A 115,062-nucleotide genomic window follows, 5' to 3' on the forward strand; every position below is an offset into this window, starting at 1 on the left:
TGAAATGAAATTGTTTTTTTAAACTGTGGTGTGAAGCTGAAGAATCTAACGACCACTTGTAGTTTGGCACTCCTGCCTTGATTCACACTAAGGTACCAGCAATTTTACCCATCAGTGATTTTGCCCTATAGTAGTTTCAAACTAGTGAAAAAGGCAAATACTATGTTAGAATTATGAGGAGTTTTGAACCTGTGGACCCATGAAAAGTGCTTTGGGGACCTTCAGGGTCTGTGGTCCACTTTGAAAACCAGTGACCAAATTAATAAATCTAGGCAATGACGATCAAAAAGACAAACCAACCTGTATTTCTTAATGGAAGTATATACACAACCACCAATGAAGCATTCTTGTCAGAAATATAACCTGGAATTCTGACCAAGCCTCCATACCTAACAATTAATTTATGGCATATACAGGAAACAGAAAGATGTAACAATGTAACATGACACCTAATGGAAATAATCAGCAAAATTCCGAATGTGGGAAACTTCTTAGAATAAGCTGGTTCTTCAAAAAATAAATTCGAAAGAAAAAAAAGATGGGAAAAGAAACCTATATATTAAGAGACTTTAAAGACAAATCAAGTAGCAATGTATCTTATCTGGGTCCTGACACAAGCAAATTGCAAAAAAATATTTTTGTTTGAGAATAATTACATTATCTGATGATATTAAGGAACTTAAGTTTTTAGGTGAAAGGACATCATAATTCTTGTATTTTAGAAACATATACTGAGACACTTACAGTTAAAATGAAAGTTTCATAATGCAGGATTGCACAGTAATTCTAAGGAAAAACCAAGTAGTCATCAATCCCATAACAATGGAAATATGGATCACAACGACTTTATCATTGTGCAAACATCACAGAGTGCACTTCCACAAACGTAGGTGGTACAGACGACTACACACCTACGCTATTTGGCATCGTCTGTTGCTCATAGGCTACAAGCCTGTACAGTATCTTACTGTACAAAACAACATGAGACTAAACAAGAGAAAATGACAAATCAAGAGCCATAGTAAACAGGAAAGGCATGAGGTTGCAGCTAGTGTAACATGACATACTGTTTTATAGCAAACTTTTTCTTATAAGTAGAAAGAGGACACTAAAATGATTAAAAATATGGTAAATACATAAAGCAGCCAGTTTTTATAAAGTATTATGCACTATAATTGTGTGTGCTATACTTTTATACGAGTGGCAACACAAGTTTGCTATACGTGCATCACCACGTGAGTAACGCATTTCGACAGGAATTCTTTGGCTCCATTATTATGTATGGGATCACCCTGGTCTATGCAGTTGTCATCAACCAAATATTGTTATGCGGTCCATGACTGTAAAGGATAGAGGTAAATGTGCAGTGGAGCAGCGCATGAGAAAAAGCCCCTGGATGTCTGGTACTGTTTACTGTAAACTGGTTTATGTAGCTTCTCTGAAGAAAACCCTCCCAGCCCATGATTACCAAGGTGAAATCATAGATCCCCAGGAACAAACTCTGCCTGAGGGATTTCTGAAGAGCCTAGAAAGATCCACATTCCAGAGAGGATCAGAACCTTAACTTGGGATTTTTCCTAAGAAAGAGCTCACAGATCATCTAATATTGGAAATATTCTGTGGTACTTCTTCAACATGTATTTATTGGGCACCTGTATTCTATGTTACAAACTCCAGCAAGGCACTAAGGAAAATACAAAATAAATACATAAGACAGCTCTTATTGGTAACAATCTAGTTTTGAGAGACACATGGTGGTGGTGTAGAGGTTTCACCCCAATACATTTAAGTGCTAGTTGTGACAGGTCTGAGGTTCTGGGTTCCTCAAATACAGATGCCTTGTGTGAAACCTACCTAGGAAACAATCAGAACAGATGCGGTCAATAAGGAAAATCACAACACCCTTGCCCATTGGTGCATCATTTTCTGCAAATAATTACTTGATCTCTCTTCTAAGTGATGAACACCTATTTATTGGGTACTCTTGCCTTGATTGTCTACTTAAACACACAGGACTATATCACTGTGATCTGTTTTACTCGAGAGAGAGTTTGGTATTGTGGAAAAACATTTATGAAAAACTAATTTTTTAAATTTACGCTACCCATCACAAACCATGGACTATGCAAGGTGTTTGGTGTTAGTGAAAAATCCTAATTCCTCTGTGAAGTGTCCAGTCTAGTGGGCTAAAAACAGACAGTACCTATCAAAGCAACACACTTGTTGGGCCAGGGAAGGGAATGGGTTCTCGCCATCCACAGCAGCATGGATGGACCTGGAGGGTATTGCGCTGAGTGGAGTAGGTCAGACAGAGAAAGACAGATGTAATGTGATTTCACTTATATGTGGACTCTAAAGAACAAAATGAACACACAAAACAGAAACAAACTCATAGATACAGAGAACATTTTGATGGTTGCCAGATGGGAGGGGGTTTGAGAGGGTGGGTGAAAAAGTATGAGGTATTAAGAAATACAAATTGGTTCTTACACAGTAGTCCTGGGGATGTATCATAAGGAATATAGTCAATAATATTGTAGTAACTATATATGATGTCAGATGGGTCCTAGATTTGTTGGGGTTATAGATGGGAGAGGTTGGTGGACAGGATGACAAAGGTGACGGGATTAAGAAGTACAAATTGGTAGTTACAAAACAGTTATGGGGATGTAAAGGCATAGGGAATATAGTCAATGATGTGGTAATTATGCATAATACTAGGTAAGTACTAGACTACTCGAGGGATCACTTCTTCAATTACACAAATATCTAACCTCTATGCTGTACACCTGAAATAAATATAAAATACTGAATGCCAACTTTAATTGGAAAATTTAAAAAGAGCAAGGGTGAAGAGCAGTAAGAGGTCCCAATTTTCAGGTATAAAACTAAGTCATGGGGATATAATACACAGCACAGGGAATATAGTCAAATGTTATGATAGCATAGTATGGTGTCAGATGGTTGCTGGACTTAACGTGGTGATGACTGCTTTAGGTGTACGAGTAAATATGATACCCATGGTGTGTACCTGAAACACACATTTGGTACGTTAGCTATATTTTTTAATAAAAATCTTTTTTTTTTTAAAAATAATCCGGTAAAGAGGTGGGAGTTTTGTTCTCAGTAGGATGAGACTGAGAAGAAAATGTTAAAGGGATTAAGCAAATAATCCTTTCAGACCAAAGAGTAATAACGATCAACTTCAGCAATCTAAAGAAAGACAACACATCTTTGGGATAAAAAAATGTGGTTTTCAGGTAAACTGTTAATTTCTAGAATTAACCAAAAAAGGCAATGAAGAATTTGTTTCAGAAAGTGACCAGGAAATGGTACAGAAATCATCAGTGGTCATGCCTGTAAGTCAGTATAGCATGGGGGTTAAGAACATAAATGAAAGCCAGTCAGCCTGGGTTGGAATCCTAGTGCTATTTACTAATAAGAATCTTAGGAAAGTTTCTTTACCTAACGCCTTGACTTCCTAATTGGCAAAATAGGTTAATAGTAACACCTATTTCATGGGATTGTTATGAGGATTAAATGGGTTAATATGTGTAAAGTACTTAAGAATAATGCCTGCATGTATTAAGTACTAATTAAATGGTCGCTATTATTATCCTGTAAAAATAATCGCCATAAAATTAAACATCAATAACCCATATCCCCATTTTCTGCCATAATAAGAAGCAGATTAAAAAAAAGACACAGTAGGAAACCAAGACTATTTTAAGCATTGTACAAGATGGGATCAAAAAGCATAGGTGTACAAATGATTTTTTAAAAAATAAAATACTCTGAAAACAAATTAACACTGAAAATACCAGATAATTTTCCAGAATGATTTAAACTCACTAAACATCTGTAAACAAGAATAAATTTATTTAATTTCTTTTAAAGATTTAATGATATACAAAATGTATATAGTATAATATCTTTAATACATTTTTCTTTCTCCCCCCATCATTATTAAACACTATTTAAACAGCTTATCTCTTCTTGCCTCGTCTGTATCTATGAGATACACTACTGAATACAAATAAGATTTATACTGCTCCCCCCAAATAAAAATTAAAATTAGTACCTAGGAAACAAACGAAAAGGGAAAAAAAAAAAATCAAAGCATAAAACTTTAGTCAGATGAAAAGCGTTTCCTGTTGTTGAGTATTCAACAATATCTGGGGCAATTAAATTACATTTTATTGACATAAAAGTTGCATTGCAATCTCCCGACATGATAATCCAACTCAATTTTTAAAATAAGTACCACCAACAAAGTTCATGTTCAGATGTTCCTACACAATTTTAAATAGATGAGAGAGTCCACGTTCACATCCTGATTTGATATACTGGTCAATAAAATCTTTGGAGAAGTACGTAACTTCCAGGTTGTCATGACAGATACAGATAGGAAAAAATACTTTAACTTTTCTCACAAGGTAACTTCTCTTAAACAATGAGTTAAGTTGCTCCTTTGATATGTTTGGGTCATACCAGTCTACGATGGCTTTTTTCTACTTATCAATGACTTGATAAAAAAATGTGTTGTTTTTTTCTTAAAAACTGCTAACACTTTTGCACAATTTGGGCTCTATTTAACAAAAAAACTGGCTCTATCTTTAAATATGGAGCCTAACCCTGATTCATAAAGTCCCTCTTAGAAAATGATTTTTAGCTCAGGCTTCTTATATCCCTGTGGATCTAGAAATAACAAGTCACCACCTTTCCTGTGGCCAACAAGCATCTAGCCAGGAAATAAATGACATCATCACTGAACACACTAAAACATACTGAGGAAGATGTCTGACTGCTATTTAACCAAAAGGCTGGGTGATTTCATTTCGCTAGCTGAATGGCAGTAAACCAGCTGCCAATAACACCTGCACGGACACACAACTTTGGTTAATGGTATTGCACCACATGAGAGAGGGTATCACCCTCATCAGAACAAAGTCAAATGAAATCCTCTGCTGAAAAGAGCCCTTTAAAACGTTATAAATACTAATTTTCCTTTACCTTTAAATTTTAACAGCTGCTAGCTGTATCCTATAGGGATTTCCTGACTGACTAGATTCATCAGGTCAAAAAAATATTGACCTTTTAACTGTGCCAGTCAGTATATTCAATTTGCACATACTTTTCTATATTACCAAACAATTTCCTCATAAAGGAAAAGTGACACAGTAACATTGTTGTGAGGTGTAGGCAAAACCAATGATTCAGTTATAACATCAGACGAATAGAATTAGTTGATTCTGATTCTTTGGTGGAACTTCCAGGCTGAAGAGTCAAATCAGAAGGCTCATCCTGAGGAAATATAATTTTATCAGGTGTATAGTCATTCCTCTTCAGGTCTATATTCACCATTGCAACAAAAAAAAAAGAAAAAAAAAGTCAGTATTTCTTAGAAATGGAAAATTAAGAACATTTCTACATCAATTTTCTTCTAAACATGCCAGATCCATTTTCTACCAGGTTGTTATAAATTCAAGTCACAAAATTTATAAACATAAAAATGAAATCAGTCATTCTTCCATGAAATAAATATTATGCTCTGACTATGAGTCATTACCTCACATAAGTGTGGAAACATAATAATGAACAAGGCAGAAAAAGTCCCTGCTCTCATGAAGCTTATATTCTAGGGGGTGAAGAAAAACAAATAGAAAAATGACAGAATTATTACGTAGTAACAGTGCTTTGAAGAAAACAATGTGATGAGGGCCAAATGAGAGATGACATAAGGTGATTCTTTTAGACAAAGCTGTACAGAAATGCCATAGGAGTAAACATTTGAGTAAAGACCTGAATATTGCGAAGTGACCTATTAAAGCTCTAGGAGGGGTGTTCTAGGCAGAGGGAAAGTTAACTGCAGACTATAAGCATGAAATGGACTTGATGTGTTCTAAGAATGGCATGAAGTGGGGCGGCCGGTTGGTTCAGTTGCTTAGAGTGCGAGCTCTGAACAATAGGGTTGCTGGTTTGATTCCCACATGGGCCAGTGAGCTGTGCCCTCCACAACTAGATTGAAAGACAATGACTTGGAGCTGATGGGCCTGGAAAAACACAGTTCCCCAATATCCCCCCCCCCCAAAAAAAAAGGATGGCATGAAGATAGCGTAGTATTCCATACAGTGAATGAGGGGAAGACTAGTAGAAAATGAGGTCAAGCAGTACCTAATGGCCAAGGGTTATCAAACAAGTCTGTGCACCAAATCTGCTCAGCTGTTTCTATTAATAGTTGTATTGGAATGAAGCCACGATCATTTGTTTATAGAATCTCTATGCCTATTTCTGCACTACAATGGTAGAGGTAGGTAGCTGTGACAAGGCCATATGGCACACAAAACCTAAAATATTTGCTACCTTGATTTTTACAGAAAAGGTTGCTGACCTCGATTTATGGTAAGGAGTACAGATGACAATGAAAATGCACTGGAAGGTTTTAAGCAGTCTTAAGAGAGAAAGGTCAGATTTGTTTTAAATGATTATTCTGATTATCATGTGAAGTCTTATTAGGGGGCAATTGATAAGAATCTAGGAAACAAAATGGTGGCACTATAGGTAAAGAGAAATCAATGAATTCTAGGATTTCAGAATTAAGAGTAGGGAGAATCTGACAGATTGGTTCCGAAAGGTTAGAGGGGGAAAAAAGGAATTGGCTAGCTTTTAGATTTTGAGCCTGGGCAATTGTGTAACCATTAATGAGATGAGGAAGCAAAGTTTTTTGAGTAAGGGTGGAAAATGAAAGTCAAAAGTCCTGGAATGAACATATTATTAATAAAGATGCTTTAGGTTATCCAAATAGAAATGTAGCAAACTGAATATAAAAACAGGAGCTCAGGAAACAAGGCTTCAGTTAGTTTGGTACTATCAATATGTAGACTGCATTTACAGATATGGGATAGGTAGGATAAAATCACTAAAGGAGCTATGGATATAGGGAGAATAGTTGCAGAATTGGAAAACAATGCAGTAATATCAAATTTATAAATTAACCATATTCATGCATTTACCCTTATACTTTTATCTCCATATAAAACAGAACTGACACTCAGAATACAAACTTTCATTTTAATTTAACAGTCTATATTCAATAAGCCAAATACGAGTATTTGCTACTGCATGAATAATTTTTGATAAATTTTGAATTCAAGACTATGACAGTATGGCCTTAGGGAATGCAAACTAATTTGTAGAGGCATTGTACACAAAGAACAATGGAGAAAGACAATTATAAATCACGTCCTGATAATGTTGCTAACTAATAGTGTAACCATGGGTTAATCAGAGTCTCAAGATCTTGGGGGACAGTATCAAAGGTCTAATTTTCTCATTATGGGAGCCCAGAAAAAGATGAAAAGAGATTGATGCAGAACAAATATTTGAAGAAATAAAAGCTCCCCAAATTTAATATGTCACAAATATGCGAAATCAAGAAGCAAAATAAACCTGAAACTAAATAAACTCGTAGAAAGCCACAACTAGAAATATTAGAATCAAATTGTTGAATTTTACCAAAGATAAAGAATAAATCTTGAAAGGGGCTAGATTATAATGACACATCATACATAGGGAAACAATTCAAATGACTGGAGTTTTCATCAGAAATAATAAGAGGCCAGAAGACAACAGAATATTTCTTAAGTGCCTAAAAAGAAGGGTTAATCTAAAATTCTAGATCAGTGAAAACATCCTACAGGAATGAAAGCAAAATATACACATTAGATAACTAAAGAGGAGCCATTAAAAAAACTAAGCAAAGATAAAATACTAAAACAGAGAGGGGGAACCCCCCCACTTAAAAACAATCCAGAGACATCAATCAGAAAATGATAAAACAGCAGATCTAAATCTAACTGCATCGATAATTACATTAAATGTAAAGGGTCTAATCTGAAAAAAAAAGTAAAGGGTCTAAAACACCAATTAAAGATGGAAACCGTCAGATTTAAAAAAACAAATTAAACCAATGACCCAACTATATGCTGTTTACAAGAAACACTTTAAATATAATTAACATATATAGGTAAAAAAATATTGGGGAAAGATATCTGATGAAAGCACTAGTTAACAGATAGCTAAAGTAGCTATCTTAATATCAGACACAAGAGACTTTAAGAACAAGGAAAATTACCATGGCATTACATAATGCTAAAAAGAATCAGTTCACCAAGAAAACATAACTGTAAATGTGTATGAACCTAACAACAAAGCTTCAAAATAAATGAAAACTAGCAAAACTGAAAGGGAAACCAGATGAATCCACAATTATACTTAGAGAACTCCTTTCTAAGTAAACAACAGAACAAGTGGACAGAAAATCAGCAAGAATATAAAAAAATCCTGAACACTATCAAAACTTTCCTTAATTAACATTTATAGACACACCACTCAACAGTGGAATATTCTCTTCAAGTGCATATGCAATGTTCACCAGAGAGACTATATAAACAGTTAAAAAATTTTTTAATTGAAATCATACAAAGTATATTCTCTTATTTTAATGAAGTTAAACCAGAAACCAATAACAGAAAGATAACTGGAAAATTTACAAATATTTGAGAACTGAAAAAGACACTTTTAAGTAGCCCATAGGTCAAAGAAAAAATCCCAAGAGAAATATTTTTAAGTAAATAAAAACAAAAATAAAACATACCAAAATTTATGGGACACAGATAACACAATGTTTAGAGGAAAATTTATAGCACTGAATGTTTTTCTTAGAAAAGGTCTCAAATCAATAATCCAAGCTTTTACCTTAACAAACTAGAGAAAAACTAAACCCAGAGCCAGCAGGAAGATGAAAATAATTAGAGTAAACCAATGAAAACAAAAGCTGGTGCTTTGAAAGTATCAATAAAATCAGTATGTCTTTAATCAGACTGACCAAGAAACAAAAAGAATAAATTACCATAATAAAAGGGATAACTCACCACAGACCCCACAGACATTAAAAAAAATAAGATAGTAATATAAATAAATAACTATGCCCATAAACCTGACAATTTAAATAAAAGGGACCAATTTGCTGAAAGACACAAACTACTAAAACTCACTCAAAAAGAAACTGATAACCTCAACAGTCCTATATGTATTTAAAAAAATAAACAGTTAAAAATCATCTGACAAAGAAAGCTTCAGAATGAAATGGTTTCACTAGACAATTCTACCAAACATTTAAAGTGATATCAATTCTATATATTCTATTCCCCAAACCAGAAGAGGTGTGAACACTTCTAACTTAATTTTTAATTTTTTTTTTAAGATTTTATTGGGGAAGGGGAAGAGGATTTTATTGGGGAACAGTGTGTACTTCCAGGACTTTTTTTCCAAGTCAAGTTGTTGTCCTTTCAATCTTAGTTGTGGAGGGCGCAGCTCAGCTCCACGTCTAGTTGCCGTTGCTAGTTGCAGGAGGCGCAGCCCACCATCCCTTGTGGGAGTCGAACCGGCAACCTTGTGGTTGAGAGGACAGGCTCCAACCAACTGAGCCATCTGGGAGCTCAGCAGCAGCTCAGCTCAAGGTGCCAAGTTCAATCTTAGTTGCAGGGGGCGGAGCCCACCATCCCTTGCGGGACTCGAGGAATTGAACTGGCAACCTTGTGGTTGAGAGCCCACTGGCCCATGTGGGAATCGAACCAGCAGCCTTCGGAGTTAGGAGCACGGAGCTCTAACCACCTGAGCCACCGGGCCGGCCTTTTAACTTATTTTAAGGTTAATATTATCCTGATATCAAAACAAGACAATGACAGTACAATGGGAAAAAACCCTATAGATCAATATTTTTCATGAACATAGATGCAAAAATCCTCAAGAAAATATTAGCAAATTGAGTCCAGCAATACATAAAAAAAGATTATATGTCCTGAGAAAGTGGAGTTTATCCTGGAAATTCAAGACTGGTTCAACATTTCAAAAGACAAATGTCATAAAAATGTAATGTTAACCAATTAAAGAAGAAAAATGACTGTATAAAAATAGACGCAAAAAAAAAATCTGATAAAATTCAGTATCTATTCAGGATAAGCATTTTCAAGAAATAAGAAGTAGAAGCAAACTTCCTGAACTTAAAAAGAGATCTATAAAATCCTTTACAGCTAAAATCATAGTAATGGTGAGAGACTGAATGTTTTTCCCTTTGGGACCAAAGCAAGAATGTCTACTCAAATTATTCCTATTTAACTTTGTACTGGAATTCTTTGCAAAAAGTAAAGAAAAAATAAATAAAAGGCATACAGGATGGAAAAGAAGTGACAAAACTGTCTCTATTGACTACTCAAAAAATTCCAAGGAGTTTACAAAAAAAGGCTCCTAGAAAGAATTAAGTTAAGCAAGGCTGCAGCATATAAGGTCAGTATACAAAACAACAAAAACACAATGGTATTTCTGTATACTAACAATGAACAATTAAAATTAAAAAAACAGTACCATCTACATGCTTACTATGTGTGTGGCACTCTTCTAAGTACCACAAATACTAACTTAATACCAATTTAATCCTCAAAAAAAAAAAGTCTCTATGGTGTAGGTGTTCTCTAAAACCATGTAGTCTGGCTCCCAAGTCTAAGCTCTTAACTACTACATATTGGTCATAATGAGAGAGACTTTTATAAATACTGCTCAAGGGCGAGTCCCAGGCATCTGTAATTTTTAAAAGTTCCATAGGAAATTCAGATGCACACCAAAGGGTGAGACCACTGGTTTATACTATGACATATAATTCAGTGGTAACCTGTAATTCTTCAAATACAAAGATGAAGGTACAATTGTGAGAGAATGTATTTGCAGTTTCTGGTCCTGGCTTTCATAGAATACTCTTTTCCTAACTCTTTGCCAGGCTAACTTGAAAGTCTCTTCATCCTTCAGTTTTAGGCAAAGCTGTCAGTTCCCTAAGTAGCATTCTGCTTGGCATTTATGATAGTCCTATAATTCCCTGTTAATCTTGTCAGTATTCAAGATTTGATTAAACTGCACTGAGGGCAGGGACCATGTTTGTTTGAGTCACTTTTGTATCGTCAGCATCTAGCACAATTCCTGACATCCAGCAGACACATAATAAATATATATTAAATGAATGAGCTTTGTGTTTTTATAAGTAATGAAAGAAAGCATAGATCCAACTTTGTAAGTCTCTCTGGACTTACAAAGGAAGCATTGTAGTAACCAACTTTGCTAACAATTTATATATTACACTGATTAAGAAAATGTTTACCTGGAAGTTTAAGCTTTCTACAGCAAGAATTACAGTGATGTTTTGCTCTAAAGTTTTTTATTGCATCTTCTCCAAGATTTGCTGGGCCAAAAACCATATCACAGGATCTATGGAATTGGTAGTTAAAAAACAAGTTTATGTAGAATTCAAAGTTGTGAAATTAAATCTTAATGAAATTATTAAAACTTATTACCTCTTTTCTTCTGCTTTTATCACAGATGGGTCAGTCAAATTTTCACCCACTCCTTTATATGTATATATAAGAAAAATAATTTATATTACATAATTGATGTAAACATTGATATCTACATAATAAAAATAGTCATGAGAGATTTTACAGCATCGACCGTTATACAATGTTAAATTATTCAAAAGTGTAGTTTTTCTCTCTTGATATTTCATAACTTGACTTATGACTTCAACACCGCACCAGGAACAAACACAACTCCTGCGATGTGAACCAGTTAAATGTGAGAGTTGGTAGGTTTGCCTATGAACTCCTGACAACACCAGCCTCTGATGCAAGGTTGCAAACAAATATCTCCTTATGTAAAAGGTCTACACAATATACCCTTGTTTCACCTCTGTTAGCAAAGAACAATTAGAATCATAAAGGCATAAAGAATAAAATGGCGGACATCTTCCTTTACCTCCAGGCCTAACCCGAGGTGTCAAAAGTGTGGTTAAATCTTTCCAGTCTCTCTCATCTATTCATTCATATAAATAAAGAAAAAAACTCCAACTGACATACGAATAATTATAAATATTTAACCCATTAGGATGAAATCTAATAGAATGGTTACAATTTTACAATAAGAAAAGCCAAAATTAAAAACATGATACTACTTTCTACTCATCAGATTGGCAAAAATTAAGAATGTTCAGTCCTGCAGAGATTGGGGGGAAATGGGCATTCACACAGTGTTGAGTATGAATTCCTACAACCTTTTTGAAAAGTAATCTGTCAGTAGGCAGCTCTTCTTACTAAGCCAATTTAGGAATCTACTTGATGGAAGTAAAAACAGAATACATGGGTATGTTTGTTGCAGCACTGTTTGTAAGAGCCAAAAAAACAAAACACCTAATCAAAAACAAAACAAAAAACTACAAATAGGGTGAATGTCTCTCAGTACAGGATATAAATCATGCTACAACCTCCATACTACAGACTATCCTGCAGCTATTAAAAAGAGTAATTCAGATTTATCAGTATTGACCCAGAAGATGCCTGTGATACAGTGTTACGTGGAAAAAAACACGTAAACACACATCCACATGTGCAATCCTGGCTGGAAAAAAATAACACAAAACAAAATGACTAAAAATAAGAAAAAAGCCCCTCCGTATTTGTGTATTTGTCTTCAGAGGTTAAAAAAAAAAACACAATAAAGATGAGAACACTTTATTCCTTTATATTTTTCTAAATTAACTGATTGTAGTAACCATCTATAATGCTTCCATGAAAAATGGCTCCATGAACATATTAACTACTATGTAGAAAACATTGCAACCACTTTGCTTACTAAAAATAACTGACATCTTTTAAATTAACAGCGTAGACAAAATCTGGTTAGCCTCACTTCCTACACGTTTGGAGTTAATTAAATGAAATTTAAGATCCTTTTTACTTAATTGGACTGGACTGTAATAATACACATCAGATTTTCACTACATATCACTTAGTCATTTGTGTAAAATGATGAACTACTGAAAAAATAGGTATTTTTACACAGATTGTCTTTCTTGAGCTGCATCAATACCAACTATTTGCTTTTCAACAAATACTTTATATTTGCATCTACATAATGAAAAAAGTCATCAAGAGATAAACATTATAAACAATTATACTCATGTGAGTTTGAAATCTGGTCTGTGCTGACATTTGAAACTAAGGCTTCTCTTTAGGGAAAAAATTATGAAAGCTACAATGTGAGAGCATCATTTAGGCAGAGCTGGCAACTTGGTCAACTTTACTTTCCTCTAACCCTGCTGTGAAGCTGCACAGGGTCAGAGGAAAGTAATTTGCTTAGATATTACTCTAAGCAAATCTGCCCAATCCCAGTCCACAATTTCTTTTTCTTTTTTTTACATGTAGGACACACTCTCAACAAAGATGGCTATGATCAGTTTTCCCTCCTTGTAATGTGTCTCCACCAACCAAGTGCTGGAATGTATTCCTTACCTTTAGAATCTGGTCTGTCTGTATTACTTGCCATGACCACTAAAATGTGGAAGAAGGGATCTGGGCCAGTTCTGGGCCCAGTCCTAAGAGTTTCTGCTTTCTCTCTGGAGGAAGCCAGCTACCATGTAAGAAATCTAGCTACTTTAAACTACCATGCTATCAGAAAGCCCAAGCTATTTAGCCATGTGGAGATTTCACTTTGTGGAGAACTGAGGAATTCAGCTATCAGTGTACAGAGACCTCAGATATTTGGCTCCAGTCAAGCTGTACAAACTAGTACCGAGCTGTTCTGAACCTTCTGAGGGGACAACAGAGATGAGCCATCCCCACTGGGCCCAGTCCAAATTCCTGAGCCAAAGAACTATAAGCAAATAAAATGACTGTTTTAATCCACTAAATATTTAAGTAGTTTAGCTCCCAGTAAGAGATAACATAAACACCAGGAACAATAGAGATACTTATTACTGTTTCAAAGAAACGGTCTTCATATTTTCAAAAGACTAAGGCTATACCTCATACAGGTAAGAGTAGAATAAGGGATTTTACATTTTTGCTTATCAAAACATCTGTATTAACTAAATAACAATTAAGATAGCCAGATCCCAATATTCAGTGCCCTGATGGCTATATGTTATAGCAGTTAGTGACTTGCTTTGACAGAGACTCTACTGACCTAAGATTTCACCTGTTTATAAATTAGCAGATTTCTGTAAATCATTCACAACACATGAATAGGTAAGAACCTACCGCACAATTTCACATTAGCAGTATTTTAATCAATTTACCTTGCAAATCAAGTACCAGTAATTCCCCTCTTGTATATTCGTAAGTCCAGTGGCTAAAGGCTAACATGATCTCTTCCAGCGTATTAGTTGGAATAATCTCATCACCATTATTATTGTTGTACTTTCTAAATTCTCCAGTCATACATTCTTCCACAGCAAACCACTGTCCTGCTGAATGGCAATACAGCAGGAAAACTTCAAGGAACCTTATGAAAAATAGTTATAGATATTACTAGTAGTTTTGTCAATAAAAATCTAATTGATCTTTAAAATGAGTGAATAATTACATATTCAGCATCAATAATGAAGGTCAAAATAGAATGCTATCCACATAACCCTAAAAGATCCCAGAAAAATTTAGATTTACCTTGGAGAATATGGTATGGATTTGGGCTTCATTTGGTTGAAGGCAAATGTGAGTTTCTGTGCTGCTCTCTGTTGCTGAATTTCCTACAGAGCAGAAAAACAAACCCTTTTCAACACTAATACTAAGATTTTACTTGGTTTATCATACTTTAGAATTGAAAACACAAAGCTCAAATAATGTTCTACTGTTATGCATTCATTAGCACTTACTCTGAGACAGAGATGTAGAACAGTATCTTCTTTGTAAATACTTGACCATGTGTTAACCACCTCAGGAAGAAAAGATTTGATAATATAAAGATGCCCTGATTTGAGGATATCATGTTCTGACCAGGTACACTGTACTTTCACAGCTCTCCGTAAACCTCCTCCCATCTCCTCTTTACTTAAAAACTCTATTTTGGCACAGAGGCCTAGCTGTGACCAAGAAGACATGCTGTTATTCAATATGTTGGGTGAACTCTCTTCCAAGCGATACACTGTGACAGGCTCACCTGCAACATAAATGAATACATTTTAAGGTCAAATTACAACTCTTTAAAAATGACAAGGCAGAATAAAAACTGAAAGGTATCTTTGGTTAACATTAAGTAAGCTATAGAACAGATGAGCCAACTTGCAGTTTTATACAAGAAGTTAAAGGACAACAAATGCTCAAAAATTAATATTTCTAAATTTCATGTATGCTTAGTAATGATAAGCATTTTTAAAATTGTGAACATTTTCAAGAAGAACTTTTAGAAAGCACCTAGAGTTCTAATCACTCTTAATCTTTTAGACAGGAGGTTAGAACTTTCCATTCTACCAACCCTGTGATGTCGATTTATCTATGCTTTCGAACCAGACAAGGGATTAAGAGCTTTTCTTAATCAGAATACATCACTACTTCTGGATATACAACAAAAAGAGAAACTCAATACTTCTGATGCTACCTTTTTCTATTTAAACATACCTAACTCTTACAGTAGTCAGGCTAATTAAAATTTATATGAAATTGACATTTACTAATGTGATCCTTCTTTCTGTCACCACCCATGTTCTATATTCCAGCTAAAAATCACATATTAATAAATTATGTTCCCTTTTCTTTCTTTACTTTTTGGATTTACCTCTTGGAGGCACAGGTGTAAATGGAATGCTCTGGGATAATCTCATCAAGTTATTTCTTTCCACAGCTGCATAAAAATGAGAGAGAAATAATGAAAACCTGAAAAGCTAAAAATATTATTAGATTTTTTATTTTTTAATATTACTGACCTGAGTAATAGTAGTTTGTATCCATTACTGGTTTAAATGGAGAAGCGAGACCTAAAATGGCAAATAAACAAATGAGACCTTTTTAAAAGTACTAATGCTGCATAAATATTTGCCCAGACATTTTCATATAATTGTCCTAAGTTTTCTTCATATAAACTTTCTTCACAGAAACAGAAAAAACAAGTAATAAAACATGTTGATCATGTGCCATATTACCCTATTTCATTATGCCAGATTAGTGGTAACTGTGCACTCAGAAACCCAGAAGGGAAAAAAGCATATCGTATTTCACACTCTCCTATCATAAACAGCATTCTTCCTATACCTCCTACTCAAAAAATAAAAATATTTTTTAGTTTCAGAACTTTGGGGGCTGGGGTCTGTAGCCATGTAAACATTTTAGTGTGTTGACCATGAGAAGATGAAATTCTGGAATATGAAACATACCAAAAAAGCCCCTCCTCCATCTCTCAATGTAATTGAGGACTTTACTTTTTCACTGTAGTGAGAAAAATGGAAAATAAATTGAATCTGCTTTGTGTTAAGTTTCTAGAACATAAATGAAAAAGAACTTACTGTCCTGCAGAACGAAGTTAATCAACAGTTTCAATACTGTGTGATAAATACAAAATACATGTGTGTGTGTACACACACACACACACACACACACACACACACACTATAGCACTATAAAGGAGGGGTACCAAATGCCTCCTGGTTGAAGAGAGGTTAAACGGTGGTATAAAAATCACCTGTGGGGCTCTTTCAACATACACCTACTCAGATCTCATTCCAAATTATTCTAATTCTGTTGGCATGTGTCATCATACAAGTGATTCTTTACAAGTATTTGGATATGCAACCAAGATTGCACATTAATGAGCAAGAGTGTGGGCATACCTGTAGAAGATAAAGCTACAGAAGCAAGGAATACCAAATTATTAAGAGTCAAATATGCCATGCTAAGAAAGGATACTGGATTTTGTGCAATGACAGTGGGAAAAATGTAAAGCAGAGGAGTGACAAGAGCAGATCTTTCAGAAAAATCATTTTGTTGCCAGAACAGTTGAATAGAAGGGAGGCCAAACAGGCACAACCACTCCGGAAACCTATTTGGCAGTAACTATTAAATGTGAACATCTGCATACCCTACTACTTAGCAATTCCACTTCTAGGTATATATCCAACCGAAAATAAATACATGTATTACCCAAACAACATGAACAAGAATGCTTATAACAGCATTATTCATAATAGGCACACATTGAAAACCACTGAAATGCCCATCAAATAGTAGAATGGATAAGTGAATTCAATATATTCACATAAGGAAATACTATACAGTATGAGAATGCACAAACTACCACTATACACAGCAATATTGATGAATCTCATAAAAATATGTTAGCAGGAAGAAGTCAGACACAGAATAGTACATATTGTATGATTCTATTTATATACTATACTACACACACACACATACACACACTCAAGCACACAAATGCAAAACTAATCTACTGTGTTATTTTGGCACAGTAGTTATAATAAGAAGAGGACACAAGGAACTGAGATATTGGCAATATTATATTTTGGGATCTCGGTGTTGATTATATGGGTATGCTCGCTTACTGAGAATTCATTGAGGTGGAGGCTTTTACCTGCACTATTCTGTACATATATTGTATACTTTAATAAAAGGTTAAAAAAATGATGAGGGTCTGAACTCAAAGCAGCAGCAGGATGTACAGTGGAGGATGGATTCTAGAGAGATTTAAGAGAAAAATACAACAGGACTTTGTGACTGCAAGGTCAAGGGGGCCAAGAATAACTCCCACTCAGGCTTCACCTAGTTGACTGAAGGAGCATCATTCACTAAAACAGGGAATATAAGGGAAGGAACAGGCTGAGTAGCAGGAATGAAGGGGGATGGGGTGACAGTAAAGAGATCATCATTCACATGGTAAGTTTGTGTCTTGAAGAGAAAATAGTTGAGGGAAGAACTCTGTACTACACTGACTTTTTAAAACATGAAGTCTAAAATTTCTTACCTAGGATGATATAATATTTGCTGTAATAGATGATCATATATAATCCTCATTTTTTTCACATTAAATCTACCACATGGACTCACCATTTAATGTTCCTTCTTCAGATGGTCTAAAAAAACACCAAAAAATATATTATGTCACAATTTTAGTTTTGGTTACCATATTTTTTTATTTTATGAAGTTATTATGATTACTTAATATAACATTAATAAAAAGTTCTGAGATTTAGATTCACTTTTGCTTGAATATTTGCCATTTCCCTTGAGCCAATGTCAAATTCACACATGGATATGTATATATATTATACATATGCATACACTTTATCAGTAACTTGTACCTCTAATTTATGCCTACATAATTATTAGGAGTCTGATGCCAAAGTGATAGTTCAATACTAATAGAGTCAAATATTCCATGACTTCTCTACTTGTGGAGACTCATTCCAATACTATAATAATTCCCTGAAATGACTGTAGATTTCTAAAAATACTGCAATAGAATTGATGGGCAAAAAACTGAGAGAACAAAAAATAGATGTCATTTTGCAAAATTCAGTTTCTAATGTTGAAAAAAATTCCAAAATTGAATATATTTATTATATAACAATGTATATTGGGACCAAGTGGAGGTTCTATTAATTCCACCAATTCCAGTGCAAATAAGAGACACAAGTGTAGTGGAAAAGAGTTTGGAATGGAAATCAAGAAAAAAGGGTTAGAGGCTTATCTCTCCCATTATACAGCTAAGTGGCCTGGCCTTGCTGAGGACTAACAGGACTATATCCAGAAAGGACCTCTGGAGTAGAAGATCTTTGCAGTCTTCTTCCAGTTCTTACATTATATCTGATCCTGGTATTTCCTGTTGATTTTCACCTTAATAACATAAACCTTTTCTTACAGGAAGTATGTTGACCCTAGCATCATTTGTCTGCTGCTGATCAATGACTCTTTTCTCAGCACCCAAAGAATGCTGACCAACTCCACCTTTCTGTAAGACAATGTTCTCGTAAGGTAAATTAAAATCAACTTTAAGTACCTATTCTGTATTTACATCCCAGGATTTTGGTGATTAAAAGACTTTCTTTTCTGAAGAAGTGTGATTATAGATAGGTGTTCCAAATGCCATTCAGGGCCAGGGTACCCAAAGTTTGAACTGCATATCCATGTGGCACTTGGTTTATTTTCTTCTGTATATATTCACATCTATTTTTGAGGCACAGAAAGAAATGGGGAAAACACTGGAATATATAAGAATTTCCCTCAAATTGGCTTCCCTTCTCAAATAGTACGTATCAGATAATAACTTTATCACGCTTCCATATTAAGTGAATGTCAAAACAAGATGACTTTTTAAAAAATGTCCTTTGAAACCCTAAAATGCTAATTCCCAAGTTGGAAACACAGAAATTATCTTTGATTTTTCTTTATCATTATGTTTAATCTATACCTATAACTTTTTACTTTCTGGGGATAATTACCTGTCAGACTGCCTTTTGTTTCCACTTTTGGTTCTGGATTACTACATCAGCTTTCTAGTGGATCTCCCTACATGCGGGCTTTTAACGCATGCGGTGTATTACTGCTCTAATTATCAAAGTGCTTTCCAAAAGCCGGTGTAAGTTTTTTTGATTAGAAGGATGGGCAGAGAAGTTATGCAAGTGCAAAACTATAAGTGTCAAAACTAGGCCTTCGAACAAATTTATTCAAGAGTAAGTTGAAAACAGAACTAAATAATAATTGTATCATTATAAGGAAGATTTTAGTAGAGTTGTAATTATAGTCTGACTATAATTATAGTGGAACTATATAAAATTATAAATTTAGATGTATACTTTAACTCATAATTATGTTCCCCCAATCTCTTTTATATAAAGACAAAGGATGCTTAAAGTAATGATTACCGATAAAGAACTGTTACAGGAATGAAGCAAAGAGCAAAAAACAAAAAGGACAACATTCAATAACTATGATATTTTACAGGCTAATGATAACAAAAGGCTGACTTACATTTCTCTGCTTGATGGTCTATCTTGTAACCAATCCTTCATTCAAAAACAAACACGAACAAAAAGTTAAAAGAAGCATAAATGTTTAACTTTTTTCCTATGGTACGTTTTAAGAATGATGGCCTGAAAAATATGAAGTCTTTATTTCATACAACTGAACTAACAAAATAAAAAATGAGTGTAACTACCATAAGACCACCCCACAAAACAGAATAAAGAATTTCCTGACTGCTATTTCCTACAACACAGTCTAGCTAGTTCTTTGTTTCTGATGACTATTTTCTTTTCTTTAAATACACATTTGTTTCTATGATTCTAAAAATAATGTGACCTTGCCAAAAGAAAAGCACATCAAAGTATAAACAGAAAAATTAAAATCATGCAACCTGTGAACAGAGAAATCACTAATCACACTTAAGTGTATTTCATTAAAGCCTTTTTCTGTATATATATGTGCATACGATTTTTATTCTGCAGTTTTATAATGATATTTCTGGTTGTGGATTTATTTTTACTTCCAAATTTAGGACTTATGCTTCCTGAATTTGAATCTTCATATATTTCATCAACTTGCAAAATTCTAATCTATATAATCTCTTCAAATTCTGTTTTTTTTTTTTTCTGTCTGTTCTTTCAAGGCCAAGTTAGACGTATTTTCCATGGCTCTTTATGCTTAATACACTTTCCATCTAACTACAATTCTACGTTACACTCTGATCCAATTTAATTATTCTCTGTTCTGCTGTTATTTTCGCCTCCACTGAAATTATTTATTTCCAGATTTTTTTCAAATTTGCCAGACTTTTTGAGTAGTATCTTTTCTTTTTTTCAAATCTTAACACTTTCTTTTATGACTTTAATCACTCGAATCATACTTACTTTATAATCCGTAACCAATAATTCTATCTTCAATGATTAGAGGTCTAATGCTAATTGTATAAACTGACTACCATGAGTTTTGTAATTTGGCATTGTGGGGTCATTTTCAATGGAAATGGATTTATGGCAAAACCGTCCCACTTAGGTTCAGATGGGTCCTTCCGGAAAGTTACTGGTAACTCTATGTTCACTAACCCCCTTCCCCCATTGAAGCAATTTTTTAATAACATGATTTTTAATAATACAATCTATCTCCTTACTGCAGAATATAAGTTAATATGTTCTTGACAATCCAGGATCGTAACTAAGGGCACTGATTTTGATACTTGACTATAAAGGAACAATTTCTCTGCTTTATATCCAAGGTTGCTTTTAAAGAGCATCTGTAAACTCAAGTATTACCTCAACTGGCTGGGAATGACTTCACAAAATTAGTTTCAATTCAAGTGAAGATACCTGCCTTTCTTTCTTTAGCATAAATTTTTCTTTAAAAATTCCTGACTATGCCCTACAGAAACTCTTTTTCTGTAACTTCTACAATGAACTGATGTCAGTTTTCTAAGGTAAAATTCTTGAAAGCTGATATAATCTCAAAATATCACCATCGTTTAGCTCTTCTCTAATAAATATTTAAAAATATGCATTTTTTTAAATTGAAATGTACAAACCGGTAGTAAAGCTGCTTTGGAATTTACTTCATGAATTTCTTCTGTAGATGGCATTCTACTGCTACTTTTCACTTGAAAAAAACAAGAAAAAGGTTATACATCTAATTTTATTTTATAATATCAACTAAACAAACAAAAAGTGCTACTAAGCATGAATAACTTTCATAAGATAACTTAACCTCTCCCTAACACTGAAGAACACGAAAGTTACATGAGGCCATGGGTCTCTTGGCAGGACATTCAAATTTTTCAGGTTATTTTTGTGAAAAGGCAGTAACAAACAAGAATATGAAAAAGGCTTGCTCTTAACCTGTTCCCAAATGTCTTGTGTATCCTTCCAAGGATATTTTGTTTGTGTCTGTGTATACATACCCCTTCTTTACTTCTTTTCTGATATATAAATGGTAGCAATAATATATACTATATACTTTGGGGTGTTTTATTGTGGATTTTTTAAGTAGTATGAGCTTGGAGATCTTTATTAGTATACAGAGGTCTCTATTCTATTCTGATGCTACAGTGAATTTCATACTATGAATATATAATAATTTATTTATCCAAACTCCAACATTTTGATATTTGGTCTTATTTCAATCTCTTGCTATAAAAATGTTACAATTAGTAATCTTATACATGTATCATTTTACAGTAATGTAAAAATAGAATAGTTCATTTTTCCCCCCAGTTTAAGATGCCACCTTTTGGAAACAAGCCTATTTAAAAAACAATTAAAAAAAGGGCCGTGTACCAAGACATGGAAACAACCAAAATGTCCTTCGATAGATGAATGGATAAAGAAGTTGTGGTACATATACACAATGGAATACTATTTGGCGTTAAGGAAAGATGATATAGGAGCATTTGTGACAACATGGATGGATCTCGAGAGAATAATGCTAAGTGAAATAAGTCAGACAGAAAAAGCAGAGAACCCTATGATTTCACTGATATGTGGTATATAAACCAAAAAGAACAAGACAAACAAATGAGAAAGAAAAACTCATAGACACAGACAATAATTTAGTGGTTACCAGAGGGTAAGGGGGTGGGGGGTGGGTGATGAGGGTAAAGGGGATCAAATATATGGTGATGAAAGGAGAACTGACTCTGGGTGGTGAACACGCAATGGGATTTATAGACGATGTAATACAGAATTGTACACCTGAAATCTATGTAAATTTACTAACAATTGTCACCCCAATAAAATTAATTTAAAAAAAAAAAAGAAAAAGGGCCGTGTGACACGTTGGCTCAGGTGGTTGGAGCGCCAAGCTCCTAAGGCCAAGGTTGCTGGTTTGATTCCCACAAGAGCCTGTGAGCTGCAGCCTCTACAGCTAAGATTGTGAACAACAGCTCTCCCTGGAGCTGGGCTGCCATGAGCAGCCAGAGGTTGGCGTCAGCTGCCATGGGCTGCTGTGTGCTGCTGTGTGCTGGCGCAGGCTACCATGTGCTGGCATGAAAGGCTGGTGACCAGTGTGAGTGGCCTGCAGCCAAAGTGAATGGCTGACAGCCATCGTGAGCGGCTGGCAGCTGGTGAGAGCTGTTGTGAGCTGCGGACCAACGATTAGCAACTGACTGCCTCAGCAGGGGGAGCGCAAGGCTCATAATACCAGCATGGGACAGGGAGCTGCGTCCTACACAACTAGACTGAGAAACAATGGCTTGAACCGGAATGGGGGGCGGAGAGGTGGAAGAATGGGGGGGGGGAGTTAATTTAGAAAGAATTAACAACTTTATGATACAATAAAGGAATACCTCAAAATGAAAGGTGAAGGGAAATCTTAGAACAAAAGTTGTAATCTAAGTGTAGAGGGCAAAAAGGCCAGATTGAAACGTATTAGAAAACTCTGGGCAAAACTTTCAAGATGATGAAACTGACAGGATACACATACACACGTATAGTATATAACATTTGAACATCTTGAAGAAATTTAGTCAAGTAGCAGAGAATCCAGTGTTCATCTAACCAAAATTATGCATAATTATATTGACAGGAAAGGGCGAAAACGTGTGTGCATACATGTGTACATTTTGGGGAACCAAGAGCTAGGTAAATAAAGAGGTCAATCCTTATCTTCTTTAGTGGGAGGTCAACAGATATTACCTAAAACTGAAATACGAGGCTTCAAAATTATAAGCATGCTAACTTCACAAATAACATCCATGTTATCTGAAATTTATGAATTTTATTTCTTCTCTCCTAATTTTTCTACCATTTCTTTTTCTTCCTTGATTTCTCTGGCTAGAATGTTAAATAGAAATAGTAACAGCCAGAATCCTTGTCTTGTTCCCATTTAGGGCTTTCAATATTTCACTATGAAGTATAATATTTGTGATAACTTTTTATAGATACCTTTATTCAGAGTAAGTAATCTCCATTCTATTCTTACTCTGCTAAGAGTTTTAATCACGAATAAATATTGAATTTCATCAAATACCTTTTATGCAGGTATTGAGATGATCATATGATTTTTCTTCTTTAATTATCATACATTAATTTGAATATCAAACCAACTTGTGCATCTGCAATAAACCCAACTTGTATACCAAAAAAAGACTGAATACCAAAAAAAGCTGTATACCAAAAAAGATTGAAAGGGGAAATGATGGTAACAGAAACAGGGTAGTGCTGCTTTTCTTAAGGAACCTTATAAAGGTAATATGCACATAATTGAGAAGTTGTGTGGTAATGAATTTACATGCATATATAACTGACTCATAAAAAAGCATGATATGGAAACATTCCCAGGCCATTTAATTTTTAAGTGATAACTTACAGGTGCAGAACATGTATGGTATACCACCTTTTGTATAAAAGAGGCAGAAAAGACTATTGTAATATATGACTGAATAAGCATGAAATTCTAGAGGATAAACAAAAATAACAGTGATTACAAGTGGGGTTGGAGAGGGAGAGTGATTTTCAAAGTGCTTGTGTATGTATATATTTTATTTTAACCAAATAAATGTATTCGCTATTTTAAAAAGTTAATTTAGAAAAATTTGTTGACTATACAGATTAAAACACAACAGATTCACTTATAAAAGTTAAAATGAGCAGATTTGTAAAAAAGCAAGTCTTTATATAGCACCCTTAGGGACTAAACAATTTGTAAAAAAAATGTTATAATTATGTGTTTTATTCAAGGTTACAGCAACAATGATGGACCAGAATATTCATTTTATGACTCCCAAAACACTCAATGCTCAGGTGTGACATACACAAAATACATTTAAAGCTTACCTGTGTATGTTTGCTAACATAACTCACATAGTCAAAATACTCACCTTGTTCTGAATGAAGAGAAATAGAAGTTTCATGACACTTGGTAAATCCAGCATGAGAACTCAGGTTTTTCAAAGTGGTTTCAGAAGGAATATCATCCTGCATATTGCACATATACACAATTTAAAAACAACTGAACTGAATTTCAAATCATTATTCTAAGTAGATTTATTTAGCTTACATGCTTTATTCTATCTGACACTAAAGGGTGTATTACAAATTAGTTATCTGTTTCAATATCAATCTCAAAAAGCTGCATCAAAATACCCTACTTGCTATTGTTCATAAATATACCTGAATGAATCCTTTTTCATAGTAACACAAGTTCATAAAAAAAAAGTTGGGGGAGAAAACAGGACACTTGGTAAATAAAACATTTATCAATTCACCTATGTTAGTAAGTTTTATGACTAACTGCTAAAAGGTATCAATAAATATCTCTTAAATTCTAGGACTCCAAGTACCCAACTACAAATTAAAACATTAAAAAAAATTACCTTCACTAATAATAAGAACAAATATATTACCCAAATTATAATGTACGTTCAACTTGAGCAGCTAACTATACTGTAAGGAAGAACTAAGATAAGAGACACTGGATTTTCTTACACTGGCACAAATAAACTGAAAAAATGAGCAAAATAATATACTGGGTACATATTTTTAATTAAAGGATATTTACTTATAGGAAAAGAATGTGATAAGAAATTTTATTAAGCTTAAATAATTCCAATTATAAACAGCTCTATTAAAACTTATGAAGGTCCACAAAACACTTCGTTTACATATAAAATCCACTTCAGTTAAAACCTGCTCAATAAAAACCCTACATGGAATACATGTCTACATTTTAAGAATTATAAAACCAACTTCGGTAGAGATCTGTTTGTTCTTTCTAGTTCTTTATTACTTTTTCTTTCTTCTTCCTTCTTTTTCTTTTTACCACATGTGTCAGCTAAGGCTACCTAAATGCACTCAACCCATTTATGTGGTTCTTTCCTTCTCTTTAAGACATTATATATAATGAAAAATTCAGACCTTTAGAAGTATGCTAGAGAATTAAAATGGTTAGAAAACATCAAGCAAATTATAGTCTTAAAGTCCACTATACCTATACCTTCTTCCACTATCCGTATTTTAAGCTGACTCTGACTCCCACATACTGTAGGAAGCATTTACCTGTTATTCAGGCATCTCTGACTACTCCATAACTGTATTTCTCACCTCATTTTGCTGGTGCTCTTTGAGACAAGAAATACCAACTTAAAGGCAAATATGGAAAATGAACCTCACTTAATCATTACATCTCAATTTGCATATAATCACCAAATAAATCCCAAGTTAATAAAATCTAGTTAATAGACATTAAACTAGGTTATTCATTTTAGTATGATACTTTAATCAGAATATATAGCATTAAAAATACAAATGTTCAGTTTTTGTATCATCAAAATACATTCAAGTCTACCTTTTATATGTAGGGCAATAATATGTTCTGATAGCAATTACACAATTAACTATGGACACAGGAAGAACAATTACTCAAAGAAACTCTTATGTTATTATCATTTCCTTGGCTTTAGGAAAGCTCTTGTTTTTGTTGAATCTGTCATTTCATCATTTCCACGACTAAAATTCTTTAAGGGAAGGAGAAACTTAACACTTTTCTAGTCCTCTTAATTATGCTGATGTGGCTACATTATTATCCTTAAGGCTCTAAATAGTTATAGGTTATTTATAAAAGCAACAGAAGAAATAAAACTAATTTTCAGCCAGCAAATGTCTTTTTCACCAGTTATTTTTATACATTTTAAAATTTATTTAACAAACATTTATTGAATATCCACTTGCACATTATATTGTAGTTACTGGCATACTCAGCTTTTTACTGCTAGACTAGTTTCCTAGAGAGCCAGGGTTATGTTATCATAAACTATTGGACCTGGGAAAGAGCTGACTGAACTCAATTAATTAATTACTCAGTGAAAAATGTATGGGAACGATTGATTCTTTTCAAAAAAGAATCATTTTTGAAAAGAGAAATGGTAAATAATAGGTGCTACTATAAACAACACAATATTGTATGTAAACTAGACTTAAATAAATTTTTTTAAACACAAGCTATTTGTACAATTTTGAATATTCCTTAATTATTTCTTTTTTTTCAAGTTGTGTTTAACTTCAAATATTTGGGATCATTATGTTGCTGATGGTCTCTGCTAAAATTGTATTTTCTACTGAAAAAAATGTTTAATTCTATTTTCAACTATATCTCAAAACAGCAAAATAAAATTGAACTGTGCTGTTGTAAGGATTTACTTACGGATAATACTTCTTCCTTATTTGATGTTTCTTTAAACCGCTGTAAATCCATGCTATCTCTGTGCCCTTAAAGAGAGAAAAAAAACTTTACGACAAAAAGTATGTGTTTTTTCTTATCTATCAAAACAATGTCATCACCTAAAGTCTATATAAACAAGTGATTTATGTTCTTTTTCAAGTAGTTTTGATGGCTTTGCAGTTTTCTATAGCTCTTTTGATAAACACTGAAAATTATCCGTCAAGATGCTGAAGATGAGTAGTTAAGTTTATAGTAAAAACAAAAGTCAAAGGCCTCCTACAAGAATCCAAAATGTGACAGGAAGTGAACTGCTTGAAATTTAAAAGTAAAAAGGGGAGCAATAATTTTTACTATTAATAATGAAATGTGAAAGCATTATTATATATATTACATACATAATATATACATATTATATATAAACATATACGTATTATACATAAATTTTAAAAGATTTATATATAAATTTAAAAAAAATGTATATACATATCTCCATGCCAGCAGCAATATATCAACAAAGACTAAAGTGTGCTTTTAAAAAATAAATTGGGATAGATTTTATATAGGAAAAGTCGTTTCTAAAAATCCAGTCAACACCATATTGCCTAGCAGTAGAGATCAGCATGCTCAGTACCAAGATAACTTAAAGGGTTGGCCTTAATTTGCAGATTGTAAACGCATGTAATATGTTCTCTGAACAAATCTATGCATTTTCCATGACTAGGTAAATTTGTAGTCCTGGAAGACTCACACAAGACAAGGTTAGGAACCACTTGACGGAAAAATTCAAACAGTAAAGACACAGGGTCTTGTTCATACCTTGAAACATTCTGGTAATGTCCACTAACAACCCAAGCTGTTTTCTAGGAATTCTTTATTAAAGTACTTTCATCTTTAATAATCTAACAGAAAGACTGTTAAAACACAATAATCTCCCAAATATTATGGGCCTAACCAGCTCTATGAAACCTTCCCTCTTCACCTTTTCCCTCCATATGGCATACTGTCAACATTTAAATATGCTTAAGTCTCCATTATCTCTAAAAACAAAGCAAACAAAAAATCTTAAACATACAAACCACAATATTGGTTGTTTCTTCTTGCCTTCTTTGACAGCTTTTAAATTGACCCCAGTCACCTTCTTTATATTCCTGCCTCCCATTCGCACTTTATTTCACTATAATCTGGCTTTTCCCTCTGCTACTTCCTCTACTGAATCAGTTTTACCCAAGGTCATTAATACGAGGTGTGATCAACAAATACGGTGAATTTTTAAATTTAAAAAAGTTATTACAGGTGGCAGCCACTTAGCTCAGTTGGTTAAGAGTGCACTGCTCTTAACAACAAGGTTGCCAGTTCGATCTCTGCATGGGCCACTGTGAGCTGCGCCCTCCACAACTAGACTGAAACAACTACTTGACTTGGAACTGATGGGTCCTAGAAAAACACACTTAAAAAAAAAATTAAAATTTTTTACAAATGTTAAAAAAGTTATTACAGTGTAAGATACATTGCCATTAATCCTCCTCAAAACACCCCCCCCCCCCGGCTTTAAACACTTATCCCATCGTTCTTGCCACTTTCTGAAGCAGTTCTGTCAATCCTCTTTTGTGAGTGTCTTTAGTTGCGCTGTCATGGCTGCCTCGATGTCCTGAATCGACTCAAAACATTTACCTGTCATGGTCATTTTGACTTTGGGGAAGAGCCAAGAGTCACATAGTGCAGATCCAGTGAATAAAGTGGGTGAGGACATACCATGTTTTTATTCGACAGAACTGCTGTACCAAAAGTGATGTGTGACATTGAGCCTTTCCATTGTGATCACAAAATACTGTGAATGCTGCTGCCAAGTGCCATCCAACAGAATGGCAAGGATTTTCAATATGGGAAATGGTGCAACGAACCTTAGTAACAGTGTGTTAACAAGTTTCAACATGCTTGGTGCAGTTAGGTGTGAGCTACGATTGAGAGAAAGTGTATTCTAAAGTGTGTCATAAATCATCCTCCACCATGACAATGCTCCGTTTTACACATCGCTTCTGTTATATGGCAATTTCTGTCAAATAAAAACATTACAGGGAGGCCAGTTGACTTACTGGTCAGAGCAAAGTGCTCATAACATGAAGGTCGCCAGTTCGATTCCCACATGGGCCAGTGAGCTGCGCCCTCCGCAACTAGATTGAAAACGACTTGCCTTGGAGCTGAGCTGCGCCCCCCACAACTAACTGACATGGAGCTGATGGGTCCTGGAAAAACACATTGTTCCCCAATATTCCCTAATAAAAACAAAAACAAAAAAAACCACACCACATTACAATGTGTCCTCATCCACCTCATTCACTGGATCTGGAATTGTGTGACTTCTGGCTCTTGCCAAAGTCAAAATGATTCAGGACATTGAGGCAGCCACGACAGCGCAACTAGACATGAAGAGGACTTCCAGAAATGCTTTGGAAAATGGCAAGAACGATGGGATAAGCATGTTCGAATCGAGGGGGAGTATTTTGAGGGGGCTTAATGGCAATGCGTATTTTATTTTTACTACAATAACTTCTTTTAAAATTTATATTCACCGTATTGTTTGATTATACCTTGTATGTTATCATTGCCAAAATAAATGTATTTTCAGTCCCTATTTTACTTGAGCTATCAGAGGTATAGTAATGAATCATTCCTTTCTTAAATGTTCTCCTCTCGGGATATATAAATGGGTCAACCATAAACAGACATTTTCCAAGGAGAGTCCTGGCTTTCACTATTGTCGTAATGTAATTATTAGGAGTGCACCCTTTCACTTTAAAAAATGTACTGGCTTGGATGAAAACTTATATGGTCACCCTATTTATAAAACAATGCTCTTTTCCAGTTATTTCTAGCCTCCCCTGTACCTTTATGTTGTTCCCCAAGCAACTAACATTTACAAATCACTCAGGTTGTTTCAATAAAAGTTGATCAAGAGGAGCCGGATGGCTCAGTTGGTTAGAGCGTGAGTTCTGAACAACAGGCTTGTCAGTCCGATTCCCACATGGGATGGTGGGCTGCGTCCCCTGGAACTAAAGATTGAAAACAGCAATTCGACTTGGAGCTGAGCTGCGCCCTCCACAACTAGACTGAGGGACAACAACTTGGAGCTGATGGGTCCTAGAGAAATACACTGTTCCCCAATATTCCCCAACAAAAAATTTTTAAAAATGTAAATTAAAAAAAAGTTGATCAAATTCAATGGAATATCGTCAAATTCGAAAGAGAGTCCAAATAAGTTTTCCAAACAACTGTTATTATAGTAAACTGCACCTTAGAGGTGTATGTCAATATAACTATCACAGCCCAAATTAAATCAAATTAAACTACTGCCACTTGAATCCTTTTAGAAATTTTGGAACCATACTCTATTATTAGAACTATATTCTACTTGTTATAGAAGTACATCGTTTTTAATTAGTTTTTTATTTCTAAGGTAATAACTATAATTAAAAATTATATAATGTTGATATATAAATATCAGTTTGCCAACTTACCCACAAATGCTCCAAATTCTGTATTATCTCCTTCTGCAGCTTTAGAGCAAACAGTTTCCTGATCTTTGGTTACAGTTTCCAACTGGTTTTTGCAACTTGGCTGGGATGGAGTACTAACAAAAAATTTGGTTGGTGGGGATGACAGATGTGGTATGCTATTAGATGAACTGCCTAATTTTTTATTTTTACTAAACATTTTTAAGGTTTCTACCCCATGTAGTCTCTGTCGCAGTTCTGGAGGAGAAATGGCACTTGGGAATAAGGCACTACAAGAGGAATCAGCCTCAGGAAAATGAAATTCTTTTTTCTGGGATATTGTAGGAAAATCCTGACCAAATATATTACATTGGGGATCTTTTTCATCTTTCATAAAAATATTACAAAGAAAAGGATTATTACTTTCAAGACCACCTTGAGGAAGAGAGGAGCTAAGTGTATTTACAACACTGTGCTTTTTCCATACAGAAGGTCTTACAGGAACATCATCAATAAGGTTTTGAGCCAAATGTTTGGAAATGCTCAATTCTCGTGTGATTTCATTGTGAACTTTACTAGCTTCTGAAGCTTTCTGGGCAGTGAGTGTTTTTAATGTATCTACAGTCAGAGCTGAAAGATCTTGCAAATGGCCAATCTGAGAATCTAATGACTGTAATGATCTTTTTATATAGTTGACACGATCTCCAACTTCTTTAATCTGAATGCACATCTGCTCCACTCTGTAGGAGAAAAACAGGCTTTTCACAAGTGTTGAAAATAGAGTGTTGTTTTAGACATTCTTTTTGGTAATCTCAATAAATAATAATGGCAAAAAGGAAAACATTTTTACATGTACTCAAACAAGGTAAGATATAAAATAACATATGGTTATTTATTTATAGAAGGCATATTTTATATTTAAGAAGGATCCAGTGCTAATCCTATTATAATAAAATGTAAGATTTCAAAAACTTTTTGTTCCAAGGATATTTATTCCAGTTTTCCCATATCAGAGTAATACAAGAAATGTGTATACAGCCACATACACAGAACCACCATTACCATTATTGTAACTACACAAACACCATATGCTTCAAGAATGTAGAAAAGCCGATAGAAATGCATTAAAATAATGAGTACAGTTTTACTTTTCTCCAACTAGTAGAAAACATTAACTCTTCTCTGCCCTTTGCTAATGAAGGCCAAAAAATAAAAGACTGACTTACTGATTGATGTGAAATATTAAAAGAACTGAACTGTCTCCCAACACATAACGTAAAACTATTACTAAACTTACTTGTTTGACAGACATGAATTGAATAATGACCATGTATAAGAGATATAACTATTAGTAGTAGGACCCACTCTGCTATATAACCAATTATAATTAAAGAGCTTCTGAACCTTTCAAAAGTGATACGAATTCTCTCTTCACTCCCAGAATGGAATTTGTCATCTTTTTCATTAAAATACATCTCAACACACAGCTCTTCAAAATCATGAAGTTTCTTTTGATCTTCTTCTGTTAAAAAAAGTTCTAAGGAGAGAAAAGGAAATAAAAATCAATGAAGACTACAAGATAGCAAATTTTTGCTCTTTAGTCTCATGAATTACTCAGGGTTCGTAAGACTATATACATCATCTGCAATAATTTTCTCTTTTTATTGCTGTATTTCTAAAGCACTAGACAAGTATTTCTATTTTTTCCTGCACTCACAGTGTGATGTCAGCAGAAGAGTTTCAGGGACTTCCTCCAGTTCTAACTTTCTTTTCCAATAAAACACTGTCCCATCTATCTCTCTCAGACCTCTCTCCTTCACACAACCAGGTGGAGGAATTTAAGAACTGAATTGGTAGAATGGAAAGGCATTGTAAAATTTTAAGCACAGTTTGATATGGTGATTAGTCTCATGCAGTGCACAGAAAGTCTTAAAAGTATTACTGTTTCCAAAGCAGCAAAAATGGTTTGTAAAACAGTAAGTGTTATGATGTACATTACCATTTTAACAAACACAAATTGAGATGCCATACTCAAAAAAGTTTCATACTAAACTCACTTTTATAGATGTCATCTTGCACTTAAGATTCTTTTATGTTTAGGCAAATGCAACAACAGTCTTTACAATAACATTAACCAATTAAGTCTTCTGAATAAAATTACTACTTAGCTTTTAGTGTAACACTGATAAGTGATAAAATAAAAATATTGGCTTTAATATATTTTACTTACTTGGTCCATCTGAAGTCTTATCTTTTTTTCTTCTTTTACATATGTAGCAAAACAGAGAAGCCATATGGCTGAGAATGATAAGTGGTGGAGGCAGAACTGGTTTCTCATGATAAGCCATAATAAAATGATAACGCTGGTACTTCCACACAATATTGGAAATTGCCTTCACTTGTAAATACACATTACTTGTATAACACAGAATAGAAATAAAACAAAGTTAGCTAATCATGTTTTAAAGTTTTAAAGATAAAGATTTATAATTCTGAATAGATTCAAGAGTACCCTACCATAAACAAGACTAAAAGGCAAATGAGAAACTGGCAAAAATATATGCAACAAGTATAAACCACAACTTTGATATCGCTGAGGGTCTTAATTACAAACCTCCATAAAAATAGGCAGAAAATATGATTTTAAGATTTGAAAATTATATATAAGTAACAAAAACAAAATATTCAATCTTAGCAACCATGAAATAAGTGCAAATAAAAACAAGATCCTTTACGTACTATCAAACTAGCAACCATTAAAAAGGTAATGTCCAGTGTTAGCAGAGATTTGGGGACACAGGCCTATATTGACTTGCAAAAAATCCTAAAAATACATATACTGAATAGTTCTACTTTTAGAAAAACAGTCCATGGAAACACTTAAGGACTGATAAGCAAATTTAACCACAATGTGGTTTCTCGAACAAAGTAATTATAAACAAGCGAATTGAGTAATATAAAATATTGGCTTGAAAAATTATATCATGGAATACCATATAGCCATTAAGAATAAACTAGAGGATATTTATTAATGTGGGATAATGTTAAAAACTAGTATACAAATTATAAGGACATTATTTTTGAAAAGATAATATGGTTCACATTTATAAAAAAATGATAGAAAGATGTACACCAAAATATTAAGAATAGGATTACTGACAAATTATTTGCCTTTGTTTGTATATTGGATATGTATTCCTAGGCAACTTAGTAAAAATCCCAAATAAAGGTTAAATTTATAAAAAAACTGCATGTGGAAATAAAGACTAAAATTTAGAACTCATTTGATTGAAAAAAGCATGCCTCCTCCTTTGTAATTTTCAAAGATAACTTTACTTTACTAAAAACAATTTTTTTTAACTTTATTTGAGCCAAATGGAACACATGCCAAGGAGCAAGATCTCAAACATTTCCCAATGATAATTTTAGTAGCTTAAGCCGCAATAACATTTTTATAATTTTGTATATTTCTTTCACATTAGAAATGCACATTAAATGATCTCATTACAACAAGCACTGAATAAAATTCTTACTTGAAAAATGCAATAAGAAGATTAACCATAATGATATACTGTACAAAGAGGTAGACTGCTTGAAGAAATGGAGTCAACCACGTCCCAGGGCCACAGATTTTCTGAACAGTAGAATCATTTGCACACACTTTAGAAAGAAAAAAAAATTAAATATAGTAATTCACCAGTAACTGCTTAATCAGTATTTATTTATGTGAAGGAAATTTTGATTATGTACAAATCTGTTTCACAGATTCTAGCAAAAGTTTCTGGGCCGGCAGCCATAAGAACACCAACTTATGAGTATTTCAGCACAGAAGAATTTTGTGAAGGATGTAGGTATCTGTTCTACCACTCTATTCCAGACAAAGAAGTATATTTTTGTGTTGCGTATACTCTTCAAAATAGCGTTTAGCCTGAGGAGCACTGAGAATACAATTCCCAGATTGAGCCACACTATGACATTTCTGTAAGAAAAATAACTGAACCAGAAAAGAGTATGGCAAACTCACAGTAAATTTACAAACACAAAGATGACTGAGTTTCCTATTGTGTTACAAAACAGCGTTGAAGGAGTGGTTAAAGTGTCTCTCAAATACGTATACAATAATTAGATTTGAAATGCTTGCAAGCTGGGGGGAGGGGGGTTCACAGTGTGAGGGATATGGATGATGAACGTCTAAGTATTACCTTGTTTTGTACACCTGAAACTAATAAATAAATAAATTTATGAAAAAAAAAAAAAAAAAAAAAGAAATGCTTGCAAGCATTACTCCCACATAAATGTTTCTGGGGCCAGAACAGATGAATACCAACAAGGAAGGGAAGAGTTTTAATACCCAGAATAAAGCAATAAGGAATAAAGTAATACCTATTTAAGTAGGGCAAGGATTAGAATGAAATAATCATGAATTAGTGCAAATTTTTATCACTCTTTAAAAATTTTATGAATCTACTTCCACTCTATTTAGATTGGTCTTATGAAGCAAATACCCAAGGAAGAGAATGAAGAAAGTGAAAAACAATATACAACACTTTATAGTACCTAAACTTGAGCCACATCAGAAAAAGAACAATCAGTGAAAACCTGGAAACAACACTGAATCGGAAGCCTTTAAAACAAAGTATGACCAGGCTGGTTAAACCGCACTGTTTTAACCAACATCTGATAATAACTGATGACCACTACATGGCCATTCCCTAAACTAATCACTTATAAATAGGTGGGCAGGAGTCAAGACGGGAAGAAAAAGAGCATGAGAGATCAAAAGAACTAAAAAATAAAGATTCTACAACTCAGATGTGGATGTCAGTAGAACAGCCAGTAGAACTGTCAGTAGAACAGTCAGTAGAACAGTCAGTAGAAAGTTGGCTCCACCACCTATGTTCACAAGTTATCTAGCCTAATTAACTAAAACAATAAAAAAGAATCGATTACCCTATGCAAAGAATATATTCACAGTTGAATTTTATAATTCAAGAGTTGTATCCAGTCCACGATTGATCTAAACTAATTAATTCAATCCCATTACCCCTGCCCTGTTTCAGATATAGGCAGGCTGAAGCATGTGAGTTAATGAAATGAAAGAACATGTTTAACAGACTCTGGGAAAGGGATCTTCTACCCCTCTTAAGAGAATCATGGAAAACTGTTGCTAGTTAAGAGTCTCACAGTAAAGGAAACCTGTATGAATGAGACACTATGATTACAGAGCAATGGGATGAAAAAGAACAGAAGTCCTCAGTTATGAATTAACTAACCCTTAAGACAATTCTACCTCTGATCTTTTATGTGAGCTAATAAATATCCTTACTGTATAAGCCAGTTAGGTCATATTTCCTTGATTTGTAACTGAAAAAATTCTAAAATACTTTTTATAAATTAATTTTTGTTATGTTTCTTCTGGGATTTACTAATGTGTTGTAGAAAGAATTACGCTGATAAAAGACTAGAGAAAATACGTAATATTACTATAATGTTGATTTTAAAACATAAAATAGCCAAAAGATGACTGTGTAAACATAAATCCTTACCATCAATTTCATATGCATAAACTTCACCAAAAATCATCCAGTATGGATGAAAAACTATATCTTTAGCGAGAGTCCAAGATGGTTCTTCCCGAGGATAAAGTATTGCCTTTCTGGGAACACCAAAACTAAGTAATACAAGAGCCATAATCACTACAATGTAGAACATATTGGCCACCTGTTAAAAGATGAACACTGTTAAAATACATGGGAATGTAAACACAATGACAATTTTCATCTTAAAAGAGTTTCTAATGTGCGAAATTGATAACTAGAATCTTTGAGTTTCTTTTTATTCCCAATTAACATTCAGAAAACTCTCATCACTACATAAACATTAACATCAAGGAGATTATGTAAAAATTGATCTCTGGAGCTAGGCAAGTCATGGGCATCTTCTATATAAGTAACCGTTATCTCTTGTTCAAACTGGAGTCTGCCTATCTGGAATCCATGAAGATTTAAATAGAGGTATAGACACACGGGCAGATTCAGAGAATCAATTTCCATAAGTGCTCTTTCCTAAAACTGCTCTGTCCCTACATTGAAGGTGCACACTCTCTTTTCTACGTCCCTTTGATAACTGTCCTTTGCCCACTTCAAAAAAAAAAAAAGAAAAAAGCACTCTTTTCTTCTCACCCATACTGAACCCTCCCCTTTGTCATGGGCTATGAAAACCTCCTAGGAGCTGAACAGAAACAACAAACTGAATTATCAGTATGAGTGTTGAAAATATAAGTGATACTAATATTTGGTTAACAAATCTGTTGGCAAATCAGGTAGTTTGTAATTCTTAAATTTCACAAAATTGAAAAAGTGACTAACTGAACTATATCACCTAATCTCTGAAAAATAGTTTTTATTGTTAAATCAATGTGAATTTTAACATCACTACTTAGGAACTCAAAGAATTAAGTGAAATGCTATAATAAAATGTTAGTTTCTATCTACTTATTTAGGTGCACAGTGTTCAGTATTTATATCTAAAAAAGTGAACGTTGTCTCATTCAACCAATATATAATACCTATCCACAAATAATAATCTGCTGAGGTAAGTCCCATGCAGACCAAGAGACTACATTTACAATAAATTTGTACCTTAATTTACTGTGAACCAACAACTGCAATAGTAAATCAACCTAAAAAATTATTATGACATTTTTATATATTTTTAAAATGAATATTTACCAAGTAGAAATGGAAGGTAGGAATGTGAAAGGTAAAGAGGTCTAGACTGGATGGAGTAATTATAGTCGAATAATGCCTTCTTTGAGCACTTACAATAACTGAGAGAATTTATGTTCTCAATAAACAGTCTTGGGATAGAAGATTTTAAAAGGCAAATGATACATCAAACATCATTCATGGCATTTGATATACTCTGGAATCCAAACATTTATCTGTAATTCTTTTTTTTAAAAGCCCAAGTCAAAAGTCAATCTAAATCTGTACTGAAGTATCTTAAAATTACTCAAGGTCTATGAATCAGAGGTCTCTGGATTTCATAACTTTCCACATAAAGCCTACCTAACAACCTTCCTTATATATTTGATCTAAATTTAATTAAAAATATTTGAATATTCCATTTTTCATCTCTTAAATTGAGGGTTTCTAGCTTGAATGTATAGATATATGGAGTGGGAAAGATTTAGCATTTACCATGAAATTTTCATTAATCTGATCTCTATGACAGATGTCAACTGAGACGAAGATTTCTTTCATTTTAATCTCTTATATCTTCAAACTTTTCAAAGCTGTTTTCTTTAAGAAATTCCCTGCTCAGGAAAAATTCCTGTTTCCTAAACTCTTTCCAAATACCTTATTTGTGAAAGCCTTCATGACAGAATTAGTTACTAGCTCTTTGGTCTTCATACAAGAGTTTACAATATCTTTCTGTAGCTATCTATCTGTTCAAGTTTGTCTTTATACCACATTGTGAATTCCATGAGGATCTGGACCATGTCTTATTCATCTCTGAAGTTTCAGCTTAGTATGATCCATAGCATATAATAGATATACAATGATAGAAGAAAGAGTGTTAAGTTACTCTGGGAATCCACTATGAAATTCATCTCCTTTATTAATTATTTAAAGGTATCCTTTACCGAAGGACTTCTTATACCCTGCAGTACCTACTTTAAGCAGATAATCAGAACATTAACCATTCTGAAAGTTTTGAAGGGGGTGGAAACAGAAGATAGCACTAGGAGAAGACAGATAATGATATACGATTGGTTGAAAAGGAGAAAGACATAATCCTGATGGAAGGTGGATCGAAAGACCATGGATAAAGAAGAAAATGAAACATACTCAAACTCCCTGTGGCTAGGATGTAAGAATGATGGGAGTGTTGGGAGTACATTAGAAGCAAGATTCAGACAGAAATCAGATAGCTCCATTTTCTCTTAGCTTCGTCTACTTTTCCCATCTCCATCTATTATTATGGCTGTCTACTTCTGTACTTCCTACACCCCCATTTACTGTACATTACTATTTAAATTAACCTGATACCACTAAGTCACTAAATAACATGGTATGCAGTGAGAGCTGGAGCACCTTTATGCACACTAAAAAGTTAGGATAAAACCAATTCTTTCCCAAAAACCTTAACTCCTCTGTTTCCTGGAAATACCATCACTTTATGAAAGAATGGAAAAAGGATGAACAATGAGTACTATTTTTGATGTGTGTATAGAAAAGCTGTAATTCTTAACTGGGGGGGAGTAGGACACATTCTCCTGGAGGGGAAACATGTAGTGTGAAAAAGCAAATATAATAATAAAACTTTATACTCATATTCAGAAAACTTTAAAATCTTGTTTTCATGATGCCACGTAATGCTGATAGTCCTGTGAGCTAGTGAGGTTACTCGGAAGATAAATCTAATTTAGAAGACAGTGATTTTTCCAACATTAAGGAAAAGAGTTTCAGAAACTCAAAGAATATATTTTTATATTTAATAAAAGGGGGCAGATAATTAAAAAGGATTGAGGAACAGCATACATATTATAGGTCTATTTTGATAAAACTATTATATACATTTAAGTATGTGAAATCTGACACAAACACATGTATTCAGAGATACATCTTGAAGAGTGAAAAGCTATACATCAAACTGTTAATAGTGAATGTTTCTGGATGGATGGTAGTTTGCCTGTATTTGCTAAAATTTTCTACAATGAGTAGTAATTTTAGAGTAAGGAAGGAAAAGCTACTTTTACTAAAGCAATAGCATAATAGTTTGCCTTTTCACCACTGAAAACTGAAAATGTTTATGTCAGAAGTAGGCCCAATGTTTTACATGTTTTAGTTCAGTGCATAAAAAAATTGCACATTAAATCTGACATCTATTTTTTAAAAACAAAACCTGCCAGATGGTTAAGCCTATGGGAGAGAGCCAAATATTGCCCACACTGCGTCGGGAAAAGATGACATGATCTGGATGCAACGTTAGAACCCAGTCTGGATCCATGGAGACAGCTGAGGAAAGAACTGCCCAAAGACATACACCATAGACAGTATTTGTTGAGCTGGCATTATCTCGCCAAGTACATTAATACTGGCACAAGACTATGTGGTGTGTTGGAGCTGAGAATGAGAAGTTGGAGCTCATCAACTTGTGAGATGTTCTTGGACTGCCCCCACTGATTGAAAGTCATCATAAAGAACAATCTGACCATTGCTTTCAACAATTATACAGAAAAGTCATTCCAAATGACAAGGAAAGACAAAGAAATGCCAACTTAGTTTTCTTATGGAAAAGAAAAATCAAATTGTGGGGGGCCCACTTCAACGGGTTCCCCTTTATTTTTCTTCTCTAACATCCCAGTTTTCAGTGTTCCATATAATCCATGCCCTGCCGATTCAATTTCACTGCTAACTAACTACTCCTTGTTATCAAAGAAGTTATAGTTAGGCTCTGCCTTTTTACTTATTTCTGAAGCTTTCAAAGAACAGCTCACATCCCATCGCTTTAATAACAGCCTCCACAGATTCATCTCTTTTCATGAATCCCTATTTCCCCTACTCATTAATTTAATAAACCACATTGACAGTTTGCTAATATCTCATAGGATTTTCTAAAATATTAGGTGTAAGACAGTCTCCTCAAGATAGATCATAAAATTATTAAAAATAACTACAGGACTGGAAAAGTAAAAAAAGAGAGAGATGGTTTCATAAAGTTCAGAGGCAATATCCTAATACTTGTTGCACATCTTGCATAGGAAATAGAATAACTACTTCGTGAACAATCAGTTTTTAAAGTTTATAATCTGATATAAAAATAAGAGAAAAAAATCTTAAGAATCAACTTATTAAAATGCAACGAATGAATGTTCAGTATTTTAATGTTTCTTTTTTTCCTACTTGTAATAGCTTTATCCCTCCAAACAACAAACATTTACTATGGAGAACCTACTATGTGGGCATGGTGGTAAGTACTGAAGATATAATGGTGACTGAAATTAGACAAAGTTTGATTCTCCAAGGAATATTCTCCTCTATATTCTAGAGGAGAATATAAGTAATCTAGTAAGAATACAGTTTAAAATATAGACACAGAGATAAATATTCTGAAGGGAAGAAACAAGGGTCCCATAAAATTGTACAGCAAATGAACTTGATCTAGCTGGAGGACATCAAAAAAGCTTTCCTGAAAAAAGAATTATGTTGGAGCTGAGATTTGCAGTATAAACTTAATTAGTCAAAAAGGCTGAGGGTATGAGTGTAGATGAGGGTGATCACTCCAGGCAGAAAGAAGAATATAAGCCATGGTACCCTGATAGGGTTGTGCTAAGGAAAATATAGGAAGGCCTATGTGACTAGAGCAAGATAAAAAGTTTAAAATGGAAGGAGACCAGACTTAATAAAAAAGCACGGAAGATGTTATTCGTGGAGGAAACTAGGTAAAGGGCCCATAGGCTCTCTCTGTCATTATTTCTCACAACTGAATGTGAATCTATAATTACCTCAAATTTAAAAATTAAAAAAAAAAAAAAAAGAAAAGCAACAGCCAAACTGGTTAGGGCCTATGGGTTTCATTAAGTACACTGATCTCTAGAAGTAATGCAAAACCATTAAAAAAACTTTTAAGAGGGGGGAGTGACATATGCAGATTTGCATTTTGAAGGAATTACTCTGTTCTAATGTAGATTGAAGATAAACCAGAGTGGCTGTGAGTAAACAGATTACTAGAGTACTGCAGATACCAGGTGGTGATGGATTGGCTTAGGGTAGTGGCAGTAAAGATGAAAAGAAATTCAGATTGGAGGTAACAAGTTCATCTCTTTCATTCTAATCTCAAATATTCATAGCAAGTAGTATTCAAAAATTAAAGCATTTCAACATACAGCAAATAAAATATGGTTTTCCTAACCATACCCATCAAATACTTTCTTCAAAAGTTAATATACTTAGGTATGGTCGATTTGAAGTATAAAGCAAATAAACATGCAATAACATTCTCTGGTTCAAGTAAAACTATGTTAACGTTTTTATGATTTTAAGAAACAATATCAATAAACCCATGATGATTATAAGTCTCTCAACTTACCATTTTTCCAATCATCATTACATAAGGTCCTGCCTGTTGATTTACAGCTAGAAAATCTAGCAAACGCACATACCAAAATATTATGTTAAGACAGTAAATTAATCTTCCAGCCACAAAAACATGATTATCATATGCATCCTCAAAGGTCCATTTTGCTCCAAATCTTAGTCCAAATCCAATGAAGAAAGAAATTATGGCAATTGAGTCACTGATATTGAAGTAATCACTAAACCACACTTTAATCTTCTGGCTTATTTTCCCAGCTTCAGACATAAAGATCTAAAAGTTTTTTAAAAAAGAGTTTAATCAATTTCTTCCTCTGAAAAAATACACCAGCAATTATAATATCGACAATAGAATTTTATGTATCTTTTAACATTTCAAAGTATTTTTTATTATCTTGGCATTTGATGATGCATTTGATCACCAAAGTAATTCACTAAGATATCAGAGACAGGTGCTTCTTATCTTCATTCTATGTTAGAAAAAAACAAAACAAAACAAAGTCCACAAATGACCTGCTCAACCAAGCTAAGCTAAAAATCTTGGGTTAGAACACAGTTCTCTAGAATTGGAATGGGAGATAGTTTTGAAGTTGTTTTTCATTGAAACAACACTAAGATATCCTGGTAGGATCTTCCAAAGGTGCCTTATTTGCAAAAAGTAAACAACTCAATGGTTTTAGTACCTTTAGTATCTTCTTTGGAATATAAAATATATTTTTTACTTTTTGTGGGGAATAGTAATACATTTACATCTTCAAAACCATAACATAATAAATACTGAAAAGTCTCCCTTCCACTTTTCTTCCTTAGCCCCACTAGAGGCAACTACTGTTATTATAGGCATCTAATTTCATTTCTTTATTGGGCTTTACAGGTGTTGCGTTTTCTACAAATTGAAGACAAAACCCTCCACTAGTGGAAAGATTACAACTCGCTTTATTGAGAGACTAGCTTTAGTATTACAGTGGTCTGGAATGGAACACGCAATATTTCTGAGGTATGCCTGTACTAGCTAATGAATGAATCCTTGCAGAACTGTTTTATGAATGCACATTAAAAAAAAAAAAAGCATTGCAACTTGCTTTTATCATTTAACCTAATTTCTAAAAACATGTTTGTAAAATAACAGATTTCATATGACATATGAACCATGGCACTAAAAAAATTTAAAATGCATAACAAGCTATTTAATAAGATAAATTCCTATGATACCTAAGTGGAAAGGCAGTACAATGCCTTCTATTTATTTTTGCAATTTCACATTCTCTAAATGAAAAGCAGAAACCTGAAATAATTCAGAACTAAGGAAATGTGTTATAAAACAACCCTTAAGTAGCTACTAGTTTGAATGGAAAGTATAAAAATTTATTTAAGGAAAAAATTTTTTTCAAAATCAGGATGTTGGAAAATTTACAATTTAAGTGAAAAACTCTGATAGACAAAGGGATTTAAATCTATGTGACAATTCAATGGGCAGTAGAGTACACTTAGGGGGCAGTAAAATACAAGAACAAAATAAGAAACCTATGTATAATTTACTTGCCTGATTGGCTATACGTATATTTAATACTTTTTGATGAGTGGTAGAGAACATATATATGGATGTTGAGGAAATAATGCAAAAACAGATCTAGGCTGTGTTTCTGAGATAAATCATTTTCTTTGTAATTGTGACAAAGTTAACAGCACACTGATTCCTAATCTTTTGCCATGATTTTTAAAACAGCAAAAATAAAAATGTTCCACACTCCTATAAAGTCATCACCTACTGAAATTATGATAAACATAAAATAACACAAACATACCCAAATACATACTTCGAACAAAACAAAACACCCTCCATATATACAGTAAGTTACGAGTAGGAAAAACTGAAGACATACCTCACGGACTTTTTCAATAGCATAGGTAAAAATATAAGCAATAACAATCCATTCTTGAACTGACGGTAGTTGTTCCATTTGTACAAGAACCACAAATGTATAAAGCATCAGAAATCCTAAGTAAGCCAACTAATAAAAAATACAAGATATGAATAAAATTGATTACAAAATAAAGTGTTTTATTATGTAAAATTTTAAGCATACACAAAAAAAAGACTAAATGAGCTCCTGTGAACAATCTCCCAGCTTTAATCATTATATAGTTTTACAAGTAACTCTTCTTCAGTGCAGATATTGCACTTATCAATCAAAATATAATGGTCTCCAGGTATAAATGTATTATTCTAGAACCTTGTTGAGTTTTTCATACTTCCCATAGTAAGAATTTTATAATACCAAGATTTATGTTCTCAACTTAGTCCAAATAATTGAATTCCATTTAACTTACAATATACCTAAAATATCATAACATACCGTGTTTCCCTGAAAATAAGACCTAGCCAGACAATCAGCTCTAATGCCTCTTTTGGAGCAAAAATTAATATAAGACCCAGTATTATTATATTATATTATATTTTGTTATATTATACCCGGTCTTATAGTAGTAAAATAAAACCGGGTCTCATATTAATTTTTGCTCCAGAAGAGGCATTAAAGCTGATTGTCCAGCTAGGTCTTATTTTCGGGGAAACATGGTATTAATTTTACTAAAGAACTTCACTACCATTATCATCAAGAAACACATTCTACCGGCCTGCCTCTTCCCTCCCCCAACCAAATAGTATTCATAGGAAGACAACTGGTATTTTCCTAGCTAAAAAGCATTATCCCTAAGTAAGGGAACATCCCACTTCTGATACTGTTAACAAAAAAGACTATAAGGTCTATGTAAAATAATATCTGAATAGTCATTTCAGAGGAAAACCCAGACTCTCTGAGACCCTTGAACAGTTGTGACTAAGAATCTGCTTATCATTCTCCTTGCTTCTACCAGTCTTAAAACAAGCCATATCCCTGATTTAAGCTATGGCAGGGTAGGAAAGTAAACTGCAACAAAGAGAAATTCCTGTAGCCACCTGGGTTGTCCATTTTAAAAAAAGTTATTTGGATGAATACAAATGTCAGAAACCTACATTATTTCCATTAGTGGGGACAGAATTGGGGGATTATGTTAGGTAATTCAGACGTGCAATTTCAACATCTTAACAAGATAGAGCAAGAAAATTTTCATATTCAGAAGGAAATGTTATTAAGTAGTCTCAGGATAATGGTATGTGGGTGAGAAAGCAATGGTTGAAGGACAAATTCTCAAATGCTCATTTTGTACAGAGCCATTTGTAGTATAGGTAGTAGGCAATTCTTTAAAAAGTCTGATGAAGATGAAAAACAACAAAATCAAAACAAATTAAGAGTTTTCCTGGGAAGCAGAATAAAAACTCATCTGCTCAGACACTGGTTAAAAGTACGGGCTAATCTCATGTGTTTTCCTTCAGGCAAGTACATCCCCTCTATGGACATACATGTGGCAGTTCATTTATCTATCTGGTAGTAAAGGCTCGTCTTCCATAAAGCAAGAGAAAAACCCATTATATGGCAGATAATCAAACATGTACTAAAATATGATTAAGAAACAAGCTATTACATCACTGATAAATAAAACTATATGAATGCTCTAGATTACTTTTCACCATCAATTAACACTGCAAGAAAGGTTTTTGCAAAATTTTAACATTATCTGCAAAATCCTAAAGCACAAAGAAATTATAGTTGTATATCAGTTTATTTTGTTTAATCTTTACCAATATTTTTAGCAGATGATTAGTATTTGTTACCCACTTACAAAAGGGATAGATATGGTTACCACATACTTTTTTAGTAAATTTCAGATTCTAATTAGAGCTAAGATTTATTAGTGTTTATCATTCCATGTGACGGCAATTTGGATGGAACTAAGTCAAACTTATTTCTCTTGTAAATGAAAAATGGCTTTTCAGTGATCTAAGGTACATCAAGACCAGTGTGGGATCTGCAGCCCAAAGGTGTCCTAAAGCCTATCTTTAAAAATCATTATTCTCATATAATTTAAAAACATACCGTATTAAACCAGAATTTAACAATTGGTGCATGATAAAAGGCATAAAACTTTCGTGTGATTGGAAGCTTTTTGGATTTTATTTGTATTTCCATTTCATTCTTTCCTTCGTTACTGTCCAATATTCTGATTTCTTTAAATACTTCCTAAAATAAAAATAACACTTATAGTGAGTTTACTCACAACAAATTTACATTTACTGAAGAAATTTTTTCCTCCTTACCATAGGAATCTCTTCTGTTATGTTCTGAAAGTTGTTTTCACTATCTTCCATTGTCATTTGATGGGCATCTTGAGATTGTGGAATATGGGACATTTCAGCCTTAGTTTTATATTCTAGCATTAATATGGCAGGTGGAACTAAAATGCTTAATATAACCTAAAAATTTTAGAAACACATAAGTTTACATTTTAAAATTAATGAGCTTTAAGAATACAACAAAAGCAATAAAAAGGTATTACATAGCCTAATTATTAGTCATTTTGTCCCTGGTAGAATAGGGAAAAAAACCAAAAACTTCATTTGTACTTATATTATTTAAAGAGGCCTAGGGTGAATTGTTTTAAAGAATAACGAAACATTTGAGTATTATATGCGTATAGAAAAGATTTAATAAAGACTTGTCCTTTAAAAATAAACAGATTACAATTTGTTCAGAAAATACATTTTTGTTTAAACAGAATTCAGGGCTTATAAAGTTGCTATGTGCCTAATTTTATCCTAAAACTCTTTGCCAGCATTCTATATCTTAACTCAACTTGTGCCTACATAAACAAGAAGGTTTATTTCTAAAATTTTATGTATTACTTACAAATCCTAAGCATAAAGAAATTACAATTGTTTATCAGGGTTTCTATTGGTTAATCTTTCAAAAATTTTTTTAGTAGATGATTAGTATTTATTATCTATTTCCAATAGTCAATGGTTAAATTACTTGCCAGATTTCCGCATTTTACTTAAAATATAAGAAAATGAAAAGGAGAGTTTCAAGTGGTATCTCTCACTATGATGAAACCTGAAGCCAACCCTTTACCCAAATTCTTGACCATAAAGACAGGCATATCCAATATACTTCAAGTAAATTAAAAGAAACCAATTATTAAGTTAGTAGTTGGTCCTAAATTACAGAATTTGGGAATCTTCTCAAAAAGCAGCAACATTGTTAAGGCTGCTCAGGACTGTAAACACCAGTACTTCCACTTTTTGGCCTCACGTTTCTGGCTCAGATAGGAGCAGCAATCACTATACACATCTGAAAAGGATTCAGAGTAAAGAACAGGAGGAAAAAAGGACACCTCCTGCCACTTGGGATAAAATGCCAACACCACCACTCCCACCACTCTCATAAATTAAGGTATTTTACTATTCATCTGGGCTAATTCCTCTGTTCTTTTTATCTAATCACATACTTTATATCAAATTATTTCTAAGGTATACCTTGTACCAGGAATTTTTCCTCATATTCAGCCTTCCCATCCACATATCAGATAACAACATTTGTGTACAGGTATGGGCTACAAAAGGTCTAAGTCTTGAGGAAACTGCTAACTTAAGGCAGGTAGAATTACTCCAGTTTTTCAGTTCATAAGTAAGCAATTTCATAGCCATGGTTTCATCTTGTCTGAAGGATTGTTCTAGTAATTCAACTGCCAATTGTCCAAAATCACTATCAAAAGATTAAAGACAAAATATTTTCCGATTACCAAACTGAAGTTTTAAACCACTATTCTTAAATTCATTCATAACCATTTTAGTTTTTAATATATTCACACACACACTTAGGGAATTGTGAGGCATTAGAATCATAGTAGCTGTATGTTTTCAGATATCTACTACTATGTGGAAATCACAAAGTATTAAAATATCACATTAAGAACAAGAAAAAAAAGGTGACTCCAGAGCACTTTCCCCTGGTCATGGAAATAAATCCATAGTGTCACAGGAAACAAACTGACAATGTTCATTTATAAAATTAGTATATAGTCATTTCAAATATAAAAATGAGTTGGTACCAAGTTAGAAAGGAATAATGTGAGTAGGGACTAACTTAATCATGAAAAACACCTGAATTTTAAATCCTACGTAATCGTAGGATCCCTGCTAGAGTTATTTTCAGTAACAGCTTACCTTCTTCCAAAGTTGGCCTATTTTGGGGGAAGAGAGGTCCTATTTTCCATCATAAAGCTATCTAGAAACTATCTTTGCAGCTTAATATTCCATTAGTCCCGTGAGTAAACTGTAAGCTTCTGTGAACTGTTTCATTCTTCTATATTTGTAGTTCCACCATCTGAAATGCCCTTCCAGTTGAATTCATTTCCTTAGAAACAGTTCACATCTCACTTTCTTCCTTTCCTTACCATGTCAAGTGGAACACTTCCTAATCTAATTGCTACTATGTGCAATCACTAAATTGACTTCTGGTATTTCTTTTTTTCTTGCTGAATTATTTAACTTTTGCATTGTTAACAATATGATAATCTATTTTGTACATGCACAGACAGCAAAGTTTCTTTCTGAATTTTAAAAAATACCTAATATATTTTTTAAATGGGTTTCTCTTAATTATACCAGTAAAATTAATTACACCAATAAAATTAGATGTATATCCCCACTTAGTGCATGACACCATAACCTTCACTTAAACACAATCTATTTTGTATTTTTAAAATGTTTCGAATGATAAAATATAACTTACTTGGAATACTGTTTCAGTTCTTCTGAAGTATCATCTATGAGGTCACTCTGCTTTGCTTCATAGGCCATTGAACGATAGATCTTACAGGCAACTAATGCTTTAGCCATTGATTCTTCACCATGCTGCCATAAAAAACGGGCCATGATCTGCCTCTTCATAAGACACGCCCAAATTAACAGCTCATTAAGTGGATAAGGAAAGCGCTTTGTTTCTGGGTCATCAATATCTACAATTTCATCTTTGGTTCTTTTCTTCTTTCCTTCTTCCACAGCTGTATCAATCTTCAAGGGAAAATAAATGTAATAAGGCTCATTATAATAAGGTCATGATTCATGTGAACATTTTTATGAAATCTCGTTTATGTTATTCTTAAATTTCATATAACTGCACAAACCAAATAGTATACATTTTATATACTTGATTTTTATTAAAGCTCAAAATTCATTTTACGGAAATGGCATTTCCAAAAAAAAGTCTCTATAACAAAATTTTCCAAGATTAAAGAAAGGGCCTAAATATTTCAACTAGTATCTGATAAAACACAATATTAATGAAAGCAAAGTTTAGATAATACCTTTGTCTTGCATGTTGTTAACCAAGTGCAAATTGAATAAAAGGCAGTTAGACATTTATCAAACATCTTAACAATTTGATTATCATAGCTAACTATGGAAAACTTAATACAAACATTAACTCACAATGAATATCTTTTTGTGTACGGCAAAATAAAGAATCAAGGATGTAATACATCTAAAAACAAAAGGCAACTCTTACTAAAACAAGTTTTTTGCTTCTTAGTGCTAAGTAATTTAGAAAGAACAAAACCCAAAATACAGAAAATGTAATATTTAAACAAAAATACCTTTGGTCTGTAGGGCTGTGCTGTTTTAATGAAATGATTATGTCTCATTTTTTCCTTTTTATCTGCCCTATTGCCAAAAGATTCATGACTTTTTCGCAACTGAGGAGTGCTGCTGGAGGTATTTCGGCCAGATCTCTACAAATGAAAACTTATTAGTTTTTAAGATTTAAATAAGCTGATATCTATAAAAATTCAATAATCAATTTATATATGTAGAAATGTGTACACACACGAAAAACATGATTTGTTTAGGATTTCAATTACAAAATATTTCTAAGTACTTAGTTAAAAATCTCATATTTTTAAGAAAATGCTACTTTTACCACTCTAATGTAAGTACTTTTTAACTTTTAAAGTATATGTTAATTTTAAAACATATTAATATACACTTCCCCTCCAAATGTTACATACCCGATTATTCCCACCAAGACTATTATATATTAATCGAAAACGTTTCCGAGTGTAGGTGCATCTATAGGTTCCTCCCATAAGATATTCAATAACAAGTCCTATGTCAATTAGAGTGATCTTGTATCCTGGAGGAAGATTTCCCTGGAAACAAAACATTCTTTTTAAAAAAACAAAATATTATTTCTCAGTAATTCCATGCCTAGAAATGTGCCTAATCTCCAAAATGCCAAATGTTTACTTGTTTCAGGAAGCTGGAATTTGCAGCAGCTATCTTTACAGGACAAAGGAGTAATTTGTTTCTCTGTTTCCTTTTACAAGAAAAGGAGATTCTGCAGTCTGAAGTCTCAAAGATGTGGTTCAAGACAGGAGTAAGGTCTACAGCAGAAAGATCATTTGATCTCTCCAACGCCTTAATACTTCACACATAGAGGCAAAGAAGCTGCTGCTAGGAGGCAAATACTCCATTTTCACTGTGGCAGATATCATAACTTGCATTTTCCTACAAAAATAATGCTGTAAGTGTTAATTATGCTTCTTGATGGGCTCATAAATACTTATAACTATTTTTTAAACCAAAATTATACGTCACACAAGTTTTTATAGCCACATTTAGGATTTAAGTACCACTTACAACACTGTTTAGAGCTAAGATTTCATTTTCCCAGGTCATCAATTTACAAATGAACTTCTGGAACATAATTCACTTGTGAGTTTGAAAAGATTGCCTGTTTCAGAATAGATTACTTGGTTAATCTCATGAATAATCTCAAAAAGGATTTAATCATCAGATGATTGATCTATATTAACCAATTCTGCCCTCTTACCATCACCATTCTAATTATAATTTCATGAATTTAGTATTTTTAAAAATGCTTATACTTCTTATATTTTGGTTCCATCTGTGAAGTTTCTAATTTCTAGATATCTATATTCTTTAAGTCTATTTAACATTAATCAAAAAATGTTCATTTTAAATGTAGTATTTTTGTTTATATTTTATCTTAAGCAACCTCAAAATATGCTTTATGATTGAAGATGTCATGTATGATAGTTTGTTTTTAAAAAATCTGACAAATACCATTATGATATGAGCCCACTTGAACGGGAAATATCTAAATTAAGGAAAATAATGTGAGTTAGCTAAAATAAAATCATAAGTAATTTCTCAAACTATACAAATAACTTACAAAACTTATTAATTTGAATACAAAATATTCAATTACTACCTTTACTTCAGGATTTTTCACTCACAAAAACAAAAAAAATTGGAATTATTATAATCACCAATGTAAAAATAGTCAATACATACCGCATCTTTTACTTGTTTCCAGAATTAACAACTACAGTTCTTTCTGCTAACCCACATTAAGTAAATCATAATGCAAATGAGTTTTAGAAACCCCCTGGACTGAAGGTCTCCCCCATTACTCAAGTGCTCTGGTAAAAGCAAAACGAAATCTGTCATTAAGATCACCATCCAGTTGAAGAATGTCCTTATTCAATGTCTTTACATGCATGCCTAGGAAGAAAACTCTTCTGAAAACAAAGGAAGAAGATACATTCATTCTATCAATGATCTTCCTCTGTGGACCAATGAGCACTATGAAATTCATCACTCTATCTCAGATGACTAGAAGCTCAAGAAATTCAGTCAGAATTTCACGATGAACTTTCCTCTTTCTTGATTTCTGATACATTATGTTCTTTACTGATAATGTTACCACAAATTTAGCCCATAAAAAAATGTCATTTTAGTACTATTTTTAAGATGTATGTAAATGTTTCTTGAAACAGATGGAAGTATGAATGATTTTTTAAAATAATATTTTGGAAAAGAAAATAATCTCTTACCTGTTTGACATCTCGAACAAGATGAAATAGCATTGGATTAGTTGGACCTTGTTTCTTTAAGGAGAAAAAATTAGAGCGAACTATTATTTTTCTTTTAAAATACTGCGAACAACTTCCCTTTTCATTATGTAGAGAACTTTTATGAACCTACTTGCACAAATTACACTGTTTTTGAGTTAAATAAGTTCTGTTCATAAAATGGAACAAAAAGGATATAACCATTTCATATTGTCATATTACTTAAAACTGTATAATTCCTTATGTTCTTACGTTTTTTACTTATGTAACACTTGCAAACTTCACAATTATATCTTAAATTTAATCTACCTTTCTTTCATTAATAATGGAGGTATACATTCTCTTTCTTGTTAAAATATCTGTACCTCTGCGTCTGCCACTAATCATGAGGTTGTATCAATGCTTTAAATGTTTTGGGTAACAAACTTTTAACATTTTGATACGTCATCTTTTTCCTATTATCTTAATTCCATTTATGTATACTGTATACTAAACACGAGTTTCATTTTTACACTAATCTTATTTTGATGGTATCCTCTATTTTGAAAAAATACCCAGGAGTGTAGCTCCCTCATCAAGACTGAGGTAAATGGGCCAAACAATGTATTCTTCTAAACTTTTTAGCTGGTGCGTTCACGCATCTGAAATTTATTGCAATGAATTTTATACAGCACAAATCTAAAGACTTATTTCAACACTTTGAATTTATTGTTTAAAGCAAGTATCAAATGGGATTTCTCTCCCACTATTGTGTTATTTTTTTATGAGGCTATCATAGTAATCAATGCAATCTACTTTCCCATTTTGATCACATATACTTGGTAATAAATTTTCAAATCTAACTGGGTAAACATATTATTTCTTTGAAAACAATATTTTCTTTGCTATTCTTGGCTTTTAAATTTTGTATAATATCTAAAGATGACTATAAAAGATATTGCATATAAACTACATTTTACTTTGCTGTCTTCTTTTTACAATATTTAGTTTAGACCAGGGGTGTCCAACTTTTTTCAACGTTTTTTACCAAGGGTCATATGTGGTAAAATACACAGCCAGCCAGGCCACTCACTCAAGGTGAAGTTCGTACTGCCTCACCTGGTTTATTTAAGTAAACTAAATATATTTTTGAAATTTGCTACGGGCCAATTAACAATGGATTGCGGGCTGCAGTTGGCCTGCGGGTCGCAGTTTGGACACCCCTGGTTTAGACACTCAGGAGCTAAGTTCTTCCTGCCCATTTTCTTCCATATGTTAACTTTTATAATGTGTCAAATAAATAAAGACAAATAAATGTGTCTTCCAAGTTAATATGAAGTATTTCATACTTTAAGAAAGTTTAACTGTATTTCTTCTAACAGTATTTAATCACAGTAGAAATGCAGTTTTTGGAATTCTACTTTATCTTAATCCATTAATGTTTATTCATTAAACATAACTTTTTAGTATAAAATATACTTTAACACAGTAGCTCTCAAAGAGTGGTCCTGGAACCCCTAAATACCCTCAAGACCCTTTCAAGAGGTCCATGAGATCAAAAGTATTTTCAGAATCATGTAAAGAAGTCATTTGCATTTTTTCATTCTCATTCTCTCAAGTGTTCAGTAAAATTTCCACAGGCTTCTTGATGTGTGATATTGTGAAATTAAATTCAAAAGCAAATATGAGAATCCAGCTGTCTTCTATAAATCCAGGAATTAAAGGGATTTGTAAAACTGTAAAATTATTCTACTCTCCTCACTAATTTTGTTTTCTTGAAAAATACGTTTTTCTGTTAACATAGTGGATTGTTAACTTAAACACAAATTAACAAATATTTTTAAGATTTCTTGGTTTTATATTCTAATATGGTAAATAGCAACACACATAAACAAAACCCCATTAGAACACTTCTTTAAAGTCCTCAATAACTGTTGTTATAGGAGGACACTGATACCAAAAAGTTTGAGAACCTATTTTGTCATGTTTACAATCCCTTAAACATTAAAAAAAATTATTAATAATTGATGCTGAAAGTAACTACTGAGTTATACAATTTAAAAAATTACTTGCCTTGCTAATGGGATCAATTTTTATTTTTATTGTTTTATATTTGCTTTATGTTTCAGCACAATGAATAATCCTTTTAATTTTTATGTCTGTTCGCTAGAGATAGTAGAACGCCAACAAAGTTCAATGTAACTGTGCTAGACACTATTTACCCCTCCTTCTTCCACCTTCCTGCCCCCCTTTGATTAAAGCCATTGTTCCTCAGCCTAGTTGTGTAGGACACAGCTCCCTGGCCCAAGCTGATATTATGAGCCTTGTGCTCCCCCTGCTGAGGCAGTCGGTCGCCAGTTGTTGGTTGGGCACTCAGAGCAGCTCACCGCAGCTCTCACTGGTCACCGGCCGCTCCCGGTGGCACGCAGTAGCCTGCGGCAGCCCACGCCAACCTCTGGCTGCTCATGGCAGCCCAGCTCCAGGGAGAGCTGTTGTTCACAATCTTAGCTGTAGAGGGCGCAGCTCACTGGCCCATGTGGGAATAGAACCAGCGACTTCGATGTTAGGAGCACGGTGCTCCAACCACCTGAGCGCCTGGGCAGAGCCGCTAGACACTATTAAAGGAAAAATATGGGGGAAAATAAAGATATAACCCCTACTCAAAAGTAATTTACAATCCGCAGTGTAAGATATAATTGTACTTAACTACGCCACTGGGCTTCAAGAAGACAATGTCATGGCATTTAAACTAAGTTCTAAACAATGAATAAAATTCCAGCAAGTTTGGAATAATTTGAAGAAAAACAGACCAGCACCATGTAAAGACCAAACAATTTTTTAAAATTGTATTTTGGGAAAAATGGTAGGTGGATAATATAGTTGAAATACTCAGTGGGTATGAGACTACAAAGACCAAGTGAGAGAGATAGCTGGGGCAAAATTTCAAAGTTTTAAAAGCTGGAGAGCTTTGAAAATCAACCTAAGGATTTCAATATTATTCTGTATATTTTGGAGAGCCATCAAGAGTTTTTAAACTGGGAAAATATGTGGTAAAATATGTGATTACAAGAATAATTAAAGAGTGATGTGAAGAAAGACTAGGAGATTAGATTACAAAAGTAGTAGAGACTGGAAATGACTGGGTAGTGCAAAGACATTAGAAATGAAAAGGAGATATATAGGTAGAAAATAAATAGGTAGAACACAGCTTTGCAGAGAAGTCAAAATTAGGAAGCTAGGATTTGGTCACAGCGCTCCTCAAAGTATAGCTCAATTATATTCGTAACATGGAAACCAATAAGAAGAGTAGTATTTATTTACCCTCTCCAATGCTAGAGACATGAAATCAGAAAGGCTTTGTGAAGGGAATAATTTGTTTTCAGGAGATAAATAACAAAAAACAGTGTGTAAGCTAAAAGGGGAACACCACAAGGTCAAATGATGAATATAAAAAATGAAAAGGAAGAGCAATGTGTAATTTCTCCATTAGGCAAAGGAATCAAAAGATATTTAGCATAACAAATGACCACCAAAAAAAAGAAATATAGTGACTCTATAATTAGGAAGTTGATCCTATAGTTTTAAAAAAGGGTGAGGGGAGGGAAAGGGAGACAAGGTTGATAACACTACATCTCTTTCCTATGTGGCTACAGTGACAGGGGAGGTCCCCAGAAACAGGGAAAAGGGCTTCCAATCTGCACTAAGACTGTAATTTTTTGATGTAATCTAGCAAGACATTCAAGATTTTACCAATAGGATTGAATAAGTTCAGATAAAATGACACTTCCCAACGATGATGATAAAATTTAGTTAACAAAGAATATTAACATATACTTACAGTGTTGTAAAGTTCTTCCAGTCGAGGAATGGTAAGAAATTTATGCATGCTTACTCCATTTTCAATAAGAAGTTTTACAAATGCAACTCTGTCCATTACAAGAGCATCAAGCATAGCTTGTTCCAAGGATCCAACCTAAGAGTATCAATATTAATAAATGTGTTTCACACATTCTAATTACACGAACAGTTCTAAATTCAAGTCCTTGGCATTTATACCTCCTTGATCCCAAACAGTTTTAGAAAATTAAAAAGATGCAAAATAGAAAAAGGTTAGAACTTAAGGTATATAGAGAAGAGATGAAAAGACATCTCTAGAATAGCATTCCCCAAACAACATTCTACAAACACTATTTTGCAGGAGAGCAAGTGTGACGTGTGTGTGGGGGCGAACAAGAGAGAATCCATTATCAACTAAATTTAGGGAAAAAATACCCTAAAGCAATGATTTTCAATATTTAGGAAAGGTATTTTGGAAGGATCATTTCAGTAACTGGGAGCCATTACTAACATTTAATGGGTAGGATCAAAAGATACCAGAAATCATGCAATATGCCAGACAATCTCACTCACAAACAAATTGTCCCACATCTCACACAACTTTCTATTATCCTGTTAGATGCTCATGAATGAAAATCTAGTAATACTGCTTTACATATAGTATAAACACAAAGTAGACTATCATGATTTTTTCTATGATGAACTTTCAAAAAAACAGAACCATCATATAAGTTAGACAAGACTACTTAGTTTTCTTTAGAACTTTAACAAATTATTCACTGTAAGAGAAAAACCACATCTCTTAACAATACAACCTGTGCCATTTGAGTTTAATATAACACATGAATATCAGTCAGCATTTGTAGCTGTTCCTTTTAAGTTTTATAGACTTTAACAAACTTCCAATCAATGCTATTAAGTTAGTGGAGACACAAAGAGATTTCCTTGAATATCATTAATAAAGGTTACTTTATTAACAGAATATTAATATATTTAATATTAATATATTAGTATGGGATATTACGAGTATCTCATATTATTGCTTCTGTATTATTTTTAACATTTTGGTACTATATGATTTAAAAAAACTCTGGTGAAAATCAATACCAATATTTTTGCAAATTTTTTTTGCCTGTTGGTTTTCAAATTTATTCTTATTTTGTCTTCAGAAGTTAACAATACAACTATACAACTTCTCTACACAGCTCCTATTACCACTTCTTTCTCCAATGTATCCTCTATTTCTGTCACTTAACAAAGGATATGGACTCCAAGATATTTCTATATACAGACTAAATGCATGCCTTATACATGATAGGATTTCAAAATGGAAGATGTTTTCTGTGATATTGTTCACTCAATTCTAGGTCATAACAAGGAAAATATTTTGACATTGCACTTAAAAATAAAACCCAACTAATTTAAAAGAATGTAACACATTTTCTCATATCAACAACCTGTAATTTATCATGTCATGTTATTCTTATTTTAGTTAATATTATATATATCCTTCTCTCTCTTATCACATACAAATAATTCTATTTATTACTTATTCTAACATTAACAAATTTTACTCTATTGCTGACTTGATCCTCTCACTGCCCTTTCCTTAATCCAGTACTTGTAAGGGGGGTTTTTTTGCTCCCCATAGAATTTAAGTTACCAATAACATTCCTGTATTAGTCAGTACTCAACTGCAGCATTTAAACTGATTCTATGAATAACATGTGAAAGCATTCTACTTATTATATCTTTTATATGTTGCCAATCTTGAATATCTGCATATTTAAATATCTATTTTTCTTATAAATCACTTTTATTTCTCTGGCTTTTTAAAAAATTAGGGCATTATAATTTTTTAAAAAAAAATCTGTGTATTTATAAAATGTCATTTTTGTATAATAAAAAAGGCTTAACAAATTTTTTCTTTTAAAAAAGAATTGTCTGGGTTGCCAGATGGAAGAGGTATTTAGGATGGGTGAAAAGGGGAAAGGGATTAAAATGTGTGAATTACCAGTTATAAAAACAGTCTGGAGGGGTGGCCGGATGGCTCAGTTGGTTAGAGTGCGAGCTCTGAACAAGGTTGCCTGTTTAATTTCTGCATGGGATGGTGGGTTGTGCCCCCTGCAACTAAAAGATTGAAAAACAGCGACTGGACTTGGAGCTGAGCTGCGCCCTCCACAACTAGATTGAAGAACAACAACTTGAAGCTGATGGGCCCTGGAGAAACACACTGTTTCCCAATATTACCCAACAAATTAAAACAACAACAACAACAACAACAAAAAACAGTCATGAGGATGTAAAGTATAGCATAAGGATGGTCGACAACACTGTAACAACTATGTGTGGTGTCAGATGGGTACTAATCTTATTAGGGTGATCACTTCATAAGTTATATGTCTAATCACTATGTTGTACATGTGAAACTAATATAATATTATACATCAACTGTAATTGAAAAATAAAAAATTATCAAAAAAGAAAAAGAAAAAAGAACTGTTTGAACTGATTGGGTCTATAACCACTGCCCTAGAAAAATAAAGTCTAACTAAATTGACATATCTGGGAAAAAAAGATTTAGTTTAAAAAAATTTTCTACTTCCTAAGCAACATTTCTTGATACATTTAATGCAAACTGAACTCCTAACAATCAAGACGAAAAAAGTAAAAAAATTGTCCTGCCAACTCTGCATTAACCATAAAATCAAATATACAACATTGTGCAGAATAAATCCACATATACATAGAAGATAAAGGCTTTGTCAAAGCCTTTACATCTCAGGAAACCAAAAATCCAATGAAATTATTCAGTGGAATAAAAGGTTGGCTTTCTGTAGGAGTTTTCCCACAGCTGATTAACATCCATCTCTTCCTTTGTAATAATGTAAGGGGAAATGACGGACGTTTTTTCATTATCACATAGGAAATATATGCCCATGGTTTAAAAAAAAAAAATCAAATATCACAAATGGTATAAAACTTTCTTTCCTCTGGCCATCATCATGTCTGCAGACATATCCCATATTTAGTTTCCATAAAGGTTCTTAGACCACATGTGGATATGCATGAATGTGTATACCTTCATAAACAGAATTTGCCACAATTAAGATCACGCTATGCAGTTTTCAGCAATTTGCTGTTTACACTGTGTAGATAGAAAAGACCTAGCTCATTCTCTGTAAAGGCTTAACAAATTTTTTGTTTTAAAAAAGAACTGTCTGGGTTGCCAGATGGAAGAGGTATTTAGGAGGATGGGTGAAAAGATGATATTCCAAAGTACGAATGAACATTTAAGTTACCCAGCCTCCTACTGAGTCAGACATGTAACAAAAATTTGGCAAGTACTTACTATGTGCCAAGCTGTGAATAAAGCAATGCACAAAACTTAAGAATATTCTTGCTTTCATAAAATTTACTTTCTAGGAGTAGACAGATAAATAGCTAAAATATATGGTTTATCAGAGGATGATAAATGCTTAAGAGAAAAAATGACCAAGAAGAACACACAAAATCCTGTCACAGAGGGCTGCTATTAAAATCGGGTGGACAGTAAGAGCCAAACTAAGCAGGAGACATGGTTACATGCCAGAAAGAGAGCGGCAGCAAGCCCAGGAAGGTATCTAGGGGAATAATGTTCCAAACAGAGAAAACAGTACAAAGCCTAGAAAGAGGAGCAATCTTGGTATGTTCTAAAAACAGCAAGAAGGCCAATGGCTACATAAAAGCAAAGTGGATAATGGGAACATGTAAAGTAAGAGAGATAGTAATGGGGCAGATGATGTAAAGCCTTGTGGGTTACCGTAAGGGCTCTGGGCTATGCTTTGGGTAAATGTGATGTGATTCATCTCCTGTCTGTAAAAGGAGATGAAGAATGAGAGGAAGGAAACCACACTAGATGCTGGTAGAACAATACAGAAGGGTGATAGTAGATTGGACCAGGATGATAAAACCAGGTATTTCGAAAGGAAATGTGAAAAGATTTACAAATGGAATTTGACTGTAATATATGAGAAAGAAAAGTAAAAAACGACACTAAGGATTCTTGTCTAAGAAACTGGGAAGAGGTTGGTGCCATTCAGTGAGATCGGGAAAACTGCAGAAGGAACTGGTGGAAACATCCAAGAGAACGCTCTATGAGTTCTCTTCTATATAGAGCACGATCTCATTTTTTTAAAACTCTTAATCCCTTTCCTTCATTCTTCCACCCCCAATCCCTGCCTATGGCAACCACAAAACCATTCTATTTATGAGCTTGATATATTTTTAAATTCCACATATAATAGAGATCACAGTATTTATCTTTCGATGTCTAAATTATTTCACTTAACATAATGCCCTCAAGCTAGGTGTGTGTGTGTGAGTGTGTGTGTGTATCACAATTTCTTTATCCATTCATCCATCAATGGATACTTAGGTTATTTCAGTATCTTGGATACTGTAAATAATGCTGCCATAAACATGCAGGTGCATGTAACCTTTCAAGTTACCATTTTCATTTTCTTCTGATAAATACCCAGAAGTGGAACTGCTGAAGAGCACAGTTTTATTTTTAATTTCTTGAGAAATCTCCATACTGTTTAACATAGTGGCTGTATCGATTTACATTCCCAGCAACAGTGCACAAGGGTTCCCTTTTCTCCATATGCTCGTCAATTCTTATTTCTTGTCTTTTTGATAACAGACATTCTAACAGATGTGAGGTGATATCACATTTTGGTTTTGTTTATATTTCCCTGATAACTGATATTGAGCACCTTTTCATGTGCCTGTTGGCAATTAGTACGAGGTCTAACAATTAAATTCACAAACTTGTTACAACAATGTTGCTAACATTTTCTGATATCAGAGGGATTATTCATTATGAATTTGTACCAACTGGACAATCAGTTAACAAAGTTTATTATTTGGAAGTGCTGAGAAGGCTGCGTGAAAAAGATGAAAACGACCTGAACTTTTCGCCAACAATTCATGGCTCTTGCATCACGACAATGCACCAGCTCACACGCACTGTCTGTGAGGGAATTTTCAGTCAGTAAACAAGCAACTGTATTGGAGCACCCTCCCTGTACTCACCTAATCTGGCCCCCAATGACTTCTTTACCCAAAGAAAAAAGAAATATTGAAAGGAAAACATTTCGATGACATTCAGGACATCAAGGGTAAGATGACGATAGAGCTGATGGCCATTCCAGAAAGAGTTCCAAAATTGCTCTAAAAGGTGGACTAGGTGATGGTGTCAATGCATAGGGGAGTACTTCAAAAGTGACTGTGGTGATATTCAGCAATGAGGTATGTAGCACTTTCTCTAGGATGAGTTCACAAGCTGAACTGTCAGACCTTGTACGTTTTCTTTGGGAAAAAAACATCTATTCAGATCTGTCCATTTTTAATTGGATTTTTTTTTTTTTGCCTATTGAGTTGTATGAGGTTTCTGGGGGGGGTGTATATTAAACTCTTGAAAAATATATGATTTGCAAATGTTTTCTCCTATTCAATAGGTTGTCTTTTCATTTTTTGACTCTTGTGTTTGCTGTGCAGAAGCTTTTTAGTTTGGAGTCCCAGTGGTTTATTTTGCTCTTGCTGCTTTTGCTTATTGTCAGATTAAAAACAGTATCACCAAGAATTGTAGCAAGGAGCTTATTGCCTGTGTTTTATTCTAGTTTTATGGTTTCAGGTCTTACATTTAAGTCTTTCATCCATCTTGAGTTAATTTTTTGTGTGATATAAAATGGTGGTCAAGTTTCATTCTTTTACATATGGCTGTCCAGTTTTCCCAACACCATTTACTGACAAGACTGCTCTTTCCCCATCACATACTCTTGGCTCACTGTCACAAATTAATTGACCCTACATGCAGGGGTTTATTTCTGTGCTCCATAGTTTTTTTGTTTGAAATTTTATTTATTTATTTTCCTTCCATCACCATATATTTAACTGTTTACCCTCTTCTACCACCCCCAATCCCCTTACCCTCTGGTAATCACTAAACTATTGTCTGTATCTATGAGTTTTTGTTTCTTTGTTTTGTTCCTTTGTTGCTTTCAGTTTTATATCCCACATATCAGTGAAGTCATATGGTTCTCGACTTTTTCTGTCTGACTTATTTCCCTTAGCATAATAATCTCAAGATTCATCCATGTTGTCACAAATGGAACTGTTTCATCTGAGTTCTGTAATTTATTCCACTCCTTATTTATATGTCCGTTTTATGACAATAGCATAATGTTTTAATTATCAGAGATCTGAATGTAGTCAGGATTCAGGGAGCATGACACCCCCCCACCCCCGTTTTGTTCTTCTTTGTCAAGATTGGTCTGGCTATTTGGGCTCTCTTGTTTTTCCATATAAATTTAGGATTATTTGTTCTATTTCTGAAAAAAATGCCACTGGACTTTTGATATGGATTGCACTGAATCTTTAAACTGTTTTAGGTAGTATAGACATTTCAACAATACTGACTTTTTCTATCCATGAATATGTTTCCATTTATTTGTGTCTTCTTCAATTTCACCCATAATATTTTTTAGTTTTCAATATACAGGTCTTACAACTCCTTGATTAAATTTATTCCTAGGCATTTTATTCTTTTTAATGCAACTGTAAATGGACTTTTTCTTAATTTCGCTTTCTTAATGTTCATTATTAGTGTATAGAAACACAACAGAAATTTGTGTTTTCATTTTGTATCCTACAATTTTATTAAATGTGTTATTCTAACATTTTCTGATGGAGTCTTTAAGGTTTTCCACATATAACATGTCATCTACAAATAGTGACAATTTTACCACTTCCTTTTTAACTTACATGCCTTTTATTTCTTTTTCTTGCCTAAATGCTCTGGCTAGGACTTCCAGCACTATGTTGAGTAACAGTGGTGAGAGTGGGCATCCTTGTCTTGTTCTTGATCTTAGAGGAAAAGCTTTCAGCTTTTCACTATTGATCATGACATTACCTGTGGGCTTGTCATATATTATCTTTATTATATTGAGGTACATTCCCTCTATATCCATTTTGTTGAGTTTCATAAATAAAGGTTGAATTTTGTCAAATGCTTTTCGTGTATTGAGATGACCATACGATTTTTATCCTTCATTTTGTTAATGCAGTGTATCACACTGATTTGTGGATGTTGAACCCTCCTTGCATCACCTGAACCAATCCTATTTGATCACAGTAATGAGCCTTTTAATGTACTGCTGAATATGGTTGCCTAATATTTTGCTGAGGATTTTTAAAAGCTGTTGTAAAGAGTCTGGCTTCCCATCAGCCTGAATATAGGTGCTGAGATTCTCCCCTTGAGGACAACAAGTCTTGGCACATCCTTAACTACTGGGAGTTATTAAAAATATAATAGTCTGCTTAGACAAGCACAAAGATTTGAGAGACAATAAAGAAATGGGGCAGGGTTGAATGACAAGGTTCACCCCCCCACACACATAAGGCCACTCCTTCAAAATTGTGAGAGGTGGTTGTTTTATCTGTACAGAACCAATAAAGTGAGTCAAGTAAAATGAAGAAACAAGCAGAATACATTCCTAATGAAAGAACAAGACAAAACGTCACAGAAACAACATTTATGACATGGAGATAAGTAATTTACTTGACAAAAAGTTTAAAGTAATGGTCACAAAGTTGCTCACAGAACTGGGGAAAAGAATGGATTAACATAGTGAGAATTTAAACAAATAGATGGAAATTATAAGAATGTACCAAATAGAAGTCACAGAACTTAAGACTGCAATAATGAAACTGAAAAGTACACTAAAAGGCCTCAATAGCCGACTAGATGAAACAGAAGAAAGGATCAGTGAATCAAGGACAGGGCAGTGGACCTCACCCAATCAGAGCAGCAAAAAGTAATAAAATAATGAAAACAGTGTATACAGTTTAATGAACAATATCAAATGGGCTAACATTCTATTATAGGGCTCACAGAAGGAGAAGAAAAAGGGGAAAAAAATCTTATTTGTGGAAATAGCTGAAAACTTCCGTAACCTGAGGAAGGAAACAGGCATCCACATCCGGACAGATTTGATAAGATGAACCCACAAAACCCTTACCAAGAACATAATTAAAACATCAAAACTTAAAGACAAGGAGAGAATATTAAAAGCAGAAAGAGAAAAACAACTTCTTACATACAAGAGAACCCCCAAACAATCAGCAGATTTTCCAGCAGGCCAGAAGGGAGTGGCACGATATATTCAAAGTGCTAAAAGAAGAAAACTTCCAACCAAGAATACTCTACCTGGAAAAGTTATTCAGAACTGAAAGAGAGATAAAGGTTTTCCAGACAACCAAAAGCTAAAGTAGTTAATTCCTACTAAACCACCTTCCAAGAAATGTTAAAAAAATGTTAAAAAAAAATGAAAAGAAAGGGTGCTTAGTGATTAGTAATAAAAAAGATACATGAAAGAATAAATCTCACTGGAAAGGTAAATATAGGAAAGATAGTGGATTAATCACTTATAAAGCTACTATGAAAGTTACAAGCCAAAATTAGTAAAAATAACTGATTATAATAATTAGTTAAAGTATATACAAGATAAAAAGATCTAAAATATGACATCAAAAGAAAATGTGGCAGGAGAAAAGTAAAAACGTTGAGCTTTAGAATGAGATTAAACTTGTTATCAACTTAAAATAGACTGTTATAGATATAAGCTGTTAGATGTAAGCTTCATGGTAAGCACAAAGCAAAAACCCACAGTAAACATACAAAAGATAAAGGAATATAAATATATCACTAAAGAAAGTCATCAAATCACAAAGGAAGAATGCAAGAGAAGAAAGGAACAGAAGAATTACAGTCAGAAAACAATTAAGAAAATGGCAATCTGTGCACATTTATCAATAATTACTTTGACACTTACTTTGACAAATGTAAAAAGACTACATACTCCAATCAAAAGTCATAGGGTGGCTGAATAGATTTAAAGAACAAGACCCATCTACATGCTGCCTCCAAGAGACTCACTTCAGAGGTAAAGACACACACAGACTGAAAATGAAGGGATGCAAAAAGATATTCCATGGAAATTAAGATCAAAAGAAAGCTGAAGTAGCTATATTTATATCAGACAAAATAGGTTTTAAAACAAAAACTGTATTAAGAGACAAAGATGGGCACTACATAATGATAAAGCGCTCAATCCAACAGGAGGAAACATTTGTAAATATTTATGCACCCAACATAGGAGCTTCTAAATATACAAAGCAAGTATTAATAGACCTAAAAGGAGAAATAGTAATACAATAATAGTGGGGGGGGGGGTTTTAATATCTCACATCGATGGAGAGATAATCCAGAAAAACAAAAAATCAGTAAGGGAACATTGGCCTTAAATGACACATTAGATCAGACAGACTTAAATATACACAAAACATTCCATCCAAACGAAAATGGAAATATACCAAACTTTGTGGGTTCAGCAAAAGCAGTTACAAGAGGAAAGTTCACAGCAATAAAATGCCTACCTCAAAAACAAAACTTAATCTAACTTTACACCTCAAGAAACTAGAAAAAGAACAAACAAAGCCCTAAGTGAGTAGAAGAAAGGAAATAAAGATTACAGCAAAAATAAATGAAGTTGAGACCAAAAAGATAATAAAGAAAAATCCATGAAACTAAGAGCTGGTTCTTTGAAAAGACAGACAAAGTTGGGAAAACAAGAAAAAAACAGACTCACCCAGAAAAACAGACAGGACTCAAATAAATAAAATCAGAAATGAAAGAGAAGTGACAACCGACACCACAGAAATAGTCATGTGAGTGATCATACGCCAACAAATCGGACAACCCAGAAAAAATGGAAAACTCCTAAAAACATACAAATAACCCATTAAAATCGAATAATGATGAAACAGAAAATATAAACAGACTGATTACACTATTAAGATGGAAGCAATTTTCAAAAACCTCCCAAAAAACAAAAGTCCAGGAGCAGACAGATTCAATGATTCATTCTACCATTCAAAATAGAATTAATACCAATCCTCAAAACATGCAAGAGGAGTGGACTCTTCCAAATTCATTTTATGATGCCAGAATTACAGATACCCAAACCAGACAAGAACGTGAAAAGAAAATTACACACAACATCCCCAATGAACACAGATTGCATAAAATAAGCACTACTTCTAAGACTTCTTTCAGTTCTGGGATTTTTAAAGATCTCTATCCTATAAAAAAATAACACTTTATCAAGGGACAAATAGAACTTACTAAATCCTAAATGAATTTGAATGTTGTAGAAATGTTTAGGTAAAATAAGTTTGCAGTTCGATAAATTTTGTATTTGACAGGTAACATGTCAAGTTAGGTTATAGTTCCAAGACTTTTAGTTTAATTATATTATATAAAGATTATTTTACATACCAGCCACTGTTGTCCATAAACAAATACATGATTTTTGGCAATGTCAACTCTATCCCATGCCAATGTAAGGATGAGCTGGTCAAATGCAGATGCATTAGTACCTAATTGAATAAAGAAAACAGTTGATAAGTTCAATTAATTTACCTTCATTAAAATGTGAACACTTATGGATTCTCCCCACTCCCTTTTAAACTAACTTACACAGTTAGTGTCAGTCACTGTTCAGAGGTAGCCTGCCTCAAAGAGAAAAGGTAACCCTCAGGGTTGAGGACTTTTATTTTCCAACTATATAAAAGGCACAGTCTTACACTACAAACAGTTCAGATCAAAGAGAAGAAAAGATGCCCTGTTTCTATTATACAGATAGTACTGACAAGATTATGAAAAATATCCTTTTAGGTGTTTCTCTGTGCATATATAAATTAACATGTATACTTTTAATTATTTATGCAAAAGTGGATCATACTATACAAAGTATTCAGCAGCCTGCTTTATGTACCATAGTATCATACCTTAGTTTTCTATAACAGTACATATATGGAGGGTGCCAAAAATATATACACACATTTTAAGAAAGGAAAATTGTATTAAATTGTAATAATAAATACAGATAACAAAAGATGAACACAAGTCACGTTTGACTTCTGCAATAACAAGAGGTGCTCAAAGTGGTTACCATCAGCGTCCAGACACTTTTGACTACAGCAAACTATTGCTCAAGCAACCACAGTGTCCACTTATATACATATTTTTGGTACACTCGGTAGATTTACCTTGTATACATATCAATACGTTTTAAAGGTGAACTAAAATTTATTCAATAAATATTCTAGTGGGCATTCAGGTTATTTTGAATTTTCTGGTAAGTATACTTTGTGCACGTTTGATAATTTACATAGGATGATTTTATAGGAGCCAAATTGGTAAGTAGAAGGACATATACTTTAAAGTTTTTGATATACTGCCAAAATACATTCCAGAAAGGTTGTAACATCCATCAGAGGTATAAGAATTAGAGGGACAAATACTTTTTTGTAAACTTTACTTTCTAAAAATTGTAACACTAACCATCTTTCCACATTTCCTCCAAGGATTTGTATTATTCTGCTAATATCTTTTACATAAAGTATGACTCATTTTTCCATGAGGTAGCCATCTTTTTATTTTTAACAACAGTTCTGTGATCCCTCCACATTCTTTTTCCTTAGTTTCCTCATCTATAAAATAAGGAAAATAATAAGAAATCTTCCCCCTAAGACTATTGTAAAGGTAAAATGAGATAAATACTCTACACCACTAAAACATAGAAAGTATACGGCAAATATTAGGTGCTCTCTTTTTAGATCATATTTTCATGCAATCCCATTTACTGAGCTTTCCCTTAATAGTTTCTTGCTTTTCTATTACTTATGATCTCTTGTTCTCAAGATTATGTACATATTATCTTATATTTTATTATACCATTTTTAAAATGTGTGATCTACTGGCCATTTATTGTGGTCTAATATTTTGGAAATTCTTGTAAATGATAACAAGAATAATGCCCTCTTGCTCTGCTCTTGCCACCTCACTGCATACTGGGGTTTTCAGGTACTTAGATGGGACATCATTTTACTTTCTAATTTTAAAAGATTTTTCACTGCAATATTGTTTGTTATATCAGTTGGATGTCTTTGGCAAGATAATGAGAGAAAAATAATTCAATGTGCTTAACCTCATCGTCCTAGAAGACATCCCTAGTTTTCTTTCCAAATTTCCCTTCAGAATGAAAATTGCATGTTTAAGAATGTTATTTTTTGGGCGGCTGGATGGTTCAGTTGGTTAGTGTGAGCTCTGAGCAACAGGATTGCCGGTTCGATTCCCACATGGGCCAGTGAGCTGCGCCCTCCACAACTAGACTGAAGACAACGAGCTGCTGCTGAGCTTCTGGAGGGGCGACCGGATGGCTCAGTTGATTAGAACGCAAGCTCTCAACAAGGGTGCCAGTTCAATTCCCGCATGGGATGGTGGCTGTGCCCCCTCCAACTAAAGACTGAAAGCAGTGACTGAACTTCGTGCTGAGCTGCACCCTTCACAACTACATTGAAGATGACTTGGAACTGATGGGCCCTGGAGAAACACACTGTTCCCCAATATTTCCCAATAAAATTAAAAAAAAAAAATCATTGAAAAAAAATGCTATTTTGGATTTCTATCAACTAATATCTTTTTACCTTTATGTACTTATTTTTTAGCCAATCAAAAATGTGACACATTCTTAGGATAATTAAATAGGTCTGGTGGCATAAATCCTGCTATCAACTTTTTAAAAAAATTCTACAAGATAAAAACAAAAGCAAACTTATTGTCAAAGAAATGTGTCTTTCACAAAGAAAAATTATTGAAAAAAAAATCAGTTCCAAACACTTTGCTAAATTAAAAAGTCCTATCTTGTATAAACAGGACATAAATGAATGATCTTACAAAAACAAAGTTTAAATCTTACCTTTAAGCAGTGCAGTAAGTATTGCTACATCTATGTCGTGATGTTCATCGGATCCAATGTGGAAAACAGTGATCTATTTAAAGATTAATTCATAATATTATGCCATTACATTTTAAAAGCCAAGGCATAAGACATAAAACAGAGTAATTGCAAACTACATGGAAGATACAGTTTTGGAAGGATTTTTTTGGTCAGAAATAAGGAACCAAAAAACATAATATTATTGTAAAAGACTTTGTATCATTTATCAAATAAAATGGTAAGTATATTCAAAACGTTTGGTTTCATTTTTTGACCTATCTTATGTTCTTTACTACTGAGTAAGTGACTTATGGGCTGAGGTTATAGATTACTTATCTGAGAAAATCCTGCTGTTCCTTCTACAGAGTGAACACTTATTGTATTATATGTGTCCTTGATGAGAATTTATTTTACTGCAAATTTCTTTAAGTTATTTGAAGTGTAATACCATTTGAGATTTTTATTTAATAACCTTTTTCATAAAGTAAAAGGCTACTGTAATAACCTCAATACAAAATTTTCAACTAACTTTATTTCATAGTGTATAAAAATGAAATACATCATCCACCTACATATAGAGTTGATAAACTTTATCTCTGAAAACTTAAGGCTATGTTTAGATGACTGAAAATTAAGCAACACTGATCTTTAATTTAATTTGAGCACTCACTTGGAGTAAAACAGTTTTTTGTCTATTAACAAATAGATTTTAGAGGAGCCATTAACAAACTCTTTAGCATTCTTCCTTGATTCTGGCCCTTGTCTGTTGAGGCCTAGTTATGAAACTTTTCCTAAAACAGATGTACAAATATATGTCTCAATACCGTATAAAAACTATAATTCTTCTTCTAAGCTACTTTTTAGCTTTAACAAAAAAATAAATGACATCTTTACATAGTTAAAAAAATATATAAAAATTTAAATTCCAAATTAAAAACCAGTTTTTCACCAATTTAAAATGTACTTTGAATAAAATAAAAGGGCTTATTTACTGTGCTAAAATCTACTTACAAGCTCCTTTCTTTTCATGCACTCCATCAGTGTTTGAAATAAATGAATTGCTTCACTCTGGCCAAAGTTAAATGTTTTTTTGATGGTTGAAATAATATCAGGTTCTGCTGCATCGGGAAGATTCCTAGAGTAAGAGGTAACATAACTTAATTCACTGATTTCTGTTTCCATTATTAGTAGAATATGATATGAAGGACAGGTGATTCCATGTAAGACCTTTAAAGCTAGTGCATTAATATTAAATACTTGACTCTCAGTGAAATTCTCTCCTTCATGAGACTCCCACTGTAATTCATAAGGGGTAAAATGGAATGGAGTTATTATTCTGAAAATTTTTTACAAGGCATGTGCTGCAATATCAGCATTCACATTTTAAAAGATACCATATAAAGATAATTTTAAGACATTACGCTGTATAGAGCAGTATTTCACCAAAATGTCTTAAACATGACCATACTTGCATTTTTATTTTTCTTAATAGGTATTATATTTATATGGCTCAAAAATATAATGTAAAATAATTTAAAATTTAAAAATGTGAAAATTCATGGAAGTCTCCTCCCCACTGTCTTCTATCTGACCTGTTCCATCTCAATTGCTTTCAAGTAACACTACTAGTCTGTATAACTTTCCAGGATCTCTGTCTATATATACAAAAATTATCCCCTCTCTTTTTCTACATAAAAGATGACACAATATATTTTATGCTACTCTACATGCTACTCTAAATCTTCCTTTTTCTGTGTATATGCAGAGTGCCAAAAAAAACGTATACACATTTTAAGAAAGGAAAAAACTATCAAAATTACATTGATAGTAACCATTTTGAGCACCTTTTGTAATTGCAGAAGTCAAACATGACTTGTAGTCTTCTTTTATTATCGGTATATATTTAGTATTACAATTTTAATACAGTGTTTTTCCTTTCTTAAAATGTGTATACATTTTTCTGGGACCCTCTGTATCTTGATAATCTTCCCAAACCTAAGTACAGATACCAACCTTACTCAGCTACAAACTATTCCATTGTGCAGATAGATCATAATTTATTTGGTTTATCTAATCCCTTTGATATATGTTCAATTTTGTTCCAATCTTTTACTATTGCAAACAGTGCTGTAACGAGTCACTTTAAACATGTTATTTCATGTGTACAAGTACATCTAAACAACAATTCCCAGAAATGGAACTACTAGGTCAAAAGATACGTGCCTCTGTATGTTTGACAGATCTTGCAAAATTGTCCTCTAGAATACACTGCTATATTTTAATTCATTCCAATAATGTATCAGACAGGCTATTTCCTCAAACCTTAACAAGACATTGTATTAAACTTGAAATTTTCATGTTCATACACTAAAATGAATCTAATATCCAAAAACCACAAGCTTCATTACATAAAGTTATCAAAAATTTGTTGTAATTATACACTTACCCTCCTTCTTCTGTTTGTTTATGAATATATGCCAGTAGATCTGCAGCTCTGCCTGTTCCTTCACATACGACAACTGGAACAGGAGGAGTTTCCTGAAGGTATTCTAAAACTGTGAGGATAACATTTGGCCCACCCTCAAATATAAGTGCCACCACAGGGACACCTTGACCAATTCCTAAAAAAGGTAAAAGATTAAGATATTACGCAAAATTCAGTAATTTGATCTTGTTTTTTAACCAATCAAAAACAAAATAAAAATAAAAGGCCACAATATAATTTCTTATTAAAACTGTTTTGACTTCATTTTAAGCATTCAACATGATGTTCGTCTGGCATTAATAAATTAAATACAGGGTAAATTACTTTTTCATTGACTTAAAGTCTGTTCTAACTGACAAAATTAGGAAATCCAATACATAATTAGGTATAAACTAGAATTTACACATTTATTGAAAAATAAAGTTATTTTATTTCACTAATTGGATTCTAGATAAGAAATTTTAACAACTAGTTTTTAGTTTGCTTTTTAATACTTTGAGTTGAACTTCTATATATGTTTTTATTCATTTTTAAAATGTGTATTTCTAATTCCAAATACACTGAGACATTAATATAGAAATTAATGACAGAATCAGGATTTAAACATAACTGATCAATAGAATCCAAGAACTCTACAAGAACAGAAAAAAAATTAGTGAAGAATACCAATTTTTGTTTTTAACAATACCCTGCAATGCAGTTAGAGAACCCAAAATATAAGTAACTATAGTATTCTAAGACATTCCTAATTTTAAGAGATGCTATGACTCCACCATAATCTGAATGCACAGTTCTACAATTTTGAATTTCTATTTCACTTTGTCACTGAGCTCACTTCTTCGTGTCCTAGGATTACAAAATTTCTTCTTTTTGAAATAAAAATATAAATGTTGAACCAGAAAGTTTGACCACCGTTGGAAAGGAAAACCAGTATCAAGAATACCAACTTTGAAGACACACCTCCCGAAGAGTGATACCTACTCATGTTATAAACTTTAAACAAGATGATTCTTACTTCGCAATAAAGCACTTTCTCCCCCTCGTTTAGTCTTCAATATTCACTATCAAAGTCATGTATTAGAATGTATCACACATTAAGAATATTTCAGAATTCCTTGGGCTGTAATGGGGTTACAGTAGCAACAGAGCTTCAAATGAACGTTTGTGGCTTTGGCCTCAATACCTGAATACCTTATTTGGCTTTAAGACTTCTTTTCCTAAGTCTTACTTTGTCTAAGGTCAGGTATTCTTGGTTGTTTCATATGTTATATTGCTACATAAGGAAATGAGCACTTCAAAGAGCATTCTACCTTTTAAGAATGCTGCTAGCAATTAATACAGCCCAGAATAATTTCAACAGTAACAAATTTACAAATTCCCTTACTAGCATGAATTCTTTGCTGATTAATAGTTTTTTCAAGTTCTCTTCTCAGTCTGACTTCTGCCCCATACTTTCCAACAGTGCCATCATCCACCAATATGAAATGGGAATGCACATTATTCAGAACATTCAATTTGCTCAGAGGGTTCAATAATGTTTGATAAGGAGCAATCACCTAAACAATATCAAATATAAGAGTTAGTGGGAAGGATTAAATATAAAGTAAAAATAAACTGAAATAATCTGCAAAGGCAAGTATAGGTAAAATTCCATTTACCTATAGTAACAAAAAGAAAATATACCAAAAAGTACAAGCTTTGCTTAAGCAGATGAACATTAATCAATATGGGTTGAATGATATTTTGACTCTTACTGCAGAATATATATTTCATTATCACATGTAAAGGCAGAAGCAACAAATAAGTAAACACACAATATGAAGAAACTATTAGGCTATTAGTGAATAAAGAGCAATATATAAAGGGCACTGAATAAGAGCAATCAAAAATGTCATATTGTTATTTATCTAGCCATAAGTAGAATCTTTAAAATTGATATTAGAAATTTAATTGCACTTAAGTTATTGTAATTCAGTAATTCCATTTAAATACTCTCTTGATAAATATCCACAATCAATTCACGTCTTTAACATATTCAAATAAAACATTAGTATTTCATTACTCTTAGTGACAATAAAATTAATTCTTAATGTCATATGGTCATTAACATTTTAATTACAAAGACTGGCATATGGAGTTGTGAAATACTGTATTTCCCCGAAAATAATACTGGGCTTTATACCGTATTTCCCCAAAAATAAGACCAGGTTTTATATTAATTTTTGCTCCAAAAGACGCACTAGGGCTTATTTTCAGGAGATGTCGTATTTTTCTCATGTACAACAATCTACATTTATTCAAATACAGTCATGTCATCTTCTTCTGGAACATCGTCATAAAGTACTAAATGCGTCCATCTGGCTGACAATCTTAACGGGGCTTATTTTCAAGGTAGGTCTTATTTTCGGGAAAACACGGAAGTTACACAAAAAAGGCAGAAACCAAAATGCACCAACACTATATTTTATCTATGTATGCATTTTCAAAAAGATGAGAAGAAAACCTCAGAAAAAAACTTTTTAAATGTAATTCGAAAAGTATGGTATGTTCATGAAAATTTTAAGTTGAACGGTAATACACTTGCTCTAATTTTGTTTATGTATAAGTTCAAACATAAAAAATTTTAAAACCACTCTTACATCTCTCCCAACAAGATCATTTCTGTTCTCAATTACGCCCCAGGGAGCTATTCCAATAGTGCAAATCTTTCGAGATGATCTGGAAGCGTGTTCTTTGAGGGCATCACCAACATGTTTGGCCACACCTGTTCATACAAAATTTAATTCATTTTATTTGAAAGTCTCCACTGTGTTAAGAATCCCGTGCTCGATCTGTAACATTACAATTTGTGTTAATTTTCTTTACACATACACGATAAAAGGCAAAAAGGTACAAAAGACAAACTTACAAAAGAAAACGACCAAAAAGGTAAAAAACCCCCACCAAAACCATGATATCAAATCACTACAACTGCCTGAAACACATGTAAAACTCACTTTTATTATGTTGTTAGGCCTCGTCCTCTTAGATTCCTCATGTAAGCAGTTTTTTGTTACTGAGTTACACATCATTTTAAAAAAATGAAGAGCATGGCTCAGAACTATAAGTAACATACACACACACACACACACACAACTATACAAGTTGTCCAACTGAATCAAAAACTGGGAGAACAGTAGAAAATACAATTCAAAAGAGTATATAACTCCTCATTATCACTTGTTATGAACTGAACTGTATCCTCCCCCAAATTCCTACATAGAAATCTTTATACCAGTACCTTAGCATGTGACTGATTTTGAAAACAGGTCCTTTAGAAGAGTTACCACATTAAAATGAGGCCGTTAGGGTGAGCCCTAATCCAATCTGACAGGTGTCCTCATAGGAAGAAGAAAGTTGGACAAAAAGAGACATTAGGAATGCACATGCACAGAGGAAAGGCCACAAGAGGACATATTATAGTAAGAACATTGCCATCTGCAAGCCAAGAAGAGAGGAACGAAACCTACTAACATCTTGATCTTGGACCTACAGAACTGTGAGAAAATAAATTTCTTTTTTTCAAGCTACCTCAATCTGTGGGATTTTGTTATGGCAGCCCTAGCAAACCAGTGCAACACTCAGTTTAGTTCTTATAATGCATTAGATCTCATTTCTCACCTGAAGATGGAAGTAGCATCTTCACTGGTCTTCCAAATGCTGCCTTGCCTGTTTACAGTCCATTTTCAAACCATCATCCAAGTGATCTTCACTCATCAACTCTGCTTAAAACTGTCCTTTCTCAGAGTACAGGCTCAAGTATTTATACTGGAGTACAAGGCCTTATATAATGATCTGCCTACTGCCCCGCTATTTACCATGCCACCCCATTCTAGCCAACATCAAACACCCGTAACTTTCTGATCTCATCACTTAGCACTCCTTGTTCATTCCACCAAGGTGCACTAGACTATTCTTACTGGTCTCCCAACAAACAGTAGCTGTTTCTTTTTCTTTAAATGATCTGCCCCACATTATTCTTATCTTGTTCCCTCATTCCTTCCATCTCTACTCAACTGTCTTCTTATCAATGAAGCCCCCTCCACCATCCCTTATTATTCCTCCTTTATATTTCATGTGTCTTCATAGCACTTATAATCTAACATATTATACATTATTTAGCTATGCTTGTTGTCTGCATCTCCCCCATTAGAATATAAGCTCCATGAAGGTAATTTTATTTGTTGTGTAGAACGACATATTTTTAGCAGCCAGGAGAATGCCTGACACACAATGAGGTTCAAACACAGATGCTAGTAATGAATTAGGTATTTACAAGCTAATTTAAGTAGTAATTGTTTTACTTCGGATATTAAAATTAATTTGCCTTCCTTGTATCTAACCTGTATATGTGATAGGGAAGACTTGGAAGGAAAGATTATAGTATACCAGGGGTGCCAAAAAAATGTATACAAGTGGACACTTTGTTCAGCGTTGCTCAAGCAGTAGTTCGCCATAATCAGAAGTGTCTGGACGCTGATGGTAGCCACTTTGAGCACCTCTTGTAATTGCAGAAGTCAAAAGCGACTTGTATTCATCTTTTGTTATCAGTATATATTAAGTATTACAATTTTAATAGTTTTCCTCTCTTAAAATGTGTATACATTTTTTTGGCACCAACTGTATTAAAAATTAATTCTCAAAGCTACTTCTTACCACTGCCTAGGTAATAGACTGCCCTCTTCTACAATTTACCAGTAGCCAGAAACTGACAGGAATAACACTTTGCTATAGTAGGGATCATCAACCTTTTTTTGTAAAGCATCAAACAGTAAACATGGTAAGCTTTGCAGGACATACAGTCTCTGTCACAACATTCATTGCTGCTGCTGTAGCACAAAAGTAGCCACAGATAATACAAAAACAAACGAGTGTGGCTGTGTTCCAATAAACCTTTCTTTACAAAAACAAGGAGTGGACTGGATTTGGTACATGGACCAAATGTACCAAACCTCTGCTCTAAAATGTATTATTTTTTAAAAAGAAAAACCAAATACTTTTATAGTTACCATGTATACCTAGGAACTGTAGGTTATTTAACAGAAGAACTGAATATATTTATATTCAATGATAACTATTATTTCAAATATCAAATTGATATTATGAAAAATTTACAAACACAGTAAATAAAATTGGTGTACTCATCCCATTACCTGTGTTTACTCCTCCAGTTAAAATCCAGGCTCCGGTTGTAACTGCAGCTTTAATGAGACCCTTTCCAAGCAACTGCTTGATTCGTGGGTGAAGCTCAAATTTCTGCATGCCCCCATGTACAGAGATAACAAGTTTGGGCAATTCCATTTGCCATTCTTTAAGCAGAAGTTGCAGAATGACTTCAGTTTTGGTGTCGTATGACAGTCTGACATACTAAAAAAGATTTTTAAAAGAACAAAATAATTGAATATGGTCGCAGGTTTCATAATGCAACATTATACAAATTTAGAAAACTTCTGCTTAGATCAGATTGTTATAGATTTCATAGGCTACTTTTACTAGATTTACACTCCTACGAAAAAGCAACAGATGATTTTCAAGTTGGACAATCACTCTGTAAGAGCTATAGTAAAGGCACTCAAATTTTTAAACCTTAAGATTGCACTCAAATATTTAAACCTTAAGATTAAGACACATAAATGCTACTTTTTCTGTTTACATAAACTCAATTACCATTCATCAAATTTATCCAAAGTATTTATTAGCTTATTTAATTATGACTATGCCGTGAATGAGAAGTAGTGAATTAAGGCTAACTATGATGATGGGGAAAGGGAAAAAGAGAGAATGGTGAAAAAAAGGAGGCTTCTACGACTTTTGCTATTAAGAAGAAAATATTAAATTATCTGTTTGAAAGTTTTGTCAATGATATAATTCATTTATAATAGAATTGTGACTGTGTAGTAAAAGAACAAAGATATTTTTACTATGGATGACTGTTTTCTTCACTGGAAGTAATTGTGGATTTGACCCACAAATTACTGAAAATAAATTTTACTCCAGAGTACCTTAAGAATGCTGTAATGAGATTTGTTCTATACTAAAGTCTGTCTGCATTAGTTTTAATTCATTGTTATACTTAAGTATGTAAAGTTGTGTTTGGAGACCAGTTTAAATTAAAAAAAAAAAAAATTGTTGGTGCGGCTGGTTAGCTCAGTTGGTTAGAGCACGATGCTCGTATCATCAGAGTTGCCAGTTCGATCCCCGCATGGGCCACTGTGAGCTGTGCCCTCCAAAACTAGTTTGAATCAACTACTTGACTTGGAGCTGATGGGTGCTGGAAAAACACACGTAAAATAAATAAAAATTTAAAAAGAAAAAAGGATTGTTAGGAATAAATGAGGAATTCCACTTCTGGCAATGATGATAAGTTGTTTTGGATTAATTCTGCCCCTGCAAACTACAGAAACTAGAAAACAGATCAATAACATCTATTTTAAAGCACCAGAAAGCTACCAAAGCACTGAAACTTAAGGAATCAGGATCCAAGAGAATAGGAAAACTTGGAGAGGTATGCCCCCCATTTGGCACTGTTTTCCCATCAAGGCAGAGAGGCAGGCAGAACAACGTAAGGGGTAAAATGTTGGTAACAATAATGTTTTGGGTTTTAAAGTACAGAAAGAAATATAATTAATACCAACAAAAGCACGTAAGTGATGAGGGAAATAAATGCAGTTACAAGTACTTCTAAGGTTCTTGCATTGTCCAGGAAATAGTAAAAGTACTTAATTTATAATATAACAAGTGAAAAATGTATTTTATAGCGTTTATTATGACATTAACCTAAAAAAAAAGAATGTGTAGTAAAAAAGGAGAGAATAAAAAATACTTAATTCAAAAGACACGAAAGAAAAAAGAATAAAGAAAAAGTGACACAGTAGACAATATTTAAAAAATTACAATCCGCTTGAAGAGACCTCTTAAACTTAAGAAAAGGTTAAAAGTAAAATAAAATTTAGCTATACTGATCACTGAAAGAGCAGACTTTGTCAGGAAAAATGACAAGAGAGAAATAAAAGATATTTTATACTGATAAAAGGTTCCATTCACCAAACTATAACAATTCTATATTTGTACGCAACTATACAAAGAATTTCAAAATACATAAAGAAATGATTATAACTGACTTGATGACATAGTGTTATATAAATTGTCAGATAATAAATGCACATTATTTATATAACAAGATAAATGAAGTAAAAAAATATGTGACATACCTTAGCTCTGTAGGAATGAGAACCCCCTTGAAAATTTATGACTCCATAAGCATCCGTTGGGCTCTGTTCTGTATGCTTTTCCACAGACCATTCTTCTAATGCCTGATTAATGTGGTCACCCAATTTCACATCTGAGTATTTCATGGCAAGACTTGCAGTAAAACAAGCATGTTGCTTGACCAAGCGACCACAAAAACACCTAAAGAAAAATACGCGAATTTAAAGACCTTTCAAAAAATTAGCCAATGAAAAAAACTGAATTAAAATGAATAAATGAAGGGTATAATCTGACCTTTTTGATTTTAGGATATCAATAAATTAACACCTTCACTACAGCACCGAAAAGGTATAAATACATAAGTATTTGATGATGTAGTCATCTAAATTTAATATGGACATCTACAAAATGTAATATAGCCACATAATAGGATAGCATTCACCAACAGAAAGGAATGAACCACTAATAAACACAACAATATGAATGAATCTCAAAAATCATAATGCTGAATGAAAGAAGCCAGATGCCATGAAAAAGTACATATTTATGATTCCATGTATACAGAATTCAAGAAAATGCAAACTAATCTATATAGTGACTACAATGGTGGCCTGGGGTCAAAGGCAGAAAGAGGATTTGCATTCTATCTAGAAGCACTTACTGGACCACTATGTAGAAAGCAGGAATCCAATGTAGCTGCAGTCTCACTGATTTGATAAAAAATCTTAATCAGAGTTTGTAGAAGCCAAAGGAGCTCGAGTTTACAGGGCAGAAAACAAAAAAAGGAGGGAGCCCCAGAGAGAGAAAGAGTTCCAGACATCCGCAGAAGGGTCTCCTTAAGCATGAGAACGAATAAATTAACCAAGGATATAGTAGGAACTACTAGACAGCAGTAGACCAAATAATTCCTGATGTTTACATAGGGCAGGAAACAGTCTGTGTTTCCACCAGCCAGCTAGAATGGAAACATCTCATAATATGCAAGTCTATAATGGAGTCCTCGGAAGAGTCATACCTAATTAGAAAGGCTAAATTAGACCTAGACTGCATGTGCCCTGACAAAGTATAAGTGCAAGACTTGAAAGCCTCAAACGGATCCAAAGTAACTTAACTGCATGCTAAAATAAGTCCAAAACTCCCTAATGGAACGCAACAAAATCCAGCGCCCAAAACACAAAATTAAGTATACAGCACCGATCAGAAATCACTAGGCATGCAAAGAAGTAGTAAAATGTAAGTGAAAAAAAAATCATTAATGAAGACCCAGAAACTGTAGCCAGATGATGAAATCAACAGAAGCCCTAAAACAACTATTATAAATAAGCTCCAACTATTAAGAATATCTTGGGAAAGTAGGAAAAAAATGAACTCAATGAGGAACTGGAAAATACTTTTTTTAAAAAAGCCTAACTAGAACATATAAAGATAATATAATATCTGAAATGAAAATGTCATACAGTGGAATTCAGAACATATTAGTCTACAAAAAGAACCCAGCAAACCTGAAGACATAGCAATAGAATCTATCAAAAAGGAAACACTGAGAGAAAATACTGGGGGGAATAAAAGGAATAAGAACATTAGCAACCTGTGGAAAAATCAAGTAGCTCAACACACACCTAATTCAAGTCCTAGACGTATAGGTGTAAAAATTTGAACATTATCTTATTGACAGATCTAGCAGTTCAGTAAGAACTAAACAAAACAAGCTTGAAGAACATGCTAGGGCATTGGTGAAAGCCAGTGATAAATCTTAAAAGTAGCCAGAAAAACAGTACAAATGTCACATGATGTACAGAAAAACAAAGATAAGAAGGACAGCAGACATCTTGTCAAAAACTATGCAAGCCAAAAAGTCACTGGTACAGCATCTTTAAAGTACTAAAAGAAAAAAGTGCTTATTAACTTAGAATCCTGTAAGACTTGAACAAAACTATGAGCCAACCAAAGTGATTTAATAGATGTTTATAGCACACTCTACCCAACTACAGAATAAAAATTCTGCTCAGGGCCGGCCCGGTGGCGCAGGCGGTTAGAGCTCCATGCTCCTAACTCCGAAGGCTGCCGGTTCGATTCCCACATGGGCCAGTGGGCTCTCAACAACCAAAAAAAAAAAAAAAAAAAAATTCTGCTCAAGTGCACAGGAAGTATTCACCAAGATTAACCATATTCTGTACCATAAAATAAGTCTCAATAGACTAGAAAGGATGGAAACCACACAAAGTATGTTCTCAGACCACAAAGAAATTAAACTAGAAACCAATAAAATAAACATGTAGAAAATCCTCAAGTATTTGGAAATTAAATGATACACTTTTAATTACCTCATGAATCAATGAAAGTCACAAAAGAAACTAGAAAATATTTAGGATAAAACAAAAATAATACCAACACATATGGAATGCAATTGTGCAGCATTTAGAATAAGTTATAGTGTGTGTGTATATACACACTTTATAGTTTAAAAATGTACTAAACAGTAAAAATTTGTAATAGTCTAAATTAGAAAAGACCCTTCATGCAATATTCATCTAAACTTCTGTATAAAAACTAAAAAGAGCAAATTAAACCCAAAGTAAGCAGATGGAAAGAAATAAAAACAAAATGAAACAGAAAAGAGAAAAACAATGAAGAAAAATCAATGAAACATAAAAAGCTTGCTCACTGAAAAGGCCAATAAAATGCAACATCCATGCACCATAAATTTTCAGCAAACCAGAAAAGGAAGGAACCTCCTCAACACAGATATCATCATACTTATTAAATCTTAGCCACAACATTCTGAGTCTAGTAAGTCCTTCTAGCTAATCACCAAACCTAGGGGTTGTTTTAGGGACTCGATGAAAGTCAACAAAATGAAATAACTGCTTTCAGGCAATGACCAAGAGGAAGCATGGGACTTTGGTCCTTGAAATGAAGGAAATATATGAGGTGATTCTCCATGATTGCACCGGCCTCGGGCAATTGCTCAACCATTGTGCACAGGTGATGATGCCCAGGCAGAAAACAGCAGTGTCACTGAACTGAGCAAGGAGATAGAAAACAGAATTCTAGGCTAGCGAAACAGTTAAAATTTGTAGCAGTGTACCAAAGAGAGTTATACAGCGGGGAAGGAAAGAAACTTGCATGAGAATTCACCATGGGTTCTTGGCCATAGACTGAGCTATATCTGTGTCAACACAGATGTTGAAATTAGTAAACAAAGATTTTAATGCAAGTATTATAAATGTATTCAAAACTTATAAAAATAGATGGTAATAAGGATCAGGTAAGGCATCACAGGAGTGACATGGAAACCGCAGTAAAGAATCAAACGGAAATTCTAGAACTGAAAAAGATAATGCATGAAATGACAAGTTCACTGGATGGCAAAGCAGAATAATGGAATTGCAAAACTAAGGGTCAGTAAGCCTGAGGCAGATCAATACAAATTTGATAAATGGAAAAAACTTTTAATTAAAAAAAAATAAATAGAGCCTCAGTGACCTGTAAAAAAAACAGTGAGCAATCTAACATATGTAACTGGAGTCCCAGAGGGAAGAGGGAGAGAGAATAGGGCAAAAACACATTTTACGAAACAATGGCTAAAGACCACATTACATACAGAAGAACAACTACATTAATGACAGCTCACTCCTGACTAGAAACAAGAGCCAGAAGACAATATGACATCTTTAAAATGTTGGAATGAGAACACTCTCAACTCAGAATTCTATATTCAGTGAAACACCCTTCAAAAAGAAAGAAATAAAATTAACATATTTTCAGATAAACCAATCTGAGAAAAATTAATCTCCATTATATCTGCATTATATCAAAAGCTCTTTTAAAAGAAGCTCTTCATTTTGAATGGAAAGACACCAGATGAAAATTCCCATTTCTAGAAGAAGAAATGAACAAGAATGGAGATAGTAAAACAACCCAGGATATCCTAAATGAACTCATTCTATGCACTTTTGTTCCTAGTCTACGAAGCAGACATTCTCATCTTCCTCTTACATTCTTTCATCAGATCTTAATAAACAACATTACTATTTACTTAGATGCCTAAGTAAGAAATTTAGGCACCATCCTCAAATCTTCCCTCTCTCTACATTCACCAAATCCTACTTTGCTTCTCTCATTAGTCCCTTCAAATATGTATACATTTCATAGCCAATATCTTAATCCAGGTTCTCATTTTTTTTTGCCAGGATTACTCCAAAATTTTCCCAACTATTTTTTTCTCCTCATTCAATCTCCGTAAAACAACAACTGCAAAGAGAAAGAGAGAGAGAGAGAGAGAGAGAGAGAGAGAGAGAGAGAGAGAGAGAGAGAGAGAGAGACAGACAGACAGACAGACAGACAGAAAGGGAAGGGAGGAAGGGGGAAGGGAGGAAAGGGAAAAGGAGGAAGAGAGGGAAGGAGAGAAAGAGAAAGGAAGGGAGGGAGGGAAGAAGGGAAGGAAGAGAAAACCTTCCCCATACAATATCCATTAACATGAAATCAAAACTACGGGGCATATATACACAGAGAGCTCAAATGCTCTGGCCCCTACTTTTCCAGACTCTGATCTCTCCAACAGCCATCTTACATACTACATTCTGCTGTTTCCAGACAGAACCATAATCTTTTTCAGTCAGTTGTTTCCACATCCTGTTCTCTCTGCCGAAAATCACTTTCCCTCAATCTTTACCCAACAAATCCACAATCAACTTTAGAACTCTGCTCAGATAGCTTGAGTTTCAAGCAGCTTTACCTGATCCTTTACCTCCCAAGTGTGAGTAAAGTAACCCTCAAATACAAGTCTGTGAATTTTATCCCACTGTATTCTGACATTTCTAACAGATAACTTTTCTTTTTCAAAATTTATGCAATAGAATTATGTTATTAAACTTACCTGACAAGTTGCTGACAAATCTGACATCCTGGAAGGCATCTATAAACAAGGTAAATTTATTACTTTAAGGGGAAAAAAAAAGTACTCTAAAACTTTTTAAAAAATCCACACACAAGTACAAAGAAAAATCATACATTCAGTTTAATTATTCAGTAGACATCATAGGTCATTTTACACTTTGATTTAGACATTCAAAAACATTTCTAAACACAGCTTCCGTATTTAAACACAATTAGGTGTAACATAAAACCCAGAAACCATAAAAAAACTGATATTTAACTATGTAAAAACATATTTCTACATGACAAAAATATACCACTAATAAAGTCAAAAAACAAACTGAGAAAAAATATTTGTAGACAAAAGCATTAGTATACAACATAATATACATCACTATACATAATATACATCATTAGTAAACATAATATATAGCTTCATCAACTCAATATAAAAAAGGTGAATATATGAACATACATATGAAAGGGCATTTGATTAGAAGACATATTTTTAAAATCCTTTAAGACAATATTTTGGCAAGAATATATAGAGAAAGGTAGTCTCATATCTGCTGGTGGGCATATAAATCGATACATCTCTATGAAGGGCAATTTGACAACATTCATCAAAATAAAAGATACAGACTCATTCTCAAAATCCTATACAAGGGGCCGGCCCGGTGGCTAATAGGCGGTTAGAGCTCCATGTTCCTAACTCCAAAGGCTGCCGGTTCGATTCCCACATGGACCAGTGGGCTCTCAACCACAAGCCTGTCAGTTCAATTCCTCGAATCCCAGGGATGGTAGGCTGTGCCCCCTGCAACTAGTAACGGCAACTGGACCTGGAGCTGAGCTGCGCCCTCCAAAACCAAGATTGAAAGGACAACTTGACTTGGAAAAAAGGCCTGGAAGTACACACTGTTCCCCAATAAAGTCCTATTCCCCTTCCCCAATAAAATCTTTAAAAAAAAATATTATACTAAAAGTACAGGCTAAAAAATATATGTAGCATATGTGTAAAATGATTGAAGCATTACAGCATTTTATCCTAATAGCAAAAAGAAAACCAGAATGGCTAAAATCAGTAAGGGACTACCAAAACAAATTACAATACAGACATACAAGGTGTGATCAAACAATATGCTGAATGTTTAAATAAAAAATATGTATTATTACAGTGAAAGATACATTGCCATTAATCCCCATCAAAATACTACCTCGCTTTAAACACACTTATCCCAACATTCTTGCCACTTTCTGAAGCAGTTCTGGAAGTCCTCTTTCATGAGTGTCCTTAGTTGCGTTGTCGTGGCTGCCTCGATGTCTTGAATCAATTTGACTTTGGGGAACAACCAGAAGTCACATGAGGCCAGATCCCGAGAATAACGTGGATGAGGACACACCATGTTTTTACTTGACAAAAATTACCATATACCAGAAGCGATGTGTGACACAAAGTATCATGATGGAAAATGATTTATAGCACATTTTTAAATCTTTATTTTGTTTTTATTTTTTAAATGTATTGGGGTGACAGTGGTTAGTAAAATTACATAGGCTTCAAGTATACAATTCTATAATGCATCATCCATTTGCAAATTATTTTCTCCCATTCGGTTGGCTGCCTCTTCGTTTTGCTGATGTTTTTTTTTTTTTTTTTTGCTGTGCAGAAGCTTTTTAGTTTGATACAGTCCCATTCATTTACTTTTGCTGTTACTTCCCTTGCCCTTGATGTCAAATTTATAAATTCCTCTTTGAACCCAACGTACATAAGTTTAACACGTATGCTTTTTTCCGTGCAGTTTATTGTTTCAGGCCTTATGTTTAGGTCTTTCATCCATTTTGAGTTAATTTTGGTATATGGTGACAGACAGTAGTCTAGTTTCATTCTTTTGCATGTGGCTTTCAAATTTTTTCCAGCACCATTTATTGAAGAGGTTTTCTTTAGTTCACTGTGTGTTTTTAGCTACTTTGCCGGAAATTATCTGTCCAAATTTATGTAGGTTTATTTCTGGGTTTTCAATGCTATTTATTGGTCTGTCTTTTTTCTGCCAATACCATGCTGTTTTGATTATCGTTGCTCTGCAGGACAAGTTGAAGTCAGGGAGTGTGATACCTTCAGCCTTGTTTTTTTTCTTAGGATCGCTGTGACTATTCGGGGTCTTTTGTGATTCCATACAAATCTGATGGTGTTTTGTTCTATTTCTTTAAAACATGCCATTGGGATTTTAATGGGGACTGAATTAAATCTGTGTATTGATTCGGGTAATATGGCCATTTTAACTATGTTGCTCTTCCAATCTATGAACACAGATGTCTTTTCATTTCTGTGTCTTCTTCAATTTTTTTTTTTAAATGTCTTACAGTTTTCAGTGTATAGGTCCTTCACATCCTTTGCTACTCTTAGGTATTTTATTCTTTTTGTTGCAATTGCAAAAAAGAATTTTGTTTCTAATTTCTTTTTCTGAAATTTCATTGTTAGCATATAGGAATACAATGGATTTTTATACATTGACTTAGTAGCTGGCAACTTTACTGTATTCATTTATTGCTTCTAATTGCTTTTTGATGGAGTCACTAGGGTTTTCTATATAAAGAATCATGTCATCTACAAAAAGTGACAATTTTAAACTTCTTCATTTCCAATTCATATGCCTTTTATCTCTTTCTCTTGCTTAACTGCTCTGGCCAGGACTTCCAACACCATGTTGAGTAACAGTGGTGGTAAGAGGTTGAGCAAAAGACTTCAGTTTTTTAGCATTATATGACCTTTATTATGTTAAGGTATTTTCCTTCCATACCCATTTTATTAAGTGTTTTAATCATAAATGGATGTTATATCTTGTCAAATGTTTTTCCTGTATCTATTGATATAATAATATGGTTTTTATCTTTTGGTGTATCACACTGATCGATTTGCATGTGTTGAACCATCCTTGTGCCCCTGGGAGGCACCCTACTTGATCATGAAGAATAATTTTAATGCATTGTTGTATTCTATTTGCTAGAATTTTGTTTAAAATTTCTGCATCAGTATTCAACAGATATATTGGTCTATAATTTTCTTTTTTTGTGTTATCCTGACCACGTTTTGATATCAGGGTAATGTTGGCCTCATAAAATGAATTAGGAAGTACTGCCTCCTCTTCAATTTTTTGGAAGAGTTTGAATAGTTCGAAGCCCACGTCTCTGCACTTAGCCCTTCTCTCCTCCCCTGCCTGCCAGATTTGCCCACTTTTAGGTGATTTGATGCACAGACCTCTCAGACATGCTTCTCTGTTGTTTAAGTTATACTATGTTGAATTACAGCTGTTCAATTTGTTGTTACTTTCAAGGGAGATTTCAAGAAGCACTCCTCATGCCACCCTTTCTGTGCCGTAGATTTCTGGCACACTTTAAAACACACCTTCTCTCAACCATAACTCACACCCGACTGACTGCACCGAACATATTGAAACTTGTCACATACTGTTGTTACTAAGGTTCAACGTGCTGCTTCTAGTATTGAAGATCCATGCCGTCCTGCTAGATGGCACCTGGCAGCAGAATTCACCATGTTTTTTGTTTTTTTGTTTTTTTTATCACAAAAGAAAGGCTCACAACAGAAAGACTCTGTGTCACACACTGCTTCTGGTATAGCAATTTCTGTGAAATAAAAACATTATGGTGTGTCCGCATCCATCTTATTTACTGGATCTGGCATTGTGCGACTTCTGGCTCTTCTCCAAAGTCAAAATAACCATGAAAGGTAAACGTTTTAAATTGATTCAGGACATCAAGGCAGCCACCACAGCACAATTAAAGACACTCATGAAAGAGGACTTCCAGAACTGCTTCAGAAAGTGGCAAGAACAATGGGATAAGTGTGTTTGAAGCAAGGGACAGTATTTTGATGGAGATTAATGGCAATGTGTCTTTTACTGTAATAAATTTTTTTATTTAAACATTCATCGTATTTTTTACCATACCTCGTATAATTAAAAAGGATGCAACAATTAAAAATAAAGTGGTTATTGCCAAGACAATAAACACAATGGACTAAACAACATGTATTTAAAAGTGGAGAAGGAGTAACAGATATACATTTGCTTGGACATGCAAAGACTGTGTCTAACTATTTCTGGAAGGTTTTCCAAGGAATAGGTAATACAAGTGTACTTAAGAAATAAGAATTTATAGTTAATGTGCAAAGACTTTCTTTGTAACTTTTGGTAACTTCTAAATCTATGTGTTAACCTATTAACAGAAAATTAATTTTAAAATTCAACTAGTGTAGAAAAAAATGACCAGCTTAACTCTGTTTATAAATTATGTCTCATATAGTCAACACCTAATAAGTACTTTCATTATTTCTATTACAAAATGAAATTAACAAATTTAGTAAATGAACTCCTTAATGATAATACAACCTATGTATTTCTTTTAATAAAGCAAAACCACAATTTTCTCTCAATGAGAGACCAACAGTGTCTATTTTAGAACTGGCACATCAAACTAAGGAGATTTAAATTCCATTACCATCTTTATGAATTATTAACCATGTGACCCAGGAAATGTCATGTACACTCTCTGGTTAAGACGTGATGTTACATTATAAGAACAACAATTAACAATACACACAAAAAATGAACAGCAACTACAAATAATTTAATTAATAACTTTGGTTTTTAATAAATAAACAGTAATACAATTTACATCTAAATTTCTTGAAAAGCCCAGTAAAAACAAAGGTGGACTTACCTGTGAGGGTCTTTGGAACTTGGTATAATATATACACATTCCCTCTTGGTCAAAGTGCTTTCTATCCAGGATTTCTGGGACTAAAAAAATAAATTAAAGAACAGTTTATAAATTAACCCACTAATATTATAAAAAATAATAATAAATACAGAAAAATAGTTCCATATAGTATTGTTTTTCATTTCACTAAATATTTACTGTATACTACATGCTTACTGATGAGAGCACACCTAAAATATTAGAATCATTCCATTTAGGTCCACTGTGGTTTAGATGGCTACCTGAACAGTGCCGTATAGGTACTGATGCTTCAAATAACCAGAAAGGAGGAAAATCAAGTTTGAAATGACCACTGTGAGCCAAAAACCTCAAAAAGGACTGCTGCAATCTTGGGAAGCAGATTTTTTTTTTTTTAAAGGAGGGTGCAGCTCACAGTGGCCCATGTGGGGATCGATCTGGCAACCTTGGTGTTATTAGCACCACGCTCTAACCAAATGCGCTAACTGGCCACCCCGGAAGCGAATCATTTAAAAGCCAATTAAAAACGACTGTCAGATTTAACTAAGGTATATTTAACTAGCTATATTCTATTTCGAAAAGAAACACCTAAAGAATAAGGACATGGAATGATTAATTTGGGATAAAAGAAGATATCAAGTAAATGCTAAACAAGAGAAAGGTAATAGAAAAAATAAACGCTACAACATCAATACGGTTAATGCAGGTTATTACATAATTACAAATGTTTGATTCACTAGATTGTTGTAATAATTTAAATATAAATAACCAAATAAAAATTTCAAAATACGTAAAGCAAAAAATTAATAGGGAGAAAAAGACAAATCTAGGATCACTGTGGAAGATTAACACATTTTCCTCAATTACTGTAAATCTGAAATTATTTAAAAGACTTTTAAAACTTGATTTTTTTAAAATGCAACTTAGGCTTCTGAATGGACACCTAGAGTCTGTATCCTTCTATTGGTAACTGATTAAAAAGGGATGAGATATTATGTACTAAGACAAGTGAACTACATAAATTAGGATACTGTAAAGATCTTGGGCTCCATCAATATAGATACAGGTATATAGATCTCAGCAGGACAGTATAAAAAGGAAGTGCCTATATTCCAAAAGGAAACCTCTAGGAGAAAAGGTACTCTAGACAAAATTATGATGGGTGAAGTTTTGTAGCTTCCTCTAAAATCCTTCGGGTACCACAATGATAAACCTTAGTTTATCCCCCAAATTCTCGAATTCGGGTTCTAAAATTCCATCTCTCATTCAAAATATCCATGGTTCTTTCAATAGACTCACTTAGGTAGGAGCAAATTACACCATGATCCTCTGGTAACAAAAATCAGAGGGTGCCCTCTGGAACTTAGGGCCCTTCATCAGCAAAATGCCCTATCTTCTAAAAGTGCATAGTGCCTCCACCACCACATTTTCAAATCTGGTATTCCCTTGAAGAATTTGCTTCCTCTACATCCCTCTCAGGGGGAATAAAAAACAGCAATCTCTCTAGCTTCACTGTACTAGGACTCATGTTAGCTTCTAGAATACAACTGGCAAACCCAACCCTGATTTAATACAATTACCCACCTACTTCATAACTGCCTATGTACTGTTAATATGACTAGGAAAACAAATGCCCTCTGGTTTCATTTTAAAACCACGACTACAAACCTCAAATGCCCCTTAATGATGCCCAACAACCACACTGTATTTCCCTAGTCCAGTTCTCACTCTTCTGTATGATTTCACACCATCTCCTCTCCTCAAACCTCCAGCCTCACTCTAAACTGGTAACACCTCACTTCTCATTTCACTGAAAAAAACTAAAGCAACAAGAAGAGAATTTCCACAAACTTCTATCACATCATACCTTTGAGAATCACACCCACATATTATGCCTTCCTTTCTGTGACTATCGGTGTTCCTATTTAAGTCCAACCATTCCTCTTGTAGCCTAGATTCCAAATCCCTCAGTAACTAAAAGACTCCACAATTCTCCTTTAATTTTTTTCCTCCTTTATAAACTCATAACTCATTCACATCAGCATGCAACACGCTCTTATTCTCCACATTTTAAAAACAAAACATAACAAACCTTTGCTTAACTTCACTTCACCCTCAAGCTAGGACTCCATGTTTCTGCCTCCATCTACAGCAAAAATCATTGGAAAAAGAATTTCCCTCTCTTCTTCTTCTCCCACACTTTATGAAAACCACTCCAGTCATGCTTCCAAGTCAACGACTCTCCTGAAGTTTCAACAAGATCACCAATGATTTTCTCTAAATCCAAAGGTCAATCTTCAGACTCATCTTCACTGAAAAGTCAGCAGCGTTTAACAAAGTTGATCATTCTCATCTTGCTGAAACATTTTCATCAGTTAGTTTCGTTTTCTTCCCTTCTCTGACCACGCCTTTTATCTCCTGGCTGATTTCTCCTCTTCTCCCCAAACTTTGGATTTCCTTTTCCAATTATAGTCACTCAGACTTTGGGCTTATTTTTTCCAATTATACTCCCTCTTGTAGTGCTCACACTGAATTTACCATCAATACACTGGATGACTCTCAATTTATATTTCTATGCCACATTCTCTCCTGAACTTCATGCTCATATATCCACCTGCCTACTCAACAGCTTCATTTTCACGTCTAACAGGCATCTCAAACCTAGCACGGCCAAATTGAAATCAGCTTTCACCCAAATACACATTTCTCATGCAGTCTTTCCCCATCTTAGTAAATAGCAATTCAATTCTTCCAGTTCTATCTTTTTTAGACAAAAACTTAGGAACATCCTAGATTTCCTCTTCTTATATACCTCATACATAATTCCATGAGTAAAACCTGTCAGCTTGCTTTCAGAACATGTTCAGAATTAAACCCTTCTCAACCTCCACTGCTACTATTCTGATCCAAGCCATAATCACCTCTTGCCTGGCTTAATGCAGAAACCATTCATGCCACCTTACAGTCTATTCCTCAAGAGATAAAGTTATCCTTTTAAAATATGTCATGTCACTTCTCTGCTCAAAACTCTCCAATACTTTCACATTTTAACCAAGAGATTTACAAAAGACAAAGTCCTTACAAGAATCTTTAAGATCCTAGTGTCTGCATTTCTGCATCCTACCTCATTATTTTCATTCTACCAACTCCTTCAAGTCTTTGAACAAATTTCATCTTCTCAATGAGGCTTACGCTATTTAAAAATGTTACCTCCCTTCATGCTCCCCATTCCCTTATGCAACTATAGAGCATAGAACCATCCCCAGGATCGTATTTGGAGCATTATCCAGAAAACCAAAAGTTCTGGCCATGTGAGTTAAACTTTTGGTATATTATTCCTATCCGGGCCCCTTCTCCCACTCTACAACCATACACTGAAGCTAGGCAGAGCATCAGTAACTGAAGGGACAAAATATTTATTCATAGGACTTTTGCTTGTAACTTGACAACAAAAACCACATTTGGTAGTGCTGCTGACACATGATGATGTGAGGCTGAATAGCTACCAAAACCAACCTAATCTACTACTGCTTTAAATTCATGAAATTTTCATTATGTTCCTATTATTAAAAAATGCAGGATTTAGGGGCAGCACTGAAATTATACTGTGATCTGTCATTTAAAATGGTACTTCTCTCTTTTAGAAAAACTAGAACTGGTTTGCAAAAAGGAAAAAAACCGGATTAATAATTGTACTTATTGTTATATGCTTACTAATTGTTCGTTTATTAATTAATGAAATTCAGATATAGACAGTATAGAGAGAAAATTTGTTTGGAATTTCTCCCTGTGAGCTATTTGGAAACAACTGGCAAAGACTCATGCTATGTCTCATGCTATGGTAATGAAGTCCACCAAAATCAGATACTTACTAGAACTAGACACTTAACGTATGTGTTCAAATAACCTATTGAAATAATGGAAATATAGATGCATTAAGAAGTACTCAGATTGCTTTAGTGCCAACTATATAAAGTTTTTGTTTAACTAAATTATTTGCAGTTTATCAGCATACCCCTGAAACCTACAATATAAATGAAAAATGGGTAAAAGATGAACACAGCATGAACAAATTTGTTAATTAAGGATACAGAAGAACTCTTTAAGAAGCCCTGTTAAATTGCAAGTACTTGACGAAAAAAAAAGGAGTCTAGGCAATGTAGAGGATCAGAACAGACCTCTCCAAAATGTGCCACTTTGGTATGTGAATTATTTTGAGCTGAAGATAATCAAGACCCTGCAGGCTAACACAAAACTTCTACCTCTCCCTTAAAAAATTTAAATTAGGGCCCTTGCCCAGAGTAAGAGTTATCACCAGAAATAACTTTCTATGACCTATATATAGGGCAGGACAAACTTCTAATTACTGAACATCTGCTTTTATCATCCTGCGAATGACCTGTCTCCCCTCTGACACCCCAAAGCATCCAACCTCATCGTTAACTCAGAATGTCACATATACCTCATTTTCCCTTTCTGTCTTTGAACCTCTCATGTATGTTGGGTCTCTGACTCTTTCATTTATGTGGGATTCCAGGCATACGTATGTATTAAATGTGGTTATTTTTCTTTTATTAATCTGTTTCATGTAGAATTAGACCTGAAAGAACCTTGAGGGTAGAAGAAAGTTTCTTCCTCACCTACAGGCAGGACTTGGGAATATATGGGAGTACGTAAGTACTATGAAATGCAACCTTGTACAACTATGTTTCCCCGAAAGTAAGACCTAGCTGGACAATCAGCTCTAATGCGTCTTTTGGAGCAAAAATTAATATAAGAGCCAGTATTACATTACATTACATTACACTATGTAAGACCCGCTATTATATTAATTATATTTTATATTATATTATATTGTATTAATTATATTTTATATTATATTATATTGACCCAGTCTTATATTATAGTAAAATAAGACCGGGTCTTATATTAATTTTTGCTCCAAAAGATGCATTAGAGATGACTGTCCGGCTAGGTCTTATTTTTGGGGAAACACGGAATTTACATCCTCCTTTTTTCCTCCACCTTCTCTTGATAGGACAATTAGGCAGAAAACCAGCAAGGATAGAATAGACTTAAACAATTCTATTGGCCAGTTTTACCTGATGGAATTTATAGATTATTCCACCCTGCAACATATATTGATATAAGACTTAATATTCACTAATATAAAGAACTCTGAAAACCCAACAGTAAAAACAGCCAATCAATCCAATCGGCAAATGGAGAAAAGACATTTCACCAAAGAGGATATCAAATAAGTTTATTTGGTAAAATAAGCATATTAAAAGATGCTTATTGACCAACTTCATTGGTCATTAGGAAAAAACAAATTTAAAACCACAATGAGATCCTACTTCACAACCACTAGAAGGGCTATAATCAAAGGCTGACAATACCAAGTACTGGCAAGAATGTAAGAACTGGAACTCTCATACTTTCCTAGTAGGACTGTAAAATGAAATAAACACTTAAGGAAAAGTCTTATTGTTTATTAATAAACGTAAACTTACGTATGACAGCAAAACTCCTAAGTATCTTCGAAAAATGAAAATATGTCCACACAAAGACTTGTATTTGAATGTTCACAGAAACATTATTTATAATAGCCAATGAAGTGAAATATCCATACAATGGTATACTACTTACCAATAAAGAGGGACAAGCTAAAAATAATATGCAACATTGCTGAATGTCAAAAACATTATGTTGAACAGAAAAAGCCCAGCACTTAAGATTATATAATTCCATTTACATGAAATTTCTAGAAAAGGCAAAACCACAGAAACAGTAAGTTTAGTAACGGCCTGAGGCTGAGAGTGAGAGCAAGGATAAACTGCAAACAAGCACAAGGGAACTTTGTGAGGTGATGGAAGATTTCTAAAACTGGACTGTGGTATTATAAAACTAAACAATCAAATGAGGAGGTCAAATGTATGTTTAATCAGAGTCCCAGAAAGAGAAAGGGGAAAGCATGGGCAGACGCCATGTTTAGAGAGATGATGTGAATTTCCCAGAACTGATGAAAAACTCCAATCCACAAATTCTGAAAACCCAATTCCCAAGCAGGAAAAAAAAAAAAAATCCACATGTAGGTATGCATTAGCAAAACATGAAGAAAAAAACTTAAAATAGGGGCTGGCCTGGTGGCCCAGGCTGTTGGAGCTCCGTGCTCCTAACTCCGAAGGCTGCTGGTTCGATTCCCATTTGGGCCAATGGGCTCTCAACCACAAGGTTGCTGGTCAACTTCTCGAGTCCCGCAAGGGATGGTAGGCTCTGCCCCCTGCAACTAAGATTGAACACGGCACCTTGAGCTGAGCTGCCACCGAGCTCCCAGATGGCTCAGTTGGTTGGAGTGCTGGCAACCACAAGGTTGTCAGTTCCACTCCTGCAAGGGATGGTGGGCTGTGCCCCCTGCAACTAGAAACGGCAACTGGACCTGGAGCTGAGCTGCGCCCTCCACAACTAAGACTGAAAGGACAACAACTTGAAGCTGAATGGCACCCTCCACAACTAAGACTGAAAAGACAACAACTTGACTTGGAAAAAAGTCCTGGAAGTACACACTGTTCCCCAATAAAGTCCTGTTCCCCTTCCGTAATTAAAAAAAAAAAAAAAAAACAAAAAAAAAAAAACTTAAAATATTGTTAATTTATGATGGGTCAGAGATAGAACATTCCAGAAATTACCTTCTATTATAGTTGTAAGTTTATACTTATAAAACACGTTAAGGCATATGTTTTCAAATGCCAACTTCCTAAAGATAGTGGTTGTTTATAAATTGCTTTATACAACACATGGAGGTCAAAGGAGTACAAAGCCTACCAGAGAGTTCTTCTTAGGTTCAACTAGAGATAAAGACTCCCATAACACCATAGGTCACTCTTGGAACCAGCCTAAGAAAAACAAATCAGGGGTCACAGGCTGCCAACAGGCAGCATCAACTATCCCTCATTGGTGAGAGTCCTTAAATCAGCCATTCAGCAGACAGCTCAAGTGCAAGATGACAAGATAAACATTGAGCAGGTACAAGATCTGCCAAGAGCCAATATTCCTCATAACATCATATACATAGTTTCCAAGGTCCCCACAAGGGATATGCCCAATTACAGGAGTCACCATACACAGGGAAACTCAAAGCTATGACTTCTTTCTTATTAGATATTCATAGTTTCCCAATTCACATATAATTTACCCACTGTCAGCATGGAACAATGTTGCCAAAAACAGTTTACATTGTATCTTTTGGAAACCCTTTGCCAAAGTGCAGATAATAACAGACAACTTTAATTAGTAGATACAGTGTTTACCAGGCACTAAACAGTTTATATACGTTAACTTATTCTATGCTCACAGTAATCCTATGAGCGAGGTACTATTAGTATTCCCACATTACAGATGCACAGACTTAGTAGGACATAGAAGCGAGGGAATTGCCCATTCATACAGCTAACAGTTTGCCCTGACTCCAAAGCCTCTACTGACATTTTAAGAGAAATTTAGGTAAGCATTTCAAAAATCACTTGATTTGCTTTAAAAAAGCCACTTTAAAAAAAAAATTTTTATTGGGGGACAGTGTGTTTCTCCAGGGCCCATCAGCTCCGAGTCGTTGTCCTTCAATCTAGTTGTGGAGGGCGCAGCCCACCATCCCATGCGAAATTGAACCGGCATCCCTGTTGTTGAGAGCTCGTGCTCTAACCAACTGAGCCACCCGGCGACCCCTAAGCCACCTTTCTTACATATTTCTTGAAATCAATAAGTAGAAATATATCAATTACTTTCAAAAGGTAAATTCCTATGTGATCACTCTTGTATAAAATTTTTTTTTGAACGTGGAAAAATACAAAAAGAACAGAAGGTCTAACATACCTCTCCTAAAAGGTATTGTTAATTACTACCTATTGCTAATCAGTATTAGCTTTTCCCCTTTTCTTTCTCCTATCCTGCTCTTTAGCAATAGCCTGCTGAAAGCAACTCTATAGTTAATGAAACCAGAGTGGGGATAGTATAGTGGAGGAATTAGATAAATACATTTCAAAATGACTGCTCTATAGCAATTAAGCCTAAATATTGGCTTGCCAAACTTTGGATATTTGTTAACTGAAATACTCATAAAAATGAATCATAAGTATATACTTTTCATAGCTTATGCCTTCCTACTAAATGCAAATAAAAGTATTTTCACAACATTTTTATTTAAGAGATAATTATACATGGAAGAAAACTGAATCCTAAGTACCATTTAACATAAGAAATGATCAGAGCTCTCTTTAGAGAGATTAATCTAGCAGGGAGACAAATATAAGTAAACTAGAACCACCACAGTCTTTTGGGAAGGGGCAATAGGGTCATGGAATGGGGTAAAGGAATGAATACAACAGATAATTTCCAAATTCTTCAGTGTACCATAATGCCTTATAAAAAAATAAACACAGCAATTGATTAGTCCTGGTTCTTCAGCTTTTCTTTAAATTCACCTCTAAAATTATTTCAAACAACATGTGCAACTTACTGGATCCTAAATGAACACTTTTCCCTCTAAACTGATAACTTCCTTTAATACCCCCACTTTTTAGGGAATTATGGCTATAATCTAAATGGGGGATCAGCAAATTTTCTTCTATGAAAGGCCAGATGGCAAATATTTTAGGTTTTCTGGACACATACTATCTCTGACACATAGTCTTTGTTCTGGTTTTTAACCCTTAAAAAACTTAAGAACCATTCTTAGCTCAAGGCCATTCAAAACAGGCCTTTGCCAAATCTGGTCCATGTGGCACGGTTTGCTAACCCACAAAAGCTAAATCCCACAAAACCGTATCTTTCTCATTCCCACTGAGTCAATTCAATCCAACAAGCATGTGCCAAATCCCTCAGATTCTTCCTCTACACTGTTTATTGGACACTAATGTCCCTTCTACCCAGTTCTACAATTCCAGTAAACCCTTGTATTAAGAGTTGCTTTTTTTTTTTTTTTTACAGTGAAAATTTTTTATACTTAGAATTAGCCCGCTGGACTATTTAGATAATCCCAATTTTGTTGGCAACATCCAAAGCATCCTAGTCAGGAACCCGTCAAACACATGCCTTCTCTCTATCAGGCCTGATCAGGGTGTCGACCGTGGCCTTGTCAATGTCATAGAGCTTCTTCCCAGCCTGTCTGATCTGGTGCGTGTTGGCCTTGACATCCACAATGAACACACGTGTATGTTGTCTTCTATCTTCTTCATGGCTGAGTGAGTAGTCAGGGAGAACTTGACGATGGCAGAGTGGTCGAGCTTGTTTCTCCTGGGGGTGCTCTTCCGAGGACATTTGGGCTGCCTTTTGAGCCACAGTGTCTTGGGCCTTCGGAAAGTGGGTGACATGTGGATCTTCCTTTTTTGTGGCTGTGAATGCCTTTTAGTTCTGCTTTCTTTGCCTTCAAAGCATTTGCTTTGGATTCGGCTTTGGGAGGGGCAGGGGTTTCCTTCTTCACTTTCTGCACCATCTTCATGTAAAGTCAAGAGCTGCTTTTCAATGGGGGGGGGGGGTAGGGGAAGAGGGACTAAAGATTTTTGATGTACATTAATAGTTATTTTTCCTGCAGGCGTTTCAATAGAAAAAGCATTTAAATAAGCCACATGTAACCATAAAACCTAAACACCATGAAGCAAAAAATTTAGTATTTGAGTACTTACATCCAGCTTTGTTCCAACAATAACAGTCTTTTCCAATCACTACCAAGCTAAGACATTTCAGTCACTTTCAGTACGCATTTTTGTTGAGTATATTATAAAACATAAAACTACTCAAAACATGGATGTTGGATTTCAAAACCTAGAACAAATTCTTGCTCATTAGTTTCATTTTATTATTCTTGCTATAAATAGCCAGTACTGTCTCTTTATAACCTCGAACCTACCATAGTAGTTTTCTAACTGGCACATCCATCCAAAACTTCAGCAAAACTGTTTGATAAGTCACTTAAATCATGTCACTCCGAGGCTCACAAACTTCTACTAGATTTTGTGCCTACAGGGACAATGATATTAGCACGTTTTAAGATTATCTCCTACAGCTTCCTCCACCTTATTCACAATTTTGTTTATTTCAAGGGCCTACTGCCTCTCATTCTGCTTGTGCAACCATCACATGTAAACATACTCTCCCCATACACAGCATTCTTGATGTTTGTGGCCTTCATTTATTACATTAGGAATTGGTTTTACATACCTGATAGTCACATACCCCAGCTGAGAGTTGTAAATCCTTCACAATGGTAGGTTTCTATAATTTTTGGGTTTTTGAGTTTCTGCTCTCCATCAATTACCCAATTCAATATGCCCTGGATTATAAATACACATATACATTCCTAATTTTATATTTCTCCTGCTTTTGCTAGGCTGCATTACTGAATTTTACCAAGAGATGGCACACTACAAACACAAATCTGAAAATTCCTAAACTTACATGTTCCAGGTAAAGTAAAAACTATAATCACAGAATGGTAGCCCAAGAGGAAAAGAGCACAGATTCCAGAATCAGATGAACCTGAGTCAGAATTCCAGCTTTGTTGTTTATTATCTATGCAACTTTAAGTACATTTCTGAACTTGTTTCCTGACTTGTAAAAATAGAATAACAGTATCTCACAATGTTGCTCTGAAGATTAAACAAAATGATCCACGCAAGGTGTTTTAGCACAATGCCTGGCGCACAGTCAAATCTCAACAATGCTTCAAAATTCCATAAACTATAAATTCTTCCTATCTGTCTACGAGCAGTAGGGGAACATATATTATCAATAAACCTTCTAACTACATCCTACTCTCCAAACAAATTAGTAACAGAACATCCTTCCTGCCCAGATGCTAATGGCAAAATTTGGGGAAAAAGTTAAAGATTGCTTAAAAATTCTGCTTCAAAGTAACATGTGGAAATCAATCTATTTCTACAACTAAATATACTCTATGCTTCTATATGTTAATGTTAGTAAGGAGCTTCTATCTATGGTGGTTCTATTGAACTAGCCCTCCCACAGATAATAACCATAAACTCTGGACAAAATAAAAACAAAACAAAATGACAAGTTAACAGCACTGAAGAGCAACGAAAAGCAAGCAGAAATTAGAGTCTACACTTGAAAAAAGAAACAGCATGGCGTTTTGAGTTTCCCATTTTTAAGGCTTTTTGACTGAGGACAGGCCCCACTCAACACCTACAGAGGAGCTAAAACTTCAATCGAAATCCCAGTCTTCTGGCTTGAAGAACCAGAATACCAAGTTCAAGGTGACAACAGCAGCTGGAAAGTGGTGAGAAAAAAATCCTGCAAAGGAGAGGGTCACAGAAAGGGAGCCCTAAATACTGCATATTAATTCTGCTGAAATCCCTGGCTGCCCGATGAAGTATGTATACGTGGGGCAGACTCCAAGCAGCCCAGTTAAGAATGAAACAACTGAGCATGTATTTTTCCTGCCCGCTGAAGGAGAGAGTTTGGCATTTGAGTACAACCAAGTTAATCAACTACTACCTTAGTTCGCTCGGGCTGCCATTACAATACCGGAAGACTGGTTGGCTTAAACCACCAAACTCCATTTTCTCACAGTTCCAGAGATTGGAATCCAAGATCGAGGTGCCAGCAGGAACGGTGTCTGGTGAGAGTGCTATCCGTGTGCTGCATATAGCTATCTTCTCACTGTGTCCTCACATGGTAGAGAGAGAGAGCAAGCTTTCTGGTGTCTCTGCTTATAAGGGCCTTACCCTTCACGACCTCATCTAACCCTGATTACCACCCAAAGGCCCCATCTCCAAATACCATCACATTTGGTTTAATTTGGAGGGACAACACTTAATTACGGGGGGACACAAACATTCAGTCCATAACCAACAACTTAAAAAAAATTAATAGTCTTCAGAAAATTATGACAGAACCCAGAATCTCTATTAGGTAATACATCATCTGTGGTACAACCCCAAATTATTACTAGATAGAAGAAGAAACAGGAAAATGTAACCCATACTCAACAGAAAGGGAAATCAAATTAAAAAGAGGGTTGCCAACCAATAAAATGCATATACTTAAAAAATTAAATAACACTACAGATCTAGAAATTTCAAGTTATGTGATAAATCTGTTCACAGGTCAACATGCCTGCCAATAATGGCAGACAATGACAAAAAAATTAGCCCAAGGCAAATTAGCCCAAAGCTAGCCCAAAACAAATGTTGAAATACGCTGGCACTCTCTAATTCCCGCTATCAGAGTCCAATTTATCTGATCTTCTGGCACTCTTATAAGCCTTAGAGTTCTGTTCTTACTTTCAGTGGCTGCCAACTACTTAACTAATTAACTAATAATTAGATATTATTGATAATTCAGATGTAAACCCTGTGAGAGGGTTTTAAGACACTATTGAAAAGCCTCTGTGGAATAACAAATAGTTTGATAAAGTTTTATATTAATATATTAAAAAATTGAACTGAGTCAAATTCAGACCATGACTATGTTTGTAAATAGAGTCCTACTACATCCAATCTTATTTTCTGTTGGTTTTGCTTTCATGCTGACCTCATAGAGAATGCTATCCTGATTGTTGTACAGTCATCAAATATTGCCTCAGATTTGTGGGACAGAAAATGTTTGATAAAGAGAAGTGTAAGCAATTGCCATCATGCCATATTATGGAGCCCGAGATATTAAATAATTGAAGACTAGCCATACTCAGTCTAAAAAGTGGCCAACCTCAATTTAGTTCAAACAGTAATTTTTTCCTCAGGTAATCTAGAGGAAATTCTTACCTAGAATAATTTACTAATAAAGAATTATTAGTAAAATGAAAAGGGGGCAAAACTCATCTTTTTAGGATGAAAAAGATAAGCAGTTGGTTTGAAAAAAAATCAAACATTTTAAATTTCTTATGCCAAGTCAAGAAATTTTATCTATGGATGTATCCTTAGATTATTAAGCTGAGCAAAATAAGTCAGACAGAAAAAGTTGAGAACCATGTGATTTCACTGATATGTGGTGTGTAAAACTGAAAGCAACAAAAGAATAAGACCAACAAATGAAGAAACAAAAACACAAAGAGACAGAGAATAGTTTCGTGGTTTCCAAAGGGTAAGGGGGGGTGGGTGGAGGGTGGTTGATGAGGGTAAAGGGGATCCAATATGTGGTGATGGAAAGAGAACTGACTCTAGGTGGTGAACATACAATGCAATACATAGATGATGTATTACAGAATTGTACACCTGAAATCTATGTAACTTTACTAATAATTGTCACCCAAATAAACTTTAATTTAAAAAAATGAAAAAAAAAATTTTATCTAGACACCTAAGATTGTTAAAAAATCAAAATAAATATATTGACACAGGAGAAGACAGAACAAAGGAGTAAAATGCTTAGAAACAGAAACTTGCATTTCAGGAAACTTGCTATGTGATGGAGAAATACAAACCAGGACAAAACATGAACTATTATACTATATGCATAGGAAATATCACACTAAATCAAAAAATGAATACTAGATGGATTACTAAATACTAAGTGTGAAAAGCAAAACTTTAAACTTCTACCAGTAAATAAATAACTTTATGACCTCAGGATAAGAAAAAGTATATGCTATAAAGAAAATACTGATAAATTGTTAGACTAAAATTAATAACCAATGTAACATCAACAACCTAAAAATAAGTAAATGGCCTACCATTAACAAAGTAAAAAATTAAAAAGCTATAGACTGGAAAAGATATTTGCAGCTCATAAAAGCAACAAAAGATTAGTATCCAGGATATATAAAGAAGTTCTAGAATAAATAAGATAAGCCAATATAAAACTGAGCAAAAGTTATAAATAGGCAATTCACCAGAAAAGAGGTAACCATAGCCAAAAACCTGTAACCTGAAATAACAGTCAACATTATTAGTGTCCAGGGACATGCAAATTAAAACAATGAGGAACTATTTCATACTCATGAGTCTGACAAAATAAAATAACCTAATCAACTAAGTGTTGGCAAAGAAGTTGGGGAAAAAAATGGGAATGCTCATATACATCTACAGGGAGCAGTACTACTTTGGTCAACTCTTTGGCAATATCTATGAAGTTTCTGGTTACCTTATGACCCAGAAATTCTACTTCTAGATATATACATCCTAGGAAAAGTCTCACATTTGTACATAAAATGATACATACAAGTATTTGCATCATTATTTGTAAAGAACTGGAAACCAACCTAAATGCCCAATAATAGTAAAATGGACAACATATAACATATTTATATGATGGAATAATATATAGCAGTTAAAAGGGACAAACTAGGCCTTACATGTATCAACATGAATAAATCTCCAAAACCTAATGTTAAGTAAAAAGAAAAAAAAGTCCATAAAAAGATGTATATAATTCCACATATATTAAATTTAGAAATACAAAAAAACTACTGCAGATTGTATATACTCTTCAGTAAAGACTGAAGATAGTTATGTGTGCAGAAGTGGAAAGTGAAATGGGATTTTGATGGGGTACATTTCTTAAGCTGGGTGGTAGGCACATGGATATCTGCTATATTATGATCTATCCACTTTTACACATTTGAATCCCGTAACAAAGAAAACAATTGCCAAAGAACTCCAATTATACTTTTTTAAATATTATGTACTTGCAGTCAAACAGTACGATTTAAATTCTTCACTTTTATTCCTGTTTCCTTAAGATATTTTTCCCAAAACAACAGAATCTGTTGAATTAAAATGGATCCATCATATATATCTAATTCAATACAACTGTTGTATTGAATCAATTAATATCTAGCACAACCGCTTAAGTTTCAGATGATGCAACAAAAATTCATCTGAAAAAGAGAAATCTAAAGAAAATATTAGGACATACTCTATCACAAAATTGGAGCCTTCATATTGTAAGTAATCCATATTAACTTATTCTGAGTAATGTGATGATATACCTTGTTGATACACTTATGATAGGTTTCTATGGTTTTTATTAAAGAGTTCTACCCATCACAGAAATCTATTTAATGACTTTTTCAAGGATCCCTGCAGTCTAGTGAGTCTCTGCATTTTGTCAAAATACAATAACCTATCTAAGGTTATTGTGAATAACCTGTCCTAAGGTTACTGCATAGAAATTTGGTAATAAATATCGTTTGAAAAAGATACGGTATTTTTAAACAGGTAACATTTTTCAATGACCTTAACTCTTTTGCTTAGCATAACACCTGTCCTCTATCTCACAAATATACATGCCCCTGCATATCAAAATCATTCTCCCAGTTTCTATAATTTGGCAAGTCAACATCTATTCTACCGCTAATTAGCCTTATGACCTTCGGTAAGTGATTTTGCTTTTCTGTTACTTATACAAATGTATTACGCTCAGTTTTCTTGAGCGTAATACATGCAATTGATATATGTAAAAAATTTAGATCAATAGCCACAAAGCTATTAATAGCCATAAAGCTAATACATGTTAGTTAATATTATGAATATTTGCCTAAAGCCTATTGACTCTTTTCTTAGTCAAAGTACCTTCTGGGTATTGGATATGGTAAATTATACTGAAGACAAGGCAGACAACTGGTTCACATACTAAAGGGTAATTTACAGCCCTGTTTCTAGTCTAGTTAATGTTTCCCCATTCTTCTTATAGTAACAGTCTGCTTCTGAGATAAAGTTCCTTCTACCATTCCCAGTATACTACCAAGATGTCATAGAAAAGTAGGTAACTAAGCCTACTAAATTTCACTTTGTACATATATTTCAATCAGTGAACTCTCGTCTCAAGGTTGTTATAGTCCTGATAATGGCTTAGCTCAAAAGCTTTTTTCTTTCCACGAAGAGCTGGATTTCCAAAGGTTGAAGTTTCCAGAAGTCTGGCAGTTGGATAGTTGAGGTGTTATTAACATGTTTTCATAATGCAAGGAGGGGCAAATAGTGTGCCACAGACTTTAATCCTAGTATTGCTCCTGAGCTCAAGTAGAGGTAAGATTATTATCTGCCTTCTACCGACAGAGAGGGTAACAGTGAGCCTCACAAAGCAGCATGACTTGGAAAACATGCTTAGGTGAAGAGCCAAGTCTATCAAACCAGAATCTGATCAAGTCTTTATATTAACCCCTAGTTCACAGGAAATAGAACTTGTTACAGGATGCTACATGGACGCATTCAACAAAATCCAAGCTGTAAGAAATTCTGCAGGGAAAATAATCTGGATTTTTTTCACTAAATAAATCGTAAATGACAAGAAAAAAAAGAAGGGGGCTACTGAAGACTAAAAGATTTATTTATCAAATGCTGTGTGGAATTCTTTGGATCCTAATTCAAAGAAACCAACTGAAAAAAAATGAATATTTAATGACATTAAATAATTTTTAATATTTTAGGTGGGCTAATAGTACTGCGGATGTGTTAAGAGTCCTTATCTTTTTAGAGATACACGCAATGAAGTATTTATAGATGAAATAGGTCTGGTATTTGCTTTTAAATTACAGCTGCCCCCCTGATCTGCAGTTTCACTCTCAACAGTTTCAGATATCCGCGGTCAACTGTGGTCTGAAAATATGAAATAGAAAATTCCAGAAATAAACAATTCTTAAGTTTTAAATTGCATGCCATTCTGAGTAGCATGATGAAATCTCTCACGGTCCTGCTCCATTCCAACCAGCACGTGAATCATTCTTTTGTCCAGCATATCCACACTGTATATGCTACCTGCCCATGAGTAACTCCGCAGCTTTCTCGGTTATCAGGTTGGTTGAGAGAGAGAAAGGGAGAGAGAGACGTACCATATTCACGTAACTTTAATTACAGTACATTGTTATAATTGTTCTATTTTATTATGTTATTATTGTTCATCTTTTACAATAACTAATTTATAAATTAAACTTTATCATAGGATTCATAGGATGTATGTATAAAAAAAAACAGTATATATAGGGTTTGGTACACTTTCAGGCATCCAGTGGAGGTCATGGAACATATTCCATGAGGATAAGGGGGAACTACTGTTATTCAGTTATTCAGAGGAATTGGGAAGGGTAACGAGAAAAAAAATTTATATGTTTCAAACTGTTGAAATTGGTCATGGGTATATGGTGACTCATTTATTATATCTTTGTTATGTTTGAATGTCCCATATTAGAATGTTAAAGAGAGAATATCAGAGCACTAGATCAAAAATATCTATAATTAGAACTCTCCAACAAATTTTGCAAGTGCTTGCTTCAATAGACCTTCATTTAAAAATCAAAAACAAAAATCACATTTTAAGTATGTGATTTCAAGTGACTTCAAGTGACTTCAAGTATTACATTTGCACATTTTAAGTAATGACTACAATTATTACATTTTCATTTTATGTCTAGTTCTTATTGATATTTGCCAACACACATTTGTGCACAGTACTCCATAAAAGTAACCAAGTTCTGAATATTCTAACTCCTAAACATCTCAATCTGTTCTTTCTTTTTTTCTACTACTTTATTTCAAGTCTTAAAAATGTTGATCATTTTGCTATAGACTCCCATTCAGTTTCTTTCAGTTTCAGCACATAAATTCATTCTCTATATTGTTTCCTTAAGTGAATCCCCAATATTTCCAGAATAAAACCCAAACCCCCTTGCATGACATACATTGCGCTCAGAAATCTGGTCCTTGTCTATATTTATAACACTCTTACCAGTGCTCCATATCATCCCATACTCTACTCATTCCAAACTATGTACAGGCATACCTCATTTTACTTCATTTTGCTTTACTATGCTTTGCAAATACGGTTTTTTACAAACTGAAAATAAAAGTCTCCACCAGCAAAAGACTAAGATCATTATTAGCAATTTTTAGCAATATTTAGGTATGTACATTTTTTAGACATAATGCTATTATTGCACACTTAAACAGTGTAAATTATATTGTAAATTATAACTTTTATATGCACTGGAAAACCAAAAAAAATTGTGACTTGCTTTATTGTTATACGTTATTACAGCGGTCCACAAACAAACCCAAAATATCTCCAAGATAGGCCTGTATGATACTTATACAGTAGTTCCCAGAATAAACTAAGTATGCTCTTCTCTTCTAAAGCTCAGTTCCCTTAGACTAAAAACCAGTTTAATGCCCCTTCTAATTCTGGGTTAATTCCAACTCCTATTAACTCTACAAGACTCAACTCTACTACTATCAGCTCCTTTGCAAGCATACCCAGACTTCCCTTTCTGTCTCTGATTATCCTATACCTTCACAGTAATCTAGGGAATAGTAAGTATCACACTATTATTGTTTTTTTTGCATATTGATACTGCCCTTTACAACTATTAAGTATCACAGTGCCTGCAACATAGACACTAAATGTCTTATGAAATAATGTACATATCCTCCATTTTGGATAGGTAGATCTTTCATAAATAACTAGAATGTAAGTTGTTAGAAGGTGGGAAACTTGCCTTACAGATCTTTGCCACTCCAGGACCCATTACAGTGCTTGGAATATATTAAACATTAAATGTGAACAACACAAGTCGCCTCAGTAGATAATTTTGTACAAAATTTGATTCCACTCCAGTTTTAAACTTGTGTTTCTTGGTATTTTATTTGTTTTGTTTTGTTTTTTTGGTCAGTTGACTCCTTAGTCTTAAACCTTTTAAAAATGTATGCTTTCTTTTAATGTCAAAGAAGAAACTGATTACCACAAGCAAATGCCTTAAATAAGAGTTTACAATACAATGATGTATTATAGAATTGTATACCTGAAACCTATGTAACTTTACTAACACTTGTCACCCCAATAAACTTTAATTAAAAAAAGAGCTTACAATACAAATCACACAGTGTAAATATAACATACCTAGATGAACTCTAGGTCAGTGTTGACCTAAAAGTTGAAGAGGTATCATTATCAGAGAACCTCAGTTTTAGGTTATCCTAAAGCTTCACTATAATTTCATCGAAACAAAGAAAATCACATAGCTCAATAGCAGTCAGGACTCAAGCAATGTAAAGAACAAAATCAGACTCTTAATTTCAAATTTTAAAGTGAGAATTTCTCCCTGTAAAAATCAACAGGATTGCTTTTTACAACTCAATACTGAGTTCTTACTATGTGCTAAGTACATGGGGGAGCACATCTGCTATTAAAAATGGTTGGACATAAATGGAAAGGCAGTAGTAGAAACAGGAGAAACTCAGACCACACCTTAATTTTTGAAGGCTAGTTGTCAAAGTACGTAAACAGCAAGATGCTAAGAGGCTGGATTTAAGAAGAGCACCTGAGTTAAATTAAGAAATCAAAGACTTTCCGTATAAAGTCACTAGAAAGAAAGTCATCTGTTTTAATAAAACATTAGGAAGCAATGGCTTTGAAGATGACGAATCATCTTCATTTCCAATTTCTAACGTATCTAAAAAAATGTTTTCAAATTTTCAAAATACTACATTGGTATGTCCAAATTTACGCTATTTACCTTCAAAAAAAGGAAAACTAGACACACCACTTAAGAGTCAGTATTAATGGTTTGCTTTTCTTAAAAACGAAAGGCACTTTGATTCAACTTTCACCCCTCAAAATAGATTCCCTTAAAATCCACTTCAGTGAAAAATTTAGCAACGGTGAAGGAACTTCACATACCCGTATTTTAAAAATTAGGGAAAAAGTAAAACGGCGTTTTTATTGACTTTACGTTACCAAAGAAAGTCGAAAACAGTGGAAGGTGCGCTATTTAATCAAAGCATAACTACTCGTGGTTTCAGATTGGTATGGCGCTCGAATTAGGTTCTAGGGAAAAGTAAAGCTGCCAGAATCCAGCAGAGGGAGAGCTGTTTGCAGGAAGCCTATCAAGTTCAAGTACTGACCAGAAATACCTATCCCGCTCTTAAGTCCCTGTTGTAAATGACTTTCTTTGTAAGAAATCTTCAAACGTGATTCTTGGCTTTTACACAAAAGCTCTAGCGAAAGCTGCAATGTACTGCATCCCTCTCCCAACTCTTGCACCTTCGACTTAAAACATCCACCCTCCCTCTGGGGCAACGGATGAGGTAGCTCGACAGAAATCCGGACAATACATCGCCTCGGTACCTACGGAGGCGCCCCCAGTGAAATCCTTAAACCTTGCTAGAAAATTCCAAGCGAGCTCGACCATCAATATCGTCACATCCCTCCCCTTTGGCTCCAAACGGGAAATGTACCTGTGGACTACTCGCTGCGCAGCAAACACGGCACAGCTCCAACCCCGTGTCCTCTATCCCTGTTTTGTTCCCTCGCAGCCCTCCCTCCCCACGCAGAACTTGAGCAGAGCGTTGGGCGCCCTTATCTGCCAGCAACTGGCGCCAGGAGGATCGCGCTCCCGGGAGATGCGGAGCCTGGAGACCGAGCGCGGCGTCTGGCGCGCTGCGGCCGCGCCGCTCAGCCCGGTGCTCCCCAGCTCGCGCCTGCCTCCTCCCGGGGCCCTCGCGGGAACCGGGTCTGCACGGGGGGTTCCCGCGACAAACGGTCGCGCCAGATTTGCCACCGGCTTCCCGACCCTCACCCCCGAACGAACTGCACTCCCGTCCCGCCAGGGCCAGCCCGGAAATCTCAAGGCAATTCGGGGGTCCTTCGCCCCAGCGAGCGTGGCTCTGCGTACACACGTGCCTGCCAGGTCTAACCCCCTTTCCTGCCCGCAACCCCCAGGACCATTTCCCCGCCGGGGCCTGCGTGGGTCCAGTACCATTCTCCTCACGGGGCGGACTCCGGAAGGGCAGCAACTCCACCTCCTCCTCCTCCGCGGCCTGTAGCCATCTATCGGGAAGCGTCTCCGGAGGCGGCAGCAGAGGCCGCCGAACAAGGACAGCCCCGGGAAACCTTCTCAGAACTAACTCAGCTCCGGCACTAGCAGCAGAAGCCGAGTCTTTCATAATTGTGCGACCAACTCCTCCGGGTGACCCGCCACAGGGACGCGCCCGCGCCCGCCTCCGCCGGCGACGGGGCTGGAGACAGAGCACGTGAGAGGTGCGTCTTGTGCGTAGCCGCCGCGGGGCCGGGTCACGTGAAGGGCGCGCGCTCTGTCTTTTTCAGGCCGCCTCCCTGCGTGTCGCGCGCACGCGCTTGGCACGAGCGCCTCCACCCCCACCAGCCCGGGTTTCCCGACGGGTGGGGTGTGCTACTCCGAGCTCCATTGGATACCGAGGAGAGACTTGCACAAAGCCTCTGTCTCAGCTCCGGGAGTGGAACTTGAGGAAGCTTGAGTAGCTGAGGGTTAGGGTTCCATGGCCTCAGGAAACGGGCTGGAGGTGCGGCATCTCCGAGCACTGGGCCTGGCCTCCGGCTGCGCTCTTAAGGAGCACTTCGCAGCCCTTTCTCTGGTCTCGGATAGGCCTTAAATATTACTCTCCTCGTCCAAAATGCAAAATCATCTTACCCCAGATCGTGTGCTTTAGCTTCCTCTGTTTCTGCCAGCAAAAATTCTCCCGGCTCTAACTTTGGGCACCATCCTTTCTCTCCAGAGATATCGCCCAGACACTCATACACCGCACACCTAACCAGAGACTGGTCGTTCCTGGGTCAAACGCATGCCTCTCTGTCTCTTCCTTGGCTATCACACCAACCCAGGTTTGACTGTCAGTGATAGCTGACCAAATGTTACTTTTCACACATCGCATTCCTACTCCCTGAAAACTTTGAGTTCCTCCGCTTCAGGAGTTCCTCTGACCCTCTGTGATCCAACGCCTATCTTTATTGGGGGATATATGGAAAGCTTGGAAGCAATAGAATATACACTGGGTCTTGCGGGAAGAATTGGAAGGGTATATATATATATATATATATATATATATATATATATATATATATATATATATATATATATATAGAGAGAGAGAGAGAGAGAGAGAGAGAGAGAGAGAGAGAGAGAGAGAGAGAGAAAGTGTGTTCCAGATAAAGAGAACACTCAAACACAGGAGGACAGGCATAACCTTGTCATATCAACCCTTTTAAGTGATAACAGGCTGGATTTCCAGTAACAAACCCAAAGAGCCTCTTCCCTAGGGTTAATTTAGTAAGAATGATCCTTAAGTTTCTTCTGTACTTAAAAACCGTCAGTGGCTCTTGATCTTATAACAAGACCAAACAACCGAGTATCTGACCTTATTTTATTTCTCCAGGCTTATCTCTAGACCCTTCTAGCCTCCTTCCTATCCTCTCCAAATGTCTATCATGACTCAACTTGAAAGTCTCTTCATTTAAGAATTTTTTTATTGCAGCATTATTTATAATAGCCAAGATAAGGAAGCAACCTAGGTGTCCATTAATAAATGAACGCATAAAGAATATGTAGGTTACTCAGCAATAAAAAGAATGAAATTCTGCCATTTGTGACAACATTGATGGACCTGGAGGGTCTTATGCTCAGTAAAATAAGCAGAGAGAGAAAGACAAATACTGTATGTTCCACTCGTATGTGGAATCAGGAAGAAAAAAGAAAAAACAAGAAAGAAAACAAAACCAAACACAAACAGAGATCAAACTGATGGTTCCCAGAGGCGAGGGGTTGGGGATGGGTAAAAAGAGGTGAAGGAGAATACAGTCAATAATACTGTGAAAAGGGTGCATGGTGACAGATGAGTACTAGACTTAGTGAGGTGGTCACATTGTAAGGTATGTAACTGTGACTCACTATATTGTACACCTGAAACTAATATAATATTGTATACCAACTATATTTGAATAAAATTTTTTAAAAACTAAATGAATTTTTATAAAACATTAAAAATAAAATTTTTTTTCTCAAAGAAAATTTTTTTGTTTTTCTTCCTCTCCCCAGCACACTGAATCTGGGTTAGGTGCTCCTCCTGTATGTTCCTGTTGTACACTGTATATTCCCTTATAGCATTTATCTCACTGTGTGCTAATTATCAACTTACTTGCCATTCCCCTACATCTTGCCACTAAATGTTCAAGGATCATAACCTTATCCATCTTACTCACCAGTGTCTCCTGCCTTGATGACACATATGTAGGAGTCATTCAATAATATTTGTTGAAGTTAAAAAATAAACCCTCTGATAGGCCAGAATCTGAAGATGTAACTGTCCCGATTCTGGGATGCAGAGTTTCATGTCTGATTAAGATGTGGTGCTTTTCCTACATATCAGAGGGTTGCAGAAGGTGGAACAGAACGTGGAATTCTGTGTTCCCATAGTATAATCAATCAGCCATCCATTTACTCATCATATTTGTTGAACATCTACTGCAGATTACACAGTGTTCTAGGTGACTCCCTTTCATGACTCAGGCCTTGTGCTACTGTTTGTGCCCCTTTCCTGAAACGTTTTGTCCTAACCTGATCAACTACATTGATTGGCCTTAGCTTTTAAGTCTCCAATTCTCTACTGAGTATGGTATGTAAGATATCCTATAATAAAGTAGAAGTGAGAGAAATATGAAACAAAATTGCCCTTATAAAATCAATTCTTAAACATCAATTTCCTTAATACTATCCTTATCCCTTGAAAAGTCTTTGTATATCACCATAGGCATATATACCCCAGTTTTGAGGCCCACTGCCTTAGAACACTAACTCTGATTACTCTTGTGATCGTTAATTTTATGTGTCAACTTGACTGGGACATGGAGTGCTCAGATTAAACATTATTTCTCGGGATGTCAATGGGGGTGTTTCTGGATGATATTAGCATTTGAAGTAGTGAACTAAGCAAAGCCAATTGCCCTTTCCAGTGTGGATGGGGCATCATCCAATCAGTTGAGGGCCTGAATAGAACAAAAAGATGGAGGAAGGGCGAATCTATTTTCTTTTTTTTTTTTTTTTTTTTTGCGAATCTATTTTCTGCCTGACTGCTGAGCTGGAACATCAGTCTTCTCTGGCCCTTGACAAGGAACTATACCATCAGCCCTCTGGTTATCAGAACTACTCCACCAGCATTCCTGGGTCTCCAGTTTGCAAACAGCACATACCATGTTTCCCTGAAAGTAAGGCCTAGCTGAACCATCAGCTCTAATGCATCTTTTGGAGCAAAAATTAATATAAGACCCAATCTTATTTTAATATAAGACCTGGTCTTATTTTAATATAATGTAAGACCCGGTCTTACATAAGACCGGGTCTTATATTAATTTTTGCTTCATGAATCCATGAAGCAATCCATGAAGAAAAAATTAATAAATTGCACTTAATTAAAATGAAAAACTTCTGCTCTATGAAATATACTATTAAGAGAATAAAAAGACGAGCCACACAGCCTGGGAGAAAATATGTGCAAAAAACATATCTGATAAAGGCCCGATATCCACAATATACAAAGAATCTTAAAACTCAACAATAAGAAAATGAACAACTCAATTTAAAAATCTTAAGATTAAAAAATCTGAAGAGAAGACAAAAGATATGAACAGACATCTCACGGAAGTTATGCGGATGTCAAGTAAGCTTATGAAAAGAGCTCTATTGAAAATTAAACAATAAGTTATCCCTACAGACTTATCAGAATGGCAAAAATTCAAAACACTTATAAAACCAAATGCTGGCAAGAATGTGGAGCAATAGGGAAAACTCATTCGTTGCTGGTAGGTATGCAAAATGGTACCGACCCTTTGGAACACAATACGACAGTTTCTTACAAAACTAAACATGCTCTTCCAATATAATCCAGCATTTGTGCTCCTTAGTATTTACTCAAATGAGCTGGAAACTTAAATCTACATAAAAACCTGCACACCAATGTTAATAGCAGCCTTTTGCATGATTGCCAAATATTCGAAGTAACCAAGATGTCCTTCAATAAGTGGATAAACAAACTGTGGTACATCCACACAATAAAATATTATTCTGTGATAAAAAGAAATGAACTATCATGCTGTGAAAAGACATAGAAGAACCTTAAGTGAATATTGCTAAGTGAAAGAAGCCAATCTGAAAGGCTACATACTGTATGATTCCAACTGTATGACATTTTGGACAAGGCAAAACTCTGGCGACATTAAAATGATCAGTGGTTGCCAAAGGCTTGGGAGCGGGGGGAATGATGAATAGGTGGAGCACAGGGTATTTTTAAGGCAGTGAAACTATTATATATGATACTATAATGTAGACACATACGAGGTCTGACAATTAAGTTCGTAAACTTGTTTCAACGATGTTGCTAACCTTTTTTGGTATCAGAGGGGTTATTCATTATGAATCTCTACCAACTGGACAAAACAGTTCACCAAGTTTACCATTTGGAAATGCTAAAAAGGCTGCATGAAAAAGACAAAAACGAACTGAACTTTTCACCAACAACTCATGGTTCTTGCATCACGACCATGCACCAGCTCACACGGCACTGTCTGTGAGGGAGTTTTTAGCCAGTAAAGAAATAACTGTATTGGAACACCCTCCCTACTCACCTGATCTGGCCCCCAATGACTTCCTTCTTTACCTGAAGATAGAGGAAATATTGAAAGGAAGACATTTTGATGACATTCAAGACATCAAAAGTAAGACTATGACAGCTCTGATGGCCATTCCAGAAAACGAGTTCCGAAATTGCTTTGAAGGACTAGACGCTGGTGTTTATACATGGTTTCCCAAGGGGAGTACTTTGAAGGTGACCGTAGTGATTTTAGCAATGAGGTATGTAGCACTTTTTCTAGGATGAGTTTGCGAGCTTAATTGTCGGAACTCATATGAGTATACATTTGTCAAAACCCAGAGAGTGTGCAACACGAACAGTGAATCCTGATAAATCGTATTCTTTAGTTAATAACAATGTTATCAGTGTGACCAATGCACCACACTAACATAAGATGTTACTAATAGGGGACACTGGGTGGGACGGATGTGAAGGGCCAAATGCAATTTTCGCTCAAGTTTTTCTGTAAATGTGAAACTGCTATAAAAATAAAGTCCATTAGTAAATAAAAGAGAACTACAGTAAAAACATAAGGACAAAAAAAGAATGACATAAAATTTCCTATTTTTGAACAAGTTTGTTAACTTTCTTAAATGAATGACGAGTATGAAATCATTGTTTAAATTTCAAGCAATAAAATTCATTATTTTAAAATTCCCAAATATGTAATGTTCTGGTAATTACATTTATGGAAAATATTTAAAAATATGACGAAAAATATATGAGTTACATACTAGTTCTTTTACACTGATTTTTTTATTGAGAAATAATTGGCATATAGCATTATATTAGTGTCAGGTGTACAACATAATGATTTATGTATGTATTGCAAAATGATTACCACAATAAGTGTAGTTAATATCCATTTATCCAAAGTAGTTTTTCAAAATTATTTTAGGTGATATGCAAACAAGAATGTTTGAGGACCATCATTCCAAGCAAGGCCTTTTCATTGTTTTAAAAGAAGGTAGAAATAGTCATACTGTTCTATTATTCTTTCTTTTTTTCTTTTTTCTCTTATAGTCATAGTGTTTTAGACTTAAAGTTGCATAACATTAAAAATTAAGATTAAGAACCAGAAGAATAGAAATAAATGATATAATTCCCAAACAGTAGAGGAGAAACAGATTTTAAAAAACTCAGTCAATCCAAAAAATGTCAGTGATTAGCCCCCCAATTTCTTGTTTTTGTAATTTAAATGTTAACAAATATAAAGAATACTTGGCGTTACATTTACATTTAGGCGCTCTCATATACATTTTGTTGATTTAAACGCCTGAACAGCTGTAGTAGGAATATGGCAATTCTAAAGCAAACACTTTAAACATTAATAGACTCTGAGGTTTTAAGGTGTTTAATAATAAAGAAGCTTAATTTTAATTTAGAAAATATATTTTTAGAATGCTGTAAGTTTACCGTAAGTTTATATTATAAATTTATGTTTATATTATACCTGGTGTCTAATAAGTAGTACAACTTATGAATGATTACTATCTCTGACATTAGCCAGATTTTATGACTTCCCACAATTTAAAACGTTTTACACACCTTGACATCCACACAATAGAGAGGTTACCTTATGTAAAAGCAGGCTCCATAAAAAAATAGTTTGAAAGCAACAGATTTATTACTTCCTTACATTGAATAGCTAGCATTTATTTAATAGATTCTATTTGCCAGATATTCTACTCACTTAACATGCATTGACTTATTAAATCCTCTCAACTCTATGAGAAACTATTATTATCATCCCTTTTGTACAGAGGAAATTGAGGAACAGGGTACAGCCAAGGTTTTAACCAAGATAGTCTAATTCAGATTGTATGCCCTTAACCCTAATGCTACATTACCTCTTGTGACAGTAAAACAAAACTGAGAAATCTGTCATTAATAGAGAACAGATTATATAAGATTCACTCTTTCACAGAATTTTTTCCTCAGACTATTTAATCAGCTAATCAAGAATCTTTGTGTACTTCACTAGGTCCAAATAGTCGGCTTATTTGACTGTTCCCACATTAATCATGCTCTGACTTCTCCTTGAATAGATTTGCCACCACTGTGAGTGCCTGGGCAACTGAGAAAGGACACTGTATCTCAAAACTGAAGAGGAACAACTTAGAATGCCTTAAAACTATTAAACTCAAAGCATCAAAATAATTTAAGAGCCAATATATGTCTATTT

General features: G+C 34.4%; 2 protein-coding genes across 2 annotated transcripts; both read right to left on the minus strand.

Annotated features, from left to right (window-relative positions):
• Positions 1-3,862: 3,862 nt before the first annotated feature.
• Positions 3,863-87,557, minus strand: TRPM7 (transient receptor potential cation channel subfamily M member 7). The gene is made up of 38 exons (XM_081050059.1): positions 87,484-87,557; positions 82,748-82,786; positions 77,871-78,069; positions 75,813-76,026; positions 73,260-73,384; positions 72,005-72,176; positions 70,582-70,756; positions 69,147-69,270; positions 68,115-68,187; positions 65,630-65,730; positions 55,250-55,384; positions 51,415-51,468; positions 49,564-49,704; positions 49,153-49,287; positions 48,291-48,571; positions 47,033-47,261; positions 45,818-45,973; positions 45,597-45,740; positions 43,503-43,631; positions 41,615-41,893; positions 36,064-36,238; positions 34,051-34,177; positions 32,748-32,932; positions 31,922-32,054; positions 30,542-31,257; positions 27,009-27,073; positions 24,688-24,784; positions 21,400-21,470; positions 19,854-19,888; positions 17,931-17,956; positions 15,800-15,850; positions 15,652-15,717; positions 14,753-15,036; positions 14,544-14,626; positions 14,177-14,382; positions 11,403-11,454; positions 11,210-11,316; positions 3,863-5,351 (listed from the first exon to the last, which is right to left on the minus strand). Exons 3-38 carry the CDS (start codon positions 78,012-78,014, stop codon positions 5,221-5,223), a joined length of 5,421 nt encoding a protein of 1,806 aa, XP_080906185.1. The 5' UTR covers positions 78,015-78,069; positions 82,748-82,786; positions 87,484-87,557; the 3' UTR covers positions 3,863-5,220.
• Positions 65,630-108,504, minus strand: LOC308498320 (uncharacterized protein). Its single transcript, XM_081050060.1, has 11 exons — positions 108,200-108,504; positions 87,484-87,563; positions 82,748-82,786; positions 77,871-78,069; positions 75,813-76,026; positions 73,260-73,384; positions 72,005-72,176; positions 70,582-70,756; positions 69,147-69,270; positions 68,115-68,187; positions 65,630-65,730 (listed from the first exon to the last, which is right to left on the minus strand). Exons 1-4 carry the CDS (start codon positions 108,384-108,386, stop codon positions 77,986-77,988), a joined length of 390 nt encoding a protein of 129 aa, XP_080906186.1. The 5' UTR covers positions 108,387-108,504; the 3' UTR covers positions 65,630-65,730; positions 68,115-68,187; positions 69,147-69,270; positions 70,582-70,756; positions 72,005-72,176; positions 73,260-73,384; positions 75,813-76,026; positions 77,871-77,985.
• Between the last annotated feature and the right edge of the window lie 6,558 nt (positions 108,505-115,062).

Source organism: Rhinolophus hipposideros (genome assembly GCF_964194185.1).
Source record: "Rhinolophus hipposideros genome assembly, chromosome: 5".
NCBI lineage: Eukaryota > Metazoa > Chordata > Mammalia > Chiroptera > Rhinolophidae > Rhinolophus > Rhinolophus hipposideros.

Coding starts and splice junctions, on each gene's coding strand:
- TRPM7 (XM_081050059.1), bottom strand. CDS start 78,014: ATGAAATACTCAGATGTGAAATTGGGTGACCACATTAATCAGGCATTA. Junction 41,894..43,502: donor CTATTGAAAAAGTCCGTGAG/GTATGTCTTCAG, acceptor AAAAACTTTTAG/ATCTTTATGTCTGAAGCTGG. Junction 32,055..32,747: donor TAAGACTTCAGATGGACCAA/GTAAGTAAAATA, acceptor TTCTCTCCTTAG/AACTTTTTTTAACAGAAGAA.
- LOC308498320 (XM_081050060.1), bottom strand. CDS start 108,386: ATGAAAGACTCGGCTTCTGCTGCTAGTGCCGGAGCTGAGTTAGTTCTG. Junction 87,564..108,199: donor TCCGCCCCGTGAGGAGAATG/GTACTGGACCCA, acceptor TTATTTTTTTAG/TCCCAGAAATCCTGGATAGA. Junction 78,070..82,747: donor ATTTGTCAGCAACTTGTCAG/GTAAGTTTAATA, acceptor ATTTTTCTTTAG/GTGTTTTTGTGGTCGCTTGG.